General features: G+C 48.0%; 2 protein-coding genes across 9 annotated transcripts; one reads left to right on the top strand and one right to left on the bottom strand.

The window, feature by feature from the left end:
* The first annotated feature begins 26661 nt into the window (after positions 1-26661).
* Positions 26662-121511, top strand: Camk2b (calcium/calmodulin dependent protein kinase II beta). Of its 8 annotated transcripts, none has more exons than XM_026399493.2 (24): positions 26662-26843; positions 63406-63500; positions 80922-80981; positions 88760-88814; positions 92418-92483; positions 96026-96098; positions 99121-99223; positions 99298-99381; positions 99894-99988; positions 100122-100244; positions 100667-100750; positions 101631-101673; positions 102670-102744; positions 107177-107214; positions 107358-107429; positions 108994-109038; positions 110540-110588; positions 111829-111942; positions 112419-112547; positions 113757-113885; positions 118274-118349; positions 118434-118528; positions 118765-118998; positions 119336-121511. In XM_026399493.2, the coding sequence occupies exons 1-23, from the start codon at positions 26779-26781 to the stop codon at positions 118995-118997; spliced, it is 2001 nt and encodes a 666-aa protein (XP_026255278.1). In that variant the 5' UTR covers positions 26662-26778; the 3' UTR covers position 118998; positions 119336-121511. The 8 variants fall into 8 exon arrangements, with proteins under 8 accessions (XP_026255278.1, XP_026255281.1, XP_026255280.1 ...); XM_026399494.2 differs by lacking the exon at positions 26662-26843 and adding an exon at positions 38933-39000; XM_026399496.2 differs by lacking the exon at positions 102670-102744.
* A 4137-nt stretch (positions 121512-125648) lies between these two features.
* Ykt6 (YKT6 vesicular SNARE protein) lies at positions 125649-136781 on the bottom strand. Its single transcript, XM_026399489.2, has 7 exons — positions 136519-136781; positions 133258-133340; positions 131461-131561; positions 130508-130612; positions 130133-130198; positions 127052-127153; positions 125649-126025 (listed from the first exon to the last, which is right to left on the bottom strand). The coding sequence occupies exons 1-7, from the start codon at positions 136620-136622 to the stop codon at positions 125990-125992; spliced, it is 597 nt and encodes a 198-aa protein (XP_026255274.1). The 5' UTR covers positions 136623-136781; the 3' UTR covers positions 125649-125989.
* Positions 136782-142889: the final 6108 nt, after the last annotated feature.

Genomic DNA, 142889 nt, shown 5'->3' with positions numbered 1-142889 from the left:
GAGGATCGAACCCAGCACCCCACCCATGCCAGGCGAGAACACTACCTCTTGAGCCATATCCCCAGCCCTCATATTTCTTTTTCAGGAACTTTAAATATAATTTCAGTTTCATGAATGGCTATCAGATTATTCAGCTTGTCTATTTTACCTTACCCGAGTATGGATAGTTTGTAATTTTTAGAAATTGTTTCACTTCGTCTAAGTTTTTGAATTTATGAGTGTAAAGATGTTCATTATGCTTTTCAAAAATATTTTTAGTTGCAGATGGACACAATCCCTTTATTTTGTTTATTTATATGTGGTGCTGAGAATTGAACCCAGTGCCTCACACATGCTAGACAATGTGACCTATACAATTGACCCAGAGAACAAGAAATGCTTGTGTATAAATCTAATAAAACATAATAAAACTCTACCACTGAGCCACAACCCCAGCCCTTATTATGCTTTTAATGACTACAGGATCTGTTCTACTATTCCATTTCACTCCTGATATTGGTGATTTGGGTCTTCTCCCTTTTTGTTTCTGTCAGTCTTACTATAAGTTTATCAATTTGATTGATTTGGAAGAAGAATAAGTTTTTTATTTCCTTGGTTTTCTCTATCGTTGCCCTGTTTTCGATTTCATTGATTTCTGTTCTTATCATTTGTATTTCCTTGCTTCTGTTTGTTTTGAGACTATTTTGTTTTTCTTTTTTCCAATTTCTTGAGGTAGCAACTTACATTATTGACTTGAGTTCTTTTATCTTTCCTAATGCAAGCATATGCTATAAATTTTCCTCTCAGTATTGCTTTAGCTGTGTCCAAAATTTTTTATCTTAAAAAATTCAAATATATATATTCAACTATATATCAGATATGTATGTATTCATACACACACACACACACACACACACATATATATATATATATATACACACACACATTTATATAAATATATATATATTTTTTCAAAGATAGGAAGAACTGTTATTTGTCCAAGCTGGCCTCAAACTCCTAGACTCAAGCAAACTTCGTGTCTCAGCCTCCTGAGTAGTTGAGACTATAGGCATTCACCACTGTGACCAGCTAGTTCTATATATATTTTAATTTTCTGTGGGATTTCTCTTTGACTGATAGATCATTCAGAAGTGTGTTGTTAATTTTCCAAGTGTTAGGATACTTTTTTGTTATTTTTATCTTTTTGATTTCTATTTTAGTTCTATTATTATCAGAGGGGATACTCTGTGGGATTTCAATTCTTTTAAATTTGTTAAGGTGTGCTTCATGATCTAGGATATAGTCTTTCTGGGGGAGTGTGAACAGACTCTTGAAAAGACTGTGTATTCTGCTATTTTAGGTGGAGGGAGTGTTCTGTAGATATTAATTAGAGCCTATTGATTGATGGTGTTGTTCAGTTCTTCTATATCCTTGCTTATTCTCAATTTAGTAGTTTTGTGATTGCTGAGAGTGAGATTCTTGAAATCCCCACTATAAATGTTGCTGATTTGAATATTTGTGTTCCCTCCCAAATTCATGTTGAAACTGAAACCACAATGTGATAATAGTAAGAGAAGGTGCCTTTAGGAGGTGATTAAGTCATGAGGGCTTGAATAAGGGATTAGTGTCTTCATAAAAGGAAACTAGCTGGGTCCTTTTTGCCCTGCTTTCTTTTACCATGTGAAGGCACAGTGGTCATCTTTCTGCCATATGAAGACACAGCAAGAAAATTCTCATCAGACACCATGTGCCAGTCCTTTGTTATTGGACTTCCCAGCCTCCAGAACTGTAAGAAATAAATACCTGTTTTTTATAAGTTGCTCAGTCTCAGGTATTTTGTTATGCCAATACAAATAAACAAGACAATTATGTATTTGTCTATTTTTGCTTTTAGCTTCATTTATTTTTAAGCTGTTTTGTTGGTGCATAAACATTTAGAACTGCTGTACCTTCTTGGTGGATCAATTTTTTTTTTTAATGAGGTCACACTTATGGTATTGCCCAAGTTGATCTTGAATTCCTGGGATCAAGTAAGTAGCTGCTCCTGGCTCAGCCTCTTAAGTAGCTGGGACTATGGGTGCATGCCACCATGCCTGATATCTTTATTCCTAGTGATTTTCTTTATTCTGAAGTTACTTTATCTCATATGAATATAGCCACTCCTGCTTATATTAATAGTTTTTTTATATTATGCTTACATTTTTAATACCTTTTATTTATTTATTTATTTTTATGTGGTGCTGAAGATCAAACCCCTCACATGTGCTAGGCAAGCACTCTACTGCTGAGCCCCTGCCCCAGCCCCAATAAAGTTTTAAATATTATATTTTTATTAATATTTACACAACACATCTTTTTCTTTTACTTTCCATGTATCTATTTCAAAGTTAATTTCTTTTAGACAATGCATAGTAGCTCCAATTTTTAATTCATCCTGCCAATCTCTCTCTCTTACTTAGAATATTTAGAGCATACACATTTAAAGTAATTATTTATATGTTAGGTGATATTCTGCCTTTTCACTTTTTGTTTTGTTTGTTCCCTTTGTTTCTTTTTATTTAATATTTATTTTTTAGTTGTAGTTGGACACAATACCTTTATTTCACTTATTCATCTTTATGTGGTGCTGAGGATTGAAACCAGGGTCCTGCACGTGCGAGGCAAGCACTCTATGCTGAGCCACAACCTCAGCCTTCCTATAAATTTCTTGAACCACTATAATAATTTCATTTAGATTTTTTGTTGGTGTATTGCTTTGTATAGTTTTCTTAGTAGTTGCTCCAGGTATTACTATTTCTATATCTACATGGATAAACAACTTGTCACAGTATGTTGGTGTTGATATTTTATCACTTTGATTGAGTATAGAAATCTTACTTCTATTAATGTCTTTTATCCTTCCAAGTTTTAAAGTATTTGGAATATTTAAATATTTAAAATATTTCTTGGGGCTGGGGTTGTGGCTCGGTAGTAGAGTACTTGCCTCACACATGTGAAGCACTGGGTTCGATCCTCAGAACCACATAAAAATAAATAAACAAACAAAACAAAAAAGTTTTTAAAAAAAGAAAAAGAAAAAATAGAAAAGAAAAATAAAAATATTTCTTAAGTATTTCCTTACATTGAGAAATCATATCAATGTTAAAGTTTTTAAGCCATAATATATGATTAAGGAAATTGATGATGTGAATAATAATATATTTGGTTTACCTTCATTTTTATCCTTTCTGTTGTTTTTCTTTCTTTCTTTTGATGTTGATGGATTTTTATTTTATTTGCTTATTTATATGTGGTGCTAGGAACCCAGTGCCTCACGTGTATGAGACAAGCTCTCTACAGCTGAGCTACAGCTCTAGCCCCTTTTCTTTCTTTATTGAACTTCCAGCTTTCTGTTATCCTTTTCTTTGTTTGGAGAGCTTCCTTTAGCCATTTCTTAAGGTTGGATCTGCTAGCAGTAGATTCTCTTACCTTTTCTTTATCTGGGGATGTCTTTATTTCCTCCATATTCCTGAAGGATGATTTTGCTAAATATGGATTTTACAGTTTACAGTTCTTTTATTCCAGCACTTGAAAAATAGTATGTCACTCTCTTCTGACTGCCATAGTTTCAGGTGAGAAATCTGCTGTCACTTGATTTAGTGTCCCTCTGTTAGTAATATATTACTTTGCTCTGGCTGTTTTAAAGATTTCATTGTCTTTAATTTTCAGAAGTATAATTATGATATGTCTTAGTGTGAATCATTTTGGGTTTATGTTACTTGGGATTTGCTTTGCTTCTTAAATCTGTAGGTCTACATATTTTGTCAAAATGGGATATTTTCAAACATCATTTTCTTGAATACTTTCTCAGCCCCACATTCTTTCTTCCCCTTTTCAAGGACTCTGATGATAAGAATGTTGAATCTATTGGTTTTTTTTCCCATAAATCCCTGAGGCTCTGTTCTTTCTCTTTTTTTTCAAAATATTTTCTCCATTGATCTGTCCTCAAGTTTAATGATTCTATCCTCTGTTATAATCACTCTATTAATGACTTCATTCAGCAATGTTTTTAATTTGATTATTATATTTTTCAGTTACATAATTTTCATTTTTTAATAAAAATAAAATGTTTGCTAAGATTTTATGTTTTTATATTTGTCTCAAGACAATTTTCAGTTTTTTAAAAGAGTATATTCTTTTTAAAGTACATTTTAAAAATTTTTTAAAATTTATTTTTATGTGATGCTGAGGATCAAATCCAGGGCCTCACATGTGTGAGGCGAGTGCTGTACCACTGAGTCACAACCCCAGCTCCCAATTTTCAATTTTTTATTGAAGCATTTATATGATGACTGCTTTAAAATCCTTGCCAGATAATTCTAATATCTGATTCATCTTGGCATTGGCATGAGTTGATTTTATTTCCCTCAAATTGTGATTTTCCTGGTTCTTGGGATAGTAGACAAGTTTAGATGATATCCTGAACATATTTGTGATTATATTAGAATATTTGTGTTCCTGTTTTGTCTATTTTATCAGGTAGCCAATACTTTAAGGTTTAACCTGTAGGTCTGGCCTACTTTTGTGGGCTGTAGTTTCAATTGCAGTTTAGTTTTTGGAGTTCCTGCAATACTATGGCAAGGTGCTATCTGTCAGGGTGGGTTAGGATGGGCTCCTATGGCACTTGGTGGAGGCTGGGAACACAGGCTCCACCAGTTCTTCTCTGCAGATAGATCAGCCCATCATTTGGTGTCCAGGATGTAGATCAGAGAGCCTTAGGTCTGTTGGGCTTCTTCTTCCCCAGTCCTTGGTCAGAATGAGCAGCTTTTCCTGGAGTTTACATGTTTGCTTCTCTGTTCTTGCTGGCAGTTTGGGGTTACAGGACCCTCTTTGCCTAGTCTGGGAATATAGGAGATAAGTAGATAGCCCAAGGGACTTTCCACTGTAGAGTTCTCAAGTCCTAAGGTCCTGGCCAGTCTGCTTTCTTCTTTTCAGCTTCTAGGAAAGAAGCCCATCCCAGCCCGCCCTGACAGACAGCACCTCACTATAGTACGGTAGGGACTCTGAAAACATCCTATATGGATGTCTGTTAAATGATGTTCAGGGAGGGAAAATCTGGGGAAAGTAAGTTCGGAAAATCTCATTCTGGCACTGGAAGTTTAGTTAAGGGAGATTTTGCCATAATTATATTTCTCTATATAACCAGGAACCATCATGATCCCAAAGAGGCCCATTTTCATGGATGATAGTCTACAAAAAAGGCACCAGAGCTTCAGGCTGCTAAAAGATTCTGGTCATATCAGAATATGGAGAGTAGGTGACAGAGAAGAGACTAGGGGAGTATGTGTGGTACAGAGCATTGTGTGGCCATCAGGAATCCTCTGTGTGCCCAAGGAGAGCAAGGAGCCCCAGTTCCACAAAACCCCCTGTCTGGTGGGCCACAGAGTACCAGGAGCTATTGGAAAAGCATGGTTCTGGGTTGAGGGAGAGAAGGATGAGGAAAGGAAGAGGAGAAAGTGAGGAGAGGAGGAAAAGCCTACCTGGGCCTTTGAGCTCTGACTCTGAGGCCTCTTCATGGATCCAGAGCTGTTGCTCTCCTCCGGAGGTACTCACATTCACAACCACCCAGTGGATCAGAAGATCCTACAAGCAAGAAGGGAAGGCAGAATTGGGTTTGGGGTTAAGAGGGTCTTAAGTGGGGCAGGGTCTCAGATAGGATAGAAAGAACATCCTTGGGGGAACAGGAGGTGGCCACTCTTCTCAGCCATTCCCATCCCAGGGATAAAAATATCAGCTTGGAAAATCAGCTGCTAATCTTGTTGCTAGGTAGAGTTCAGCCCCTGAATTGCTATTCTGTGCTAAGTTTGGCTGAACAGCTTTTCCTGGGAATCAAAGACTCTCAGCCTTCTGGCTCTGGGTCCCTGGAGGAGGCACAGAGAGGCAGGCATTTTGCTGGTTTTTAATGGGGGCATAGCCTGGTTATTCTTCCCCTCCCCTGCCAACCAGTCAGACATGGAAAATGAAAAGATATGTGTCCCATCTAGACTGGGGAGGAGCAGAAGTCTGGCTCCCAGGTCTGCAAAGCTGCCTTTGGCTTCCTGGGGCCATGGAGACAGTTTTGCTTCCCAGAGGGTCTGAGCAGATGCAGCATGTGGGTAACTGGCCAAGGTGGGGTGGGCCAAGATGACATCATGATAAGTACCACTAAAAGCTGCACGTTCCTGGAAGAGGCCCTAGTTTAGAAGGATAAGGCATCAGGCAGCTCTGGAGACCATCAAGGGAACCTTCCAGGGGAAAGTGCCCTCCCTCCCACCATCACCCTGTCATGAAGGCCTTTGCACAGGAGTGGTTTTGGTCATGGCCAGGAAAGAGAAGGCATGGCCTTCTGAGCATCTATCTGAAAAAAGAGAGAAGAATGGGGTCTGTGTATCATGAGGAGCTGTGTAAGGAGCACGGGAGAGGATAGAAGGGACTGCATCAGGGTCGGTGCTCACAGGGACATCTTAATGACTGTATTAAAATACCAGGGCAGGTGGGTATCCTACAATGACTGCTGAACCAGGTGAAGAGCTGAAAGTATCTGAAATGAAAGACACAAGGCCTAGGGCTGAAGTCCTCCTGAGTGGCACTTCATGGGGGCTCTTTATAGTTCTTCCTGCCCTCACAAACCATGCTGATACTATGCTCACTCCCTCAGGTGGCCCTGATAGAGGGCAAAAACTCAGAGAGGGATATGGCCTCAGGATCTTAGGAGGGGCTTCCCAGGTGGAGGCCACACAGGTCCACAGAACAGAAGCATCAATCAGACCACCTCCAGCCCTCAGCTCCAACCCAGGGCCTCAGTCACACTCCTGGGTTCCCTGAAGCAGATCTGCCAGCCCCAGTTTTTACCATGACCTGCTGTTTTTGATATACTCTGCCCAGGACTGCCACCAAGGTTCCTTCACTGCTGCTCCTAACAGTGCTCACAGGAAGATTCTGACACTCCTGCCCAAGCCCCTCTATCCTTTAAGTGTAGGAACATGGTGGGTTCCCTGAGGTTCTTAGTGTCAGGAAGCCATGCTCAGCTCCGTAGAACTTCTGATGTGCCCCACACTTCCATCCCCTATCGCTCATGAGGAAGCCTAATGCAACCAACCAGTGAAAGGAGCTGTTCATGAGCTCAAATTTTCAAATCCCATTTGGAACCTGAAGGCGTACTAGTCAGCAAATGAGTTCCATGCCTAGCCCCATGTTGGCCTGGCCATGGGACTACAGAGTTAGGATATCATCTCCCAGCACTCCTTGATAGCTGCTCCGGTGCTAGGGGATGAGCTGAGTCCCTCCCTCAGGGAAGAGCTAGTTCTTATCTTGGCTTGTTGCCAGGGCTGCCAACGTTCCTTCCCTTCTCTGGAAGCTCCCACCCACTCCCAAATGCAGGGCTGTGCTGCCTCAGTGGCCTCCTGTACTGCCTCTGTGGCCAATTCTCTGTTATGATTGATTTTTCAGGATTGAAGAACCAGCAGCAGCATCTAAGCCTGTGGTTGAAGGGGCGGGAAAGTTTATGAAAGAAGATCCTTTAGTCCCTAAAAGATGACATTGTGGAAGAGAGAAGAGCCCAGGTTGCTTGTTTAATCTAGAACGTGACCCTGCACTGCAGAGGTCTGGCCCACAGCCATGGGAGGGCTCCAGGGCAGCATTTTTCTTCCCATAGAGGCAGGGCTACCAAGCCTGTCCTTCCTTATATGGGCCACCAGCTGTTCTTTGTGTTTGTTCTTTTAAATAACAGTTTTATTGAGGTATAATTCACAAAGAACAAAATTCACCCTTTTAAAGTATACAATTCAGTGCTTTTTAGTGTATTCACAGAGTTATGCAACCATCATCACTATCTAAGTTTAGAATATTTCATTACCTCAAAAGAATCATTGTACCCATTGGCAGTCACTTCCCACTCCCATCACCCATCCCAAGATTAGTCAATCACCAATTTATTCTCCAGTTCTATTCTCTATGAATCTGCTTATTTCATAGAATGGAATTAGACCCCTACCTCACACCACACAAAAAATTAATTTGAAATGGATCACATACCTAAATATAACAGCTAAAACCATAAAACTCTTCAAAGAAAGCAGAAGTGCAAGTTTTCATGACCTTGGATTTGACAGTGACTTCTTAGATATGATACCAAAACAAGAGCAACAAAATAAAAAATAAATTAAATGATCTTTATTAAAATTTTTAAAACTTTAGTACATAGAATACATTATCATCAAGAAATTGAAAATACAAATTAGAAAGTGGAAGAGAAATATTTTCAAGTCATTTATCCAATAAGAGTTTAGTATCTGGAATGTAGAGAGAAATGCCTGCAACTCAACAACAAAAAGACAAACAATCCAATTAGCAAAGAACTTGAATAGACATTTCTCTAAAATAGATAAACAAATGCCCAATAAGCACATGAAAAGAAATACCATTAATCAACAGGGAAATGTAAAAAAACATAATAATATACAGTTCACACATACTCATATGACTAGCCTTTTAAAAGGAAAAGAAGAAATTGGTGAAGATGTAGAGAAATCGGAACCTTTGTAACTTACTGGTAAAAATGTAAAATGGTTCAGCAGCTATGGAAAAGAGTTGGCATTTCCTCAAGAAGTTAAACATAGAATTTCAATATGAGCAGCAATTCCACTCCTAGGCATATACCTCCAAATAATTAAAAACATGATTCAGATACTTGTATGCCATTGTTCATTAAGCATTAGTCACTGCAGCCCCAAATAGGAAATAACCCAAAATGTTCACCAAATGATGAATGGATAAACAAAACATGATGTATTGATATAATGAAATATTATTCTGTCATAAAGATGAATGAAATTCTGACACATGCTACAACATAGATGAACCTTTAAAACAGTATGCTAAGATAAATAAGCCAAGCACAAAGGAAAAATAAGGTATTATACTACTTAACTTAGATTAGGCAAATTCATAAAGTCAGAAATAAAGTGGATTACAGGGGAGTTATTACTTATAGGGCTATAGAATTTCTGGATGGGGAAATGAAAAAAATTTGGAAATATATAATGGTGATGGTTTCAACACAGTGAATGTACTTAAGGTCAATGAATTATACACTTAAAAAAGATTAAAATGGCAAATTTTATGTTATATACATATTTAATCATGATTTTTAAGACTTTAAAAATCTTTTTTCTATGCATTTTAGCTCCAGGGGGTAGACAAACTGCCAGGACAAGTTGATTTATCTCTCTAAGTCTCTGTTTCCACACATATTATAAAATGAGAATAGATGTAGTACCTAACCCATGCAATTATTGTAAAAATCAAAATGGCATACTACATATAACCACTTAGCACACAATTTGGAAGGTGATAAGTGCTCAGTAAGTGGGAACCATCATAATTATTTCCATGTGTTCATTTTATTCTGTCTGGAAACTCAATTTGATACCATCTATAAAATTTCCCTTTTCCCAGTTTCTATTTCCAGCTATAATGGAGTGCTTGAAGCAGATCACCACCCTCATTGAGAATAGCTAGAAAATCCAGGTTTAAAAAACGAATTGGGGGCTGGGGTTGTGGCTTAGAGGTAGAGCACTTGCCTAGCATGCATGAGGCATTGGGTTGAATCCTTAGCACCACATTAAAAATTAATAATAAAGATATCGTGTCTGCCTACAACTAAAAAATAAATACTTTAAAAACATGAATTGGAAGGCCTTGGACCGCTCAGGCAGCCAGGACTTGAGGAGCCAAAGTTCCAAAGAGAAGAGAATTGGAGAGGTGAACTGGTATTCTGCACACTGTTTATCTCTCCAGGTGTTTACCAATTCTTTTTTTCTTTAATTTTTTTATTTAGTTTTTTTTCTTTATTTTATTTATCTATGTGGTGCTGAGGATAGATCCCAGGCCTCACATGTGTGAGACGAGTGCTCTACCGCTGAGCCTCAATCCCAGCCCCTAATTCTTGACTTAGAGATGTAGGCTAGAAATCTGAGAACAGGGATATTACCACCAAGAGTTAAAGAATACAGCAGAACTTTCAGTAATTTCAGGAATAAGGGGAGGGAAAAATATTAATTATATGCTGACAAGCTAGCCAGGACTCAAGAGGCCAGGAGCCCTAAACTTAGAGTTTTCCTTTGAAGAACTTATTATTATTATCTATTAAATACACACAGTGAGAGGCTAAGACACTAGTAAGAAAATAAGTGGAAAACTGAGTGGAGTTCAATGATTTCATGGTTATAAAGAGATAACATTGTGGGGGCTGGGGCGATGGCTCAGCGGTAGCGCACTTGCTTGGCATGTGTGAGGCACTGGGTTCGATTCTCAGGACCACATATAAATAAAGGTCTATCAAAAACTTAAAAAATTTAAAAAAGAGAAATAACAATGGGAGTTCAGGGTCTCAGCTGGGACAGGCAAGAGAAATACTCTAGGATGGGGCTGGGGATGTGGCTCAAGCGGTAGCGCGCTGCCCTGGCATGCGTGTGGCCCGGGTTCGATCCCCAGCACCACATACAAACAAAGATGTTGTGTCTGCCAATAACTAAAAAATAAATATTAAAATTCTCTCTCTCTCTCACTCTCTCTTTAAAAAAAAAAAGAGAGAAATACTCTAGGAGTGGCATGAACCAAAGATACTGCAGAATGAGATGTATGAGAACTACACTCCTGACTCATGTAACTTTTTTTTTTTTAATGCTGGGATAGAACCCAGGGGTGCTCTACCACTGAGCTATGTCCCCAGCCATTGTTTTGAGACAGGATCTCACTAAGTTGCCCAAGCTGACCTCCAACTTGCAAACCTCCTGCCTCAGCCTCCCAAATAGCTGGGATTAAAGGCATGCACCATGGTGCCCCATTTATGTAACTCTGATTAAGGTAGTCTGCTCACAATCCAGCTGCCTCTGGAAGATAAGGTCAACCCTCTCTGGAGGAGGAAGCATTCAGAGCCTCTATAATTTTTCAAAGATAATGTCTAACATCCAATTAAATGTTACTAGGCATATCAAGAGAAACTGGTATGAAAAATTTCCACATGACTCAGATATTGGAGTTATTAGACACAGACACAGACTTCAAAATAACTGTTTTTAGTATTGTATTTTTAATTTTTATTCATTTATTTGCAGTATTGGGTATCAAACACAGGGGTGCTCTACCACTGGGATAGCCCTTTTTATTATTTATTTTGAGACAGGATGTTGCTAAGTTACCAAGCTTCCCTCAAACTTGTGACCCTCCTGCCTCAGCCTTCTGAGTAGCTTGGATTGCAGGCATGTGTTACCACTCCTGGCTTTTTATTAGTGTTTTTTAAAAAGATGAATAATAAGGTAGATATTTCACAAAAGAAAAATATGCATACATATAAATTCTAGACTGAAAACACAATAACTGATATTTAGAATAGATGGGTTTAAGAGTGGATGGAACACAACAAGAGGGTTAATGGAAGTACACTGGTAGGAGTGGTAGAATTAGAAGATAAGACTGCAGAAAATGTCAAGGCTGATGCACAAAGATTTTTTAAAGATGGAAAATACAGAAAGTAGTGTAAGAGATATAAGGAACATATTGAAAATTCTAAAATAGATACAACTGGAGTCTCAGAAGGAGAAAAGAAAGATGATGGAACAGAAGTGACATTAGAGTATGGTAATTTTAGAAACAAAGGAATGCCACCAATCCACAAGTTGAAGATACTCAATGAATTCCAAGCAGTATAAATGCAAGGACAATCATAAAAGGAAACGGAAGAAAAGGAATAATTTCTAAGGAATAGCAATCAGATGATATCACATGATATCACATGGAACATGCTTAGTTTTCCCAGCAATGACATATGAAGTATTGACAACTAAGGAAGCTTATCTGAACCTTGATATACATGGATTTGGGGGGGAATTATTCACAAGGCATGCATTGTGTACATGACTTACCTTAGCTACTCGGTCTCCAGCTCCCAAGAGGTTAAACTGATATAGTATACAGCCAAGGTCTGTAGTCATTCACCATAGTTTACATTGTTTCATAAGCTATCTGGTAGATTAGTTTGATGGGTCTGCCATAAAAAAATTGCAAAGACTTTTCAACCAAACTATTAAAGTCAGAAGACAAAAAATAACATTATTTAAGTTCTGGGGGAAATTACTGCCAACTTAGAATCCTTTTTAAAAACTTTTTGTTTATTTAGTTGTAGTTGGACACAACACCTTTATTTTATTTTTATGTTGTGCTGAGGATTGAACCCAGGACCTCGAATGCACTAGGCGAGTGTTCTACCGCTGAGCCACAACTCCAGCCTCCAACTTAGAATTCTGCAGCAAAAATATTTTTTCAGAAGTGAAGATAAAATGAAGCTATTTCTAGGAAAAATTTTAAAAAATGAGTACAGAGAGTTCTTCTGGCATGTTGTCACCAAGAGTAACCACTAAAAACCAGTACAAGTATGTAAATAAATAAAATAGTAGCAAAGGTATGAATAACCAACAGGCTAATGGGAGGGGGAATGAAATAATAAAAATACTTAATCCAAGCAAGGACAACAAAGAAAAGCAAAAAGAATGAAAGCATATGCTGGGTATGAGTAGAAAAAATTCAGATGGGGGTATGAACTAAAATATATCAGGGATTACATTAAATGTAAGTAGACTAAATATTTCAGGCAAAAGATTAAGATAGGTTTTAATAAAAACAAAACAAACTATATGCTGCTACATAAGACATGTCTCAAATACAAAGACACAGGAATATTGAATATAAAGGAATAGAAAATATATCCCATGTGTTTCAGGTATTCCTAAGACCACTCTCAGGCTTGATGTTTCATTAGAAGGACTCACAGGACTCACACTAGCTGTTACTCTCATGATCACAATTTGTTAAAGGACAAGATTACAGATTAAAATTAGTAAAGGAATAAAGCATATGAAGTAAGTTCAGGAGAAACTAGACACAAGCCTCTAGGTGTGTATCCTCTATCACATGGAACATGCTTAGTTTTCCCAGCAATGACATATGAAGTATTGACAACTAAGGAAGCTTATCTGAACCTTGATATACATGGATTTTGGGGGGAATTATTCACAAGGCATGCATTGTGTACATGACTTACCTTAGCTACTCGGTCTCCAGCTCCCAAGAGGTTAAACTGATATAGTATACAGCCAAGGTCTGTAGTCATTCACCATAGTTTACATTGTTTCATAAGCTATCTGGTAGATTAGTTTGATGGGTCTGCCATAAAAAAATTGCAAAGACTAGGCATGTTGAACAGACTTATTTTCTCATAATCCTGAAGGCTGGAAATCCCAGATCAAAGTATAGGTGGGATTGGTTTCTCTGAGTTCTCTCTCCTTGGCTTGTAGACAGTGTCTTCTTCCTGTGTCATCACATGGCCATCCCTCTGTGCATGTCTGTGTCCAAATTTCCTCTTCTTATAAAGACATCAGCCAGATTGGGATCAGAACCTACCTTAGAGGCCTCATTTTACCTCTTTAAAGTCCTTATCTCTAAATATGGTCACATTGTAAGTCAGTAGACTTTAGGATTTCAAAATAAGAATTTTGAGAGAGGGCTGGGATGTGGCTCAATGGTGGAGTGTAAGGCACTGGATTCAATCCTCAGCACCATATAAAAATAAATAAATAAAATAAAGGGATTGTGTCCATCTACAACTAAAAAAAAGAATTTTGGGGGAACAAAATTCAGTCCATAGCTGATTTAACTAAACAGCATGGCCTAGAGCCTCAGGTATATAAAAATACTCTTTTCAGACAGGATATTCCATGGGCTCAGAGGTTGTCTCACATGAGCCCATTCAGGGGCATTTTTTTTTTCTTGGAATATTCAGTGTTTGGACCAACCAATCCTGATGAGTTTAATTTTACTGTACACCATGCCAGAACTATCCAAGAAAAGTTAATGTAGCTACACTATCATTAGATAAAATAGGCAATAAGAAAACAGGCTGGGCATAGTGCAGAGATAGAGTGCTTACCTAGCATGTGCAAGGCCTTGGGTTCAATCCCCAATACAGGGGTAAAAAAAGGAAAGAAAGAAAAAGAAAGGGATAACTAGAGATAAAGAGGGACATATTATAGTGATTAAAGGGTGGACTCACCAGAAATACAAAATTTAAAATTTCATCTGAACATAGTAACACAACCTCTTACAACATACACAATTTAAAATTTCATAAGCTTAATAACATAACTTCCTATTACATAAAGTAAAAATAGACAATGCTAAAAGGAGAAATGGAAAATTTGACAATCACAGTGAAAGACTTTAACCCACCTCCCATAAAAATATGAAAAAACTCACAGTCAAAAACTCAGTAGGAAGATCTGAATAACATAATTATTGACATATTTGACACATGTAGAATACCATACCCCAATAATGACAGAATACACATTATTTTCCAATGCATATGGAACGTTACAAGAATTGATCATATGTTTGAGTCATATATTTCAACCCATTTTTTTAAAGAGAGAGTGAGAGAGGAGAGAGAGAGAGAGAGAGAATTTTTAATATTTATTTTTTAGTTCTCGGCGGACACATCTTTGTTGGTATGTGGTGCTGAGGATAGAACCCGGGCCGCACGCATTCCAGGCAAGCGTGCTACCGCTTGAGCCACATCCCCAGCCCTCAACCCATTTTTGAAGATTAGAATTATTCAGATCGTGTCCTAGGAAGAGAGGGGAATTTTCTTATTCTGTTAAAGAGTAGCTATAAAAAACCTTCTTAATGATGAAATATTTAAAACTTTCCCCCTGAGATTGGAATGAGGCAAGGATACCCACAATCGCCACTACAACTCAACAAGGTACAGCCATCTCTCCTTATAAAAAGGGGTGATGTTCCAAGACCTCCAGTGGATATCTGAAGCTGCAGATAATACAGAACCCTATATACTACATTTTCTTCTATATACCCTGATGCATTACCATGCCATACTGGGGCTAATATATCTTTTTATAATTTACGCTCTGGTGCCTCCCTTGCTATTATTATTATCATTGTGGGGGGGGGGCGTCCTGTGGATTGAACTCAGGGGCACTTGACTACAGAGCCACATCCCTAGCCCTATTTTGCATTTTTTTTTTTTTTTTTAGAGACAGGGTCTCACTGAGTTGCTTAGCACCTCGCTTTTGCTGAGGCTGGCATTGAACTTGTGATCCTCCTGCCTTAGCCTCCCAAGCTGCTGAGATTGTAGGTGTACGCCACCGAGCTCAGCCTCCCCTGCTATTATTACACTTTAGGATCATTTTTTAGGTGAAATGAGGGTCACCTGAACACAGGCAGTGCAATACCATAACTGTTAATATGATAACAGAGTTACTCAATGTCTAACAGGTGGGTAGTATATACATTATGAATATGCCAGGCCTAGGGATCATCATGTCCCAGATGCAACAGGGTGAGCAGGAGAGAGTGAGATTTCATCATACTACTCTGAACAGCAGGAAACTATCCCTGGGAGAGAACAGAGCAACCCTAGGATGAATCTTGTAAGTTTCCCTTCTCTCAAGGACACTTGTCTTACATGGTTTGGTGTCCTCTGCCTGGAAACAGTCACCTGATATATTTCATCTATGTTTATGGTTATTTATGGTGGGGGCTAGTCTGATACCAACTATTCTATAATGTCTAGATGTGAAAAATCTCAAGTAATTCCTGTCAGGGACAATGATATTCACCTCCACTTCCTGACCCACCCCTAACCTCCACTGTGACCTGGCTCCTGACCTTCTTCTACCCAGGCATTTCTTTGCCTGGAGACTTCTTGGCCAGCTTCTACAAGTCTCTTGCCTCCTGGTTCTCTCACCCTTGTGCTCCCCTTGGTCACTTCACTCTCACCATCTCAAAGCTACACACCCCAAAAAGGATGGTAGACTTTTTATTCCTCTGGTGACATTCCTTGGCTGCGATTCAATCCTCCTTCAACTGATGGTGTCTGGCCTCCACGCCATGTTTTCACGTGATACTGCTGGGAGTATATGTTTAGGAGGCCCTTAAACTCTGCACTCCCTAAGCAGAATTTAATATATTTATTTAAAACCTGTTCTTCTGTTTTGTTTTCCCTGCGTTATAAGCCAGGAATGCTGACGTGGCCCATACTGCCTGGTTCCATCCACGACTCATGTCTCACTTGCAGTGATTCTAAAACACTCTTCCAATTAGAGACTTTCCAGCCCCCTGCCAGTAAATGGCAGTTATTATTAATACAGGTAGTAGCCCACAAAGGTGAGGTCACTTGTAAATGTGGTTTCCAGGATGTCGCAGGAACAATAGTTAGGTCTGGCCCCCAGCAATTCCTCTTGGGGTTTTGAGGTGGTTAAGATTGGGGAGCAAGAATGTGAGGAGGGTTCAGAAGATTCCTGAGAGTCTACAGGGGAACCTGGACCAATCTTGAAAGAAAAGATGACAGTGGCTCTTGCCCAGAAAGCCCTGGGCAAGAGCCACTGTCATAGACATCTGATGGGGTTCAAGATATGGGAACTGCCATTGTCCTCCAGGCCACAGAAGTTTCCAGAAGCATAAGGGTTACACTGACTTGGAGGCTGACCCCATTGCTGGAGATACATGAAGGTCTGCCTGAACTGACTCTGAACTGTCATATTCTGGCTGCTGTGAGGTCTTGGTCCCCTGGCCAGTGTGCTAAGGTCCCAGTTGAAGTTCTACATTCCAGTTGTGTGGTTAATAGCCAACAAGGTCAGAGACTGAGGGGCATTTAGAGAGGGGCACAGGAAGAAAGGACCAAGGCTACAGCCTAGCCTTGTGCAGACACCTGCTGGGTGCTGGGTATGGCCGTGTGCCAAGACACGTTATGGCCTTTATCCTCACCAACCTCAGGAGGCCCCTGTACCAGAGGCTCTGAGCTCTGGTGACTTCCAGGCTGGAGTGTGGGGATAGGGAGACAGGGACTAGGGGAAGGAGCAGGAGAGCTATATCCCTTGTTCCAAGCTTCTTCTGAGATATCAGGGAAGGCCAAATTCAGGGTGCAGCCCAGCAGAGGCCTCTGTCTTCAGGCTGGAGATTGGGCAGAGGTCACTCCACTCTGGGAGCCTCAGGACTTATCCTTCACCCCTCCTTTATCCATTGGCCCTGCCAGAGTTATAGGGACTCCCAGTTATAAAATGGGACACCTAGAACTAGAGGGAGGCCAAAGAAGGACAAGAGTCAGTGAGAAGAATTCCTATATGACACTCTCCAAAGGGAGGAGATGTGCATTTAAAACACATTCCCGGGCTGGGGCTTGTAGCTCAGTGGTAGAGTGCTTGCCTTGCATGCACAAGGCACTGGGTTCATTCCCCAGCACCATGTTTAAAAAAAAAAAAAAAAAAAAAGCCTAAAAATAAATAAATAAATATATTGTGTCCATTTACATCTAAAAAAAATATTAAAAGAAAAACACATTCCCTCCCAATCCCTACTCTAGAGGACCATCAATATCATGGTGGGGACATGGAGGAGCTAAGAGGGTGGGAGTTACTTCAATGGAGAAAGACCCCATCATCTTCAGGTGCTGTGCGTATCATTTCCATCCTTGAATAGTTAGGATAGCGTTGTCTTTGCAGGTGGTTTTCTTACTGCTCTATCCTGGCCAGGAAGGACTGGCATCTGGCACAGAGCAGGCATGCGGCAGGCCCAGGATTCTAGCAGCCTCCCCACAGCCTCCCTTACTGCTGTTTGTCTTCCAACAAGTCAACCATTCAGAGCTTCCTCCTTTGCATGGCACTGACCAGGATCACATGTCAGGTATACAGGAAGCGCTTAAGAAGTACTGCTCCAGCTGTAGTCACTCCTGTGATTTCCTACCAGCCATCACCTGACACCATCCATATGTCCATGCATGCAGCTTCCATAATTACGGTGGCTGTGTACAAACTGCATTATATTTGGCGTCCCCCGCGCAAGAAGCTCTTGTATCCACGGAGCCCTTACCCTCCCCACTTGTCACATGGCCAGCATTTCCCTCCTCTGGATCAGCTCCACTGTTTCTGCCAGGCCAGTCCCCTGTGGGGGGCGATTTGGATTGTTTCCAGTTTTGGGGGGGTTATAAATAGCACCACTGTGCATATCTTTATTACAAATTCTGTCTTTCCCCTGAAACCCTGAGTAACCAAGCCCCACAGGCATCTGGTACCCAGGCTTGCTCTTTACCAAACCTCTCACTTCTGCACTGTTGTTCCTGCAATGCGTGGGCCTAAAGACTGTCTTCTCAGTGGCTCAGACAGGGGCAGCCTCAGCCTTCCTCTTCTTGGACCCCACGAACCAGAACCTGATGCTTGATGTTTTCCAAGTTCCCAGGCAGAAAACAAAAAGAAGCAAAAACTAAAGAAAAATGTCTACCAGTATTCCCTAGTTTTCTATGCCCTGAAATTTGAAAAGGTCTCCTTGTGTGCCTACAGCTGAAGGAGGCCAAGGCCCTGGAAGCCAGAGAGGACCACCCTCATTTCCTTGTCAGGAGTTTTTGCCCCCTCTAATATATATATATAGTAGATGGACACAGTGTCTGTATTTATTTATTTTTATGTGGTGCTGAGGATTGAACCCAGTGCTTCACATGTGCAAGGTAAGCGCTCCACCACTGAGCTACAGCCCCAACCCTCCACCTTATTTTTTATTGCTCTTGTTGATGGTTTTTTTTTAATAGTGTAAATGCAGTCTTATTATGTGAAGCTCATCACAGTTTTTACATTTATTCTGTGGTTTTCTGCTTTTTTATTTTGGAGTCAATATGAATAATTTATGCTTCCCCAGAACAAATTCCATTTCAACTACATTTTCCTATTTCTTGGGAAAATGGGCACAGTACAATTATCCCTCAGTATCACTAGGGATTGGTTCCAGGACCCCCAAGGCTACCCAACCCAAATCCTTAGATGGTCAAGTTTCTTCTGTAAAATGGCATAGTGTTTGAATAAAACCTATAAGCATCTGCCCATATATTTTAAATCATCTCAAATTTCCTTACAACACCTAATACAATGTAAACACTATGTTAATAGTTGTTATACTGTATTGCATGGGAATAATGACAAGAAAAAGTATCTGTACATGTTGAGCACAGACACAATTTTCCCTCAATATTTTGATATTTGGATTTGAAGTCTGCAGATATAGAGGGCTAATTGTATTCTTTCATAATCTTTATCTCTTTGTTTCATTTTTTTCCTCTTTTGTTTCTACTTTTCAGGCTTATTTTTGCTATTGACAGACTTGTCAAAGATTTGTCTATTGTAACTGTTATAATTTAGGGGGCTAAGGGTGAACTCAGAGATGGAGCACTTGCCTAGCATGCACAAGGCTCCAGATTCCAACCCAGCACCATAAAAAAGTAAAATAAAAATGTTTTTCAAAGATCTAGAATTTGGTGTTACTAATTGGTCATCCTATTTTTTAAAAATTTCATTTGTTTCTGTTCAGTGCAATCAAATCCTTTGACAATCTCTTGGATTTATCTTGCTAAACTTTCCCAGCTCCTTGAGCTGAAAATTTTAGTTTATTTTCAATCTTGCCTATTTTCCAATAAGTTCACACGGACTCATGACATCTCCTCTGGGCACAGTTTTGACTGTGCCCACAGCTTACAAAATGGTCTTACTTATGTTTGTTTGTAGATCTCATTTCTGTAATGCCCATAGTTTGTCTTTAAAATTTCCTGCTGAGTGGATTTGACTTTCCTTTAGTTATTTCTTAATTTTTATATGTTTTCAGTGATTCCTGCTTTTGTAGAATTTTAAAAAATTTCCTTTGTCTCCTAATACTTGCTCCATTGCTTAGATTGTTTCATGTGGCTGAAAAAAAAGTGTATTCCCCATATGGGATAGTGATATCAACCTACATTTCATGTAATTTTTAAGTTGGAGAATAATTTACATACATAATTACTGGGAACGCACATGTAAATCACATTTAAAATGCACTGATTTTAAGTGTACAGTTTGCCAAGTTTTGGGCAATGACACACACACACACACACACTATATATATATATATATATATATATATATATATATATACCATATATGGTAGAAGTGATATACATATCCCAGAAAATTCCAAGTCAATTCTGGTGCCACTTAATCCTATGCAGAAGCAGTCACTGTTCTGATCTCTATAATATAGACTACATCTAGAATTCTGTAGGAGTAAAATTGTGCAGTATGTGTTCTCTGTATCTGGCTTCTTCCATTCAGCTTTAGTTCTGAGAGATTCTTCTCCATCACGAGTGTATTAGTAGGTATTCTTTTTTATTGATCTAGGAACCACTTTGTTTATGTTCCTGTTTAGAGACATTTATGCTGCTCCTGAGTTTCAGTTCTATGAATAGAGCTACTACAAATGTGTGTGTACAAACTTCCCTCCCTCACTCCCTCCCTCCTTCCTGCCTTCTTTTGGATATTTTTTATTTCTTTGGGGTAAATACCTAAGATAAGAATTGATGGGTCATAGGGAAGACATCTCTTTAGCTTTATAAAAACTGTCAAGCTGAGTGAGGTGGCACATGCCTGTAATCCTGGTATCTTGGAGGTTGAGGCAGGAGGATTCCCAAATTTGAGGCCAGCTTGAGCATCTTAGTGAGACCCTGTCTCAAAATTTAAAAAGCTGGGGATGTATCTCAGTGGTAAAGCACTCCTGAGTTCAAGTCCCAGTACCACGAAAACAAAAACAAAAACCCCTGCCAAACACGTCTCTTCTGTTTATGTACGTGATCTTTATAGTGTATTACATCTGTTAACAATAGCAGATACTTACAATTTTCAAGTATTATCTCCTATCATAAAGCAGAATCCAGAAACAATTGCCATATGCTCTGTGGACTTTGTTTCTCAGCAGCAATGGCCAACACAGTTCACTGCTTGTCCTCCGGGTGATTCTCTACTTCCTCAGTGACAGACACCCACATGCTAGTCTCCCCTGTGGCTAAGAATAGTCATGTGATGGACTGTCAGTGGGGCCAAGAGGCAAAATCTGGCCAGTGCTAATCATCATCCTTCCTTTCTCTATCCCCTGTAGGGAACATGGATGTGATGGCTGAATCTCCATGTCAGGACACTGGGAAAGGGCTAAGCTCAGATACTAGAGCAGAATGTGGGAGCACCAAGATGGGGCTGACCCCAGACACCAGAGCAGAACATGGAGACAGCCTGGTTCCTGAGGCCTCCTGACCACCCCACAGTGCATATAGGCCTCTTTGTCTTCAGTGAAGTACAGATTTAGCACCATGCCTCTTCTAACAATAGGGCCTTCGTGCCCATGACTGGAGGCTGCACAAAACATCATGGGAAGCATTCCAGTGCAGGTCTCCTGACATCTATCTCCTCCCCACCCCTGTAGGAGGCAGTTTCCATGACAACAAGCCTGTGGTGTTCACCCAGGGAAGGAGGAACTAGAGCTGTCCCTGACCTTGCATGGCCGTTTCAACCTACCTGTTCTCACTAGCCTAAGCACGCCTGGTGATGGAGATGCCTGGATTGGAGGCTAGGCTGAGGCAGTGCTAGTTCTTTGGAGGTCTAGGTCTGAGGTGTCTCCAGGAGGATGGAGGTCACACCAACCAGAACAGACAGGGTCCACCTCACCCAGGGATCAGAGAGAGCCAGGGTTCTCTGGGAATTCTAGCCACCCAGAGGTCTGGACAAGATGCAGGAGAGGTGGCGCCAAGCTCCAGTGGAAGAGTGGAGTTAGCAAGGTCTCCCTCACTTCCCTCTGCCTCCCAGAGGTATGGCATTTCTTTGACATGATGGTGCCCACTGAGAAGAAAGCGAGTCTGAACTTCCTGACCGATGTTCTCAGGAGGGCCTTTGGGCCAGTGGTGGATGCCAAGTGATGACTGGGAAGGTTCATTACTTTGCTTATTAATCATTAAGGTGGCCCAAATCCCTTAGAGGACTTAGATGCCAGAGAGAATCTGTAGATGAACCATGTATAAAATTTCGTGGGGACTTTGCTTGCTCTCTTTTCTCTACCCTCTTTTTTTCTTTTCTTATATATATATATATATATATATATATATATATATGACATAATACCTTTATTTTATTTATTTATTTTTATGTGGTGATGAGCATTGAACCTAGCACCTCACATATGCTAGGCAAGTGCTCTACCACTGAGCACAACCCCATCCCTTCTCCACTCTCTTTCTTAAACATACCACTTTGGTCCAGCTGCAGGGTCTTTGCATGGTTGCCTCTTCTGTCAAACCTTTCCTGTTTATTCTTTTGAGGCTACTTTCTCTCTCAGTCAGACCTCATTTTACAGGTCACCAGTTCAGAAAACCTTCCATGGACACCCACTCTGAAGGTGCCACTCTGTCACTCTTTTGCAGATCACTCGGCTTTAAATTTATATAGAATTGTTCCCCTTATTTGTGGGAGATTTGTTCCAAGGCCCTCCAGTGGATGTCTGAAACTTCTGATAGTTCTAAACCTTATACTATGTGTTTTTTTTTTTCTGTGCATACATACATACTGTGGATATGCGGGACAAAGAGATGACTCATGTGCCAGTGGGATGCAGTGGGATAGTGTGAGGTTTGGTCACACTACTTGGAACTGTGTGCAATTTAAAACTTAGGAATTGAACTGGAGTTGTAGCTTAGTGGTAGAGCACTTGCCGAGCACATGTGAGACACTGCGTTTGATCCTCAGTACGACATAAAAATAAATAAAATAAAGATATTGTGTCCATCTACCACTGAAAATATTTTTGAAAACTTAAGAATTGCTTATTTCTGCAACTTTCCGTTTAACTCTTTTGGATTGTGGTTTATCATGGGTCACTGAAACCATGGAAAGTCAAGCTGTGGGTGAGGTAGTGGTGGGGAGGACTATTATATAACAAACACCACTACTTGACGTGTTATTGTCAGGCTTGGGTGTTAGTCTGTATGTGATTTGGTGCCTGGACAGGGCTGGCATACACTTGGTGCACAGTAACTGCATAAAGAAGGTCAGGGATCACTCTTGAGTTAAGCACTATGGTTAAAGTCATCAACTGTGAAGACAGATCTGGATGCTAATACTGGACTAACTTTGTGATCCAAGCTCAGTCTACCTATACTAAAGTTTCCCCATTTATAAAAGGAAGGTGATGATAGCTCCCATACTGCAGTATTGTTGTGAAATTATATGAAGTGGTAGATGTCAGACTTTCTGAATGATTTCTGCCTGTGGTGAATGCATTGTAAATTATAGCTAAGACCTTCACCATCACCATCACTAACACTATCAACATCTTCAAGATCACCATCACTACCACTACTATCATTACCATCAACACCCTCACCATTATCATTATCACCAATACCATTCCCACCACTACCTTAATCATTACCACCTCCATCATCATTGCCATCACCACCACCAGCATCAACACCATCATCACTGTTACTATCACCACCACCATCACCATCACCACCACCACTATCCCCATCCCATCTCATATGCCTGCCATGGTGTCCTGAATGGGCTGCCACATCCAGGGTCAGATGATTGGGGATTTATGGACTTGGGTCTTTCTGCTCTGGTAATCTGCTTCTGCTGGGTCTGGGAGAGGTAAGAGCAGTGACATTCCACTCCCCCTCCACACACACACATGAAAGCAGCTCCTGAAGGTGAGGGGACAGGGAAGACTGCTTTCTTTGGGAGAATGAGCCCCATGTGCAGCACTTTTGGCTCTGCAGATGTGATGCTCGTTGCCATGGTGACTGTCCTAACAATAACCTCCTAGAACCCATATTCCCCACAACCACCCCAGCTGCCACCTGGGAGGGAGAGCCCTCCTTGCTTACGAAAGTGAGCTAGAAAGGACAAGGTGGGAGGCAGAGATGACATGGGAGTGGGGGTGGAAGAGGGTCCTTCCTGAAGAGAGGGGGTGGGGTGGGAGGAGAGGAGAGTTTGGGCCTGAATAGAGTCAAAGGGAATGAGAGGGCTTCTGGATTCCAGACCAAAAAGAGTCATAGCTGGAAGCATTTCTTCATTCCAATCTTTTGCCCTGTGAGGGAGAAACCCTCTGTCTCTGGAGGCAGGAGTGGGCTGTTCTGTATGGGGAGGGACAGCCTGGCTGCCTCTGGTAGCTGAACCCTTCCTCACTGTTTAGTGCCCACTTGCTCTGACTTTCCTGTCCTCATCAGGGCCACCTGATTTCTAATGTTCAGCCCAGAGAGAGCTCCTGGGCATCCCAGGTGCTAACAGAAACAGAGGTGGGGGAGATACAGTGGACCTCAAATTGTGCCTCTTAGTGATTTCAACTTTTTGTGTAACCCTGATCCTGCATAGCCTCCCTACTTTTTGAAAGGTGACCTCATATGAGACCACCCAGAATGCTACTATGTCTTCATTTGGGGCTTCAAGAAGCTGTATGTATAGATGTGTGTGTTTGCATGTGTTTGTGTATGGGTGTACCGTATATTCACACGTGTTTGTGTGCATTGTTTGTGTACATATTACATTTATATGTGTATGCATGCACATGTGTTTCTGTATGTATGTCAGTAAGTGTGTATATATGTGTATCTGTATATGTGTGTTTGTGTGAGAAAGTTAAAGCTAAGGGAGGCTTCTTGGGCCATGGGGTTTGAATCCCAGCCACTTCTTGTGGCCATGTAACTTACCTCACTTCTTTCTTTGTTATCCCATCTAGTAAAATGGGATAATGATAATACATGCCTCATAAGATCGCAAAATAAATAAGAAAACATGTAAAATGCATGTAAGAACAATCAATGTCTGCTGTCATTAAGTTCCAGTATCACTTTGTATCTGAACTCATCGGTAGGAGTGCATGTGATTTTGGGTAGCTTGGAGTCTGACTTACAGAGGGGTGCAATTTTGTTTTGTTTGTTTTGCTAATTGTGCTCTATGTGTAGCCCTGCCTCCTCCTTCTGGAACTCAGAAAGGGCACAATGCAGCTGCTCCCAGCAGGTGCAGGGACAGGCTCCTATGGGGTTAGATCCCAAGAACAAACCTTGGTCCCCCAACCTGTGACTGTTAGAATGGCCTAGGGTTCTCCATGTCTAAGCCCAATGCTGAGGCATAAACTGCTATCCCTTCTTGCCTGCTTTTCCTTCTTGCTGAGATCAAGGCCAGGCTTTCTTTGCCTCAACTGGTTTTACCTGGAAACCACACTTGCTTTGAACTTGTGCATCTCCCTCATCTTCTAGCTATCCATCTTCTGACCAGGGCAGGGATTTGCCATGTCGCATACTCCTTGCCAGGCAGCTCAGTGCCAAATGCATCCTAGCAGGGAAGGACCCTAGCTGCCCTCTGCAGAACCCTCATTAGCTCCTTTATCCAGGAGACATTGTGGTTTCCAGGGGTAGGCATGGTCTTGCCTAGGGTTGAGGTACCAGCTGGACAAGCCCAGAATCTGCCCTTGGGGAGCAGTAAGCAGGTTATCTCAGGACAGCAGTCTGGCCCTATCCAGAACTGATTGGAAGACTCTATCTCAGGACAGCAGTCTGGCCCTATCCAGAACTGATTGGAAGACTCTGACCTCAGAGCCTGCCTGGGACAGACTTGGTCCCATCCCATCAGAAAGTGTGGGTGCTTGCCCTGGGGGAAGGCTTTTGGAAGAAACAGGGTGGGTCCTGCCTCCACCCTCCCTTCTTCCCTGCCTGTGCTCAACTCCTCCTTGGCCTTCAGGGACACTTTCAAGAGATGGAGAGGGGAAGAGTGGACTCTCTCCTTCCAGGGCAGAGAAGGGGGCAAGCAGATGGACAAAGCCTGGTGACTTCAAGTTGTCAGGACCCCAGAGTCCCTGACAGAGCAGTCATTGTACCTCTGGCTCAAGGTCCCTCTGCCTGGATTCCAAATGTCCATTCCTGGGACTTCAGATACCCCAGCAGTCAATCATAGAAGGAAAAAAAGGGGCAGCTCTCACCCTCCCACTCTCTCACCCTGGTGTGTGCTCAGCCTGGGAAGCCCCTGGGCTGCTCTGCCAGGCCAAGCAGGAAACCACTGTGCATGTGAAACGATAGAGACTGGGCAGGGTGGGTCTGGCAGCGTCTTTTCATGGGACTGTAAGGAATGAGTCCTCTGGGTATGGCACACGAATAATCTTCCATGTGGACACCAGTTCCCCACTGCAGCCCAGGGGAGGGAGCCTTCAGGGCAGAGGAGGCTGGGTTCATTGTATGCGGTCCCTTGTGTGTGTGTGAGTAGCGGAGTCACTGGCATCCTGGTATCCCAGGGAAGAGCCAGCTCTTCGGTGGTTGCCTGTGCAGGGCGCGGTGGGCGCCCGGCGCAGGTGCAGTGTGCGGGCACCGTGCGGGTGCGGCCCAAGTGCGGGGGCGGGGCGCGGGCACGGCTGTTAGTGCGATGTGCGGGCGCAGTGCGGGTGCAGGCGCGGGCGCGGAGTGTGTGCGGGGTGCAGGCGGGATTCGGGTGCAGGGTGAGGCGCGCGTGCGGGTGCAGGCGCGGGAACGAGTGCAGGTACAGGGCACTGGTGCGGTGCGTGTGCGAGTGTAGGCAGGAGCTGGGTGAGTAGGGTGCGGGCGCGGCGCTTACAGAAGGCAGCGGGCCCGGCGGGCGCGGCGGCGGTGACAGCGGGCGCCCGCGCCTCCCCGCGCGTAGGTGTGCGGCGCGCTCCTGGCGGGGACCGAGCGAGCAGATCTCGCGTGCGCTCGCCGCGCGGCGCAGCCCAGCCCGGCCCCCGCCCGGCGCCGCGAGCTGAGGTGTCTCCCGCGCCCGCGCCCGTGTCGCCGCCGTGCCCGCGAGCGGGAGACGGAGTCGCCGCCCGAGCGCAGCCGAGCGCACGCCGAGCCCGTCCGCCGCCGCCATGGCCACCACGGTGACCTGCACCCGCTTCACCGACGAGTACCAGCTTTACGAGGATATTGGCAAGTAAGAGCCGAGGCGCGCGCGTCCTGGCCTGGGACCCCAGAGGAGTGGGGCCCCGGGGAACTGGGACCCTCCGCGCCGCGGGTTCCGAGCGCACTGCGGCCCCGCGCGCCCCCGGCTCCTCCGGGTTCCCGGCCCTACCGCACGGCCCCGCGCGGGCCTGACCCTCGAGCTTCGGTGCTGGGCCCGGCTGCTGGACCGCAGCGTGTACGGCCCTGCCCAGCTCGGTGGCTCGGCCGGGGCCCGGACTCGAGGTTCTGGACTCGGCGCGGCGGGGGCGGCAGCAGGTGTCCCCGGAGCGCCGGACAGACGTGACGCATTTGGCGGCGGGGAGGTCAGAGAGGAGGGGCACATGGGGGTGACAGTCGGGCCTGGAGCTCCGGGAGGGGTCAGTCGTGGCCCCAGGGGGTCATCCCCCGTGTGGGAACGCTGTCCCCACCCCCACCAGAGCGGCAGGCGGCGGGGGTGGCGGACCTGCTCCCGCCTGCTTCTGCGCGTGGCCCCATCTGTGCGGGGGGTGCCGGCGTGGGAGCAGCTTCTGCCAGGGGTCCCTTGAGGAATCTGGGTTCTGGAGGATTTTTCCCCCAGATTCTTCTGGAAACGAATTTGGAGAGCGGGGGAAGAGGTCAAAGAGCCTGGATCAGGTCATCAGGGTGGGAAATGAGGGGGTGAGGCGGGGAACCCGATTGGGCTTCTGACTTTGGGGTCATCGAGGCAGGTGGAGACTGGATTTTGGAGCATTATTTTTTGTGGTGGTGATTGGTTGAAAGGAGGGGGTTTGGAAGCTTATTTCAGGTAGGGCCTCACGGGGAACAGGTGCCCTGGCTCCTCTTACTGTGCTCCGCAGCGTGAACAATGTGGGGGCGGGAGCCCTAGTTTGGAGTGTCCAGACCTGGCTTTGCCCCTTGGGTCAGAGACCAAGAAGCCCTTCAGGGGCCTCGTCTCTAACGTGGGGTCTCCTCTCTGAGTCTGGGTAGCTGCACTTGGCATCCCTTGGGGCTGGTTTGAGAACTCCAGATCCCCATCTCCTCCCCCCTCCCCCACCCCTCCTGCGCGGTGGGGGCGCGCTGGCGAGATTTCCTATTACACATCCAGCAGCAAATCCTTTTTTTCCTTTACTAAAAAAGCGTCTGGTGAAACCTTGTGGTGGGCGAGGGACGCTGATCATTGATAATTGTGGAGTGCCCAGCTGGAGGAGTGTGGGGGTGTGCGCATTCCCCACTTCCCTGCACGTGTAGAGAGGAATCGGGTCAGGCCTGGGGGGTGAGGAACACAGTGAAGTGACAGAGAGGAAGTCTATGCTGGATAGCAAGGGGTGGGGGTTGGGTGGACCTGGAGAGCCACCCAGGGGACATCCTCATCCTCACTGTGTGCTCCTCCCTGTGGGCCCCAGGGACACAGGTCTTGAAGAAGCTTCCAGGAGCTGTCTGGGGGATGGAGGCCTGTGAGGAAGAGGGTGACAGGTTGGGAGCCCTTAGGTGGGGGTGAGCTGGCTTCCTATGTGGACAGAAGGCCCAGGGCTGTGGGTGGGGGGCTGGCTCTCCAGCTCTCAGACCCTCAGTTGAGTGGCTCTATTCGTGTCCATCCTGTCTCCTCCAGAGCTGTGTCCTGCACTGCGGGGCAGATGGCAGCAGTCAGTGTGCCTGCCTGGTTCTGTCAGGAAGAGGCAGCAGGGGGGTAGTCTCTTCTTCCTGGGGAAGCTTCTTGTCTTCTTTTGTGCTTGTGCTCAGGCCTCACCAGTCTGCTCCAAGAAGCCCCTTTCAGGACCTCCCAATTTGCCCTGGTTTCCCAGTCTGCAGCTCACCACTGCTCTTCCTTTCTTCGCTTTGGTGTGAGCTTCCCTGAGTTGAGCGATAGCGTAAGTGACCAGCCCTCCCCTGAGCCTCTGGGTCTAGCAGCTGTTGGTTATTGTCACCCATGCTGGGGGGTGGAGGTTGAGAGGGCTGATGGCAGGTGAGACAGAGGGCTCAGACAGGTGAGAGCTGGGGCCACCAGCTCCTTCTGTAGACAGGCAAGACAATGAGCCCTCATCATAAAGGAGCACATGGGGAGACCAGGCATGTGATCAGGCAAGGAATGAAGCCTCAGGTCAAGGGGTCCACTGGGACCTGGGACCAGAGGCTAGGAATCCTAGCCAGAATGAGTTGGTTCAGCCTAGCATTCATTTGTGGAGTTTGCTAGGTGCCAGGGCCAAATGCAGGAAGTATATTTGGAGGGCAAGACACCCCTAGGCCAAGCTGGGGGAACTCAGGCCCATCCTGCCATGGCCATGTCCGACAATTGTTGATAGCGCCTGCCTGGGGCACAGTGGTGTTGCTTCCCAGCCCCAGGTGGACACATCCAAGTTTATTTAAAGCCATAGTCCTGGCACCCAGTCAGGCTGACTCCCTGCTTGGCTGAAGGACAGGGTCACAGGCCCACAGCTGCGTGTGTGTGATGGGGCGTTGGCCTTTGCCTTCTCGGCTGTCTCTGCTCCTGATCTTTCCCTGGACACTTGGGCAGAAAGTCAACTGGCCAAGGAGAGATACTTTCTGGGGCCTGCTCCACTTGTCCCCAGTGACGGTGCTGCAGTATGTGCCCTTCCTTGCCCAACTCCGTGGGGCTCGTGGACATTTGCCCGGAGGCCCATATGCTGGGATACGGAGCCACCTCTAGCCTAGGTCCTGCAAGCCGACACAGAGCAAAGGAGGAAAACCCTCAGTCCACACGGACCAAATAACAGTACAGTTTACTTTTTTTTTATTAGATAGATTTTTAAAATCCAGAAATTCTAGGATAAACAAAATGAACACTCCTGTCTCTTCTACCCAGAATTGAAAACTATTCATCATTTTGGTTTAAGTCCTGTTTTAAAGTTATGAAAAGTAAAGCATTACAAATAAATGTTAAGTAACCCATTTTCCTCTGACTGCTGTTAGACATTTGTATCCTTTCTCCCGGGCTCTTGAGCCTGGGAGATAGAAGTATCCACACTAATATGTGGGATTCTTTCACGTGTTTTCTCAGCATAGTCTTATTGACATCTGTGCGCACCAATAAATTGTGGTCGCCGACTGCTGCGTGGTGATCCATCGTATGAACACCACGTCTCATCTGCTTTCCTCCTGATGGGAGTCTAGATTTGCTTCCTGCTTTGCACTCTTACCCACCACGAGACCAACACTGTGCATGTGTTCGCTAGTGCAGGGGTGAGAGTTTCTTTGGGGTTTATCCCTGTCAGTGGGGTTGTCAGTGAGGGTCTACCCTGCCATGTCAACTCCCACTAGTTGTGTTGTGGATACCCCTGCCCTTGGTGCTGCTCTCCCTGGCACAGGCAGGTGGTGAAGGTTTATGGGCAGGAAGTGTCTCACATTCTGGGTTCTAGCTTGTGAATCTTTCACTTTTGGGAAGTCATTGTTGCCTTAAAATATAGATGATCTCCTTAGAGGGAAACAGTTCCCATGAGGTTTTGTATGTAATTTCAGGAGTTCATGAACCCCTCCAGAGGACTGGGGCCATGGCCCATGTGGTCACAGCATCTAATGGGTGTGGAACTTTAAATGTTTGATATTATTTGAGCTGTCCAGGAACGCTTTCCCTCCACCTATGTACTACAACTACAGAAACCCTTGGGAAGATCAGCAACTTGCCCAAATTTAGGCAGCGGGTATGTCCTTGACTTCCAGCCCAGGGTATCTCCCATTCCTCCTAGCAATCCCCAAACCTCAGTTAGGCCTAGAATTGACCTTGATGTGTCCTTGACTCCTCCACTGGACCCCAGGAAGTAGAGAGCAGGCTGCATTCTGGGGCATGTGTAACCTGCCCACTCACTGGAGGTATTGCTGTTTGCTCCTGCTTTCTGCCAGCAGGCCTACTCTGAACCAGTGGATGGCCTGCTAGGTAGTTAATAGATAAACTTCAGAAATTCAGAGCAGATCAATTTTTGAGACTTCCTTGCTTTGAAGCGGTTGCCAGGGAAGACAGGAATGGAGTGGAGGAGGAATCTTGTATTTGCTTTCCTCCTCCCTTCCTCTGGTACATCAGTCCCTTCCTGTCTCCGGGTCTTTGCCAATGACAGGCTCCATTTTCTTGGGCTACTCAGCCAGGCTGTCCCAAACACTATCCCTCCCCCAGTTGCCTTTCCCTCCTCAGGACTCTCGTTACTTTGCCTTCTCTCTTGTACCTTGCTCTGTGGGATACTGGGGTGCAAGATGTGTTAGGACTTGGCCACTTACCCACCCACAGGCAGGGCTGGGTCCCTAGGTCCTGGCCTGAGGGTGGCTTCTCCAGGTGAGGAAGGGGTGAGTGACCTCAGGCCTACTGGTCTGTCTCCAAGAAGGCCAGAGAAGTTCTTGTCTTGATTCTTTAATGTAGGGTAGTTTAAAAAGAAGTTGCACATGCTGAGGTTGCTGGCAAGATGCGCATTAAGGTGACGCTAGTTTAGTTACTATTTAATGGTATTTTTATACCATAACCTACTTTGCTGAGAGCTAAGAATATATCTGCATGCTTGCTACCGGACTCTTTCTTTTCTGGTAACAGTTGCTAGCACTTCAGTGGTGCTTATTTTATTAACATGCTTGCTCTGTGAAATAGGTGCTGTGATATTCCCAGTTTACAGAAGAGGTGACTGAGGCACTGAGAAGCCCCATCCCCAGCAACAAATCATTCAGGGTCAGAGTTTGATTCTAGGTACTTTGACTCTGAACTCTATAATCTGCTTCTCTCAAAAGCACATGAACCTACTCTATAATGTACTTTAAAAATGCTGTTTTTCTGTTAACTGACTTGTGGCAAGCTTGTGGTCCACTCTGAACCCAGGCTTCTGGAGACTGCACCTGTCCTCAGCTAGCAGCTTGCCATGCTGTCTTTGTGCCTTTCCAAACCCAGGGCACTGCCCCCCATTCCCATTTGTGAAAATGTCATTTCTTTTCATTGTCTCTCCTTGACAACCAACAATCTGACCCCATTTGAAACCAGTAAGACTTAAAACTTTTATTTTATTAATTAAATTACTAGGGCAATATAGTCTTGTTGTGAAAAAAAAAAATCAAGTAGTAAGAAGTGTGCACCAGAATGTGACCTTTTACACTCATGTTCCCTCACCTGCTGGAAAAACCTGGGCTGTTTATTTTTATGTCACTATAAGGTTGTGTTATGTATACACATATCTACACAGATACATATATGTCATGTGTCTGTGATTTTAAAGCACATATGGAATCACTATGCATGTGACTGGTGACACTTTTCCATGCTTATCCACCATGTCAGTATGTATTTTCCTAGGGATTTGGGCTACTGGTCCCCTTAGCAGAGAGATGGATGTACATGCATTGGCCATACTTTTATTTTATTTATTCATTTATTTAAATTTTTTAATTGTAGATGGACACAATACCTTTATTTTATTTATCTGTTTTTATGTGGAGCTGAGGATCCAACCCAATGCCTTACATGTGCGAGGCAGATCCTCCACCCCAGAGCTACAACCCCAGCCCTGGCCATACTTTTAAAACTCAAATTTGGGACCAGTCTTCTGATGAGTGTGACAGAAGATGGGAGGGCCCTATACTTGAATTCAGGGCCTGAAAAGTTTCTAAGAAGGTGTGATTCTTGTGAATGAAGGGCTGGGTTCTCGGTATTACCGCAGGTACTGACCACTTAGAAGTGCAGAGGTTAAGGTCATTGATACTAAGAAAGTCCCAGTCTCACTTGAAGAAACTGAAGAGTGTATTCTGGGCTTTTTTTTTTTTTTTTTTGTATCTGGGCCTCCACAAGAATGGAGGGGAAGGATATGCAATGCTTGCTTTTCTAATAGGAATGATTCTCTTATTTTGGCTCTCTTGGCCTTTCAAGAGTCTATATTGAGTCATTCTGGAATTTAATAGTAATTTGATGGAAAAGACCAAGTAGATAGAAATGTGTAACGATTGCTCTGGGAAGACGTCTTGACCCCATACTCCCTGGTCCAAGTGAGAGACATGGCCTTTCCAAAGATTTTAAGTTTTTTTTGTTTCTGTCTCTCCTACCAAAAATGGAATCTGATTTGATTATTCGTGAAGCATCCTTTACAGCTGCAAGTCACTTTGTTAGTGTAGAAACATGAAAATGCATATGTGTCAATTTAGTTCGGGGTAGAAAACATTGCCATATGGATATATCACATACAAATACCTATCTTATTCATATGCAAATCTGAATTTATTTAAAATAAAAACATGGTTTTGTGTGAAAGATGGTGTTTTTAGCTGCTGAACTTTGGGTGGCTTCTGTCTCCTGGATGAGAATCACAAACTTGATTAGGGCTCAGCGGCTGGTGGACATGGTGCCTCATATTTTGACACGATGATCCTAAAATAACTAAAGTCACTGTTCTTTATTAAGCCAGATACAAGCTTTAGTAGAATCTAGAACAGATTGGCGGTAGTCAGGCAACAATTTTGGGATATTTTATAGAAGGGGGTATCATTCCCACTATTGGCAATCACCACTATCTTTGTCTCCCCACTTTGTGAGCAGCATGTGAACCTGGTTAGGGAAGGAGCCGTTCTCATGTTTTGGGGAGATGCCAGGGTTTCTGCTCTGCTGTAATGCACATCCAGTCAGTGCTGGTTTCCAAGCCTCCTTCTTTCACCCAATGTGCTTGAGTGCTCAGACCAGTGCCTGGCACACAGCAGGTGCTCAGCAGTGGCTCTGTGATAGCCTGGACCGTTCAGGCCTTGCAGTCCTGCCTGCTTCCCAGAGCAGTGTCATCCCACTTCACAGATGCAGGTCCTCCAGTGTCTGCTAGTGCCTTCCTAGTGACCTGCTGGTCTTGCCACCTGGTGAGACAGCCACAGAGCTGTCACTCTTAGACACCTGCCTGGAGCTGGCCTCCAGGTGGTTTGCAGCATCCTGCTCATTTCATAATGAAGTTCTCCATGGTACTTCTGTTCTTGCATGTTGAGGGACAGCCTGATTCTCTAAGTCCATGGGTTTGATCCAGGCTGGCTGTTGGGAGGTTTGTGGCTCTAGTAGAAGCATTATCTTCTGATGAAGAGGTGACCAGGGGGATGTGTCTCAGCTCAGGCTGAAGCTTGGAGACCTCTGGGGAAATGTTCACTGAAGCCCAGATAGTCAGACACTAGGGTTTTGAAAAGCTTCCAAGTTATTCCAGGGGTAAATGCATATGCCATGAAGCCTGAACCTGTCCTATGGCCCAAGCCGTACAACCCCCACATTCCTTGGTTCCTTAAGAGCCTCACTATTTGTGTTTGGAATTTGGCTTTGTTTTCTGTACACTCGCAATGATATTAACCCCCATCCCATCCAAGTTTTCTAGAGTAGTATTGTTCAGAAGAAGTGAAATGTAGCTATGAAGGGGATCCACATGTGTGATTTAAAAAATTCTAGTACATAAAAGAAATCAAAAGAAACAGTGAAAGTAATTTTACACACACACATTTAACTTTATATTCATATATAATTTCAACATGTAATCAATGTAAAATTATTAAGTATTTTGCATTCCTTTTTATGTTATATCTTAGAAACCTGTTGTGTATTTTATATTTAAGGTATGTTTTGGTTTGGACTAGACATTCCAGGTTCTTGTAGTTATGTGATGCCAAGTGGCTATTGGGCTGGACAACACGAGACCAGAGCTTACATTTTTTTTTCTGGTTTCTTTTGAGGATGGTAGTTATATTCTGGGTTGTATTTGCCAGTTTTGATTTCTCTTGCTGTCCTGAAGATTCTTTTATTCATTGTACAAATCTGGTTGCACATTCACCACCTGCCAGGCATCTTTCAGCTGCTTGGGAAACAGTAGTGAGCAAAACAGTCAAGGATGCCTGCCTTGGGGAGCTTATGTGCTGGTGGCAGGTGAGAGACAGGTAAAAACTAAACAGATTCTGACGGGACCCTGTGCAGTGGTATGCACCTGTAATCCTGGCTATTTAGGAGGCTGAGGAAGGAGGGTCACAAGTTTGAGGCCAGCTTGGCCAAAATAAGACAATTTAATCAAAGGTCTGGGTAGAGGAGTTGGAGTTGTAGCTTAGTGGTAGAGCACTTGCCTAGCATGTGTGAGGCACTGGGTTCAGTTCTTGGCACTGCATATAAATAAATGAATAAAATAAAGGTCCATCAATATCTAAAAATAAAAGGACTGGGTAGAGTACTTGCTTAGCTTATGCAAGGCCCTGGGTTCAATTCCCCAGTACTGAAAAAAAGAATTATATGATAGTGTAGCTGGTGATGAATATCTGTGGAAATGCAGGAATACCAGTTATAAGGAAGATTGCAGCTATAAAAAGGGTGGTCAGGGATTTTAATTAGAATAAGATATTCCAAGCTTGTATAAATATATCAAAATTGTTTGCACAGTTATGTATAGCTAAAGAGAACAAAAAAAATTGTTCTTTTTAAGAAAGTGTCATCAGGCCAAGAAAAAAGAGAGTAGACTCAAATTGCTCAGGTCAGGAATGAGAGAGGAGACATTACTACCAAATTGAAAGAAATAAAAAGGATTATAAGGAAATACTGTGAAAAATTATGTGCCGGGCTGGAGTTGTAGCTCTGTGGTAGAGCAATTGCCTTGCATGTGCGAGGCCCTGGGTTTGATCCTCAGCATCATATAAAATAAATACATAAATAAAAATAAAGATATTGTGTCCATTTACAACTAAACATAAAATTTTTAAAAATTATGTGCTGGTCTGGGTCTGGGGTTGTGGCTCAGAGGTAGAGTGCTCGCCTACCATGCCGGAGGCACTGGGTTCGATCTTCAGCACCACATAAAAATAAAGATATTGCATCCACCTATAACTAAAAATGAATATTAAAAAAAATTATGTGCTGGTCTGGGGTTGTGGCTCAGCGGTAAAGCGCTCATCTAGCTCATGTAAGACTCTGGGTTCAACCCTTAGCACCACATAAAAATAAATAAGTAAACAAAATAAAGGTATTGTGTGAAAAAAAATTTAGATAGCCTAGATGAAATGCACAAAGAGAAGGACGTAAACTACTGAAACTGACCCAAGAAGAAATAGAAAATTTGACAATTAGAGATTGAATTAGTAATTTCAATGTCCCATTCTAAAACACCCAGTCTCTGGGACCTTTATGATAAATTCTACCAAGCATTTAAAGAGGAATTAATACAGTTTTTCATAAACTTTCCCAAAATATAGAAGGGGAACAAATTCCTCCCAGTTCGTTTAATGAAGCCAGTAACTGTAAATGACAGACCATCTGATACCAGACCAGAAAGGACATTACGACTGGTATCTTTTATAAAATAATAATGAAACCAACTAGCAACGTATGAAAAGGATAGCACATTACAAACAAGTAGCATTTGTCCCAGGAATGAAAGGTTGGTTTAACATAAAAAGCAATCTGTGTAATATACCATATTGATAGACTAATCAAAAAAAGAATGATTATCCCAATAAATGCAGAAGAAGCATTTGACAAAATCCAATACTATTTCATGATAAAAAAACACTACAAATTAGGAAAGAGAACTTCCTAAACTTGTTTAAAGGCATTTATGAAAAACCCACAGCTAAAATTATATTTGATGGTGAAAGACTAGATGTGTTTTTCCTAAGATCAGAAACAAAACAAGGATGTCTTTTCTTTTCATTTCTCTCTATCATGGTACAGAAAGGTTCTAGCCATGGCTATTAGGTAATAAAGAAAAATAACCAGAAAAAGAACAGATAAAACTACCTCTCTTTGTGGATGACATGATCTTGTGTAAGAAAATCCTAAATAATTTACTAAAAAAAAATTAGAACTAAAAAAATGAATTGAGCAAAGTTGCAGGATAAAAGATCAATGTACAAATATCCAGTGTATTTCATTACACTAGTAATGCTTAATCTCGAAATTAAGACAAATAATTCCATGTAAAATATCATCCAAAGGAATACATTTAATAAAAGAAAAGACATATTTGTGTGTTGAAAACTACAAACCACTCTTGAGAGAAATTAAAGAAGACCTATATAAATGTAAAGGCATCCCATGTTCATGGATTGAAGGCAATATTATTAAGATGGTAGTTCAGTCCAAATTGACTTACAAATTCAATGTATTATCTCTTTAAAAATTGAATTTTTTGTTTGTCTTAAAATTTACATGTAAATGCAAGGGACTCAGAATAGTCAAAATAATCTGTAAAAGAAAAACAAACTTAAAATCACACATCCTGATTTTAAAACTATACGGCTACATCAGTTAACACAGTGTGGTATTTGCAGAAGGATAAACACATAGATCAGTGGAATAAGATTGAGAATCTGGAATAAATCTATTCATCTATGGCCAACTGATTTTGACAAAGGTGCCCAGATAATCCAATGGGGGAAAAAAATAAGAGTCCATTCAACAAATGTACAGTTGAGTATTCAGATGCAAAAGAATGAAGTTGAAACCTTAATTGATACTGTATACAAAGATTATCTCCAAAAAATTATTTCAAAATGGATCGCAGACTTAAATGTAAGAGCTAAAACACTGTTAAACTCTTAGAAGAAAATATAGGAGTAAATCTTTGTGATTTTGGTTTAGGCAATGGTTTTGTAGACATGACACCAAAAATATATAGTAAAAGAAATACAGATAAACTGAACTTTATTAACATTCAAGTTTGTACTTCAAATAATATTTTCAATAAAGTGTGAAAAGACAACATATAAGAAGCTGATTCTTATTTGCTAATCATATATTTGATGAGGAATTAGTATTCAGAATACTTTAAGAACTTTTAATACTTAACAGTAAAATAAACAACCCAATTAAAAAATGGGCAGAGGATATGAACAGACATTTCTTCAAAGAAGGTATTATAAATGCCCAACAACACATGAAAAGATGCTCAACATCATTAGTCATTCTGGATATATCCACATATGAACTTGTTCATATCATCATTATCCATAACAGCTCAAATGTGTATCATCTGAAGAATGAATAAAGAAATGGAATATTCTAAAAGTTCTAGAAGTTCTAACAATACTGCTACATGTTACAACATGGATGACCTTTAAAAACATGCTTAGTGGGGCTGGGATTGTAGCTCAGTGGTAGAGTGCTTGCCTAGCACGTGTGAGGTACTGGGTTTAATCCTCAACACCACATATAAATAAATAAAAAAAGGTGTTTTATCCATCTCCAATTAAATTTTTTTTAAAATATTTATTTTTTATTTGTATTTGGACACAATACCTTTGTTTTATTTATTTTTATATGGTGCTGAGGATTGAACCCAGGCCCTCACAGGTGCTAGGTGAGCACTCTACCACTGAGCCACAACCCCAGCCCCTCCAACTAAAAATATTTTTTAAAAACATGCTCAGTAAAAGAAGCAAGTCACAAAAGACCACATATTCTATAATTCATTTATATGAAATGTCTGGAATAGGGCTGGGGCTGTCGTTCAGTGGTTGAGCACTTGCCTCGCAGGTGTGAGACCCTGGTTCAATCCTCAGCACCACATAAAAATAAATAAATAAATAAAAATTAAAAAAAAATGTCCAGAATAGGTGAATCCTCAGAGCAGACAGTGGAACTGAGGGTGCAGTGGGGAGAGAGGATCAGAAGTGACTGCTAATGGATAGGAGTTTCTTTTGAGAGCGATGGAGTGTTGTAAATTTAGATGGTGGTAATGGATATACAATTCTGTGGATGTATTAAAAGCCATTGGATTATAAGCTCTAAGTGGATGGATTATTTGATATATAAATTATATCTCAATAAAGTTATTTAAATGTGTAAATCCCACTTAGAAAAACAAAAACTCTTCCATCTGGATCTCAACCTTCCAATTGCTGAGAAGTGAGCTTTAAAACTAATGTGATCGCCAACACCTCACTCAGGGCCTTCCTTAATCGGCAGGACCTGCCAGAACGGTTGTTCTGGCTGGGCCAGCTCCTTTGAGCCAATTCTGCTGTGGAGTCTTCACAAATGAACCACAGTGAGAAACAGTCTTGTCACCACCACCTCTGACCTGTGCCTGGTGACGGTGTCTCTAAACTTAGCCAGTCCCTGGGCCCCTGCCTGATGTGAGCTCAGGCCTGAGGCATGGGAACGTCAGGTTCCCATTTGGCAAGAAGCGTCCAGGACCTGTGGGCCCCTTTAGCTCTGACCTGGACCCAAGACGCATGCCACCTCCTATCTTTCCCAGAGGCAGGTAAGTGGTGAGGGCACACCCCGATGGCTTCACTTTCAGGAATGTCCTTCTGATGGTTCCACTTCTAGGGACCCAATAAGTGCCTTGGCTCTCAAAACTTGACATGGTGGCCTCACTCCATGTTCTGGGATCCATCTTCCTTCTTTTCTGAACAGCTTTCAAGACCATCCCTTCGACACTCAAGGCCAGATCTTTGCAGCAAGGCTGGAGCTGAGGCTTCCCTTTACTCCCGCGTGAGGTGGCATCCCTGATCCCTTCGTTGCCTTCTTTCCTTCCTCAGAGAAGGTTCAAGAGGCTCAGGCACCTCAAGTCTGGGTAGGGGTCCTCATGACAGCAGTACAGCTTTGCTGTGGTGGAACGTCTGGGGCACAGATGTGGCTGCTCTGAAAAGCAGCCCCAAGATCAGGGAGATGGATAGAGTATGTGAGAACTGGTTTATTGCTCAGGACAGTAGGCTGGGCAGCAGGACAGTTGGGATCCCCAGGGGCTGTGTGTTTGGCAGTCACTGAAAACTTGGTAGACACAAGGCCTCTGCAGGCTGGAAGGAAGTGAGGGTCTGAGGGTCCCTCTCTGTCCCCAGTGGCCCAGCCTGTGTCTGACCCCTGCAGAGATGAAGCTCCTTTCCCATCCTGGGCTCGCTGCCTCTCCACCTGACCTGGCTCATCCCCTCATCAGAACAGCTCCCAGACAATGCCAGGAGCATTATCCACAGACCCTACCACCTGAAAGTCCTAACAGAATCCATGGTTTGGGTGCTTTTCATGATTCCTCTGCAGGCTGAGAGGAATGTTATCCTTACACTAATTTTCTGATTGGTGTTCACAAACCTTGTTTTAACCAATGACCTGCATGACGGACAGCCAAGGACAACCTGTCTTGTGGGAGGAGTGTTGCTCTGAACCTCTCTGGCAGGATGGCCTTCAGGGCATCTGGGGCTGGGGAGGTCTGGGGACTGCCAGCTTCATGGGAACATGGTGGGGACAGAACAGCCCTGCCTGCCACCCATTGCTTTTAGTTCATGATTTACTGTCTGGAGTCATTATGGATTTTTTCCTTTAGATTTTTCTTACTTGTCACCAGAGGTTAAGGTTTCATTGGACACATGGGAGTTCTTTTTAAAACCAGATTTATTTAAATATTTATTTTTGGTACCGAGGATTGAACCCAGGGGTGCTCAACCACTGAGACACATTCCCTTCCCTTTTTATATTTTATTTAGAGATGAAGTCTTGCTAAGTCGCTTAGGGCCTTGCTCAGTTACTGAAGCTGACTGAATTTGTGATCCTCCTGCCTCAGCCTCCCAAGCTGCTGGGATTACAGGTGTGTGCCATTGTGCCCAGCTAAAAGATTTTAAAGAAAGCATTTCAAGTACAAGTCTTTCACTATTTCTTAAAGATTTCTCAGAGATTTGGCCACATGTCTTATCAGGACATTTTTAAAAATGTGGTAAAATACACATAACACAAAACTTACTGTCTTAATTATTATTAAGTGTATGATTCAGTCACATTAAGTATAGCCACATTTCTCTGCACTCATCACCACCATCCATTTCCAGAATTTTTTATTTTCTCTAATGGAAACTCTGTCCCCATTAAACACTAATTCTCTTTACACCTCCCCACAGCCCCTGGTAACCCCCATTCTACTTCCTGCCTCAGAATTTGACTCCTCTAAATACCTCATATAAGTGAAATCATACAGTATTTGTCCCTTTACAGATGTCTTATTTCACTCAGCAAGGTACCTGCAAGGTTCTTCCATGTGGAATGTGTCAGAATATCCCTCCTGTCTACCTTTAAAAAAAATTTTTTTTTTGCAAAGCTGGGGATGGAACCTAGGACCTTATGCATGCTAGGCAAGAGCTCTATCACTAAAATGCATACCAGCCCTCTCTCCTGAATAATATTCCATTGTATGTGTAGACCATGTTTTGCTTATCCATTCATCTATCAATGAATGCTTTCACCTCTTAACAATTGTGAATAATGCTGCTTTGAATATGATATACAAAAATGTTTTAAGGCCTATGATACATGATTTCCTCCTGCTGGGCATGGCTTATTGGCCACTGGGAGGTATAGCCTTGGGCCGCCATGTATCTCTGGGTTTTGGCCTCACCCATATAAATCGGATGTGTCACGTCACGTGACTTTCTAGGGTCCCTTCTGGTTCTGTGGAAATCCATTTCTTTTCTTTGAGACTTGCTGCAAAGCTTAGCCTTTGAACATGAAGGTGCCTCACAGACCAATCCCAAGGACAGTTCTTACCACATCCTTTTGCATTCCTTAAGAATAAAATAAGGGCTGGGTTTGTGGCTCAGCGGCAGAGTGCTTGCCCAGCACAAGCAAGGCCCTTGGTTGGATCCTCAGCACCACATAAAATAAATAAATAAAATAAAGATATTATGTTCAGCTAAAAAAGAAATATTTAAAAAAAAGAATAAAATAAGAGGGATTAAATTTGTTTGATCTGAAATGTAACACAAAACAAAAATCCTGAAAACTTTAATTGGTATGCACATTACAGGGAAAACCAAGGGGACATAAACATTATGAGTTCTGAAGCCCCTCTGATTCTGGGTCTGTGAGTTGGGAGCCTGCACGTCCCAGGTATAGCTGCTGTGCCCAGAGTCTGTGTCCATGGTACCAGACTGTACATATCCTGAGTCCTCCCACTTGTCCTCCATGAGCCAACATGGCCTTCCATTCCTGGTGACTTTCCTCCCAGACACAGCAATGGGAGGCCTCTGCCAGGCAGGGGGCTGTGGATTCTGAAGTGTTGACTTTGAAGGTGGCTTTTTGGCTGCCATTGGGCCAGCCTTCTGTAGCACCCACTACTGCGGCTGTTTCTGAATCCATTTGCTGTTTGGCCTGGTGTCTTTCAGATTGGTACAAGCTTGGATGCTTTCACATCTCATAGAAGTTCTGATAACACAGGCTGCTTGCTGTCATGAGGCAAACTCTTCCTGCCGCCATGCTTCAGGCCGCAGAGGAGAGACAGTCTATGTGCGAGGGAAGTGTTGGGCCAGTGTGCCTGTACCCTGGGGGAAGACGGCTCTTCTGCACACCTGGATGACTTATCTCCTTCCTAAAGCCCTCTCTATGCCCTGTGATGGAGCTAAGGATCAGATATCCATGGTAGGCTCTCAGTGGGCAGGTGAAGAGGGGTCACAGCACAGCCCTTTTTCCTACTAGCTCTGACCTCAGGCTCTAGCCAACCTGAGAGGACAGTGGCCTTGAAGCCACCATGACTCCTTTCTCCTGCCAGGCCAGGAACACAGCCCTTGACTGAGTATGCCAGCCTGGAATACCAGACCTTGGCTCCAGCTGGACAGCCTACTCAGAGGCAGACTGAGTCCCCTCCTTTTTGGGGCCTAGCCTGGTACCTGTCCACTCCCCTGGGACCTTACCTTTTCCCTGGCATTTCCCAGATGGAAGTGGCACTTTGGGGAATATGCAGTTGTGCTGGTGGCCCAACAAGAGAGGGAGGCAGTGCCAGGTAGGGCTCTGGGCTGAGGACATAAGCCACCCTAGGAAGGGCACCACCCACAGCTCAGTGCTCTCCTGCCTTTGCTGGACCCTTCTGGCTCTCCCTGGCCTGTCAGTGAGGGGCAGGCTGGTATGGATAGATGCTCCAGGAGAGTTGGCCACTCAGCCCTAACCTCTTTGGGTAAGCATTAAGGGACTGCCATGCTTCCACATTTGCAAGACCTGCCAATGGGCAAAGTCTCTTCTCTGATGCTCAAATGATCAATCATAGAGACAGTGGTCACCCGTGTTCCTTGACCAGTACTGGGCCTGGCTTTCAGGAAACAGGTGGAATCTGGGGCCCTCCACTGCTCTTTCCCTGCAGTTTCCCTTGCACCTTGGTCCTCCCAGAGCTAACTGTGGTAGGTAATGGACCTCTTCCTGCAGCTGAGGCGTCCCTGTGGACCCAGCCCGGAGAGGGCAGCAGAGGGGTCCAGGAGTTGGGTACTGAGGGGAGGTGCTTGAGGAAGTGGGGGTTGTGGAGAAGTGCTGGCAGTCCCAGGCAGGGCAGAGGGGCAGATAAGGAGGAGGAGAACAATGAGGGACACAGCACACAGGAGTGGGCAAGGCTCATCCCTCTTCTGGCCTGCCTAACCCTCCCTTTGGGCATGCTGGCTCCCCTTGCCTGGGCAGCATGTTCATCCTGGAACCTGGCTTGTCCCTGGCGTTTCTCAGATGGAAGTGGGGATGGCAGCTGCCCATGCTAGCTAATTGCCAGCATCTCTTGACAAGCATGGCTTTCTGTGAGTCTGGACTCTAGGGACACAGAGAAGAAACAGACTCTTTCCTCAAAGTGCCCACCTTTATGTTATGGGGGCAGAAGAATGTGCCGTACTCCATATCTCCCAGGTAATTTCCATGTGTCAGGGGGCCACAGCTGGCACACGTGATACTGGGACTGGAGATGTTGAAGGGTGGTTTCTCTCACATATAAAGATCTCCTTCAGGTCAATAAGAAGATAGCCAAAGCCCTAATTGAAATATAGATGAAAGATGTTAAGTAGGCAGCTCACAAAAAAAGAAATTGAAAGCTTTTGGCTTGTAAAAAGAAGACAAATCAAACAAGAGTTAGCCCCCTCAGAAGAGGAACTCAGGTGGCCTATCTGCTAATAAGGCCACCTTGGCCATTCTCAGGCTCAGCTTCTCCCCTGTGGCCAAGGATGACCAAGGTCCCAGGCTACAGGCACACATGGTCTCCTCACAGAGAATGGTTCAGTCATGGATCCACCTACAGGCCTCTCCATGTGGGCTGCTGAAGAATTTCAAAGATGTGGTTGAGCCTAGGGGCCTGTCCCTAGTGCCAAGGGACAGACAGAACAGTAGGGGAAGTCCCAGCACTGAGTTTCCTGCCACCCCTCCTTCTCCCTCTCCTCCTATTCTCTCATAAGCTCTCCTTCCTGCTCACACCATCCCCTGCTCACACCATTCCCTTTCTGCTCACATTGTCCCCTTCCTGTTCACACCATCCCCTTCCTGCTCACATACTCCTTTTTGAGTATATACCTTCCTCCCCCTGCTCACACCCTCTTCCTCCTCCTAATACCCTCTTTGTCCTGTTCACACCTTCCTCCCCTGCTTATACCCTCTTCCTGCGACCCTTGCTCACACCTCCTCCTCCTATTCACACCTCCTTTCCCTACTCATACCCTCCTCCCTTTGCTCACACCTGTTTCCCTGTGCTCACACTCTCCCCCTCCCACTATACCCTCCTTTTTTTTTCACACCTGACTGCTGTGGCTTTTCTGAAGAAAAATCTTTGTGGCCAAAGATCCCTGGATAATATGGTTTACCTGAGAGAAAGAGGCAGACACACAGATTGAAAGAGGGGGACAGGACAAGAGCAAGGAGTAGAAAGGGCTTCCCTATCCTGGTATAATAAAGGTATGTTTTTGTGTCTTTCATTAAAAAAAATCATTGGACTTTTCAGAGCAGTTTTATGTCTACAGAAAAATTGGCTGGAAAGTACAGAATTCCCATGTACTCCTCACCACCCCACCCTGACCCCCAGATTCCCCTATTAACATCATGGATTAGAGTGGTACATTTGTTATAATTATAACAGACCAAGATTGATGATGATGATGATAATGATGATGATGATGTTGATGATGATGATTGGCAGGAATGCTACTAGGAATCAAACCTAGGGCCTTGGGAATGCTAGACAACGATATGTTATTAACTAACATCTGTAGTATACATTAGGATTCACTTTTGTTGTCCTACAGTTTCAGGGCTTGGACAAATGTGTACTGACATGTCTCTACCTTTGTAGTATCATACAAAGTAGTGTCACTGCCCTGAAAATTCTGTGTGCTCTGCATACTCATAACCTCCCTCCTCTGCTATCCTCTGAAAACCACTGATCTTTTTGCTCTCTTTGTATTCTTTTCTAGAATATCTTATAGTTGGAATCATGCAGTATATATAGCCTTTTCAGATTGGCTTCTTTCACTTAGTGATACCCATTTAAGGTTCCTTAAATGGCTTGATAGCTCATTTCTTTTAGCTGGCTATTATTCTATTATCTGGATGAACCACTGTTTATTTATTTTTATTTTTAGAATTTAACCTTTATTTACTTGTTTTTATGTGGTGCTGGGAATTGAACCCAGCACCTTACTCATACTAGGCAAGCACTTTACCACTGAGCTATAACCCCAGCCCTGAACCATTGTTTGTTTATCCATATCTTCAGGACATCTTGTTTGCTTCTAATTTTTGACAATTAGGAATAAAGCTGCTGTAAACATTAGTGTGCAGGATTTTGTGTGTACATATCAACTTATTTTAGTAAATATCAAACAGTGCAATTGGTGGATCATATTGTAGGAGTGGGTCTAGTTTTTTAAGAAATCACCATATTATCTTTCAGAGTGACAGTGTCATTTTGCATTCTCACCATCAATAAATGACAGTCCCTGTTGCTCCATATCCTCACCAGTGTTGGATATTCTCAGGGTCATGGATTTTGGCCATTCTGAAAAGTGTATATTGGTGTTTCTTTCTCTTTTTTTTTTCATTTTTTAGTTGCAGATGGACACAATATCTTTATTTTATATATTTATTTTTATGTGGCTCTGAGGATCAAACCCAGGGCCTCACACGTGCTAGGTGACCATTCTACCGCTGAGCCACAACCCCAGCCCAATACTAGTGTTTCTTTGTTGTTTTAATTTGTATTCCCTAATGACATCAATTGAGTATCATTTTATATGTTTATTTGCCATCTGTGTATCTTCTTTGGTGACATGTCTGCTTAGATTATTTTCCCATTTTAAAATAGGGTTGTTTTGTATTGTTGAGTTTTAAAGGTTCTTTGTATATTTTGGAAATCAGTCCCTTATAAGATATGTGTTTTGCAAATACTTTCTTCTGGTTTATAGAGATTTGTCTTTTCATTTTTGTCAACTGTGTCTTTCTGAGAACAGAACTTTAATTAAGTCCTACTTATCAGTTTTGTCTTTGGGTGTTATACCTAAGAGTCATCATTTAACCCAGATTATCTAGATTTTCTTTATGTTACTTTTTAGGAGTTTTATGATTTTGCATTTTACATTTAGGCCTATAATCCATTTTGAATTAATTTTTTGTAAATGGCATAAGATCTGTGTCTAAATCCGTTTTCTTTCACCTGGATGTTCAGTTGTTTCAGTGCTATTGTTGATAAGACTGTCCTTTCTCTATCTGACCTCCAAAGACCTCAGATTTTATTCTTTTCTTTCAATATTGTGTTGACCATTCTCTGTCTTTATTCTCCCCATATAAACTTCAGAATAAGTTTGTCTATATTCACAAAATAACTTATTGGAATTGCCTTTAATTTATAGATAAAGTTGGGGAAGAACTGACATCCTGACCATAGTGAAGCTTCTATCCATGAACATGGAATATCTCGTCATTTATTTGGTTCTTTTATTTCTTTCATCAGAGTTTTATAGTTTTCCTTATATATCTTGTACATATTTTGTTGGATTTAAATGTAAATATTTTACCCTTGTGAAACTAATAAAATGGTATTGTGCTTTTAATTTCAAATTCCAATTGTTCTTGCTGGCATATGAGAAAACAGCTGACTTTTTAATATTAATCTATATGCTACAACCATATTGTAATCACTTAGTTCCAGAGGGATTTTTGTTGATTTTTCTTGAAATTTTTATACATAGATACATCATTTGCAAACAAAGACAGTTTTATTTTTTCCTTTTTCATCAGTATACTTTTTGTTTCCTTTTCCTTGTCTTATTACATAGGGTAAGACATCCAGTAAGAGGTTGAGTCACGGTGTTAAAACAGGACATCCTTAGCTCTTGATCTTGGTGGGAAGTTTCTCACTTTTAAGTATGATGTAAAATGCAGGTCTTCGTAGACTTTTTTAAAAATCAATTTGAGGAAGTTCTACTCTTCCTAGTTTGCTGAGAGGGGTTTTAATGTTTTTATTGTTGTTGTTCTTTTCTTGTGCTTTTTAAAAAAATTCCAAATGGTTGTTGATTTTGTTAAATGTACATCTATTTGTACAATCAAGTGATATTTCTTCTTCAGGTTGTTAGTGTAAAGGGTTATATTAATTGATTTTCTAACCAGGCTTGCATACCTGAGATACATACCACTTGTTTATGCCTTGTAATTTTTTACATAAATTGTTGGATTCAATATGGAAATATTTTGTTGAGGATTTTTGCTTCTGTGTTCATAAGAGATATTGATCTGCAGATTTCTTCTTCTTCCTCCTTCCTTTTTTGGTAATATTTGTCTGGTTTTGGAATTAGGATGAGTCTGGCCTTGTAGAAAAAATTAGGAAGTATTTCCTTTATGACTGTTTTGTGGAAAAGATTTTAGAGAATTGATAAAATTTCTTTCTTAAATGTTTGTTATTATTCACCAGTGAACCCTTCTGGGCCTGGTGCTTTGTGTTTTAAAAGGTTTTTAAATATTCATTAATTCATTGAGGCCTATTCAGAGCATCTATCTCCCCTTGTGTGAATTTTGATTGATTACATCTTTCAAGAAATGGTCCATTTCATCTAAGGTTATCAAATTAATGGCCATAAAATTTTTCATAGTATTCTTAATTATCCTCTTAATCTTTATGGGATGAGCAATGATGGCCCCACTTTTATTTCAGTTGTTAATAATTTGTGTCTTCTCTTTTTTCCTTGTTATCCTGCTAGCAGTTTTTAAAATTTTTATTGATTTTTTTCTTCAAAGAACCAGCTTTTGGCTCTGTAAATTTTCTGTATTGATTTCCTGTTTGCAATTTATTGATTTCTACTCTAGTTATTATTCTTTTCTTCTGCTTACGTTGTATTTAATTCTCTTTCTAGTTTCTTAAGGTGGAGGTTTAGATTATGTATCCTAGATTTTTCTTCTTTTCTACTATATGCATTTGATACTTTAAATTTCCTCTACTACTTTCACTGCATTCAATAGATTTTGATAAATATTTTTTCATTATTTTGTTCAAATTGTTTTTAAAATTTTACCTTTAGGCTTTTCCTTCGTCCATGTGGCATTTAAAGATTTGGTGTTTAATATCCTTGTATATGGAGTTTTTCCTGCTATCTTTCTATTAATTTCTAGTCTAATTCCATTGTATTCTGAGAGCATACATTATATGATTTCTTTTCTTTCAAGTTTAAGGTGTGTTTATGGACCAGGAGATGGTCTGTCTTGGTGAATGTTCCATGGGAACTTGAGAAGAGTGTGTGTTGGTTTTGCTATTGCCAGATGGGGTAATCTGTGCCTAGATGTCTTTTTTATCCTTCTGATTGATAGTGCTGTCCCAATCCACTATGTTCTTCCTGTTTTTTTACTTGTAGGGTCTATCCCTTTCTGCTAGAGGATGTTGAATTTTCTACTACAATAGTGGTCTCTTCTAATTCTAATTTCTGTTCTGACAGTTTTTACCTTATATATTTTGATGCTTTGTTGTTAGGTGTGTACATGCTTAGGATTATTAGGTCTTTTGGGAAAATTGACTTCTTTATTATTATACAATGTCCCTCTTTATCCCTCACAATTTCCCTTATTCTGAAATCTTTTCTGAAATTTAATATAACTACTCCAGCTTTATTTCAGTGAGTGTTAGTATGATATATCTTTCTCTGTCCCCCTAGTTTTTTAAAGTTATGTTAAACATACAGACATAAAATTTACAGTCTTAACCATTAAAAAGCCAATATTTTAACATTTTGACCACTGAAAAACTAATATAGTTAACATTTAAGTGTTTAAGCTGCACCAAACTGTGCGTTGTTTTTTGACTTTCACAAAAGCTCTAAGAAGTACTATTTTCACCTCCATTTACAGATGAGAATTTTTCTCAAGATCATATAATTAGTAAATGGCAGAGTCCAGAAAAAAAAATAATGCCATATGTAGGCTGGGGTATACTTCAGTGGTAGAGCACTTGCCTAGTTCTAGCCTCTGTATCACTTGGGGGTGGAGGAAGAATTGTCAGAAGATATTGGCTATAAAGCTATTTTTTAAAAATTTGCATAAATAATTCACTTTGAGTAGTACCTGTATCTTTACTTTTAATCTCTTTGTGTCTTTATGGTTAAAGTGGGTTTCTTATAGACAGCATATAGTTGGGTCTTATTTTTTTAATCCAGTCCAGTCTCTGTTTTTTAACTGATGTATTAAAACACATTGACATTTAAAGTTATTATTAATGTAGTTGGATTAATAGCATCATATTTTTACTGCAGTGGAATTAAACTAGAAATCAGTGAGGAAATAAATGAAATCAGTACAAATTATTTATATGGCTAATCAAAATTCTTATTTTTATATATATCATATACTTTAAAAATTTACCATTCTAATCATTTTAAGTGTACAGTTCACAGGCACTAAATACATTCACATTGTTGTTCTACTGTCAAAACCGTTCAAGACAAAAAATTTTTGTATCTTCTTCAACAAAAACCCTGTACCCACTATACACTCACTATGCATTCTCTTCTTCAGGCCCTGGTAACATTTCCTCTACCTTCTTTCCATGAATTTGTTTATTCTAGGAACCAAGAGGGATCATGAAATATTTATCCTTTATGACTGGTTTATTTCATTTAGCTTAATGTCTTTAAAGTTCATCCATGTTGTAACATGTATCAGGATTTCCTTCCTTTTTGAGGCTGAATAATATCTCATTGTATGTTTATACCACACTATGTTGATTCACTCTCTCCTCAATGGACATATGGGTTACTTCTACCTTTTAGCAATTGTGGATACTGCTGCTGTGAATATAGATAGATCTGTTAGTCCCTGCTTTCAGTTCTTTTGGCTCCACCTATGAGTGGAATTGCTGGATCATATGGTAATTCTATGTTTGACTTTTTGAGGAACTGCCAGACTGTTTTCACAGTGGCTGCACCATTTTACATTCTCACCAGCCATGCACAAGGGTTCCAAGTTCTCTACGTCCTCACCAACACTTGTTTTCAGTTTCTTTTTCTTTTTCTTTCAGTTAAAGTTTTTTTTTTTTTTTTTTTAGTAGTCATCCTAATGAATGTAAAGTGGTATCTCACTATGATTTTGATTTAATTTCCCTCATGGCTAGTAATGTTGAACATATTTTCATGTGCTTATTGGCCATTTGCATATCTTCTTTGGAGAAAAGTCTATTCAAATTCTTTGCTTATTTTTAGAATTGGCTTTTTAAGGTTTTGTTGTTGACTTTTAAGTGTTCTCCTATATTTATCCCTTATCAGATACATGAATTGCAAATATTGTCTCCTATCCTGTGGATTGCCTTTTTACTCTCTTGATTGTGTTCTTTGGCTGGGCACAGTGGTGCATGCCCTCAATCCCAGTGTCTTGAGAGGCTGAAGCAGGAGGCTGGCAAGTTTGAGGCCGGCCTCAGCAACTTAGCAAGACTCTTTCTTAAAGTAAAACATCAAAAGGATTAGGGACGTGGGTCAGTGGTAAAGTGCCCCTGTGTTCAATTCCCCATACCTATAAATGAATAAATAAAGTAAATTAAAAATAAATTACAAAGAAAACTTTAAAAAGATAGTGTCCTTTGATGCACAAAATTTGTATTTTTTGGTGGAATCCAGTTTATCTATTTTTGTTGTTGTTGTTGCTTGCATTTTTTGGTGTCATATCTGGAAATCATTGCCAAAGCTAATGTCATGAAGATTTCCACCTATGTTTTATTCTAGATGTTTTATAATTTTATGTCTTAAATTTAAGTCTTTGATCTATTTTGAGTTAATTTTTAATTATGGTGTAAGAGGCCCAATTTCATTCTTTTGTATGTCAATATTAACACCAGTTGTTGATAACACTCTATGGTTTTGTCCCTCTTGTTGAAAATCAGTGGGCCATGTATGGGAAGATTTATTTCTTGGCTTTGTAGTTTACCTTTGTTTTTTGTTTTTCAGTGCTGGGGATCAAACTCAGCATGGTAGGCAAGTGCTCTACTGTTATACCCCCAGTTTAAGGTTCTGTTTTATTCTATTGGTCTGTTTCTTTGTTCTTATGCTAGTACCATGCTGTTTTGATTACTGTAGTTTTGTAGTAGGTTTTTGAAATCCAGAAATGTGAACCTTTCAACTTTGTTTTTCTTTTATTTAAGATTATTTTGGCTTTTAGGTTTCCCTTAGGATTCCATATGAATTTGGAGTAGATTTTTCTATTGGTGGGGGGAAACTGTTGGGATTTTGACAAGAATGACATTTAATTTGTAGATTATTTTGAGTAGTACTCATGTCTTTTTACTCCTAATCTGATTTCTTATAGATAGCATGTAGTAATTTTTTTATATTTATTTTTTAGTTTTAGGTGGACACAATATCTTTGTTTTTTATTTTTATGTGGTGTTGAGGTTGAACCCAGCGCCCCGTGCATGCCAGGCAAGCACGCCATATCCCAGCCTGTAGTTTTTTTTGATCCAATTCCATCTGTCTTACTTGTGTATATAAATTTATTGACATTCAAAATGATTATTGATATAGCTGGATTAATAGCTACCATATTTGTCATGATTTTCTATTTGATTCCCCCCTTTTAAGTTTCCCATCATTTTTCTGCCTCCTGTGGCTTGATTGAGCATTTTATGTGATTCTATTTCCTCTCCACCATTCCCCCTCTCTTAACATACCAATAATAATTCTTTTCCTTCTCTTCAACCTTTTTGAGGTTGCCTTAGAGTTTGTAATATACGATCACAACTAATACATTTACAACTAATCCAAGTGCACTCTAAATACTATGCTATGGAACAGGTACTGAAGTAGTACAATAATCGTCTAGCAGAGCATTGCTAACTCCTTCCTCCCATCTTTTGCATGTTCTCACTTATCCAGAGGTTATGATCATGAAAAACATTGCTGCTATTATTATTATGAATATGCTGTTATCTGTTAAATCATTAATAATAAGGGAAAGGATTTTATACCACCTTTGCTTATTGCTTCTCTCCCTTCCCATTTATGTAGATCCAGGTTTCTGACATGTCACTTTAAAAAAAAAATATTTTGTTTTAGTTGTAGTTGGACACAATACCTTTATTTTATTTCCTTGAGGATCAAACCCAGTGCCCCGCACATGCATTCTACCGCTGAGCCGTAACCCCAGCCCTCCTGACATGTCATTTTTAAACTTTCTGAAGAATTTCTTTTAACATTTCTTTCAAGGCAAGTTTACTGTTGACCCAGTCACTCAATTTTTCTTTGAGAACATCTTTATTTCTTATTTACTTTTGGAGGATAATTTCTCTGGATACTAGATTCTAGGCTGATAGTTCTTTTATTTTTTCCTCAACACAAGACAAAAAGATTACATATATTTTATTTTGCTCTCATTTGCTTGGTTTCTGAGAAGGCTGATATAATTCTTACTGTTTCCCATGTATATGTAATTTTTTAAAAATTCTGGCTTCTTTCAAGATCTCTTTGTCTTTTACTCTGCAGTTTGAATATAATAGGACTAGGTATAGATTTCTAGGTATTTGTTCTGCTTGGTATGCTCAGGGCTTCTTAAATTCATGGGTTGATATGTGTCTTTAATTTTGGAAACTTTTCAGTCATTAATTCAGATATTTCTTCCCCTGCGCATGTGTGTGTGGTACTAGGAATGACCCCAGAGGCACTTTATCAGTGAGCTACATCCTCAGCCCCATTTATTTTTTTACTTTGAGAAAAGGGTTTCGGTAAGTTGAAGAGGCTTGCCTCCAGCTTGCAATCCTCCTGCCTCCGCCTTCTGAGTAGTAGAGCATTTGGCATATAAATCGTAGTTGTTTCAAATCCCCAGTCGGATAGTCCCACCGTCTCTGCTCTGTCTGAGTGTGTTTCTGGTGCTTGCCCTCATCTCTGGACTGTGTTCTTTTCCTTCATGTATGCCCTCTAGATTTTTATTGAAAGCTGGATGTGATGTGTGTTAGGTAGAAGCAATTAGATGCATAGGACTTTAGAGAAGTGGTAGAAGAGGAAGCATTCTAGAGTTCAGTGGTCAGGTCTTAATATTTTAGTGAGCCTATGCCCCTAGGTCATGACCTTCACACCTGCTTCTTAGTCTCTCGCTTCCACCTCTAAAGTGATACAGGATGTCCAGAAGGGGTTGAAGGTGGATATTTCCTTGACTCTCATTAACCAGTTTCCCCTGAAGGCAGGCTTTGTTCAGAAGAACAGAATGCTCTGGGATACTTAATAATAATTTTTTTTCTTTCCTACTGCCTGAAGTCCTGGGGGGTTTCCTCCAATCGTTACTGTGAAAACCTGGTAGGGCTTTTGTAGTTAAAATTCACGAAAGCACAAGTGCACCCCACGAAGGCTGGGCACCCAGGTTTTTTTTTTTTTTTTTTTTTTTTTTTTTTTTTAGAGAGGGGGAGAGAGAGAGAGAATTTTTTAATATTTATTTTTCAGTTTTCGGTGGACACAACATCTTTATATTTTTATGTGGTGCTGAGGATCGAACCCAGTGCCCCACGCATGCCAGGCAAGCGCTCTACGGCTTGAGCCACATCCCCAGCCCGGCACCCAGGATTTTAACGCTCAGGCTTGTCCACACTGAGCTTCCAGCAGTTCATCAGTCACAGTACAGGTTTCCTACCCCAGCACTGGTTCCCGGGGAGGTCTCTGCTTTGGTAAGTTGTGATTCTCCGTATCTGCCTCTCCGATTTAGGGGATGGCAGTTTACCTGTTTTCTCAATTCTTTAATGGATCCAAGAAGGGTTGTGAATTTTCAGTGTGTTCATCTTTTTGTCTATGAGGGCAGAAGTGACAACTTCCAGGCATTTAAAAAAAAAATCTATTCGTGACATTTTTCAGCATGCTTTGAGGTAGGCCCCTGTTATTTCATCTCATCAGGTCCGTGAGATATATATCATTAAATCCATTTTGAAATAGTCACCAAATTGCAACTCCAGAATTCACTTTGGGTCCTCCTGACTCAAAGCTGCCCTTCTCTCTACTCTAAGTTTCTCTGGGTCCAAGAATCATGGGCCTTGATCTTCTTTCCTTGATGTCCCACATCCCTGGTGGGACAGAAAGTACATCCTGGGTAGATCCACTGGGGCAGATCTATCATCCATGTCTGCAGAATCCCATCTGATAACTGTCATCTCCACCTGGGTCTGACCCTGCTCCTCCCAGGGACCTGTCTGACCCTGTGTTGGGAGAGGTGGGTACACAACTATGGTGTCCTAGGAAGGTTCTATAGGATCCTGGAGAGGCCGGTACCTCCCAAATATTTGCTATAAGAAGATATGCTGTACGGTGCTAGGCTGAGCCATGGCTGAGGTGCCAAGGAGGTGAGGGTGTCATCCTTGGGTACACTTTTAGGAGTGTGAAAACAGATATGTGTTTCTTACTGCTCCTACACAGGGGGCCATGGGACCTGTGGAATGAGCTAGGACCAGGGAAGTAATCGCAAAGCTTACAGCAGAGAAGTTGCCACCAGATGGGTTTGAGTTGTGAAGTGCCAGTTGCCAAAGTCAAGGGTAAATTCCCAGATCACCTTGCCCACCCCCACCCCCCACCCCCCGGGAGGAGAGAGGAGCAGAGGTCTAAGAGGTGGGACTTACACAGGTTGTGAGAGGCTGGAAGACAAGTCTATTGGTTTGTGGATCTTTCTAGACCAGGGATAGAGTTTGCATAGCCCACAGTGCCCTTCCAGTACCCAGGACAGACATTGCTAATCAATCATTGTATATTCATACAGCTGTACTCTAGGGTTCCATCTGTTCCTTAGCAGATGTTGCCAAGTGCTTTCTGCAGCCAGTCCTGGGCTTGTCATTGGGATAGAGGAGGGAGCAGTCAGTGACCAGTGGTCCATTTCATAGCCCTCTTGCTGTCCATGCATGCCTCTCCCAGCAGTCTTTCACAGTGGGAGCAGCCCAGGATGCCTATGTCCTGGTCCCTACCCTTTGCCCTATCCCTCCTATCCCCTCTGTGGGAAACAGACAGAAGCCTCCTATAGGGGCCCATGGGGTTAAGGGCTTTGGTGGGGAGGACCCAGGAAGAGAGGCAGAGACTGGGGGTCACATTCCTCAGAGAAGGACCTGAGCATATGGGGTGCTGGGTGAAAAGATCAGACCCAGCCCAGCCCTGCTGCCATCCATCTTCTTGTTCTATCGGCTTTGTTGCCTTAAGCTCTCTAGGATGACCAGACAGTCCTGTTGTGTCAGGGAGAGGTGGTGATCCAGGTGTTGTGAGGATTGGGACCTGTGAAGTTGAAATCTAGCACAGTGTTATGGAAACAGGTCAACATCATATTCTTCCCACATCCTGTACAGAACTGTCAGTGGAGGAGAGAAAACCCTGCAGACACCATTACGTGACTGAGTAAAAATGATGGCACCTTCACTCACGGTGAAAAGGTTCCTGTGTGTGGCCATTTACAAATGTGCCTCATCAGGCAAACAAGGAACAACCTCCGCTTCATTTAAAGCATTGTCGGAAGTGTAAAGAAAATAGTCGTCTCCAGATACACTTTCTTGCTTCATCCAGATGACATCCAGCCACTCAGGGTAGGGAGGTGAGGATGCAGAACAGGACGTGGGGCCTGGAGGGTCTGGGGTTTTGCAGCACTGAAGTGTGAGGCTTCTGTACCTGTGGGGGAAGGACTCCAGGCACTGAAGGAGGGGGGGTCCTCAGAGAAAGGAACCCCCAATGATAGGAAGCCAGAGGTGGTAGGGCCCCACAGGCTCAGCCCTGCCCTGTTGAGAAGGCAGAAAGAAGAAGGAACCCCACTGAGGCTGTCTTGGTCTGCGATGTGTACACAGTGACCCCAAGAAGAGCAGCTGTAGTTCCAAGATAGGTCTGTTGAGTTTGGGTGTGTCCTCAAGTGGACAGATGGGTAGCATTTCCCTAACATGCTCGTCCGCAGAAGCATTTGCTGTGGGCTTCTGTGGGTCACAGGAGGCTTCAGAAAGGGGTTGGTGTTCAGTCTGAAGAATGTTCCGTCCTCTGGAGCCTTTTGTGAATAAAGATTTCTGTGGTCAAATAGGTTAGGGAACGTTTGCTTCTCTCACTCCCTCTTTTGAGACTCAGTACCGATGACTGCACTAAGGGCCCTGAGAAGTCCTGATGTGAAAAAGGAAGGAAGGAAACTGCTGGGTTCCCTTTTTCTTTGTTCACGAAACCCCTTTTGTACCTAACATCTGTCAACATCCAATGGTGCAAATATTTGGGGAATATAATGCAGGGAATTGTTCCCTACTGCACTCAGTGGCAGATTCTGCAAGGCAGAATTGGGGGTCAGCATGTGTTACGGCTGAATTGTGTCCCCTCTAAACTTATATGTTGAAACTCTAACCCTTAGTACCTCAGAAGGTGATATTGTTTGCAGATGTGTATTAATCAGGTTAGGGTGAGGTTATACTGGCCATAAGTTTGGTTATAAAAAGGGAAAAAATTTACACAGAGACACACAGTGGACACCATGTGATCATGAAGGCAGAGGTGCACCTGCCTGCCAGGAAACAGAGGAGCCCTGGCCCAGAGAAGGAGAGAGCTTTGAGGAACCTTTGCAGGGCTCTGTGAGCCGCCAGGATTTCCAGGGAAGACCTCTCAAAGGCCAAGGTTGGAACCCTGGGCAGTGGAGAGACTGGCTTTCCATGGCTGGTGTTGTAAATTGTTATAAAACCACCCGGCAAGTGTACCTTGGAAATGAATCCTGTAGAAACAACTGAACCACTCATGGCAGGCCGTTTATGAGACAGCAAATTGGAAGCATGGCAAACGCCTGGCAGTCTCAGAAGTATCGACTGGAAGGAATGTTCTCCACGACCAAGATGAGGAAGGGATTTCGGTCAAAACATGGGAATCGTGTGTGATGTTGAATATAAAAAGCAAAAACAAAATTGGAATCAATGATAAAGCAGTGGTTGGATGCCGGCCGAGACCACAGGGAGTTTGAGTGCTCACACAGAATTCAGTCCTGTCCAGCCGCTCATCTCCAGCAGGGCTACCTCAAGACCATTTTTCAGAACCCAGGATATGTGGGCACTCGGCAGCCTGTGAGTGCAGCTTGCTCTTTGCCATCCTGGGGGTGGGTGATGGGCAGTGTCTGTCACCCTGTGGCATGTCACTCCTGTCCTGGGGGCCTCCAGCTCCTGCCTGGTGTAACACACATTTACATGAAATGCTTTTGTCATCTGGTCAACACCAGGTCAGGGGGACTGTGGAGGTTAAACACTGGAGGGCATCCGGAGGGCCGCCTCTGGGCGGAGCAGTGCACAGGTCTGATCATCTGTTAAAGATTTGCTAAAGGTGTGGAGAAATAATGAGGGGGAAAGCAGAAAAATAGAGACGAGCTGCTCCTAAATGTGTAAAAAGACACCTCCCCACGGTGTAAGAGCTGCACACCTGCACAAATAACATCAGTGCAGCTGCACCAACAGCGTTTCAGATTAGGGATTTGACAGCGACTTCAACATATTCTGAAACGATCCTGTGTACTCCATTGTAGACGCTGTAAGCAGAGAAATACATAAAAGAAAACAACACCACAGTAATCTCAACACTCTGCTTCATATAGAAGTGATTATTTCCACCAAGCTGATTAGATCAGTACTAAAATATAAAAGGGCTGGGCACAATGGGGCACGCCCGTCATCCTAGCTATGTGGGAGGCTGAGACAGGGGGATCCTGTTGGCCCAGGAGATCAAAGCCAACACAGACCCCATCTCAAATAAAATAGTGAATAAAATAAATATAAAAGGCCACCCCTCCTTTGCCTCCCAGAGCTCATTATAATTGAAGGTAGGGACATTTTTTCTAAGCCAAAACACAATTAAATAGCAACTTGATTAATTTTTTTTTAATGTGCAGGCCCTCTGTGTGGTCATGGACCTGCACCTGCTGGACTGGCCCTGGCTCCAGTCCCTATCGACACAGCAAATTTGGGGCTGACCAGGCTGGGAGATTGGACCTGGATGACCTGAGGCTACTTTCAGAACAGCTATTTAGTAATTTACAGCAGGAAATAAAACTGTTGTCCGCTCAGCCTATTAAAAAAAAATATCTGCCAGTCTGCCAGATAGGATCTGCCAGGGTTTGGGGAGAGCTGTGCTTCTTCCTGGAGGAACAGCCCTGACTCTCCTGAGTCCTTACACAGAAAATCCAAATGGGAAATGTCCATTTACAAAATAGGTCAACAGGGTTGGATATTAGCTTTTACGCAAGGTTCTTGGGCATCTTTTTGCTACAAAATAAGAATCCCTGGAATCTGCAGTAGCCTTTCTGTAGACAGACAGGGTCTCCGACTCATCCCTGGGCTGTTGCTGTGGTTGGCCTCTGGGAGCATGTGAAATGCCCGCACTGCGTTGTCAAGCAACCAAAGGCGTTTGTGGGAGAAGGTCGAAGTCCGGTTGTCAGGTTTAGTTACGCAAATAGTTAGCAGCCCTGGCAGGAAGCTGGTGACAACCCTGGACAGGCCAGCAGAGGCCCAGCATGGAGGCATGAAAGCCCAGAGTACACAGGGAGAAAACCGGGGGTGGCAGGGTGGGTTGTGGACGTGGGGCTGGGGGAAACCAAGAGGGGAGCAGGGGAGAGAAGCTGCTGTGACTCTGAAATTTCCACCAGGAAGATAGAATCCAAGTATTGAGGCAGCTGAGAGTACCTTTTGATTCAGCTTTCCTGAGCACTGCTGTGCAGGGGCTCTGAAGCCTGATGTGGGGATCGCAGAGCCTGGTCCCGGTCCATACCACCCTGGGAACAGAGTTGTGTTGTCAGTTCTTTCTGGGTGCCAGAAAGTGCCTTCTCCATGGATCGCCTTGTTTAATTTGGAGCATTATTATCTCCCTCACTGACAAAAATCCCCAGCCCGTGAGCAGGGTCTGCATGGCCGTCGGGGACAAAAGGTATCATTATGGTGTCTTAACTAGCACTCCAAGAGCCAACAGTCAGGGTAACCCTAGCTTCACTAGAAAGTCGGGCATGGGAGGGTCCATGAGAAGCTGTTTTTCAGACCCTGCTATGATCACAGGTGAGATTCAGAACGTTCCTATCTCTGCTATTTCAGCCCAGCAGTGGCCATGCTGCTCAAGGACATTTCCCTCCAGTTCACCTTGGAAAGATGTGGGTGTGACCAGGCAGTGGAGCAAGGGGGCAGGGAGCCTGAATGGCAGGACAAGGTTGCAGTGTGGCTAGCAAGGTCTGATGGAGGGCGGAGAGGACCACAAAGCCACATGTCAGGGAGCTCTCAGGGGGCCAGTGGGAGCCACAGAGAGCAGCAGGTGGCAGGTTCCTGGTAGTTTCTGGTTTGGGGGCAGCTCAGAGTCAGGGCTAACCAGAGGCCATATTCTACCTCTGAGGAGCAGTAGGGCTGGGAATAGTAGCTGGGATGAGCTGTCTGTCATAAGGTGGGAGGAGCCAGTGAGACTCCAGGAGAAGATAGGCACAGATGGGGTCCTGTGAATGTGTCCAAACCCTGACCCTTCCTCACCATGCACTCATGTAGTCTGTGCGGTATAGCCAGCTGGAAAGACCTGGTGCTCTCCTGGCAGGGCCCCTTTTCTTGGGTAAAGAGATTTTTACCTCCAGCAATGAAGCAGGTAGCTAGTGCCCACAGCCCCCAGGCAGCTCACGGAAACGGGCCGTGCAGTTCCAGGGCTCCATTCCTGCACAGAATTAATTCTTCTCTCTCAGGGCCCGTTTCCCTGGTACTGTTGATCCCACTGCAAATGAGAAAGTGTTTTGAGCCTTCAGCAAGGGAAAGACTCAAAGAGTATTTTCTTGTTTTAATTAGCTTTATTTGATTTTAAAAGCCCCATAACGCACTTGGTACCTGGGGGCCTCATGATCCGAATGAGTTATTCAAATCACTTCCTAGTAAGTTCAGTGGCAGGTGTCCCATGCCAGGCATCTCACAAGTGACCTTGATGTTCAGATGAAGTTCACAGCCAGTCTCTAGCAGGAGTGTTGACAGGGAGACCCTCCCGCCTACCTGCTTCTGGACCTTCTTCCTGCCTTGGCACCATTTCTGTCTCCTCTGCCACAAGCCACTGCCTGTCCTGCTCACCTGTAGTTCTGGATGAGCAGAGGGGGCTTCAGGCCTGTTTATGTGTGGGGGTTCCCCTAGACCCTTACTTCTGTTTACTCTGGGTCTGACCCTTTGCCCATGTGGCCTCTGTCCCAGAGATGCTTGTCTACCCACAGGGGAGGCCTTGGTGGTGGTGGGAGGGGGAGGTCTCTTGTTGGACAGCTGTAGGTGTTCCCTTCCTGTTGCACTACTCTAGGGGGGCCCACCTCCTGCTGGGGGTTCTAGAAGTCTCCCTCCTGTTGGCCACTCTAGGGGTCCCCTTTTCCATGCCCTCTCTCCACAGTCTAGCCCAATCTCTCCCTGTCCCTGGCTTTTTAGCAGCCACTGCACCACTGGGCTGGACAAAGCTGAGGCCCAGCAGCTCCACTCTGTACTCCAGCCTGCGTGTACTGCTTTCTGTTAGTTCTGATTCCTGTATCAACGGGCGACACCATGACTAAAACCAGGATCAGGGTAGGCAGGACAGAGGCCCTGCCATAGAAAGCCACAATGGGGGGTGGGTAGAAACGGACAGATAAATAATTATAATAATGTGGAGAAACTGACCCGAGACCCATGTGAAAGTTAATAATCACAGAAGACCAAGCTGTCAGAATTGGGCCATGAAGGATGTAGAGGAGTTGGACTGCGGTGGCAGGGACAGGCTTACAGTACAGACCCAGAGTCTTCCTGTTCCCTTTCCATGATTACAAGAAAGGATGGCGATGGCATTGGCCTCCCTGTTCTGGAGGTATCTAAGATGCCAATGCTCCCAGCTGTAGCCTGCGTGGCACATGCTGAATGTATTTGTGGCCACTTCCAGGGGGACTTCTTGTGATAGGGTAGTACCTGGCAGATGATAGAGCCACTGAGAAAGGAAGGGGGGGCATAGGGGGATCTGCACCTACTGGCCAAGTGCCTGTGGTGGGCTGGAGGGATGGAGGGGAAGGGAGATGGATGCTAGAGGAGAAGGAGATGGCCATTATGAGGAGAAGCCCTTTGCAGGGGTGGAAGAGGTGGGGCTGAGGAACTGGGCATAGGGAAGAGCAGCCATCCTGGGGGCTGAGCCTTCCTGTCCTCACCACCTTCTGTATCTGTATCTGGGGCTGAGTCACTGGAATGGGGACCTGTCCTTTCTTTGGGTATTCTCCACCTCACCCTGTGGACTTGTGGCCAAGAAAGAAGGGCTTCTTCATCCCTGGCCCTTCCTGTTGAGCATCTGCTGAACAGCAGGTGTTTTCCTGCTGCTTTCCCTCTCACATGGCTGTGCAGCTGGTACCCCCAACCTAGATGCCTCCTGGTCCCCAGTGTACCTTTCTCCCTCCCTGTGGCAACTGCAACTATCCCTGCTCACCTTTCCCAGTCCGTGACTATCCTAGACCCTGGCTGACAGTGCAGGGGCAGCTCCAGAGCCTTCTACAGAGCTGAAAAGCAGGTGTCTGACCTGGGGAGGGCCACCTGAGCAGTACCCTGAACCATCCATCCGCTGTAGGATCTTGGTCATTTCATGCATGACCACTCTTCTGCTGCAGAAGAGTTGTGACTTGCAGGGATTTCTGCTTATGTCTTTACCCAGGTCGGCACAGCAACTGGGGGCAGGCTCTGCTGAAGGGAAGATAAGTGTGGACCTCCTCCCTGCTCCAGGGACAGGCTTCCCCATTTGGACCCGGTGTCCAGCATCACCTATCTGTTTCTCAGAGATGAATGTCCAGCTATGCAAACTTCCCACTGAGGGTCAGCCCACATGTGTGGTTGCATCCCTGGCACAGGGAAGCCTGGACTTCCTGCTTCCTTCAGGACCTGGCCCAGAACTTTTAGGGGGTGTCCACAGAGCCAATACTGCAGGCACCATGCCCTCTTAGGCACTGAGTGGGGAACAGGTCAGGTGGCAACTCAGGGCCCCTAACAGAAGCTCTCAACTCTTGATGAGCAAGAAGGGAATGTGAGGGTGAGCATTGGGTGAGGTTGGAGTGGGCAACAGCCACACAGCGGCCCCAAGAGGCCTTTCTGCTCTCTTATACAGACGAGGAAACTGAGACTGAGAGCTACGTCACCCTGTGCAACCAGAAGTGATGGATAAGAATTGAAACCAAACTAGGCATGAAGCTCACGGCCTCTCCCTTCTCCACTCTCTCTCAGGACAGTGTCATGAGTCAAAGCAATAATCCTTTCTTTACATTTTTTATAAGAAGGAATATTTTGAGAATGTAACTGTTACACATAAGTGAAAAAATCAAATAGAACCAAGAGGCTGCAGAGCGAGCAGCCTTCCCCACCTCCCAGCCCCTCCCGAGGTAGCCCTTGTCCCCTTTTGCAGATTGACTTTAAAAGGCGAAGATGCGGCTGGGCTGCCTGGGTAGTCACTGATGGGAAGGACCTGAGTCATTTTGAATGTATTCAAGGAGGCATAGTGTGTTCATTTACATTGTTACAAATATTGTAGCAGAAAAAAGAAAAAAAAAAGTGCTTGCTGCTTAAGAGACTTCTTTCTGGTCATGGAACCTCAATTTAGACACTGGGATTACTCAGGATGCCCAGTCCAAAGAGGGAGTGAGGTTGTGCTTTGAGTGGGGAGGCTGGGCACTTTGGGGGTACAGAGACAGAGGTCAGGTGTCATAGTAGTGGGCTCAGTCTGGCTCTGGGCTTCCTCCCTTTCTGGGCTTCAGGTCTCTAGAAGTAGAAATTCTTCTGTGTCAGTTTTGTGGGAAATGCCAAAGGCCTCTCTTGATGGCCACCATCATTTTAACCCACATTCCCAAGCTCTGATTCTTCAGTGTGACACCTCCAAGCTGTTGGTGTGTCAATGTCCCTGTGGTGCCCCACTCTGGACCTCCACAGCCTCTGCTCTGACACAAGGACAGTGGAATATTCCAGGGGACTCTCTCCTCTCACTTTGCAGTTTAATGATTTGCTGCTTCTCCCTCTCTCTCCAACCTTATGTGAGTCTCTGGGTCTGCACCAAATACCAATATATCTGCCCTTGGTAGCTGGCCTCTGGCCCTTTCTTTGAAAAAGAACTAACTAGGCCTTGTGCACTTGGTATAGAACACCTGAGGGTGGGAGATGGAAGGCCTGGGGGACTATCAGTTCATCTGACCCATAAGGATATTGAGTGGGGAGTTGAGTGGGGGCCTGGACAGCCTCCTCCCAGTGTTGTGGTGGCCCCCCTTCCCTGCAGCCTTGTCAGGGTGTTTGTCTGGCAGGAGCTGTCCGGAGGCTAGGCCCTGTCCTGCAGTACCCAGTGGTGTGGGAAGGGTCCAGGCTTCCTCCCATCACTGGCCATCTGCCCAAAGCCTGGCTACTGGCTGGATACTGAGTGTTTATGGGCGATTAATTGGCTCTCTCTTTCTCCCTGTCTGTTTCTGTCTGTCTCTTGCCCGGTATTCTCCTCCCCAGGGGGGCTTTCTCTGTGGTCCGACGCTGCGTCAAGCTCTGCACCGGCCATGAGTATGCAGCCAAGATCATCAACACCAAGAAGCTGTCAGCCAGAGGTAGGGCCCAGGGGTGTCAGTGTGGCCATGGTTGGGCTGGGCAGGGGCTTGGGAGGGCTGTGGACAGGGCAGTGGATCCCTCCTAGGCTTGGCCAGTGTTTAGCTTGGCCTGGCCAGCAGTTTCACACATGGATGGAGCAGACTTCAGAGTTCGTGGAGTAGAGGTTGTGTGTGTGTGTTTGGGGGTGGGCGGGTGAAGGAGTGCAGGAGTATTAAGGCCTTGAAGGCATCTCTGTCTGAAGGATGTGTGGGTCCTCATCCCCAGGTTCAGGATGCACCTTCACTCGTTGGTTGGGTGTCCCTGGAGTCCCCACATGGCCTCCCCTTCCCAAGTCTATTTGATTTCTGTTCTCAGAGCTCGAAGGATAGATGCTCCTGGTGCTAGGCACTGTAGTGCTTTTTCCCAAGGACTGTGGCCAAGGAGCAGCCCATGACTCCAGGTGAAAGATAGGGCTGCAGTCAACGTCCACCCTCTGGCTCTGTGGCCAACTTGGCATACGACAGGCAGTTTCTTAACTGAGTCTTCTGAGCAGGAGAACAGTGCATCTACTTACCCTGGGGAGAGCTCTGAAGACTGCAGGCATGGGAAGAAAGGTCTTGCCTGGTGCTGGCCGGGGCAGCTCTGGTGCATCATGGGCCTCTCAAGACCTGCTGATGATGGAGCAGACAGATCTTTGTCCTCATGGGGGTGTTTTCAGGCAAGCTGACAGAAAACAAAACCAGAAGTCAGTCTACAGCAAGTTCCATGGTGATGGGGCACAGATCTGAATGGGGAGTGCGTGGACCCCAGGTAGGGCTCTGGATAGAGTCCCCAACATGGCAGGGCAGCAGGAATGCAGGTGTAATGGGTGGCTATCTCAGTGAGATGGCAGCACCATGTCACCCCTCCCCTCCTGGAACACTGCCAGCAACCCTGTTGAACATCTGGACACAAATTTTGGCTACCTGGGACCAGGGGGAGCTGCTTTTGGGGTGTGGGACTGGGTGAACCCTCTCTTGGGATTCTGCATGGGCTAGATGTGGACCACTGGCCATTGGTGAGCTCTGCTGGCCCCTCTTGGGCCTGCCTTGTGGTGGGGTGGGTGGGTGGGGCTGTGTTCCAGGGCCTAGGGCTGTGAGCTTCATTTTTCTCTGTCAAAACACAGAGCTGGGGCTGGGGATGTGGCTCAAGTAGTAGCGCACTCGCCTGGCATGCGGGAGGCACTGGGTTCGATCCTCAGCACCACATAAAAATAAAATAACGATATTGTATCCACCTAAAGCTAAAAAATAAATATTAAACGAAACAAAACACAGAGCTGGTTGGGAACCTGTGATGCTCAGGGTGATCCCACAACTAGTGTGGTGCCAGTTCCTGGGCTGTGGGTTTTCAGGCAGCCTCCCTGAGGCGAGGACACTCCCTTCTTGTCAAGGGCACCATGGAGAAGAGCTCTGTGATACAAAGCAGGCTGAGATGTGTGTGTACAAGTCTATGTGTGCCTATATGCATGTGTACACCTGTCTCTGTGTGTCTTTGTGTGCATTAGTGTGGCTATGTGGAGCTGTGTGTGCATGTGCGTGTGTGTACATAACTGTACGTATTTGTCAGCCTGTTGGAAACTGGGTGTTTTCTCCAGTGGAGCTTGCAGAATAGTTGGTCTTGCACTTAAGCTATGAGCAGCCCAGGCACAGTGGGGACTCTGAAGGGTCCTCCTAGTTCCTATGCAGGAAGATACTTCAGACACCCCAGGGGACTGCTGCAGGATGGATGGGAGTAGCCCAGGGGGCAGTAGGTGAGGTGAGGGAAGTGCTTTCTGAAGGTCAGCTTTGATGCGCTCTGGACATTGTCTAAGTGTGTTGTAGGTGGCAACAATGCTGGCTGGGGTGCTAGGTAGGCAGATGTTACCAAGAGCACGTGCCTGGGAATCACTGGCTGTCAAGAGGCCTGGCCAGGGTCCTGGAGCCTCTGAGTACACAGACCTTGGGATGGGCTGTTGTGTGTAGGATACAAGATGGGGAGCATCTCTCTGCTGTCCACTGCCCCTCTGTCTCAGGCTGGTGTGAATCAGTGTGGATTGACCCACAGCTTCGTGGGGATGCTGCTAGACTGAGCCCCAGGCACAGGGCTGACAAGCAAGAGTAGCAGCGAGCAGATCATGCATCAAGTGGTTGCCAAGTCATGAATGTGGGTAGTGGGGTGCTCTCTTCTGTGAGATGTAGATGGCAGGGTTGGCCTGCCCTGTGAGGGCTGGGCAGGATGGGGACCTGCACTAATATCCTAAGAAAAAGTTTAGATGAGCTGCTGGCCACTCTTAGATCTCTGTCCATCTAGGAGGGGTCCAGCAGTGGGATCCCTGAGCAGGTCTCAGCCAGAGCATACAGCTTGGAGTGGTGATGTGGGGTTTCCCTGTCCAGAGTGTCTTGGCTTTATCTTAGGCCCACATCTTGAGCTTCTGGGCAGCCCTGATTCCTGGGACCCTGCTCCCCATTTTAGGCCATGTGTGGAAGCCCTGGCTCCTATAGCCACCAAATGATCATGCAGAGGGATGAGCCCTTGTGTCCCTTTTACCTAGCTGTGTCTTGGGGGCCTTGTTTCCTTCATCAGCACGCATTGTAACCCCAGGCCCCTGAGTATGTGACTGTGACCCTGCCTCCATTTCAGAGTTAAGGAAGCTTCAAGTGTCCAGCTACCCAGTGCAGCCACTCTGTCCCACTCCCGGAATAAAGACACCAGGCCGAGCTCATGTCCTCCAGCCTCACAGTAATGTCAAAATTAACACTTACAGAGTGTTGCTGTATGCACAGTGCCAGAATTCAGGAAGCTTCCACATTCTCTGATGTTTGGTGGTCAGCATGATGGGGACACAGGTATAAAGTATGCTTGGGGTTTCTTTTGGAAGGAGGAACATGAAACTCAAGCACTTGGAGTTTCTTGGGTGCTTCACCTCCTCCCTTCTCCTGAGTGTTGTGGTCTTCATCCCTCCCTTTCTCAACTGTTTGCCACATTGTCATTTCATCTACCTGCGTCTGAGTCTGACATGGGTCACACTGCTGGCATGACCTGCCTTGTGCTCAGGGTGTGTCAGTGTGGTGGATTTGTTCCCACTGTCATGCGATGTTCTGTTGAACAAGGGCTGCTATTTTTCCAGCTCTATGTTGGCTCCTGACCACATTAGCAGGCCCACCAAAGTCCCACACACAGGCGATGCTCAATAAAACCTGTGACTGAATTGTTTGTCAAAAATGTTGGTAGCCAGCAGGACACGTTGGCACACACCTGTAATCCCAGTGGCTTGGGAGGCTGAGGCAGGAGGATTGCGAGTTCAAAGCCAGCCTCAGCAAAGGTGAGGCATTGAACAACTCAGTGAGACCCTGTTTCTAAATAAAATACAAAATAAGGCTGGGGATGTGGCTCAGTGGTCAAGTTCCCCTGAGTTCAATCCTGGGTACTCCACACCCAAAAATATTGATAGCCAGTCAATTTAATATTTTAAAGCCCTTTTTATTAGCCTGGAAACTAGAATCCATAAATGGCTGGGATTTCTTCCTGACTTTTCATCCATCTGTGAGGGACAGCAGCTACCCTCATTCTCTCTGGGTCCTCATAGGGGTCTCCAGAAGCCCTGTCCACTCAGATAAGTGGCCCCAAATGCACATCCCAAGGAGACACATGTGTGAGCCTGTCCCTGTGTGGTCCTGGCAGAGCCCCAGCACCGTGCTGCTGGCCTCTTCTGTGAGTCACCTTATTCCTGCCAGCTTCTCAGCCTAAGGACCATGTGATGCATCAGATACCAGCCTCCTGATCCTTCTGCACTTTCACTATCACCTGCAGGCTTGCTCAAGGCCACAGTGTGCCCAGACAGACCCTTACTTATATAACAGCTTTTTACCAAGGACATGGTGATGCCAAATACACCCCGAAATAGGCAGCTATAGCCCATTGTGCCTGGGGGGGGGCAAGGGGGGTTCCCAGGAGATTGGACAGTCATCTAGAAGTTACATTGGATGGGACTTGAAGGAGTAGGAGTTTCTTAGGCTCAAGCAGGAAACCATCTGGGTATAATTCCATGGCATTAGGCATTTCCTTTAAATTGAACCCACACCCCCTATATATACCCTTAAAGTGTACCACAAGTTGGAAGGATTGAGAAAAGTAGAAATCTGAAACCCTAGGCATGCATGTTTTGCTCTTTCTTACTCCCCTGACCTCACCTTGCAAGTGGCCAGCTTGCCTGTACTGCTTCCTGACCAATAATGCCCAAGACCCCTGCGAACCACGTAGGCTACTGGGATGAGCTGCCTGTGTGCAGTATGGGAATGCCAGGCCATCCTCCTGCCCATTGCTTCTCTCAAGCCCTGTGCCTGGCCACATTTTCATTTGATACAAGCTGGGCTGGATGAGGGGGCAGGGCTGGAATTCTGTGTAGCCACAGGCCATCCTTCCCTACTGTCTTCCTTCCCTACTGTCTTCTTCCTGCACAGTCACTCTCTTAGGGCCAGGGAAGTTCCCTCTCAACAGGGCAGGCTGACCCTTGCTGTTTTATCCCCTCCAGATCCTCCCACCTTTGTCCAGCCCTGCCATTTTCTTGGGCATTTTTTTTGTCCTATTTAACTTTGTATCATGGAAAATTTCTGAAATTCCCAAATACAGAGAAAATAACAGAATGATTTTCAGCTTTAGCGTTTAGCAGCTCTTAGCCAGTTTTGTTTGTACCCCAGAACCCAGACCATTTGGCATCTCATCCATGTTTCAGCATGTGTTCCTAGCAGAAAAAGGATTCTAAAAACATAGCCACAGTTGCATTATCCCTCCTAAAACCAGCAGTAATTCCTTATCAAATGTGTATCAAATTATGCATCCCTGTTTCTGTTTCTAATAGTTCTCTGGTTTTGCCAGAATTGCAGGCCGAACCTTACAGCTAGTTGTAGGCTCCTGGCACTAAGGCCTTCCTCCAAGAACATCCCTGAGTGGCTGCCTTATCACAGCTGTTGGTCCCAGTGCAGCCATATAGACAATGCTACCAGGGAGCCCAACAAACCCTGCTGAATCTGGTTTCCAGGGATACCCAATCCTTTGGGGTTGAAACCTGGGGATCCAGGAGATAACCTAGAGCCAGGCTTGCCTTGACTGCTGTGGGCTCTGCCTCACTTTTCCCTTCTGTTCCTCCAGACTGCCTCACAGGGATTGGTGGTGACAGTGCTGAAGGGTTCACTAACTCCTCAGGGGAGGACATCGCGGAGCTTCCTTCCTAGTCTCCTTCAGCAGACAGAATCCTGCCACCACTGCTGATTTGGTCTGAGGCTTTCTGTCCAGTGCCTTCTGTGGCCACCTACCCTTATAGGGACTCAAGGCTCCTCTGGTGTTCCCCAGACCCTTTGAGCTTCCCTGAGGGGGTGATGGGAGGGGGCAAGAGAAAGGGTCCTGGGGCTCAGTCTCAGCTTCATAGTGAGATGTCTCACCTCCAGGTAAATGTCTGGTGCCAACTCTGGCTGCCCCGCTATATGACCTTGGTAGGTTGTTTAGCCACCCTACCCTCAGTTTCCCCAACCAAAAAATGAGAATACTGTCTGCTCAGAGGGATGCACCAGTTGCCTGAGTGTGGTCATGCTCCACAGGGGCCCTCTTTTCACCTTGCCATCTCCCTTCATGGACAGGCAGCAAGATACCCTGCTTCTGAGGACCTCACAAGGTGTCCTCATGGTTGGGGTGGAGAAGGGAATGCTACCTCTATAGCCTGTACCATTCCAGTACCATTTGCAGACTCCAGGGCCCTTCCTCCATGATCTGTCCTGGATCCCCTTGCTAAGGAGCTTCCCAGGCCCTGGGATAGTGGCCCAGGACATTTCTCCACTGAGCAAGTACACATGCAGCTGGTTCATCTGGTGGCTTTCCCAGCTTCCAACTCAGAGCCTAGTTGGAAGTTGCTATGCTTCTGATATCCGCCTGGCCCTAGGCTCTCTGCCTGGCTGACTCTGCTTCAATTGGTGTTGAGGCTTTTATGAAATGGCTTTGCCCAGTTATTCTAGGAGAGAGGAGGGGGGACCCAGAGAACAGGGCTAGAGAGGAAGTTCTAGAAGCCTGCCCATCACCTTTATTTCATCCCTTAAATGAATCTAGTGCAAATGTGGGGGTCTCGATCTTCCTCGGCATTACTAAGACTGTGGGGAATGCTGTGTTCCCACACCTGCTGTGTTTAGGGCCATCCAGGACCCAGAAGACACAGCGGTCATCCTTTGAGGCCCTGCAGTAAGGAAGAGGAAGCTGGCCCGAACACAGAAAAGCCACAACCACCCAGTAATTGGCACCATTCAGGATCACACCCACAATGCCAAAGGTGGTAACAGTTGGATTTTTAAAAATTTAATACTTAATTAAATAGAGGATTGTGAGACATTCAAAATCTGTGAATGTACTGAATAATTAGAGATTATTAAACAATTGTTAACAAAAGCAGCTAGAGGAAAATTAATTGACTAGGGGTAAAGAGATCATTAGGCACATGAGTCTTAGAAACATTTTTTTGTTGTTGTCTCCCCCCACCCCCACCATTGTCACACTAAATGACTGCTCTTTTGGGGGTGGTTTTGTTGTGGCTTTGTGGATGCCTGTTTGGAAGTGAGAGGCATGCTTACTGGCACACTGCTCAGGAAGCAGGTGCAGAGGTGACCCCTGGTTAGTGGAAGCACACTGTGTGATCATGGGATGGGAACCCTGCCCTGGACGGGCCCCTTGGCTCCAGTCAGGATTTATATGTGCCCTCATCATGCAGCCACACTGCCGCTTAGAGATCCCACACCCATAATGTCAGTGTACAGCTTCCTACAGAAGCTGAACAACACTCCGGGTCCTACAACTGGGAGTTAGCAAAGCCTGAGTGTGAAGGTCTCCAGGTTTCTCCCAGCTGAGGCAGACAGAGGTTTTGTCCAAAGTGTGTGTGGTTGGGTGGGAGGGGGTGGGGGTGTGGGGGTGTTCACAGGTGGGGTGCACAGGGATGGCAGACCTTCCCGGTGAGGGGCTCACATCATTGGTGAGCCTGACATCACAAGTGGGCTGATCTCAGGTGGATTTGCCTCACAGGTCAGGAGATTGAGGCTCACAGAATGCCTCTTCTCACCCATGGTCCCATGTCCAGCTGCCTTTCAAGCCCTTGGCCTCCCCAAATCTTACATGACCCCTACTGCCTTAGGGGATACACCCTGCTCCGTGGTGATGGGGAAGAACTGTCCTAATGTCTCTCGGGCTCCAGGGCTGAGCCCACACCCCAGGGTGGGAAAGGCTTGGAGTGGAGATCTGCATCCCCACCAGAAACCTGCCTGGGACTGTAACCTCGGGGCTCTTGCTGCAGCCGGCAATGCGACTTCCTCTGGCCCCACGGCGACCCGCAGCCAAAAATGACCCCTACCCAGGGGGATAAGAGTGCGGTCTCAGAATCGGTGGAACTGGGTTAATAGAGACGCGGCGCCGCAGTGCAGGGCAGCTGAGCATGCGCGGGAGGCGGTGCCCTCCCCTCTCAGGGACCCTCCCCTGCACTCCTCCCCTCCTCTGTCTTTTAGGCCCAAGACCCGCCTTTCATCGCCTCTCCTCTCCCTGGCTCAAATCTCCTCCCTTTCCCACTGCCCGCCACCCACCCGCCACCCACCCGCCGCGCTTCAGCCTTAGGGGATTGAGGGAAGCTAACCGTTTTCCAGGGATTTGGAGGGTTTGTAGGGGTGGGTGACCCTCCCCCTGGAGACCCTCCCCCTGGAGACCGCCCCCTTCTCACCCCAAGGGTTAATCTTTAACTGTGCGGTCCTGTTGCCAAAACTTGGATTTATGCGGTGTGGCAGGTACAGGATACCCTGTGGGCAGGTGTAGAGGGAGTTGGAAGGGGAGGTGGGGGGCCTAGTGGGGGTGCCCATGAACATAGTGGGGTGAACCACCAGGAACAATTAAGGAAACCAAGCTGGGGTTGCCCGATTTAGCAGTTAAATTTAAGTTTCAGATACACAATGAAAAAAAATCAGTAAAAGTATGTTTCATATTGCATGGGACATACTTATTCTAAAGTTTTAATTAAAAATTTTGTCTGAAATTCAAATTTACCTGGGCATCTGTGTTTTATCTGGCACTGGGAACAAGGCTGGGAAGAGGACCGGTTTTCCTAGTCCTCTCAAATTTATTTGGCTAAGTCCACGGCTTATGAAAACAAGGCCCCAGAGGAGGATCAAAGTGGGGAGCAGATCGTGGCAGGGTGTCCTGGTTCTTGGTGGCCTCATCTGTGAAGTGAAGAGAAGGTGGGGAGCCTCAGGCCACCTGCCCACTGGTTCTGGAATGAGACTGCTGATGTGAACAGAGTCCTTCAGGCCTGGGAGCGGCTGGCCTGTATCCAGTATCAGGTTTCTGTGCCCCTTGATCCCTGGGATGCACCATGAACTGTCTGCAAGAGCAGTGCCCACCCCATTGGGTTGAGTGGGGAGCTAAAGGGAGGAATCCTGAGCCTGGGGTTGGGCGGAGCAGGGTGAGGAGCTGACTGGCCCTAGTTATCAGAGGGTCCATCCATGAACTTGAGGGCCCTCCTAGTATCATTTTGTCATCTGTTCTTGGGATCCCATATGTGCATCTCACCTTCTTGCTGGACTGGGAGCTGGTGGTTGAGCCGCTTTAACTCTAGAGCTCACAAGAAGCCCCTGAAGGCAGCTTAAGCAAGGAACCTGCTGGGGACTGAATTCTGGACCTTCCAGCATCAGTCTTCTCTTCTATAAAATTGGTGGGAGATTGACCTCAATGCCTTCACGGCTGGTTTAAAGCTGACATTCCCCAAATCTGGAGTGATCCTGCTCACATCCCATGCCCACACCAGGAGATGAGCACAGGATTACAGGGGCTGAATGGATGAGGCTGTGGGCCCAAGTTTGAGGCCTGGTTCTACGGTGTGGTAGCAGGTTACTTCTCCTTTGCTTTGACTTTAGATCCGCCCAGTGAGGGTGGGGGCTGCCCAAGGCTATGCTGTGCACCTAGTAGGTCCTTACCTACCTATTATGTAGGTAAGGGAATTGAAAGGCTAGGAGAGGGGTTTTGTGATGATTCAGTTCAAGGACTGAGCTGATGTGGTGAGTGGAAGGGTGGGGGAACATGCATGTCCCCAGACCACCTGGGTAAGAGCAGCACAGTACCAGGTCTGAGGCCTGGGGAAGGACTTGGGTGAGCAGTCCCAGTTTGGTTAGTGAATAATCTGGAGAGCTGAAAACCCAGACTGAGCCCACATGGGAAGTAGCCACAGAGAAATTGGAAGGCACAGAGGTGCCCCTCACCCTGAAGGTAGACCCTGTCCTGGATAACAAGCACACTTGGGTCATGATGCTTCCATGTTTGTGTGTGGACAAGGGGAGCCCTTGCCCCAGCTCTACAGTGGAGTGGCCAGTGCCACCAGCTAGTGTTCTCTATCATATGCTGTAGACACTAAAGTCTCAGGCCTCTGCCGTGAAGACAGAAGCAACCTTGAGAGAGGGAAGCTGAGACAATGGCAGATGCAGGGGGCCAGGGCCATCTCCCTGCCCCCATGGAAGTCGGGAGTTATAGGTGCTGGCTGCATGTTGGCCTCAGCTGGCAGGAGCTCCAGCTGCCTGTGCCCCTGGAACTCCCTGGCTACATGACCAGCAAGGGCTCAGATCTTTCTGGATGGTATAGAGAGAGTTATTTAGGGGGAAGTTAGAGACCAGTTCAGCCAGTAAAGGATGAGGGGATTGTGAAGAAGCTCTGGCAAGGGCAGGTGGTTAGTGTGCTGGACTGTGGCCATGTGGCCTTAGTTTCTGGGTCTCTTCTGTTGTTTTTTTTCCCCCCTTTATCCCTTTCACAGTGCAGAAGTGCTCCCTGGCCTCACAAATGCAGGCTTCTGGTTGGGTTGGGTCTCCAGGCATGCAGTCTGGTATGCGTGGGAATATCTGGGCAGTTGTCCTAGTCACTGGAAAGGACAAGAAGAATGTGGATAGTGTTGGGGGCAGAGGCAGAGGTTGGGCACAAGACCTTTGCAGTGAGGAGCTCTGGGCAGGACTGCTTCCTTGGAGAGAACCACTGTGGCCACGTGTTGAGAGCAAGGTTGTGACTGGGTGAGTCTTGAATGCTGGGGGCTGTCACCCTTGGAAATTTCTGATCTGTGCTTCACGGTCATGGGTCATGGTGCAGAGTCCTTAGTGCAGAATCACAGCTCCCCTGATATCCCTGAAGGAGACTGAGGTGACCCATGATTGTGAGCAGGTGGGCTGGGCTGGGACCTGGGTGTGAGGAGACTCCACCCCAAGTGTAGACTTCTGGCACGAGACTGGTAGAGGAGAGGGCTGCCAGCTAGCTCTCGTCCCCACACCCTGCTGCATAGAGGTGAAGATGGAAGTCCTGTCCCAGGGTTATGGGGTTGGTCCACATGACAGCTGACACTGGACAGATGAAATGGACAATAGGACATAGTCACATGCACTTAGAAGGGGAGACAAGGATGTTTCACTCTCAGGGTCCCTCCGGGTTGTCAGGGCTATTCTTGAGAGTGGAGTGAACTAGCAGGGCTGGGGGAGGCCAACTTTGTGGTAACCAGAGGGAGAGGTGGCCCTGGATATCCGCAGGAAGATGTGATTGACTAGTTTGAATAATTCCATGGGTTGTGGGGAACTGTAGCCACTGCTTATAGATCAGCAGAAACTATGCCTGGTCCTGTGAGGAGGAGAGTTGCCTGCTAATCCCCAGTAAGAGAGTCAGGAGGGGCCATCTGTTAGGCCATTGGAGGCCTTCCTTGTTTCTCTGGATGTCAAGACAGCGCATAATATTGGCCTTAAACTTTGGCCTCACAAATGCCACCACTTGGCAGTGAGTGAGCAGGAATTCCAAGACACGTCTCTGTTTCAAAGCTGAGCTTCACCCACATGTTAGAGATGGTTCTCATTCTGAAGAGGGCACTGGGTGTGAAGCATCAACTGCAAGGACAAATGACCTCACAGAGGGAAGGCACTGGGGACCCCCTGCCACGAAGCCCGAGAGTGGCCACACTTTAACCCACACGCCTGGGCTGAAGAATGCCAGTCACCCCATGTGACTGGCAGATAGTTCAGAGGCCTGTAGCTCCACTGTGGATGATATTCCTGTGCAGAGGGCAGGATGTGTGTGGTAGTTAGTGTCTCTTGAAGCCCTACTCCTCTCCTCTGTTCCAATGGGGTGGAAGGCAGCTGCAGGGCATGCACACAAGCGCCTCCAGCCCCATGGTGAAGCTGTTGGCTGAGCTGTCACATTAATTGCTGGCTGCCTAGTTGCTTTCTTAAAACACGCACAGAAAGCCACAGTGAGAGCCTCCTCTCTTCCCTCATTGGTCTGCCATCCTTCAGCCTCCAGCAGCTACACAGACCCAGCGAGATTCTGATGACCCCCAGTGCTGGAGGCCGAGCAGGAAAGGGGTATCTGCCTCCACTCACTGCCCATCTCCTCAACAGTGCCTCCATCTCTGCCTACAGACATGCCCTGACACCCTGACACCCTCAGCCCTGTGGGAAGGAAGGTGGGGAAAGGGCTGCTGGCTTCCCACCCAATGCACACTCTATGTGGGGCAGCAGTGAGTCATCGTCTCCCCAGCTTCTCCTCCACCTGGCCTCCTTGCACCTGGACCCCATCTGAGAGTTGGGGGATGTAATGGCCTTGCCTTATTGGGTACAGGAAGTCTCTCCCAGGTCTGCCTAAAGCCAGTGCTCAGCAAGCAAGCTGTTACTCTGAGGGGCCTTGTAGGACTCTGTTCACTCTCATGAGCCATTTTTCTTTCAAGAGGAATTTCCAGTATCTGCCCAAGACCTCCTTTCAGCCCCTGCACCAGCTGCACCCCAAGACTGGACAGGCAGGCTATAATGAATGGCCAGAGCTGAACAAAGTCCAGGCTAGCTTAACTTCCTATAAAACACTCCAGGGAGTCTGAGGAGAGGAGCTGCCTGGGCCCTCACTTGGCTGATATTCTTCATGAAGAATGAAGCTTCCCCCTACCTGGCCACCCCCTCTCAGTACTGGCCCTTAAATCTGAACTCACTTTTTTTCTGGCCAGTTCCCCAGCCCTGGAATCTGGGGGTGCTGGACAGGACTTTGCCAGCAGGGTGTGGAGGCCAGGCCTGGAGCAAAGGATGTCCCATGTATTTCATCCCAGCATCTTACCACCACAGAAGGCTAGCCATTGGGTTCCTGATGGAGATGCATGAGTTGAAGTATGCTGGTTACAAGACAGTGCTTAGGAAGCCCCCAGTTGTTCTAAGTGACGTGATGTTCTATACCTTCTAAGAGTCTGGAAAGCTGAGACATTTGGGAAGGTGGGCAGGACCCTGGTGACAGGGGTCAGTAGTTTTGCCATGTGCTAAAGATACAGGGAGCAGGATCCTGACCCCACCACCACAGTCTGAAGTGTTGAACAGATGCAGGTCCAGCTCCTGGGGGGGATTACAGGAAGAGACCTGGGCCCAGGAAGAGTCCCTCTCTGCTGTGGCCCTTGTCTCCTTTGGATGGGAACAGCAATGCTGCCCTCACCCTTTTAGACTGAGGCCCCCAGTGAGATTTAGATGAACTGCAAATTTTTGGCCATTCATCCCAGACCTCAGTGTTGAGCTGTGTCCCAGTTTACTGGCAGGGCCTGAGTCCTGGAACATGACCCTGGCTTTTGGGGTACCTCTAGTTACTGTCCCTACCACCAGAGGCTGACACACAAGTGGGCCTGCATCTCCTCAGCCTTGATGGTGTTGGCTTCGGGCTCACACTTGCAGGGGCTGGTTTAGACTAGGGGAGTAGAGCCTTTCAGCCTTGAAAGGCCCTCCCTACCCTCCCAAGTCCAGGCCAGGACAGCTGGAACAGGGCCTTATCGCTGCTCCCACCAGAAGGTCCATGTCCCTGGGCTCTTCCCAGCCAGGCTGCCTCTCATTGAGCATCTCTCCAGGGCCTGAGACCCCCTGGTACTGGCAGGGGCTCCCCAGTGAAGGGATCTCTGGGGGTTGCTAGCAGCATCCTGGGGTGAGGCAGGGCTGACAGGATGAGTGGGTATATCCTTGAGCATCTACCATGAGCTAGACATGGTGGGTACCCGGCACACACAATTTCATGCTGAGTCCAGCACAATACTTTGGGACCAGACATCATATTGTTCCCAACCTCTAGATGAGGCCCGGAGAGTGGGTATCACTTGTTCTAGGCTACAAAGCAGGCAGGACTTACAGCATCTGTGCAGCTCCAGGTGGGCTCGGGTCCCAGGCGACCCTGATTGGGACAGCTCCCACCCCCACCTCCCCACAGGCTCTGATCCCCACAATCCTAGAGGCTGAGATTGTGCACAGTGGGTGTGGGTGTGGGTAGGCCTCACTTCTCCCCATCCTGCCCTTCCTCCACTCCACCCAGTGTCCTCCCATGACAGCCTGCAGCTGGCAGGGCTGGGTGCCACCCACATCCCTCCTGTCCCCTGCATGCTGGCTCCTCTCACCACCCCACCCCTCTCTGCTGTGAGTCACCCCTGCCAGAGAGCAGATGGGGGCATGAGAGTGAAACTTAGTGCTGGGGGCCTGGCGTGGGCCAGGGAACCTCCACTTCTCCACCCCTAACACCTCTTCACTCTGGATAAGGGAAAAGGAAATTATGGAGAATGACCAACAGAGATTCACTAAAAATGTCACCTCAGCTTGTCCTCTGGCCCTGTGATCATGACCTCTGAGTGCCATCCCTCAGGACATAGGAGTCCCTGGAACCGCACACTGGCCTGTCTTTGGGATGTCAAATGGAGACTGCCCCTCCTGCCCCCAGGCCCTCATCCTGGGCTTTTCAGACCTGCAGACATTGAACCACTCTCAGTCCTCATCTGTGACTTGTCTTCGTGCTGCAGGTGCAGTTGGGGCAGCCAGGATTTCCTAGCCACTGCCAAGTGTACCTCTCCGCTGCCCCCATAGACTTCTCTTTGTGCCTAACTCATCTCAAGTGACCTCACTGGAAGTAGACCACCGGAAGGAAACCCCATGAGCTGACCCAGACTGAGGGACACCCCCTGAGGGAGCCCCAGGTGGCCTGAGGAGACACCACCTGAGGGAACCCCTCTCAGGGAACCCATTGCACAGGTTGCTGAGGGAGGGAGGCATGGCAGGTGAGGGGGACTCCATTTGAAGTCTCTCCCTGGCCACTTTGGCCTCTCAGGGCATACTGTAATTAAACAGGTTATTGCCTGTAACTTGCACAGAACAGATGGTGCCTGTTGTGTGGCAGGTGCTCCAGAAGGACAGTCACGTGCCTTGTGCCCGTGTCCTGGCCTTGAACAACTCGGGGCGGCCCCTATTCCTATCATCTTCAGGGTGACAGTAACAACCCAGAGGAGCCTCTGCTCCCCTCGTCAGCCCCTGGAAACTTCATGCCAAGTCCTCTAGGCCTGTAGGTCAGAAATGGCCATTCTTGGAGCTTTGTGGTCCCTGCTCCTGCAAGGTGGCTGGAGCCTTAGTTGATGTGATATCCAGGTGGGCACAGACATGAGTGGTTTGCTGTAGTCTGGCTTCTGCAGTAGGTGGGACCCACTGGGGTCTCACTCTGATTTTCAAAAGGCTGTGAGGTGAAGGAGAAGGGTAGCCTTTTCGCAACCCTCACCTGTTCTTTTAGAGTGTTGGGCTGTCGCCTCTTCTTCCGTCACATTGGCCTTGCTGCCCCTATGGCAGCATTTGCAGGAGTGAACATTTGCAGTGTGTGGAGGCTACAGCCTCTAGGCACACACCACCCACCAGCCCACAGAGGAGCATAGAATGCAAACCGAGGGCTTCGTCACAGAGCCCATGAGCATCAAGAGAAGGCCTTGACTTTGAGGCCCCGCTCTGCTTGGTGCATGGGGGTGTCTTCTGCAGGAGCTACTGATAACCCTGCCATGAGTCATCAGCGTGGGTGTGCAGGGCTTGGCTGGGGCCACTTCCCTTCCCTTGTCCTTCTGTAGCCCCTGAGCCTTGCCCCCGCACTGGGCCCCATGCATACTGCTGACCTCAGGGGCACCCAAGATGTAGGTCTGGCAGAGCGGATGCCTCAGCAAGCCAGGGCTCTACACTGAGATCATGGCAGAATCACCTAGAAAAGCTTCCAGGCCTCGGCATTCCCCGAGGGTGGAATCTCGGGACGTTGTGCTATCATTAGAATTCAGGCAGGCAGGCGGATAATTGCAGGCTCCAGTTTAGCCTGATCTTTGAGTAAAATTGTTTTTGGCATTTTTTTGTTTTGGGTTTTTTTTTTTGATAAGTGCTTTTATGGGGGTATAAATGAACACTGTATTACATCTGTGGGATGTTTCTCTAGTAGGAGGAATAAATAGCACATCTTTTGCCCAAGTTGCTCTGAGCCAGCCCCCTTGGGGAGCAGGTGTGTAATGCGTGTGCACAAGTGTGTGTGTCTGCATATGTGTGAGTGTAGGACTGCTGCCAAAGTGAATGAGCCAGTCCATCTGTCAGTCACCTTTTTACTTAAATATAGACCCACACACACATGACCTTGCCTGGTTTGGGATGCAGTCTCACCACGACTGAGCAATTGGAAGGTGTGGATTCAGGATTTCCCTTTCTAAGCTTCGCATCAGAGAATGGGGTCGACACTTAAACTACTTCCAGGGTTGGCCATCACCAGATGGGCCTTTCAGTCCTGGAGACATTAGGTTCTTCTCTGTCTTTATCTGTGACTTGTCCTCATGACAGGTGTGGTTGGGGCAGCCAGAAGGTCCTCCCAGCTGTTGGCTGCACCTCTCCACCACCCCATAGACTTCTCTTTGTGAATAACTCAGCTGTGTTTCTGGGTGCCTTAGCTTCCATTTCAGCAGGGACTTGGGTGTTATGTTGGAAGCCAAGAACGGTGTTTGCTGTGGTAGATGTACAGGAGAGGGAGTGGGGATGTGGGGGCCTCTGGCAGCACGCTGGGATGGGGTTTGACTCCACCTACCTGGAGGCTTGGCTAGTCCCTCTGTTTGGGATACCAGGTGCCTGGGCTGAAAGCAGATGGGACCCAGGTGTGCAGGGCAGGGTGGCTCAAGGATCTGTCCTGGGGGAATGAAGGAAAGCCCTCTGGACACGTCCCAGAGACATGCCTGTTTGCAGGCACCGCTGCCCTGGGGAAAGGCACATACATATTTGCATGTCTGGCCTCCATCCCTACACTACGCCATGCTCGCTCCAGTGCAACTGACCAGAGATGCCTCGGCCAGGCCAGGTGGGTGATTTTCCCCTGTGCACCCTCTAGGGACCATAGGCCTGCAGACTGGTTTGAATGCCTTTTGAGCATCCTTTTTTAATTGGTACCTTCCCTCCTGTCCTGCTGATGGGGCTGGGAGGAGCTCCCAGCTTGGTAAAGGAGGACCTGTGATCCTGATTGGCATTTTAATTGTGTGCTCACCTACCCTGCTCAGCAGGGGTAGAGGTTCTAGACAGGTTCACCTCCTCCCCGTCTCATCAGGGAGTCAGCCTCTGTCCTGAGTGCTGAAAATCCACCTACCTTTCTTCACAGCTCCCCCCACACGTCTGTGGCTCAGTGATATGCCTGGTTTTGACCTTGATGTACGTTGAAGCACATCTTGGACACTCCTTGGTTGCTGCTTTTGTCCTGAGCACCATGTTGGGGGTTGGGGTGTGCTTGTGCACCATGGGTACAGCTGGGGGACTCTGTTTCCTTGCTGCACCATATTCTGTTGTCACCGCAGAGCCACAGTGGAGCACTCCCTTCTTCTGTCACATGTGGGTTTATGGTTTTTGCTATTACAATTTCCTTCAGCTTTTTAAATCCTCCTGGCACTTCTGTTGGAAGTTTCTGGCTAACAAATTGCTCCAATCTTTGAGGGTCCTGTGGAGGGACTGCTTGAGGGGGGGGGGGATCCAGGTGCCCAATGACTGCTCATCTCTGGCCCACCCTCCCAGAGCCAGTCTAGACCCTGCACCTTGTGTGGGTGGGAGCCGTCGGTGGGCTCTGGGCTCTGAGGAGGACACGTTTCCCCCCTCCCAACCTGTCAAATGGGTTGTTCAGCACATCCCACCACTGTCTTGGAAGAACAAATTTGGTATCAGCAGAAAGTTCCAAAGAGTATGGAATTAGGACAAATAAGTGAAGGATTAAATCAGTGCACCATTAACACATGGCATTTCCTGTTCTTCGAATAATGCCTGGAAACTCTCAGCCCTCAGCTTAGTCTACCTACTGCCTCCCATGGGTGTCTCTGCCCCAGGCACCTGCAACTTGCCTTGCCCAGACCTGCAGCTGGTGGCCCGGCAGGTGCTCACACCCTGCTTCTCCCTTCAGCAGGTGAAGACAGCTGGACAGGCACCCCAGAGGCCAGGCCGTGGGTGGGCATGTCTCCATCCTCTCTTGTTTGGCAGCTGCTTCACACCCTCATGAGTCTATTCTGAAATGGAACCATGAGTCCCCAGCTAGTGGGGCACAAGGTGACACCTTGTCCTCTGTGTCCCCAGATCACCAGAAGCTGGAGAGAGAGGCTCGGATCTGCCGCCTGCTGAAGCATTCCAACATTGGTGAGCAGCCCCCAAGGAGGGCGGGGGGGGGGCTGATATTTTTGACAAAACTCCTCAGGGTCTTTGGAACCCGGGTCTGATGGGCTGTCCAGGCCGCACTGGCTGGGCACATGGGGAGGGCTCCTGGGGGCCTGGGCTGAGCTGGTCCTGTCTTCAGCATCGGGACTGTTGACCTTTCCAGGAAAAAGGTAGGCAAGGGAGCCACCCAGTAGCCCTCCTGCCTGCATCTGGGTTAGATGGAGGCCAAGACTTTAACAGGGTCCTGGCCCCCAGCTGTGTCTTGGCCCTCAAAAAGCGCAGCAGCACTGTCTGCCAGTCTCCTTCCTGAAGCCCCAGACAAGTCCTATGTTTGGGTGATAAATAACAATTCTAGGAGCTGTTGAGCAGACCCCAGAAACCCAGCTGAGCAGTCCCTAGGAAGTTGGCTCATATCTCCCTGGGTCACTTGGTCTTGTCTGCCCATCACCTTCCCTGGCTCTGGCATCTGAAGAGCTTGGGAACTCAGCCCTTGCCCACACTGGGGAGTAGCTGGAAACACCTTGGAGGTAACAGCTGCTCTCTGCCAGTGGAGGGCTCAGGCTGGCCGCAGAGGCACCTAGAGTTTATTAAGTGGATTCCTGGGCCCCTCCCTCCAAAGCTTTATTCTCTTTTGCTAAGATAGGTCCCAGGAATCTGTGTTTAAAAGAAATACCCAGGGACTGTGAGAAGCAGCCAGTTTGGGAGCCTGGGACATCCACATTCCCTTCCAACCCGCTGAAGTAGAGAGGGAAGAGGAGGATCTGCCTTGGCCATGTTGGGTCCCGGTGGGCCACAGGGGCTCCAGGAGAGCTGGTGCTGGGAATCTCTGCTGCTGTCCTCTAGTATACAGGGCACCCTCAGTTTCCCCTTGTCCCAAACCAAGAGCTGAATGGGAAAGGCACATCTCCCATTTGTGGAGCTTCAGTAGATCACCAGCCTTGGTCCACAGTTTCTGAATCTCAGTCTCTCCATCTCAATCACAGAGTCTTGTTCTTACTGACAATGCAGATTCCTGGGCCTGCCCCAGAGAGTCCAACTCAAGAGGTCTGGGCAGGCTCAGGAGTCGGGATCTTAGTGCAGCATTTAAGCGGACTTCAGGCCCACTGGGCACCAGCAGCTCACTACTGGGCCCCCTTCCTGAGGATCCTGGAAGACATCACCTCCCACTCAACTCTGCCAGTACCCTTTCCCTTACTCCCCTGGTCCTGGCTCTCCATTTCTCCCCACTACTATGTCTGCTGAGCACCAACCAAGGGCAGGTCACCCTTCTGAGCGTATTTGAAGGAGTCCCTTTACTTAGAGGAGAGGACCAAGTGTTCTTTGGGTTGGCGTTTTTGAACACTTCTTCAGTAAGACATCTCTCTGCCCTGGCTGGATGCTGGTGTGGTTCCGGGTTGGATCTGAGCAGTGGATGGTCCCTGCTCCCAGTCTGTGCCAGGGGAGGAGTGACTATGGAGGTCCTTGCAGCGGCTTGAGTAGCTGGTTAGGGACTCAAGATCAGCACATTCCAGAACACAGAGGAGGCAGACCCAAGGCTGCAGGGGTCACACAGTCTTCTCTGTCGATCCAGAAACTCTCCGAGGAGTGGGAGGGAACACAAAGGGGAGACAAGAGGAACTTGTCCCTGGTGGGGTATCTTTAGCCTTCCCTCAGGGGCACCAGCCCCACCTCTGAGCAGAAAGCTGCTCACCGGCTCTTCTGGGCCACAAGAGCAGGTGCTGGGTGCAGTTCTGAGAGGGGCAGTTCTGCTCAGTGGCTAAGTCAGGCAGCAGCTGTGTGCCAGGCTGGGAGGGGCCTCAGTTTCCTCATTTGAACATGGAGATGTTCCTGCCTCTCTCCCAGGAATCTAGTAGGAGGAACTGGGATGATTCATAAGGGAAACTGGCATAAACTGTAAAGTCCCCTCTTTTCTGAGGCAGCCTGCTTGGAGTGAAAGGCAGAGGCCAGCCATAGCTCTGGGAGTAGACCCTTCATTTGTAGAAAGGCGTGTAAATCTCCCACCCCTTCATAGGGTGGTTTCACGAGTTTGTTGGCTCACCATGCGTCAGAACAAATGACCCCACAATCTGTGCCCCTCACACGGGTTAACAGCTTCTGTGCATCCAAGAGCAGTTCAGCAGACGGCAGGCCTGCCATACAACTTGTGGGATCCAGTACAAAATGTAGATGTGGGCCCTCTGCTCAGAAATTATTAAGAATTTCACCCAGGTGTGGTGACACATGCCTTTAACCTTAGCAACTCAAAGGGCTGAGGCAGGAGGATCACAGGTTCGAAACTAGCCTCAGCAACTTAGTGAGCCCCTAAGCAACTTAGTGAGACACTGTCTCAACATTTATAAGGGGGGCTGGGGATGTGTCTCAGTGGTTAAGCGCCCCTGGGTTCAATCCTCAATACAAAAAAAAGATTTTTTTTTCTCAAAACAGCAACAGTGAAGATATTTTTTTTTTTTCCCAAAGCAGCAACCTCTTGGGTGCCCAGGATAGCTGCACAGCTGCAGGCCCTGCCTGGGCTTCTATGGACTGCAGACATGCCAGGGCTGTACTTATAAGGGCTTGATCAGAGCCTCAGGCTATGCTCCCAAGGTGGCTCCTCACATGCCTATTGGCTGGGGCCTGAGCCCCTCCCTCAGGCATCTCCAGAGTTATAACATGGCAGCAGGCTCCCCAGAGCCAGCGATGACAGAAGGACAACGTGTTAGTCTGTTCTCCCTTGCTCTGACAAAAGTTGAGCTAGTCAACTTATGAGGAAGAAAGATTTCCTTTGGCTCATGATTTACAAGATTTCAGTCTGCTTAGCCTTGCTGTTTTGGGCCTGTGGCAAGGCAGAAGATCATGGCAGAGGGAGTCTATTCACCTTTCAACAGGCAGGAAGGAGAGAGAGTGGGCGGGAGAGAGAGATAAGAAAGGGGTCCCAATATCCCCCCAAGGGCACACCCCCAATGACCTGACTTCCTCCCATGAGGTCCCACCTCTTAAAGGTCCCACCACCTCCCAGTAGCACCACAAGCTGATGACCACGTCTTCGATACTTGGGCCTTTGGAGGACATTTCCAAACATATCAGGAAGAGAGAAAGAGGGACAGACAGGGACAGCAAAGGACAGAGATGGACTGACAGAGATGGAGTGAACGTGTGAGACAGGGACAGAGAAGGAAGGATACGAAAAGAAAAAGAAGTATAATGCCTTTTTTGAAATTATGATAAAATATACATAACATAATGTTGATCATCTTAACCCTTTGTGAGCATGCGGTTCTGTGGCATACACATTCACAATTCTGTGTAGCCTTCCTCACTGTCCATAGCCAAAAGTTTTTCATCTTCTGTCAAGAGAAACTGTCCCCATTAAACAACATCCTGTCCCCCAGCCCCTGGCCCTCGCCATTCTACCTTCTGTCTCTATGAGTCTGACTCCTCTTGAGACCTCAGAAGAGTAGAGCCATAGTGTCTTGTTGTGACCAGCGTATTTCACTTGTGATGTCCTCAAGGTTCATCCCTGTTGTACATTTGTCAGAATTTCTTCCTTTTTAAGGCTGAATAATATTCCATTGCATGGAGGTACCACATTTTGTTTATCTATTCATCTGTCGATGGAAACTTGGGCTGCTTCCACCTCTTGGCCGTTGTGAATAGTGCTGCTGTGAACAGGGGTGCACAGGTATGTGAGTCCCTGCTTTCAGTCCTTTGGGTATGTACCTAGGAGCGGGATTGCTGGGTCATATGGGAACTCCATTTAACCTTTTGAGGAACCATGTGCCTTGTTATGACCTAGCCTCCAAGCTGTCACCTCTGCCAGTTCATTTGAAGCCCACACACAAGGGTGAGGAGTCGAGTTCCCTCTTAGAGGAGATGCATCAAAGGCTTTGGAGATGTGTTTTATAGCCACTGATGATGAGCACCTGATGTCATGAGCCTGGTGTCCACTGAACTGAGTTATCCCAGTGCGAGGGAGGTTCAAAGCCTGGCCCTATACTGACTGCACAGATGGACTCCAAGCTACCAGTTCAAGGGGGTCCTGAGTCAGGGGTTGGCCAGGAGCTTGCTTGCAGGGGGTTCAGTTTCCCTCAGAGACAAAGGGAGGATGGGCAGATGGAACTGGGCCGGATGTGACCTGGCCTTGCTCTGTAGCAACTCATATAGGGACAGGGGTTAGGGCCAACTAGGCCTCTCAGAGCCAGGAGACTTTGCCTTTTGGGGCTTGGGCTCCCTCCTGCCCAAAATGTCACCCTGGGCAGTTTTCACAAGTTTCCTGTGTCAACAGAGAAACCCAGGAGGAAAGAATCAGGCAGGACCCATAGGGATGGTACCAGGAGGAGGGTCTGGCCAGGTGTTGGGGGGCTGCTGTTTGGGTCATCTGGAATAAACCAAAGCACTCAGATGGTCCAGAGCTCCTTAAACCTTGTGTCCTCAAATACAGATGCCTGCCCTCCGAGTCAGAGCCGCAACCACCATGAGAGTTTGGTGAAGGGGGTCTTCAGCCCTGTGGTTCTGGCTACTAGGCTGAGTATGGAGTTTATTCCCAGATCAGGTTAAGGTGACAGTGACAAGTCTAGCTGATGTCTGTGGAGCGCCTATTCCTGAGCATAGGTGATCTGTACCTGCCTGGATGTAGCCTCAGGTCAACACCCTCCCCAGGGTTCCAGAATTCACTATTAAGCACATATTTACAAATGTCTGCTTGGTGTCAGGTGAGGTCCCAGGAGTGGAGGCCCAGCCAGGGGCATCTGCTTCTGATGTGGAAGGTGTCCTGGGGGTAGGGAGCTCATCAAAAGAGCAGGTCCCAAACCTCCACTGCTGCCCCCAGGACCCCAGGGTGACAGAGCCTAGCAGAGTCACAGTCCTCAGTATCTCCTGCTAATGTGCCCAGCATCTCCATCAGGAGTTGAAAGCCCCCAGCCCTGACTGAGGGACCCTTAGCTGCCCCCCAGACTCCTCTCCCCACCCTGACCAGCTCTCATTTGACCCTGGCCAGGAAGTTTGTAATTTTGACTGATTTCAGGGCTAGAATCAGCCTCCCTCAGTGGGTCCCCACTGAGGAGCTGGGCAGGGGGATACCCAGAGGGTGGGAGCTTGAGGAGGAGGGCAAGGGTGAAAGGTCACTAGAGCTGCCACCTAGCAGCTGTTCTTATGTGCCACCAGTTAGCATCATTTGACTCTGCAGGCAAGGGTTAGTGTCTCTGTCAACTGCAAGCACCATGGGTATCTAGGAAAGGATCCAAGAAACTTCTTGGGAGAAGCAGAAGGAGCCCCCTGAACCTCCTTGCTCTTGGTCTCCCGGCCCAAGAAAGTCCAAGCCCCAGCCAGGCTCTTAGGAACTGGACCCTTGAGCCCCTGCCCTGCAGGAATACATCCCTGAGAGAAGGAAGAACCCCAACAATCAGGAGCCCAAGGCAAACAGGAGAGGGGGCAAGGCCACATTCCTGAGCCCCTTCTCCCTTGGGAGGTTGAGAGCAGCAGGTTATCTCTGGAGGATATTTGCTGACCTGACCCATGGTTTCCAGACTGGACTCTTAAAGATACTGCCAGGGACCTTACTTATTGCCACCTCTGCATGCCACCACCGTGTTATTTGCTTACTGTTTTTATTTAAATAGATTTTGTGACGATTCACTTTTTTGCTTGGCCCTGTCTGTGAATTCACGGGTCTGATGTGCTAGTTAGATTTTCTTCTAAACCATTAAAATAAGCACCTAACTATTTTTAAAACGTTAAAAAATGTTTTTTATTTAATGTTCACATGCACACTACCTTGATTTCCTACAAGTATCCCTAGTGGCTCCATCTGATTGAGGGACCCACTTCCTGGCAGAAAGTAGGACCCACCTAAGCCTGATGTCCCACCTAAGCCTGATGGGCCCCTGACCTCAACCCATATTGCACCAGGAGTCTGGTGCCAGCCCCCACCAGCAAGCTGTGCCTGCTGAACCCAGGGGACAGTGGCCCTGGGCCTCCCTTCCTCCCCTGGAGCACTGTACCAGAAGACCCCTTCCAGCTGCTGCCCTTTCAGCTTAGACCTTTTTGCTCTGGGCTCAGAAAAGAAGCCCAGGTCCCCAAGCAGCCCCAGATCCTGGTACTGAGCCTCACAAACTGCTAACAACAGTGACAATGACAATTGTCCTTAGGTACTCACCATGTTGTGGGAGCTTCCTGCAGGTCACCTAATTCATCTTTGCAATGATCCACAGTTGCTAATTTCGTCCATTTCATAGAGGAGCAGACAGGCTTACGTGGCTGAGTGACCTGTACAAGTTCATACAGCCAGTACAGTGGCAGGAGAGGGTGGTCCTGCATTTCCTGGGACCTGGAGCCCAGCCTGCTCTCACAGGCTCGGGGGCTTTGTGCCTGAGGTGTAGGTGCTGAGAAAGGCCATTGGTGTGGGGTCATTGGAGCCCAGAAGTCTGGGCAAGGCCTGGGCCCCAGAGGCCAGATTAGAGTTTCTGGGCATGAGGATGCTATTAGGCTGGCACCTGGAAGGACCAGAGCCAGGAAGGAGGGCCCTGACAACTAATTAGAAACTAGGACAGTGCAGGAGGGCACCAGGAAGGGGCTGGAGCTGTGTGGGCTGTTTATGCCTAAGGCCCGGGTGCCTATGGGACTTGGGAGAAGGCGACCAATTTTCACCCTCCAGCTCCTGTGTCTGGATGATGGGAGACAGCCATACCTCAGAGATCTTTCTGTCTGGACCCAAAAAAGAGAGGGGCCAAGACTGGCACAGTGTAGGGCCTAGAGTCAGACCAACCCCTCAGCTCACAGCCCCACTTTGCCTTTTTTTTGGGCTGCGTAACTTTCAGCTGATTACTCAACCTCTCTGTGCTTCAGCTTCCTCATCTGTAGCCTCTAGGAGTGGCTGGAAGGTTAATTGAGTTAATCCATAGAGTGCTCATAGCAGTCCTGGCACACGGTGAGAGCTCAATGCCTGTCGTCGCTGTTCTAGCAAAGGGCAGAATCTGCACGTGGGAGAGCAGGGCCCAAAGTGAGTCATTCTGAGCAAATACTCACTGCTTGGAGCAGGGCCTTTCTCCGGGTGAGGAAAAGCAGGCCTTGGTGGAGCACACTTTGGTGCTGAGATCGCACCGCTGTTCCCTGGCTCCTTTGTCCACTTGTCACGCATCCTGTGTGTCCTCGTCAGTTCTGCCCTGCACCAGGCAGGGAATAGAGTGAGGGGCAGGAAGCAAACAGACCTTCGCAGGCAGCGTGGAGACAGGCTTGAGGAGGGGAGAATGGCAATGCCCCACCTTGCTGGAACCTGAGCTCAGGGTTCGAGCCTTTGGGTGATGACACACTGGGACAGGTTTTCCTCTGGACCAGGTCCCTGCCTGTTGAGGACAGAGGGCAGCTCTGGGAAGGCCCAGGGTGAACCATGGGTGTGTTTCATCCTGAATCCTCCCCCATGTGACACCTTTCAGGGACTCCTGTCCAGGAGCTCAGCTGGGCAAATCCCTACTGCTGCCCTCCTCGATCTCCCTCTGGCAGAAGGAAACGGGATCAGGCAGGCAGCTGGGAGTGGAGAAAGGTCAGGGTGCTGCCCAGAGGCCCCTGATGCTCACCCAGGGGCTGGTGGCCTGCAGGGCCCGAAGTACCCCCTCCCTGCCTCCTGGTCACCCACCTGGCCCTCCCCACAGGTCATCCTGTGGGCAGCCCTAGGGTCCTTGGCTGTGGGTCCCTCCCTGAGGGCTTGCACAGCGGCATATGGCTGGACAGTGTGAAGGTGGGTGTGTCCTAGCTACCACCAGTTCCTCATGGCTTCTCTGTCCCTGCAGTGCGTCTCCATGACAGCATCTCCGAGGAGGGTTTCCACTACCTGGTCTTCGATCTGTAAGTGCCAGCGCTGAGAACCCTCTCCCACTCCTGGTGCAGGGCTAGGGAGGGGTCTAAAACCTCCCCAGCCCAGGGAACAGTCCTGTCTTTACTTCTGGCCACCACCTGAGCGCACCTGTGCTGTGGGTCACCTTTCTCCCAGCCACATCTTCCCGGCCTCCTTGGTCTTGCTCTGGTTTTATTGAGTACCTTGGGGTTGGGACTGACCTGTGACCCCTCTTCCCCACAGGCCACAGGGGTAGGGGAGGGAAGGGAGGACTGCAGAGTGCAGCCAGAGGTTCAGTCACTTCCCTTCCCTGTGTGCCCTTGTCAAGCTGGACTGTGGTGGCACCATTGCCTGGCATGAGCATGTGTATTTTGAGTGTGGGTAAAAGCATGTACATGTGTGCACTTGTGCTTATGTGTGAATGTGTGTGCACGTGTGGGTATCTGAGCGTGTCTGAGTGTATGTGTGTGGTATATAGGCGTGTGTGTGTGCCTTGTATGAACATGTGTGGCTATGGTTTGTGGGGGCACATGCCTATATGCCTGTGCGTGTGTGTTTGCACGAGTGTGTGTGCGCACAAACTTGCACATGCAGTAACTGAGTGAGGAAGGCGTCTGGGGCCAGTGCCGCCTCTCACTTCCTGCCAGATTTAGAAGCGATGATCTCATCTCCCTCACTCTTGACAGCTCCCTCTAAGCAGCACTATATTTAGCTGTCCGTGAATCAGGGCTGTTGTGGGACCCTGCGCTGGGTGGGGGCCCACGGGTCTTGGCCTACCTCTGTGGCCTCCAGGAAGGCACACAGCCAGGGAAGCCTGGCTGTGGTGCCATTGCCATGGTTACCCCATGCCCTCCCGCAGCAGCTCTTGAGCAGCAGGCCCAGTGGTGACAGGAGGCACTTTTGTATGGACCGCCCTCTCAGTTCTTCCTTCCTCAAGTGACAGATGCCCAAGCTGTGGGGTGTGCAGACCTCAGAGGACTCCATTCACATGGAGTCCTTTGGTCAAGAGAGGCAAGGCTGTCCCTTCAGGGGGTTCTTGGATGCCCCATGTGTCCCATAAGGCCTCAAATTGTCAGCCAGGTGACTAAGGCTGGCCCAAGCACAGCCACTGCTGTCTGGCTGAGGTTGTGCCCTCCTTAGGGGGCAGTCTCACCATTGCCCTTGTGTCCACCAGAGCCACCTCCACCAGATTCTTTTCCCAGGACACGGAGAAGCCCCTGGACTGAGGGTGGCCCTGTCCAGGGCTCCTGGTGGCAACAGATGGCTGCATGTATTCCAGGAACTAAGAAGGAAAGAGAACAGTGTGTGTGTGTGTGTGTGTGTGTGTGTGTGTGTGTGTGTGTGTATGACTTGTCTCTCGGGGCTGGCTTTGCTCAGAGCTGATTCAGCACTCACCAGGAGGTGTAGGGAAAGCCTCTGAGGGTGGTGAGTCCTGGGGTCCTGCACATCCTCCTCCCAAACCTTTGTGTCTGATGGGGCAGCAGATTCTGGAATGGGCTGGCCTCCCTTTCAGAGGCCCAGAGGTCCCTTAGCAGTTGAGGGGCTCTGTGGATTTGGGGACATTGACAGGTGTTCACACTCCCCATGGTTAGAAATGTCACAGGACTCAGGGAGTAGGCCTGGGAATGGAAGGACTTGCACATACCTGCACACCTGGAGGAAGGAGGCTCCCATGTGGGCCATGACTTTCCTTGGTTGAATGCCCCCATGGCCTGTGGAGAGGTGATTCAGATGCAGAACCTCCCAGACGTATCCCCTTCTTGGGCCAGCACTGTGCCCATATGCCCCCATCAACAAACATGGTGGGAACAAAATCCCTGCCCTGAAGCTCTGGACCAGACGATGGCCTAGCCAGGAAGTCCCAGGTGCCCATTAGTCTGAACTGCAGTTGGCTAAACACACAGGGCACCCCAGAAGGTCTGGTCTGGCCCCAGGTGAGGTACCTCTCAGGAGGCTACTGTAAGCTGTGACCCTGGACCTAGACCTGGTAGCCTTTTGCTTTTGTTCTTTGCCTGGACTCAGGGCCTTTGGGCCTGATGTGTAAGCTGATGAACCACGACCTACACAGTCAATCGCACGACCTGGTCTACACTTGGGATATGATCCTCCTGCTCCACACACATGGGTGCATGTGCATTTCACCCTCATGTTGGAATTTCCACTTAATTTAGGGCTGGGCTCCCTGATAGAGGAATTGGGTGGCTTGTGGAGCCCAATCTGAGTCTCCTAGGCCCAGAGCTGCTGCTCCAGTATTGTCACCGCCTTGGGTAGCACTGCTCAGAGCTAAGGCTCCTCCAGAGACAAAGTGGAACCTTAAAAGCTCCTCACTTTAGGTGTTGCTGGGGGCTCCTGCAGGTTCCTCAGGGCATGAGTAGCCTGGAGCAGGGACATGCTAACACGCAGCACATCCTCATTTAAATTTTTCTCCAATGCAAGACACAGTACCTACCCATGCCAGGGTCACTTTTCAACAATCCCTACTCCCTGGATCACCCCTGCCATGAACTGGGCCAGTGCTGAGTACTGGACACAAAAATGAGGAAGACCCAAACCTCACCAGAAAAAAATGGGTAACACTAAACAGAGGTGACTAAGGTTGGCCCAAGCACAGCCACTGCTGCCAGGCTGAGGTTGTGCCCTCCTTAGGAGGCAGACTCACTTGGGGGCAGCTAGAGCAGGAAGGAGCCTGGGAAGAGGACAACAGGCTTTCCCCACTCCTCAGGGAGGGCCTCACCTCAGGGAGCCATTGTATGGTGTCTTCTGGCAAACTTAGAACCTTCAGTTTGGGGAGAGACAAGGGCAGACTCAGGGCCTCTGTCCTGCCTGCTGGCGTGCGTCCACACCTCTCCACCTTACCAGACCCCAAGGACTCCCAGAAGCCCAAACCCTTTCTACATTCTCAGAAGCCCTCCAGTCAGTGGCTCCTGCCCCAAAGCCCGTATTGACTACATTCTGATGGCCAGTCACTGAGTAGGGACATAGGGCATGAGGTTGTGCCAGCTGAGACCACCCCCAGCACCTGTCACGATCAACTCTCTTCCCTAAAGATGGGTCTTACAACTAAGACAGTGGCCCATCAGGGAAGCCAGATCCAGGCACTGGATCTTCTGGCCCTTTCACTCCTGGAGATAGGAGGGCACATATCTGGCCCTGGGGTACTTGAGGATAACAATCCAGATGCCTGACTCAAACCTCTATGCTGCCCACTCTGGGGAAATCACTTAGATCTCTGGAACTCAGTTTTCTTGTCCATGAATGGAATATAATAGTGCCAATGGCTTGGGATGGTTGTGAAGACAGAAAGGTTAAGTGTCATCATGTATGAGTGAGTAATTGGGAAGCTGTCAGATCTAGGTGACGATGGTGCTAGTATGGTGATGGTGGTGGTGGATGTTGGAGGTGATAGAGATTGTGACGGTGGTGGTGGTGATGGTGGTGGTATTGATGGAGATGGTGGTGATGGTGATGATGGAGGTGGTGGTGATATTTGTGAAGCTGATGATGGAGGTGGTGGTGAGGTAGAGGTGGCAGTGGTGATGGTGGTGATGGTAGTAGAGAAGGTGATGAAAGCAACAGTATTTCCAGAATCTGACCTCCATGTGCTTTTCCCACAGGGTCACTGGTGGGGAGCTCTTTGAAGACATTGTGGCAAGAGAGTACTACAGTGAGGCTGATGCCAGGTGGGTTCCAAGCCTCACTCCATCTTCCCCCTTGCCCATCCCTCACTCAGCCCCACTCCTGCCTCTCCTGTAACCCCTGTTTATTCCATGCATCATGGTCCCTTCCATATTCCCAGCAGAAGGCAGCTGAGTGGAAGTGTCACTTGGCCCACTGGCCCTACTGGGAGCTCTCTGACCAAGGAAGGAGGGGCCCATCTTGTGTCTTTGACCAGCTCAGGGGTGCTGCCTGTGGGAATGTCTTGGACCTGCTGCACTGTGAGGGGTGCTTTTCTTAGGGTGGCTGGTTGCCGCAGTCCGGCTGCAGCAAAATAACCGGGGGGTGACGAGCAACTTGTGTACATTGATACAGCAGGAGTGGGAGCCCTTTATTGTAGGATCGGAGTGGTATATATACATTCCACACAGCTTATCTTAATTAACATAAACTAGATACAGCAGTCAACCAATAAGGAATCTCCACACTTAATGGCTCGCTGGCGTTACTTCACAAACCACTCCCTCTGCAAAATGCCAGGCGCCATCTTGACTTGTTTACAGACTCTAACATCTGGTGGAGGAGGAGCAGCAGCTAGAGGGTGGTCATAAGCAGTAATCTCTTGCCTAACCTTCCTCACAGAGATAAGCAGTTTCCAAATGCTCTTCCCCAGAAGGCAGGTCAGGAATCCCCTTCCATAGTGTCCTCACAATGCCATCTCTGGCCCCAACCAGCTTGTGCATAAAGCCAAGGAAAGTCAACAGGCTGTCCTGGTACAGCTGCTGGGACAGCTACCACTATCTGTCCTCTTGGGTCCCTGCACTCTTGCCTGCCACACCCAAGACAGTGGGAGGAGGCCAGAGCACACTCAAAACTTCTGTACCCAGTGTGCCATTCAAGGGCTTACCCCTTGGTGTGGGGGTGGGATAGAGGAGCATGGATTCTATACATGAATTCTATACACTGGGCTTCCTTGTGGACCCTAGACAGCCCTTCCCTTGGGGTCAGCCCTCACTAGAGCAATGAAGCTAGACAATGATCCCAGAGATGGCCAATTGTGGCATGGCTGCTGGGGACCAGATTGAGGGATGCATAATGTCAGCTGGAGAGACGATGACTCCTGTCCCAGGAAGGGTCAGCCATTTGTGAGCTGCTTTGGTCCAGGTCAAGTGATACACTGATCCTTGAGAGTATATCTCAACTCAGGGAGAGCTGAGGGTGGTCACTTCCTGCCTTCCAGGTTCTGTCCACCCTGCTTTGCCACAGAGATATGCATTTTACAAGAAAAAAGGCTACAGGTTCTCTCCAGGTGGTGGAGTTATGGATGGTTAAATTTTTTTTCTTGTCTATTTTAAAACTCTTCTTAATTGAAAATGTATTGCATTTCTAATGAAGAAAAAAAGGAATATTTTTTAAAGTAGCTTTTTGTGGCTTGTCTCTATACCAGCAGGCAGCCTTCCCCTTTGCAACAAGTCCCTTTGGGAAGGTGTGAGCATTCCGGCTTGTCTTGGCCACTCAGGCCTCCCCATAGAGCCAGGCAAGCAAAGGCCGTAGGCCAGATCAGGGAGAGGACAAGTTGGGACAGGCAGGCCTGTGACCCTTCCTATTGCCCGCAGATCCTGAGAGGCTGAGCTCACTAGCTTCTTTCTAGGGCTTCTTCAGGAAGGACTTTATATTTTACAAAACAGCCTGGAAGTGGCCTGTCCCTCAGAGTGGAGAGAGATGAGGTTTTTCTTTATATTCTACTTAGAAGCAGAAAGTGGAAGGAAATCCCCTCTGGCTGCTCTGTCATGCCGAGTGGAAAATGTCTCAGAACTTGACTGCATGCTGGTAAAAGGACCCAAGTGTCCCCACTGACCCTCCAAATGCCTGCTGGGGCAAGAGGGGCCCTGGGTGGTCCACATGTTCTGAGGGACCCATAGATACCAGGCAAGGTAGTGGGCATCATCTGGCCATATGGAGCCTTCCATTTACATAACGGACTCTGAGGCCCTACTGCGCAGTACCTGGACTGATCATGCCATGGCCATTGCCCCAGGTTCTGGTGTCCTCATGCCCACCCCCTGGCACCCTCTCACTAATGGTGCCACCCATAGCCTAGCTCGCCTCTCACATCGTCTTCACCTGCCCTCACCCTGTGCCCCACCCTCTCTGACGCTCCTTCCCCTGTATCATCGTCTTCCAGCCCCGGCCCGCTCCACCCCTACAGACCTTCTGCTCCCTGTAGACTGTGGTTGTCCCTGTGGGACCTGTCATCCTCTAGCCTGGAGAGCTGTTGAGGGCTTCACAGTGCCAACCCCCTTCCAAATGACCTACCCACCAGAGTGGAGGCCAGGGGGTAGAGGGCTCACTGTGTGCTGCCCTCACCACACCAGGTGGCCTGTCCTTCCAGAGCACTAGCCACTCTGCTGGTTGCACTGGGGCCCTCAGCCTCTGCTCACTGGACCTCTACACTTAGTCTCTCTCACAGACACACAGCGCCCCCTGGTGACTCTGGAGGACCTGACCTGAGGCAGAAAGTCTGCCGCCTGAATCGTAGCCTTCTTGCTGCAGGCCAGGAGAACTGTTCAGGACAAGTGGCCTCAGATAGGTTTTAGGAGGGGAGAGGCTGGAACTTTCTGGGTGCTTGAACTGTTCTGGTCCCAGGAACCTTCTTCACACTGCAGAATTGGGGAAAGAAGAGCCCTGTGACCCTCGCCAGGCCCCACCCTGCCTGCTCTGATGGTAGAGCTCCTCACCTCTCCCCAGGGGACCCCTAGTCAAGGGTACTGGGTGTTTGGAGGCCCCAGACCTGACCCAGAAGAGGTGGGACTCTTCCACCATACACCCCTCGTTTCTTCTCACAGACTGCCTCTTTGAGGTTGGAGGCTCCAGTGGAGTATGCTCAGTGACCAGACTGAGGAGGGTTGGGCAGCCTGAGTCTATGGGGCGGGGTGCAAGGACCCTGGCAGTTATTTTGGAGACTGAGTTATCGGGGAGGGAGAGGGCACAAGGGAGCTCTCTGGAGACTTTCCTCCTGGGCTTGCCCTGCTGGTTTGACCAACTCCTGTGCCTATAGGGCAGCCTCTCAGCAACCTCAGCCTCCTCATTTTTCTTTCCTGAGCCTGTGTTCTGCACTGAGGAGGAGGAGGAGAAGGCACTGCTGGGAATCAGCCTCCTGGTTGGCTCTTGGTGTTTCTGCCTCAGGCTCCTGTTTGCCTAGGTTCAGGCTTAGGGTCAGCTTGGTCAACACGAACTTTGGGAAAGTATATTGGGAACGGGAATGTTTGCCCTGAAAGTCACTTCTGTGCACCTGGCCCTGCCTCCTAGGCAGACCTTGGCCCAAAGAGGAAGGCAGGGCGAGGGCCAGGGTATCTGACTCTGGTAGTGGGGAAGGAACCCCAGAGGCCCCTTCTGGCTAGCATCTCCTCTCCACTTGGTTTCCTACATCTGCCTCACTCCCCGCAGGCTGGGAGCTGCACTCCAGTACCACCCAGCACTGCCATTCTCCCTGTGCCTCCTCTCCCTGCTTCCCTCCCCAGCCTATCCCCAGGGCCACTTGCACTGACCCACCTGCTCTTTGCCACAGTCACTGCATCCAGCAGATCCTGGAGGCCGTTCTTCATTGTCACCAAATGGGGGTTGTCCACAGAGACCTCAAGGTGAGTTCCTATCTCACTCTGTGTCAGGTGTGTATGATCCACACCTGCATGCTGTGTAAAAGGTATGAGGGGCTGGGCAGTGTGGAGTGAAGGGGATGCGGGGTGTGGGCAGGCATGTCTGCATACCATGTATTTGTGTGAAGGAGTGTGTGTATGTGTGCTTGTTCATGGAGGTGTGTGCACATGCCTGTGTGTAGAAGTATGTGATATGTATGTACATATAGGTGTGTGCATGTTTGTGGGCACACAGGTGAGAGTGTGCTTGTGTGTGCATGCATTGAGGGCTGTGCATGTTTATTTGTGTGTGTGTACATGTGTCCACTTGGATGTGTGAATTGTATGTGTACATGGAGACATGTGTACACACCTGTCACACGTTTATGTGTGTGCATATAGTGTGTGCATGCATATAAATGTACGAGTGTATGTGTGTGCATGTGTGAGTGTATTCACGTGATTATGTGTGTGTGCACAAGTGGTCACGTATATGCATGTGTGTGAATGTACACCGTATGTGCTGTGTGCATGTGTGTACACGTGTGAGATGTGCCTGCACACATCTGGCTCGATGCCTTCAGGGATGGAAGGGGCAGCCTTTAGGAATACGCCTACCAACAAATGTATACACTTTCTGGTTTTCCACCAAGATGCAGCTTTGGCAGGTGGGGACACAGGGGACAGAAGGCTGATGCTGCTGGGGGCAGGGTGATGAAAGCCAGTCTCACCTGGCCCTGCCAGTTCCTCTCAGCTCTCACTCCAACTCTCTGCTTCCCAGAGCTGAGCTGTGGGCTTCAGGCTCTGTTCAAAAGAAGATTTCTCACCCCCAGGACACGGGGTGGCTGTGGCATCCCAGAAGCCACCGGCACTTCTCCCTCCTCCCTCTTTTTCCTTCCCTCCTTTTCCAAATCTTGGTTCAACCCGTTGTTACTTTCTGAAGGTAGTATGGACCCCTGAGCCTGGCCCCGGTGTGTTTAAGACCAGCCGTCCCATGGCTGTTGGTGCTGAGTAGGGGTCACATCTTCCCTAGGCTGAATAGGCTGAATGAGAGGTCATACCTTCCTTAGACTGTGGCTATGGGAGGCTGGTCTTCACAGTTGCTCTGAGGAGGGTGTCACAGGAAGACCAGACCTGGGATTCCCTCCTTGTCCCTTCACATGTCTTGGCTTCTCCATGGTCTTAACTGAACTGTCCTCACTCAGGGTCCCTAGGAGGATGGGGCCCAGATTCTCCCCTAGGAAGGCCATGTGTTAGTGCCAGCACCCAGAGGAGGTAACATTTTGTTCCCAGGCCCTGTGATTTATCTGGTTAACTTTGAGGTCAAGGCATAGAAGTGCAGGTGGGTGCTCCCTCACCTCTTAATTTGGGAAACAAATAGAATTCTTGCTGTGGCCTCCACCTCTTGTTGTGGTGGCAGAACAACCCTTCTTTCTTGGGGAGAAATCCTACTGTCTTGACTGAGATGGCCCCCAAATGGCACCATGGTGGGTTTGCTCCCATCCCATGAGAGTTGGTGATGACAGAGAGCAGAAGGCTGTCGGTGCCATCTTGAGCTGTGAAGGAACCAGAGTGGAGTCCAGAGGTGGAGGAGTGGCTATGCAGCCCAGCTGGGCCATCCCTGGCCCCTCTTCTTTCAGATTCTCCATGTGGAAGTATGGTTTGGGGCCCCTGCCCTGCTTAGGTTGGCAAAATCAAGATGGGCAGTGGTGTCTGGTAGGCAACCAGTGGGTAGGGCCCTGTGTGCTCCCTCCTGTTACCAGAGAGAGATGGAGTTCCACCTGGGGTCAGAGTCCCCCCAAGAGGGCATGAGGCCTCATCCCTAGCTGCTATGCAGCCCATAGTTGAAACCTCAGGAAGCTCTGGTCTGGAGCACAAATATTTTCACACAGGACTGGTACATTTCATTGATTGCAAAGGCCACTTTTTCACATATGAAAATCTCTGAGGTTGACAGCCAGTGTTAAAAGTAGGCTGCGAGGCAGTGCGTTGTCTTTGGGGTGGATAATTAACAGCAGTGTAACCTATGCAGGCTGCGCAGTTTCAGGATGGAGGGAGACTGCAGGGCTGCCAGGGGACCTGAGGACCCAGCAGGCCTCAGTGGTCAAGGATCAGAATGGAATGGACAGGCTTTGAGCACCACCAATAGCCAGAACCCTGCTGGAATTGGAAGCTGGACAGGAAGGTCAGGGAATGTTGAAGCCCAGGGACCCCTCAGGCCTTTGGTACCAGGTGTCCACAGAATGAGAGCAGCCTCCTTGGCTGCTTCTTCAAGACAAGGAACAGATGTCTGTTCAGTGTGAGCAAGGGTGCTGCTCCCTGAGGGGGATCCAAAGAGCCTTTTCCCACCTGTGGGAGTGGACGGGAAGGTGTTAGGGCAGGGGCCTCCTTTCGGCCCTGCTGACCAGAGCCAAGTGGGAATTGGTGGTCAGGCTATGCCTAGCAGGTGGATGTCCTCTGCTGTCCTGGGCACTTTGGCTCTTGAGTGTTTCTTCATGCCATTTGAGGGCCACTGTCCAAGTAGGAAGTACCTCCTGAGCCTTACAGGACACCTCCCCCTGCGCCCTGCCGCCAGCTGCCAACTTATACACTGGGTCAAAAATGGGGAAGGGAGGGAGGTCCAGTTGAAACCTCTCTGCCACTAGGAGTCCTGGGCCATGGGAGCCTCCAAAGCTCCTGTGTGACCTGCCCCAGAGCAGAAGGGACCATCACAGTTGCTTGTGAGGATGGGCTGGGGATTTTGGTCTGAGAGGCCCTCTCAGACTCCTGCTCTGGGGTGCAGGGGAGCTACACTCTGCCTGAGGGCTAACTTTCTCCTCTGACAGGCTGGGGCTGCTGTCTTTGTCCTCAGGTAGTCAGATTAGAGGGTACAGGACCGGAACTCAGCCATGCCCTGGGAATTCCATGTGTGGGAGGGTCAGACCTGCACCCCTCTCCTGCAAGCTGCTGTCATCTCTCTTTTGTCCCATACCCCTCCTGTGACTCCTTCCGGTATAAACATGGTGACTTCGCGGCCACCTCTCTATAGCCTGAGAACCTGCTCCTGGCCAGCAAGTGCAAGGGGGCTGCAGTGAAGTTGGCGGACTTCGGCCTGGCCATCGAGGTGCAGGGGGACCAGCAGGCATGGTTTGGTGAGTGCACAGGGGGAGGGCAGGAGGTGTTGGAGGCCCCTCACAGCTCCTCATGGCCCCTTCCACTTCAATAGGTTTTGCTGGCACACCGGGCTACCTGTCCCCTGAGGTCCTTCGGAAGGAGGCATATGGCAAGCCTGTGGACATCTGGGCATGTGGTGAGACCCGTGTGTGGGGTGGGGTGGGTCAGAGGGTTGTTGGGGTGTTCCAGGGCATTTCTAGGTCGCCATGTCTATTCTGGAACCTGCAGATGGCTGACTTGCTTGCCCTGGACCAGGTTCCTGTGTCATACCTGCCTTTGGGCTGCCTTGGCAGGGGTCTGATCCACAGACTAGAATTACTAACATGACCCAGGGCCCGTCACCTGTGTCCACCTGCACTCAGCAAATGTCTGGGCCCAGAGCCAAGTGGACAGCCTGAGTGAAGGGCCCAGGGACACTCAGACCACCTGGTGGGGCTGCTCCTAGGGCAGGTGTTTCCTCTTGCAGGTGGTGTTGAAGTAGAGGGGGCTAGCCTGGGCTCCATGGTGAAGTATGGTGGGCATAGGGCTGGGAATAGGATTTATATATGCCATTCTTCCCATGTGCCTGGTGCCTGTTGGGGTGGGGTAAAAGAATGCTGAGGACCCCAGTGCCCTCCCAGGGCTGTGCTGCTCATGTCCCCACCATAGGAGTGATCCTGTATATCCTGCTGGTGGGCTACCCACCTTTCTGGGATGAGGACCAGCATAAGCTGTACCAGCAGATCAAGGCTGGGGCCTATGACGTGAGTGTGCACCAGGGGGTGGGGGTGGAGCCTCCTGTGGCCACACCCTCTATCTTGCCCTCCTCAACTCTGTCCCTGCATGGGGGGAGGGGGTTTCAGCCTTGGCCTGTGCATTATTTCTTTGCTTCTGCAGTTCCCATCCCCCGAGTGGGACACTGTCACTCCTGAAGCCAAAAACCTCATCAACCAGATGTTGACAATTAACCCTGCCAAGCGCATCACAGCCCATGAAGCTCTGAAGCATCCATGGGTCTGCGTAAGTCGTCCTTGGTGCCCGCTTGTGGAATGGACCTCCTGGGGGAGGTCTCAAGGGCCCCAGTGGGGCACTGGGGTTCTGTCCCTGTGCTGACAGTTCCCTGATGTTCCTCATGGCCTCTGGCTTGGGACATGCTGATGGTTTTCAAGGACTGGGCTTGGATGGCATTGAGCTTCCTCTTGACTTCAGTACTGTCTATGAGAGGCAAGGCTTGAAGTCACAGGTGGGAGGATACAGCAGGTGGGGACAGTTGTTCTCTTGATGCAGTGGTGGCTGGTACCTCTCAGCACCTAGGAGCCCTGGGATGCCATAAGCCCTGCTGCCCTGGGCCTTTCCTCTGACACTCTGGGGTCTGCCCCACCGGGACAAGGCCGATGCCTCTGGTGCTTCTTGCCACTCTGTGATCACCCCTCTCCCTGCAGCAACGTTCCACAGTGGCCTCCATGATGCACAGACAGGAGACCGTGGAGTGTTTGAAGAAGTTCAATGCCAGGAGGAAGCTCAAGGTGAGGCACTACCATTTAGCCCACAGAACCATCACACGTCCCTGTGTTCCCACGGGCCCTTGCTGGGGGTGATATCGGCAGATCCAGCCAAAGGACGAAGCAGGGTCACAGCTGCCCCCAAGACTGTGCTTGTTGGCAAGTCCCAGACCAAATGAATCTGGGCCCTGGGAACAGCCCAAAGCCCCCTGAGGCCATGAGTATGGGCTTGGCCCCAGACACAGAGCTGGCCCCTTCTAGTCGACCCTGCTGCCTTGAGCAGTCCTGGAGGGGTGTCCTGAGGACCTTCTGCAGGTTCCACACCTGGGAAGAACGTGCCTTGGTCCTGAGAAGGTTTGGTAAGGAGATCAGATCTGAATGCTGGTCTTGGTGGACAGGGCCATGGGAGTGAAGGTGGGCCATGGGAGTGGAAGGTGGTCCCTGGAAGGTGACCAGAAGATCCTGATGATGATTTGTCTGGTCAGGCCAGCCATCTCCCCAGGTCCTCAGTGCTGAGGGCAAGGCCAGGCCTGGACCTGGGGAATGTTGTTTAACTATAATTCTCCTAAAAGCCTAAGTCGGTTACTGTCACCCCGGGCCTGTGAGGAAAGAAGGGGTGGAGGAAGACCCAGAGGGCTGCCCTGGTGACAGTGATTCTGGCAACCCCTGAGTCTTAGGAGGGTCTTGTGGCGCCTAGAAGCCTAGTCGGTCGACAGGATTGGGTTCCCAGGTATGTTTTGATTTGGATACAGATAATCTCTTTCAGAGGTACTGGTAGGTTCTTGAAACTCTTCCCTCTCTGGAAGGCTGAGCCTGCAGGCAGGTGGGCAGGGCTCTTCTGACCAGAAGCCAGCAGGTGACACTAACAGAGTGGTCCTGGCTCTGTCTGTGTGTCTCTCCCCAGGGGGCCATCCTCACCACCATGCTGGCCACAAGGAATTTCTCAGGTGAGACATTCTTCTCCAGGGAGGACATGATGCTGCCCTTGACCTGCAGGTTGTAGCAGGAAGCCCCTCCTTGTTCACCAGCACCTCCACCCATCTCCAACAAGCTGGTTGGTGCCCAGCCTCTGCCCTCAGTTTGGGGACCCCTATTGCCCAGCAGGCCTCCTGGGCTCATTCTTTGGGCAGCTGCCCAGAGTCTGCCATCCCCTGCCCTGTCTCCTTCGTATTGGGTCTGTGTCCCTCACCTGACACCCTAGTGTCTGTGCTGCCCACTACCCAGCCCGCCACGTGTGTCTGTCCAGGCGTCTGTAGGGCAGCTCTGTGGCCTCTTTGTTTTCAGTGCTCTGAGCACCATGTTGTGTGCGGGATGTGGCAGAAGTGGGGGTGGGTAAGCGTGAAGTCAGCGTGTAGAGGGACCTGCCTTCTGGAAGAACTGGCGCCGCCTGCCCTGGTTGTTCAGGGTGGGTGGTGGGGAAATGAAATCTCAAGGGTCTATTAGAGACCCCCAAGGCCCAGGGTGCCGCAGGCTACCCCAGGGAGTGGTGTTGGCCTCAGCGCCCGGACAGCTGTGCCTTTGGCTTCTCCGTCGTCTGACACTGCGTGTGCGAGCGCCTGTGGTTGTCTCTCGTTGTCCGTTCACATCTGGCACCCTCCCCCTTCCTGTTACTTTGCTGTGATGCTGTACTGCCGGGAATGGGCACACATGGTCACACCAACACTAATGGGACTGTCCTGTCTGCTGTGTGCCCGGCACACGCTGCCGGGCATGAGAAGCCCCACTGGGGTGTTCTAAGGAGAAAGGAGGCAAATGCTTTTCAGTGTCAATCGGCCCAATCTTGTTTTCACTCTCCTGAGAAAGGGATTCTGGAGCCATCTGCTGCCTAAACTTTAACTCTAATCTTCTTCTGCTTCCTTTGTCTCTTTTCTTCCCTCACCTCGCCCCCCACCCCGTCTGTGTTCACCCCCCTCCCCCCCTCGTCTCTAACCTGGTGCTAACAGTGGGCAGACAGACCACCGCTCCGGCCACAATGTCCACCGCGGCCTCCGGCACCACCATGGGGCTGGTGGAACAAGGTAGATGTGTCTTGCCCAGCGTCCACCCGCTCCTGCCCGTCCTTCCTGTTGGCATGCAGCCCCCCCGCTGCACGCAGCCGCTGACCAGGTTCCCAGAGCCGCCCCAGAGGCTGGCAGGGCCCCCGGGAGCCCCTGCTCCCGCTGTGGTCACATCCCAGGAGGGTCCACCCAAGGGCAATCCTCACTTGTCTCCTCACCTATAAGAGGAGGGACTGGCTAGGTGACCCCTGGCCATGCTAAACCCAGGTACATTTGGCCAAGACCCCTAGTCCTGGTGCCTGGGGTCTGGAGACCCCATTCAGAATGACCGTGACCTCATGGGGAGCCACTGAGCTTGCTGCTGGAGGTCTGAGTCCTGGAAGGGGAGCCCTGGGAGCAGGGCTGTGGAGGCAGGGATGCTGACTCGAGGGAGCGGTGGGCCCGTGGTCAGTCCTTCTCTCAAAGCAGGCGGAGCTGGTGGTCTGTACTGCGGAGTTCCCACATGCAGGGATGAATGGGATGGCTTCAGTGCCCTGAAGAGACTCTGAAGGCCTCCTATTGGGTTCTTTTTAGAGATACTTCTCATCTAGTCCCATATCTGTGAGGGAGGAGGCAGCTCTGCTGACCTTCTTCTCAGGGAGGTACAGGTGGATCCTCCTGCCAGGAGCTGGGACATGGACCCCCTGAGGATTAGGTGACCCTGGTACCTCCTCAGAGGCTCCATAGCTGCCATCCAAGCTGAGAGCTAACACATGTTAAGGGAGGCTGCTAAGCACACAGGGTCACCCTGGGTTCTCCCCAAACCAAGCTGTAGCTTTCTCCCATAAGAACCTCCAGCAACAGCTGGGAGTAAAGGGATTACCTTCCCAAGGCCCGACTCTTCCTGCACGCCCACTTGGCTCTACCTGGTGACCCTCCAGGGCCACAGTGAGGCTATCATTGCCAGAGGGCTCTCCTTATAGAGGAGGCTCAGGCTGTCCTAAAAGGAGTCTGTTCTCCCCATGAGGGCCGAGTGAACAGTCCCAAGTCTCCATTTTATGGCCTTCTAGAAGAACGTATGGGAGGGAGGAATGGGGTTAGGAAAAGATGAAGCTAGTGGCTCCTGGAGAGGCCTGCTGCCCAGGGTACAGCGGCAAGAGACAGGCCCCTTTGAGTGACACTCTTCCCAGGACTCCTGCTGCAATGCCCGCCTGCCTGCAAGTGAGCAAGGGCGACGGTGCATGAGGCCGCCTGCATGTGCGGTTCCGCCCTGGGCTCCAAGGGCCACTCTGTCCTGGAGGGTGGTCAGTGCATGTTGATGGAGCCCAGCATGGCTGTCCAGGGGTCCCAGCTAGGGGATGAGGCAAAGGTGGGGCTGCGGGTCCCACCTGCCTGATTAGGTTGGTTCAGCTGTATTCCAGTGATATGCATCAGGAGTCTTTCTTCTCTGTGTTTCTGTCAGACGTCCCAGTGTGGCAGAGCACCTCAGCCAGCAGGGAAACCTTTGCTGTAGAGTGTTGTCCTCCAAAATCCCTCCAACATTGAGCAGATGTGAGAGCAAAGAAGACCATAACTATCAGGCTAGCTGTGGGTTGGCTGCAGTTTCTTGGCCTGACCACCCCTGGGAATAGGCAGTATCCTCCCAGGGGTGGAGGGTCACTGGCCTGTGGAGTCCCCAGGTGAGATTTGTGGGATCCCATGACTGCTCCATCCACCTTTGGCTCCTGCTGCACCTAAAGGACATAGTTAGTCCAGGGCAGGTGTGGATATTGAAGAAAGAAGTGGACCAGGAAACCAATGGCCAGGAACTGCCTACTTAGGAAGGGCCAGGCTGCGCTTCATGCTGCACTCAAGACATGCACAAGGGCTGATGTAAAACAGGGGTTCACAGGGAGGATGTTGAAATGACATAGGTATAAGCTCAGGGCTCAAAGCTTTCTGGGGCTGGGCCAAAGCCATGGCTCATCCAAGTCCTCAGACTTGGCACATCCACCCCAGCCTCAACTCTGTCCTTTTCCTTCCTGTGGATAACTGTTAACATCTCCAGTAGTGCAGCTTGGAAAAGTGGGTTTTGATAGACTTGTGGACCCATATGGAGCCCTCTTATGACCAAGGACAGTCCTGGGGTCTCTACAGGCCTGCAGATGCTTCCTTTCCTGTGAGAATCATTTGGAGACAAGCCAAGGGGGAAGGTAGGAGGATCCCATGTCTGGCCGACTCTCAGATCAGTATTGTCTTGCACTATTTCAACTCAGAATCCAGCAGGGAATGTGCTGGCTTGGCCAAGGCTGTGTGGCCTGATAGGAGGTAGAGTCAGGCCTACCTTGTGCAAAACACCCATTGAAACTGCTGCATTTAAAAAGTCACATCCCTAGAGGGATGGAGGTCCCTTCTCTTGCTGCTCAGCTTGCCATGACAAGTGTCTTTAAGACTCTTGTCTTCCTCTGTATGCCCCAAGGAGGAGCCTGTTCTCCTGCTGTGTCAGCAGCAGGTCACCAGCAGGAAGAGGTCTCCATGCCACAGCCTTAGCAGTGCCAGGCGCAGCTCCATGCCAGGGGCAGATGGGCATTCCATGCTGCCTGTACTGGGTAGATATCTTTGGGGATGAGCTGTGTGTTAGAGATAGGGAAGGAGAGAGGCAGGGTCCACAGACAGGAGTGGGGCTGCCCTGGACCAGGACTAGCCTATCCCTGTGTACTAAGTTTTAAGGAGATATACTCTAGCCCCAGTGAGGGGAGGATTTTCACCGTCTGTGCTCTAGGAAAGAAGTTGGAATTTCTGGTCCTGGGAACCCTTGGCAGGGCTGCCCTAGGGTATCAGGGTAGTCCCTGGAGCTCCATGGGGGGTGGGGGGAGGGTACTCAATCTTGCGGGGATGAACGGCAGAGGACAGGATGCAGGAGTCCACTGCCTGCTTAGCTCCAGAGGAGACCTGCTCTCAAGATCCTGACGTAACCCTGGACTTGGCAGAAGTTTTGTGAGAGTTAACAGATCCACAAGGAGGGAGACCGTGAACTAAAACTGTGCCGCCACAGCAGGCTGGGCCTGCCTTTCAGGGTCTTGAGGTTGTATGCAGCTCCTGGGTGGTTGTGACCCTGTGACACCACATGCAGAGCCTGGGAGGGACCAGGCCACCCAAAGAAGCAAGGGTCAGAACTGCCCTGTGAGATTGTGGGTAGATGCCAAGGTTCCCAGGCTTCTGACTTAAGAGGGCTGGGTGGCCCAGGAATTTGTATTTCTGCTCATGCAGGGTGCTACTGTTGCTGCTGCTTCTTGGGGGACACCCTGTTTGAGAATGCTGCAGCCCTAGGTCTCTGTGTGCAGACCCAGGCCTGCCCTGGGCAGTAAGAGTCCCCCTCTGGATAGCAGCAGAGCCCAGCATCAGGCATGGTCAGCAAGCATCCTGGAACCGGGTGTGTAAGGAGCTGTGCCTCCTCCTTCCTCACTGGACCTGGGGCCAAGGGACCCCACCCCTCCCGTGCCCTTCGTGCTGTGCCCAGCCCTGGCTGCTTCTCTAACCTGCTGTACCGGCCACACGGCCACTTGGCTGTCCTTGGGGAATGCTGGGCCAGGACGGGCTGGCTTTGCTGCCCCGTGTGAGTGCCTGCCTGAACCAATACAAATCTTGTTTTCTCTTTCTTCCTCTCTTCCTTTCTCACTCCTTCCCTTCCTCACCTTTCCTTTTCTGTAAGGTAAGCTGACTTCCTCCTTTTTTTTTTCTTTTTTTTTTTAAGTTCTAAAATTAAAATTCTAACTTTTGCTGTGGAGGGTGTGAATGCTGGGGGTGGAGGACGGGGCAGAGCCAGGTCTACCCTGACCTCTGAGGGGAGTTTTGGGGTCACAGGTCATCTGCTGGGCCTGGGCATCCGCTGGGGCTTGTGGGCAAAAAGGCTGCTGTTGGCCCCAGTGAGTGCCACTAAGAAATGGCCCCCACAAGCAGGGTTGTTGGGACAGTTCAGGAAGACAGCAAGGCCAAGGCATTTGGACACTGGTGGAGAGGTCGGAGTCCCATTGTTAGAAAGAAGGGTGGGGTCTGAGCAGGGCATGTACCTGGGCTGGGATGAACCCCTGATGGGAACATGGTGAACTGTGGGAGTCAAGACCTTCCCTCCTTGCTCAGCTGCCCACGACCCCCAACCTGCTGCCAGCCCCCAAGGGAGGAGTCCACATTCTCCCTCTCTTGAAAGCCAAGGGGCACAGGGCTAGAAGGCACCTCCGTGCCCTGTTGGAGCCCCAAGGTTGCAGAAGATTCTGGGGAAGGGGCAATCCTGGGGTGAGGGGTCCCTGGGCAGTGTGGCCCAGCCCCCTCTGGAGGTTCTGATGCTGCTCAGGGCCTGGCTATGTGCCGAAGCCACAACTGTTTCCAGTCCTGGGCCTCACTCCTGGGGAAAGGGCAGAGATAGGTGGGAGGGTTGGGTCCACAGGGAGACCCGGGCCCATCACTAACAATGCCTTCTTCCTTCCCAATGCAGCAGCCAAGAGTTTACTCAACAAGAAGGCAGATGGAGTCAAGGTGAGAAGCCAGTTTGGCCTTAGGGGCCCAGATCCTAGAGCTCTGCCCCTGCCACTGAGGCTGTGGCTTTAGAGACCCTGAGAAGCATGGGAGAAGTGGGTACCCTTTTTCTCCCTAACAGCTCCTCTCCTCTCTCTCCACAGCCCCAGACAAACAGCACCAAAAACAGTTCGGCCATCACCAGCCCCAAAGGGACCCTCCCTCCTGCTGCCCTGGTACTGAACTCCTCAACCCCTGGCCCCTCCCACACCCACTGTCTGAGAGGCCCTGTGAGGTGGGGTCCCACACAGCCTGGCTGGTCTCTGACAGCACACACCTACCCCGACCAATCCCACACTTGCTGGGGGCAGTGATGGGGGATTTGGTCTCAAGTGAGAGTCCACTGGTCAGGGGCCCCAGGTTCAGGCCAGTACAGAGCTGTTCAGGGAACCCCTTTCTGGAGTCCGGAGATATAGGTAGAGAGGAGAGGTCTGTCCTCCCACCTATGCTGCCTTATGAGTCATCCCCCCAAGAATCTGCAGCAAGAGATTGTTCAGGAAGCTGGTGAGGCAGAAGACAAGGGCACTGCCATGGCTCCCCATCCCCCCAGGGACCTCATCCTCAGCTTCTCTGCCACCCTCAACAGGTTGACCCAGCTTAGGGGTGTAGCCTGGAGTGACACACCCCGAGTCTCATGGGGTTGGGGGCCATGGTGGTGTAGTGAGATGTCCAGCAGCATCCAGGGTGTGCTTGCCCCTCCCATCTGTTCCTATCAAAACTAAGGTACCCTGCTGGTCTATGGATGCCTGAAAGGGAGGCTGGGGGCTCCCTGCTGGGGAGGGGTGGGGATGCTGACTCCCCTACTATGTATCACTCTGCTTCTTGAGGTGGTATTGACCATCTCTGGCCTCTTTGCCCTGGGGGGCTCCTGTCCAGGTAAATCTCACAGCTGGCATTCTCAGAGATGTGGAGTTGTGGCCAGAGGGCACCAGCCTCCTGCTGAGGCACCATATGCTTACACTCACTATCCAGGGGCAGTTTGGAGTCTGCTGGGCCATAGGCTCCTAAGTTTGCTAGAAGTATGCTTGGAATCCCCCATGGGCCTCAGGCCAGGCTTCTGGGAGACAGCCCAAGACTGTCCACAGGAAGGCTGCCTTTGCCAAATGGTTCCCTTGAGCTCATGGGGAGTCCTCAGGAGAGGAAAGCTGTCCTGTATAGGCAGTGGGGAACCTGCTCAGAGCAGCTGGGCTGTGGCAAGAGGGTGCCAGGCACCACCTAGGTCCTCCCAGTGGGCCAAGGTGGCTCACACACCCGCCTCACAGCCAGCCCCATTTGGGCCCTGTCCATCCCATGTACCACTCCCACCCCGATGGCATCTTTAAGCCTGTGCCTCCCCCATGCTGGGGCAGAGGGTCCAGGCAGCAAAGGGTGGGGAGAACTCCTGGAGGCAGAGCCCACATGTACCTGCAGCTTCTCTTGGCCCCCATGAGCTCCATCATCCCTCGGGAGGGCAGGCGCCGTCTCCAGCCTGGGAAGATCTGTTGGTTCCATCATGTTGGTCGGACCCCAGCCTGCTCCACTGCCCTGAGGGCCATCGCTGACCACCTGCTGCCTCCATCCCTATTGGGCCATCTCGCTGACCACTTGTCGCCTCCATCCCTGTCCCCTCTGCTCTGCACTCTCTCTGGGTGGACTCTGGCCGCTGCCCACTCCTCCTCTGTCTCCCTGGCTCCCCTGTCCTCTGCTTCCTTCTTTCTCACTCTCCCTCTCTTTCCTTCCTCTGTCTGCCGCCTTCTATAGGAGCCTCAAACCACCGTTATCCATAACCCAGTGGACGGGATTAAGGTACTGCGGCTGCCTCACTCCTCCTCACCCTTTCCTCGGGCAGGAGGCGCCGGGCCCAGGAGGAGGGTCTGGACAGTGACCTGGGAAAGCATTTGTGCCCAGAGTGGAGGGCAGGTGTGCAGTGGCCTGAACTCCCAAGGCAGGGCAGAGCCCACAGGCCCACCTGCCTGGGGACCACAGCAGGAAACGAAGCGCCAGGCGCTTCCCTGGGAAGAAATCTTACAGCTGTGCCCTGTCACCACATGCCAGCTCTCAGCCAGGCTCTGAGGGGACCTCCCACTACAGGCACTGGGGCAGGTCCACGGCTCAGGAACTTTGTCCTTGCCCCTCTGGCTGCCCCCCACCCCTCAATCCCTAGCATAGCCCCAGTGCTTCCTGCTGAGCGGACCCCACCCCTCCTCTCTGCTCTGCCATCCGCTCCATCACATTGGCGTCATCACCTAGGGCCGGGGAAGGGGCTGGCTCTCTGTGGTGGTGGGAGGGATGGGCAGGTGGCTGAACCCTTTCCAGTACAGCACCCATGCCAGCAAGCAGTTAAGACTTATGCCAGGACCTGAGCTCCCTAATGAACCCCCAGAATGCCCCCCATGAGGCCCCCATTCCCTTCTGAAGGTTCCAGAAGACACCATCCCATGGCAGGGACCAGAGGCTGTGGGCATCCACAGTGCTAGACACCAAAGACCTGTCTTCCTTCCGCTTGGATGATGGGTGCCCCTTGGGCCCTGTGTGTTTGGAGAGGGATCATATTTCTCTGTGAGGGACCCCTAGACAACATTTTCTGGGTTGAGGTGAGCCACGATCCTACACTTGAACACCTCCAGTTCTGGCCTAGGGCCCAGAGCAAAGTCCAGTCAGTGTCCAGACCAGGGGGTAGTCCCTCAGGGACCTATGAGATAGATATTCCTTCTGAGGAACAGAGCAAGGTCCCTGGAGACATGAGGCATCTGGATACTGTTTTTCTCTGAAGGGCAACAGACACTTGAGGTGGGAAGGGCTGGGCCTGGCAGGATTTGGAGGGGCAGATGGCTCAAGTGGGCATCTCACTTTTTTCTGGGGAGGGGCTAGGTGGCAGGTATATTCTGTCTGGGGCCCCAAGAGACTTGAATCTGAAAGTTGCTCCATCTAAATGTCAAATGCCCAGGCACATCACCAGGAGTCAGAAAAATCACCTTGTGTTTTAAGTCTTGAAATTTCAAAGTGCTGGTTCCTCTCATTAGACAGTCAGTTAAGCATCCCAGAGTCTCGTTGGGAAAAGGGAAGTCAAGGCCCTTGCTGTTGGGGATGTGGATGGATGCTGCCTATGGTGGGGCAGGATGAGGCCTTGAAAGGGCTGCTGCACAGATCAGGGAGCTTTCTCCTCCAGTTACTGCTCCATAAGATTTGGGGGGCCCCAAGGCCTGCCACCACAGGCCTGACCCAGAGCCCTTGGCTAGTCCCACTGCTGGCTGTATCCTTTCTGTCCTCAATCACATCCTGACCTGCGCCTCCCCTGTTTCCTCAGGAATCTTCTGACAGCACCAACACAACCATAGAGGATGAAGATGCTAAAGGTACCTACCAGAGACCTAGCCCATCCATGCTGGGTTACTCTTTGGGGTGGATAAGCCTTCAGGGGGTCCAGTGTCCTGCAACACAGCAGCTTAGGACCTGGTGTCAGAGGCTGCCCAGTGTGGGCAAGAAGCAGCTTTGAGACCACCACCAAGCTTCTCAAGTACCCTGTCCAAGTGAGGAAGCCATGGCCATGAATTGGGGCTTGTTCTGTTCTGGGAGCCAGGAGCTCAGTTCCCATGGGGGACCAAGCATGAGGGTAGAATTTGCTCAAGATGTTGTTCTTCTCTTAAAGTTCCTTAAGCTTGTGATTCCGTCCATCTTGCACTGGTGAGTGGCTGGGTGACTGAACCATACTTCGTTTCCCGGGAGCACCCCCCTCCCTGTGGTGGGCTTCAGTGCTATACCCTGATCCCAAAGCTCTTCCTGCAGACCACAGCCTTGTGTGTTCCTCCCAAAGACCACAAGGCACCTGGCACCATCGAGTGGTCCCCCAGCCTATCTTTTGCCTTGTCCAACTCCCCAGAAGTAGCCTGGTAGCCATCCAGGCAACCTATTACCTAGTCTATCAGCTGCCCTTTAGGATGGCCCCAGGGGTCAGATGGGGGTTCTGATCCTACCCATCCCATCCAGCTGTGATGTTATTCCTGAATGTCCCTCAAGCTTCAGAGTGAGGCAAGCATAGGGCTTTGGGCCCTTGACACAGGACAGTGGACATCTATGTTGTTCCCCCACAGATTGAAACAGGCCCTAAAGTCAGCAGTATGAAGACCACTCATACTTTCCTGTTCAAGATTGTGCCCTCAGCATGGGGCAATAACAAAGGTGGCTGAGCCTCAGTTCTGCAGGGAGATAGAAGAGGACAAGGGGGATAGGATAAGGCTCAGAGACAAGGCAGGAAACCAATATGGGGCAGGTCCTGGGGCTGCAGAACAGGGCCACTGGGCCTCTCTCACCTCAGCCAGGACAGGCCCAGTGGCCACAATGCCTTGTGGTGATTGTCATTCCCACTTCCTGATTCTACAGGTCCTGGTCAGGGGCCACCAAATGAGGCTTCCTGACCCCAGTGGGTGGCCCCAAAGGATGACCCTCCTCACCCATCTCTGTTCACCCTCCAGCTCCCAGCAGTGGTCTGGGGTTCAGCGATAACCTCCCTCCTCCCCTTTCTAGCCCATTATGGGGCCTCTGCTGCCCCCTTTCCTAAGTGCCTGTCGCCTACCCACCTGCCTCTGTTCACCCCAGGCCCCAGGGTCACTGATGTCCTAAGCTCGGTGAGGAGAGGCTCGGGAGCCCCAGAAGCTGAGGGGCCCCTGCCCTGCCCATCTTCAACTCCTATTAGCCCCCTGCCAGCCCCATGTAAGTAGCCCGGGCCCTGCTGCTGCCGGGATCACTTTGAAGGGCGTGGCAATCCTCTCTGAAGGGCTACTCAAGAACCAAGTGGGGGGGGACTGAGTTTGGACCAATGGCTCCAGCCTGATTCAGCCCTTGGCCTCTATATCAGGCTCCCAGAGCTACCTTTGCCCAGTGAATGCCACCTCCATATAAGCCAGGGCCAGAGGCCTCTGTCTATGGGGAAACTGTCCCAGCCTACCTTCCAGCTCACAGCCTGCCTCTGGGCAGTCTGGGAGGCTTTGAAGGGTCAGGTCTTGATACCATGATCTCCAAGAATAGCCCAGTTATCTCTCTGTCCCATTCAGGGGACTTCTTGCTGCTGAGATAGCCCTCATGTGGGAAGTCTGAGCCCAGGGCCCTACTTTCCTCCCTCCTCTCGGCTCTGCCATCTTCTCATGTGTCTGTCTGCCTCGTGTTCATGTCTTGTCTGTTCCACCCAGCCCCCAGGATCTCTGACATCCTGAACTCGGTGAGAAGGGGCTCAGGAACCCCAGAAGCCGAGGGGCCCCTATCAGCAGGGCCTTCACCCTGCCTGTCTCCGGGTCTCCTAGGCCCCCTGCCCACCCCGTGTAAGTAGTGGCCTCCAGGCCTGCTGCCTTTCCTGCTGAGGGCTCACTGCGAATGGCCAAGCGTTCACAGCTTCCTGCACCTGCTGTGCACGGCCCAGCTCGCCCTAGGCCAGGATGCCCAGTGGGTATCCAGCCTGGCTGGGCTTCCTGGGGGCACATGCGCTAACTCAGCAAGGCAGCTACTTGGCTTCTGCCTCCAGGGACCCAGCTGTCTTTGTGGCTCATCTCCTACTCCCTACTCCCCACCTGCTCGCCGCCCACCTCGCTGTCAGCTCTAGGCCTCTCCCTCAGAAGGGCTGTCCTACACTTGGGCAGTTGGCCTGGCCCCTCCTTGCCCCCTCAGGCAATCTTTGCTGAGAATTTTCCAGCCTTGCTGACTTCACATCTGGTTCACCCTGCCCTGCCACAATGCCCAGGAGCCTACTCCCAGGGATGCCTCTGGTTTCCAATGTACCCTCAAGCCCAGAGCACAATTTCCTCAGCAAGGGGTGGAGGGTTGAGGAATGTGCTGAAATTGGAACCCCAGTCAGGGTCCCCACAGTTTATAGGCAAAGAGATATATCATAAAGGCTTGGCCTTTACTGACTTGTGCTGTCCACATGGGCCAAGATCGTGCTTCCTCTTAGATTTTCCTTCCCTGGGTACAGTGGTACACATCTGTAATCCCAGTGGCTCAGGAGACTGAGGGAGGAGAATCACAAGTTCAAAGCCAGCCTCAGCAACTCAGCGAGGCATTAGGCAACTTAGTGAGACCCTGTCTCTAAATAAAATACAAAAAATGGCTGGGAATGTGGCCCCCTGGTTAAGCATCCTTGGGTTCAATCCCTGGTACCAAAAAGAAAGAAAGATTTCCCTTCCCTTCCTCATCCATTTTTTCCCCATCTATCAAGCCCTTCCCAAGGGCCAGTTACATGAAAAAATATCCTGTGGCTTCCTTTGGGCCAGGTTGCCTCTCCTTGGAGGGCACCCTCTGCCCATAGCAGCTTCCAGTTCAGCCCACCTGGACAGACAAAGGCATCCTGGTTCATTCTGGAGCCAGCTCCCCACATTCCTTCTGTCCTCCCACATCCCCACACATCCCCCTATGTCTACCTTCCATCCTCCTATATCTCCCTCTGTCTTCCCACTCTGGCTTGGCTCTCAGCCCATAGTTTTCTCTCTTGCATGTCCCCTCACCCCACTGTGTTCACGTCTGTCTGTTCCACCCAGCCCCCAGGATCTCTGACATCCTCAACTCGGTGAGGAGGGGCTCAGGTACCCCAGAAGCTGAGGGCTCCCTGCCAGTGGGCCCCCCACCTTGCCCATCTCCGACTCTCCCTGGCCCCCTGCCCACCCCGTGTAAGTAGCACTTTGAGTGGCCCTGGAAGCTGTTTGGATGGGCTCAAAGGGGGTGAGCCCCTGCTGTGGTGTGTCACCAACCTGGCTCTGGGAAGGCCTAGCTTTTGGAGACATGGGGGACACAGGGTCCCTCTACTGGGTCATGGAAATTTGCATCAAGGCACATAAAGAAGTCATTTGGTCTCATAAAATTAAAATTATGGTCATGAAGTATGTGTGTATGCATGTGCACGTGCGTGCAGGTGTGCATGTGTGTGCACAAGTGCCCGCACGCACACATGTGCATATGAATACCTGCATATAGGAAAAGCATCCCAAGTGACGTGTTTGTTGCTATCCTGTGCACTACCCTGTGGGCCATAGCTTTCTTCTGATGGGAAAGTAAAGTGGGCAGCTGCCCCTGCAGTGCTGATCTCTTCAATGCAAGAGGCAGAGGGTCCATTCTTTGGCCAGGGCCCTTCACATTGTACAGGTTGCACTCTGATGAGGATGGACTTGCGTGGATAGTATGGCAGGAAAAGAAACATAGTCCTGGGTACTGAAAAGTTCTGGCATTCCAGCTGCCCAGCTGGACATCAGGGAGCAGACTTGAGGGCTAGCCAGGGGCAAGAGAGGGCGGGAGAGACAGGCGCAGACTGGGCGGCCTCCCCAGTCTGTCTGCTGACTGCCGGCCAGTATCACTTACAGGGATGGATGATATCCCAGGGCTGCAGCCGCCACCACCCCCCGCCTCTAGGGAGACACAGAGTTGGGGGTGGTGCTGAGATGCTCTCAGAGAAGAGGCTGCCGGGCCAGGGGCTCGGCATGGCAGGGCAGTGGCTGGGTGAGTACTTGTAATAGGTGGGGCCTGGGGCCACCCACCTCCCTAACACTCTGCAGGCCAGCCTTGGGGGACTGCTGCAGGTGTCTGGGGCAGAGTAGAGGAAACAGAGAGACCTACAGAAGCAGTGGCCCAAGAGGGTGGGGATATGCAGCCTGCAGTCTCAAAGGGGCTCCAGGTCAGCTGGGGTGATTGGAGATGAGGTGCTGAGGCAAGAGGCCAGGTTCTTGCTGGTGAGGGGGGTGGGGTGGACAGCAGCTAAAGCTCATGAGGGAGGCAAATAGGAAAAGCACTGGGGTGAGCACAAAGTGGGGCTTCTGGGAGTGTCAGCACCCTTTTGCATTTATTTCTGCAGCATCTCATCTGGTTTTAAGGAGTCCTGCTGCCCTTATGGAGGGCAAGCCGGACAGTTAGCTGGGTGGCTATTCTAGGTAAGGGCCTGTGGGGAAACTGAATGGCTGGGTCACCTTAGGGACCATTGCATAGACTTGTTCCTTTAGGGTCTGTTCTGAACTTGGCTAGAGAAGGAAGGGCTACAAGAAAGGGTCTGTGAACAGGACTGGATGGTTTGGCTACCCTGGAAGGAGCTGGGCAGGGCTAGGCAAAGTGCAGGGAAAGAAGTCTGTGGAACTTAGGGAAGGAGGAGGGCACCAAGTGCCAGCTCCATGCCATTCTGCAGGCAGATTTTGAATCTCCCCCCTTTCTTGAGAAGGTGCCCACAGCTATCTTAGTTTGTGAATAGCCAGGTGCCACTGGCCCACCTCAGGTCAGACCCTCCTACCCGGGTGCTCCCTGCACCCCAGGCCTAGCCCCCTAATCAGGGATTATGCATGAGGCAGGCTGATCCACGCTGATCCAGGCTGATCCCGGGGCAGCTGTCCTGCCTCCCACCACTGCTGATTCTGAAGGACAGGGCTTTGAGCCAGCTGGGGTCAGATTCTACACCAGCCCCACTTGGACACTAGGAGGTTCCCTAGGCTGGTAGCTTCCTGCAAGAGAGCTGCAGGTAGCGTGAGGCCCTGGCTCACACTGGGCTGGGGAAAACCCTCCCAGGCCATACCTTGCCCACCACTTGAGCTTCTTCCCTGGAGTTGTTGGGGACAGGGTATCTTGTCTTCAGCTGCAGGCATCATGCCTCAGGCGTCCCTTCATGCTGGGGGCGCCCTGCTCCCTCCCTCATGGGTGGTTTCCTTCTCCAGAGACCTGGATATCAAGAACTCAAAAATGCCCACAAGCTATTTGGAAAGACAGAGTGGGCTGGGTTGCATGGGGATCTAAGCAGCAGCCATTCCTCAGGGTAAGAGGTGTCTGGCCCCAATTCACAGGTTTCAGCTTCCTTACCTGTAGAATGGGCAGGAGGCTCTCCCAGCAGATCCTGTTTCCAACTCTGAGACCCTGTTTACTGCCTCTTGACTGGTGCTATGACCATGGACCTCCTCTTCTGCTTACTTAACATTTTCTCTTTACATTGACTCCCATTTTTAATTATAGTTTGTTTAAAACTATATTCCTCAAATGAAAGATTGGTTCCACTTACCACAGTATAAGGTGACTATAGAATCAAAGCCCACTGGAAACAAAACAATGTCCTCCATTCCAGTCAGATTCTGCCCTGTGCTGAGGGCATAGCAGGAGGAGGAGGGCAGCTCACTCTGTTAGAAGCTCTGTTAAAAAGGGGATTATCAAGTGTCAGGAGGTGCTGGACAGTGGAAGGCAGGGGCGACAGCCCAGGGAGCCTGGCTCTGGGACTGGGGAAGAATTTGGTTGCAGGTTCAGGAGAGCTCAGACCTGAAGCTCTGAGCCACCTCCAGAAAGAATAGGTTAAGTGGGGCATTATGGGCACTTAGAATTTTGCAACCCTGGTGGGGTCCAGATGTTAAGGACCAGAATAGCTGTTGCACATTTGGAACAGAGCCCTGGTACTCTCCCAGAGCTGGGCATATAGATGTGGGACTGGGAACAGGAACTGGAGGGGAAAGGGTTTCTGGAACTCACAACCCACTCCTCCTGGAGACCATCTTTCTAGAATTGATTGTGTGAGTAGCGGGATTAGGCACCTGCTGTGAGACTACCCTGAACACAAACAGTGATATGATCTAGACACAAGGCCAGGCAAGAAATGGAAACAGAATGATGGCACAGGTACAGCTGGGTTAGGAGAGAGGGCCTTTCCACGATAGGGGCAGATCACAAACATGCATGCATGTGCACACATATGGACATGTACCCACAGACACAGCATATGGGCACTGATATGCACTATGTCACATACACACATGCAGGTGTGTAACTGTATGTAGCATTGTGTACATGCACACTGCATGACTGCTACGTGCATGCACTCATACACAGGTATACATGTTTGCCTGCATGCACAAGCATGTGTGTGCACACATGCACATTCTCACACATGAATGCACCCAACTCCTCAGAGGTGCCATTGAGCAACTTCTGCCCTCACTGGCCAGGTGCTGCAGGGACCAAGCAAGGATAGCTCATATTTCACATGCAGACACAGATGCCTTCTGCCAGCACATGTGGTCACACGTGGGCTGCCATGTAGCAGGCAGTGTCTCTGCAGTGGTGGATTTAGCCTCCTCCCTGCCTTCCAGGTACAAGTTCCCCTGTGTCCCAGAGGTGCTGCAAAAATGGTGACAGGCAGCCCTGCCATGGGATATATTATTGTCTCCTGCTTTCATCTTTAAAAATTTTACAATAAACTGTAATTAAAGCAGCAAAGGGGCTTCCAGTTTATTGCCCTAGAGGTTAGGGAGCCTGTCTAGAAGCCTAGAGCCAGAACCCAGGAAAAGTGTCAGCCAGGAGTAGCAGCAGACTTGAGGCCAGTTGGGGTAGAAGGGTCTGCCAGGACTCCAGCCCAGGACTAGGACAATAAATAGGCAGAGCCACAGGCTATGGCTTCCAGGGAAAAGCAGGATATGGGGTAGCCAGAGACTGCATATTTTTTCCTGTGGATCCCTGGACCATCTTGTACCTTAGCCTTTGTTCAGGAGCCCCTCACCCTCCAGGGACCTTGGAGTCACTCTCTGAGTCTGCTGATGGCTATACCTGCCTGGTGCTGACCCCTAGTAACCCACCACTCTTACCAGCTGCCAAAGAGTTGCTGGGGGAAGGAAGTACTAAGTTAACAAGGCAAAGGTGGAAGATGGAGCAGGCAGATAAGTCAGGGTAGAAGTTACAGGAAAGCCCAGGTAGGACCCATGGAGATAGGAGGACCATTGTGGGGCGAGTTGTGAAAAGGGCTTTTTCCCCCCTTTCTGCATTTTTCAGACATTTTGTTATATGGATGAAGTATTTCTGTCATTTAAAAACATTTAAAGAAAAATGAGATAGAGCTATTGCACTTGGAAATGAGGAAACCATTGATGACTGTGGAGGGAGTGGTGTGATCAGGATAGTTTCGGCACAGGTGCCAGGGCCTGGGAGTCCTTTCTAGAAACCAGAAGCAGAAACTAGGGTGGGAGCCGCCACATGGATACAGCCTGCAGCTCGAGCTCCACCCAGGCCCCCCACCTCAGTGCCCAGTGGTCATCCCAGTGTTTTCCTGCAGCCCGGAAGCAGGAGATTATCAAAACCACAGAGCAGCTCATTGAGGCCGTCAACAATGGTGACTTTGAAGCCTATGCGTGAGTCTCTGGGGGGCTGGGGTGGGGGGGGTTGTTGAGGAGGATGGAAAACTGGGCCCCTCCTCACTTGGGTTTGCCCCCCAGGAAAATCTGTGACCCAGGCCTGACCTCATTTGAGCCTGAAGCTCTAGGCAACCTGGTCGAAGGGATGGACTTCCACAGATTCTACTTTGAGAACCGTGAGTGAGGAAACTGGGGTGGGCATGAGGGGGTAGCACCTTCAAGTGCTTCAGTCAGGGGCAGGGCTGTGGCCAACTATGGAATCATCCCCATGAAGGGGAGCCAAGGTGGTGGGGGCATAGAGCCAGGTGTGCAAGTCAGATGCTGAGGTGGAGGGGGATTAAGGTGCATGCAGAGTGGGGGAATTGCTGGAGGGACCAGTTATCTTCAGTGCCAAGTCCCCACCTGTCTGCAGTGCTGGCCAAGAACAGCAAGCCGATTCACACGACCATCCTGAACCCACATGTGCACGTCATTGGTGAGGACGCAGCCTGCATCGCCTACATCCGCCTCACGCAGTACATCGACGGGCAGGGCCGGCCCCGTACCAGCCAGTCCGAAGAGACACGTGTGTGGCACCGCCGTGATGGCAAGTGGCAGAATGTGCACTTCCATTGCTCGGGAGCACCTGTAGCCCCACTGCAGTGAGGTGAGTGGCCCTTGGGGACAATGGCCAGCAGTGTCACAGGGCACACCCTGAAGGCTGGAAACTGATGAGGCTGGAGAAGCCGTGCAGGGAGAACTTGGTGGGTCATAGTGGAGGGGCTCCCTAGCGCCATTCATCAGCACCTAAGATGGGGATCACCTGTGGTAGGCACAGGGGCCAACGCCCAGGTAGTAATTGAGCCTGGAGCCCTCTCCCGGCCAGGCCCATTTGTGAACATTAACTTGCCCACTCCCTGTGGGGGCCCTCTTTGTAGACAGCAAAGCCTGGGGGCCTGGTACAGGGGTGGGGTGCTGAGGAAGGTGACCCACCCTTGTTTCAGAGCTGCGCCTGTTTCACCGGACAGAGTTGGTGTTTGGAGCCCGGCCGCCCTTGGGCGCACGGCCTGCCTGTCGCATGTTTGTGTCTGCCTCGCCCCCTCCCCTGGTGCCTGTGTCTGCAGAAAACAAGACCAGACGTGATTTGTTTTTAAAAATAAGATGACGACAACGACAACCACTCAAAAAAATTTGACATCGGATGAAATGGGAAAAGGAAAAAAAAAAAAAAAAAACTAAAGAAAGGAAAAGCTGTAAAAATCTGGCATTTGTGGGGTCGCTCCCCACCCAAGCTCCACGTGTGTCCGTTTCGCTCCTGGCCTTGGGGAGCCCTTGGGGCATGAACATACCCACGAGGCCCCCACGCGTGCTGAACGGTGTTAGTCTGTAGGTATTGCACTCACCCCACACCTCAGGCATCTGCATCCTCCTGCCAACGCATGGGCCCTGTGTGTGCTGCCTGGCTGTTGTGGTGTCAGGTGTCTTGGGGAGGGTTGTGGGGCCACTGGGCTGCCTCCTTTCCCGCTAGTCGTGCCTGAGAGTTGCTGCTGTTCCTGCTTTCCCTTCCCTTCCCTCATCCCTGTGAAGGGCTGGGTGTGGGCTTCCTCAAGTCACTATCCAGCATGGATAGCCCCTCGCCACTTGAGTGTGCAAGAGACCACCGCCCCCAAGGCTACCAGAGAAGCCTCAAGGGCCCTGGGCTCCAGCTCTGGTCCTTTGGGGAGTGAGGTGTGGAAGGGTAAAATTTGCCTCCAGGCCTTGTGCCTGGCTAGAGGACACTTTGGCTGCAGCTCTGATCTGTCCAGCTGTGGAGAGGGGAATCAGCCAAAGGCTGGCCTCCCTGTTGTTTGGAGCACCTGTCCCTTCCCTGCTGGCCAGCAGCAGAACAACAATGGCCCTCCCTCAGCCTGGGCAGCTCCTCCCTGTGCAGCTGGGAGCAGACCTTACCAAGGACTGTGGGTCTGGAATCTCTGATGGACAATGGATGCTGGGAGCAGGCCAGGCTGCATCTGCAGAGATGGGGAACTGGGGGGCTCAGGGCTGGGTTGAGTGACACAGCAAGTTTGAAAGAGGGGTAAGAAGGTGCTGGGCTTCTGCCTGGGCAGGGATCTGAGTAGTTGTTTGCTGACGTAGGAGTACTTTCATTACCTGGGCCTGGAGCAGAAGTCTCTGTGGGAGCCATCCAGGAGCACGTGGAAGGCCAAGGGTAGTGGTGGGCCAGGGATGCAGCCTAAAGAGGTTAGGCTGGGGGCAAGATGTATGGGTGTGGGGCTAGACACTGATGGGTGGAGGGAGGGTCCCTAGGGACAATGTGCTGCCTCCAGGGGCCGGTGGTGCTCCCAGGTGTAGTTGCCTGGGCTCACTGTGAGGTGGTCCCGGCCCCTTGTGATGGTGGGTGCCACGGCAAGGCTAAAGACAGAGTCCCAGGACAGTTGGGCCAGGGAAGGTGGGTCTGAAGCCAGATTGGTAGGAGTGGGTAGGAGCCTTGAGTGCAGAGGTACAAGGGCCTCCACCCCAATGCTGCCCACCTTCAGTTCACGTCATTTTTCAACAAGGATTTTCTTTATCTTCCCCCACAAATCAAGTCAAGGGAGGGGCACAGAGTGGGGGACAGGACACAGGATCCTAAACTCCAAGGGGACTGCCCACCCATGGACACTCAGTGGACACCACCTTTCGTCCATACTGTGCCCAGGACAGCTGTCCTCATCCATGGACACAGGGTAAACATCTGCCAGGTTCCGCGCGAGTGGCTCAGGCCACAGGACAGCGGCAGGGCTTGCCATGGACAGCGTGCAGCCCCGCGGCCGGCCACCCTGGCGTCCTGGGGCCTCCTCCCCACCTCTCCCACTCACCTTGTTATCTCCACGGAGCTGCCTGTCTGGGATAATTTGGGGATTTTTTTTTTCTGGGGGATAATTCTTTTGCATGACCCTCTCTAAAGGGCAGGACACACCTGCTCTGCTAGCTAGGTGTTTGCGGGTGGTGGCGTTGGCCGCTGGCCAGTGCTGCAGGGAGTCACTGTCTGCAGTGCTGGCGGCCCCTTCCTCTTCTCTCTTTTTGCTGAGTTTCATTGTCTTTTCTTTCTGAGCCTTGTAGGTGTACAAAAATTATTCTTATTTTGTTCTGTCTCGGGAAACTGCAAATAAAAGAAAAACAGGACAAACTGCTTCAACTCCAGCTGGGTGCTTTATGTTGGGACCCTGCCAACCCCTTGCCCCACAGTATAGACCCACATCCACTCCCTGGCCCTGACCTGGCTCAGGCCCCTCCCCTGATGTTGCAGAGGGATGAGGCCCTATGTCCCTCTAGGGTGGCTAGTGGGTCATAGCAACAGCTGTCTTCACCCCTTGTCTGGGTCTCTCAAGTCCTCTGGGCTCCAGGCTGTCCACCCCAGACACTGGAACCAAAAGGCCTCCATCCCCAATGCCCTGACCTCTCTAGTTACCCCAGTGGCCTACACAGATGAGGCCAGGAAGGACAGCCTCTAGGCAGGAAGGAGCCCTAAGACCAGGATCCCTGAGTGTCCCATTGGGTCTCTCCTTATGCCTCCATGCCATTTGACATGGGCTATTCTGGGTGTGAGGACATGTGCCTGCCACAGCCATGCTCTATTCCCATAGATTATGCAGACAGCTGACACTCAGACCAGCATGGACATCAGGCAACTACTGTAGTCAGGAGGCTTCATACAGAGATTACAACCTGGAGTCCAGGTCAGAGATCTAGAGTGGTGGGAGCAGAGGGATGCCAGGAGACAACCCAGAAGCAGCCTTGGGCCTCCAGGGTCAGCAGGTGCTGAGGGGTCTGTCAGCTGACCTGGGTGCAAAGAGGAAAGGCTCCCAAGCCTTAGCCCTACATCTCCAGTCTAAGCACAGAGCAAATCCCTTTCTGTGAAAACTCTGCCAGGCCTTTCATGTTCTCAGGCTGTCCCCCAGCTGTCCTTCAGTTTCCCGCTATAGCCTATGTCTCAGGTGTAAAGTCTGCCAGAGCCTGCCTCAGAAACACCAACCCTGACCTGTGCCTCCAGAGCTCTGTGGATCTTTCTTCTGCCTTGGTGCCCTCTTGTTTCCCGGACACACCCTGGATAGTCCTTGTGGTCCTCCACACACATCTTCGTTTCCACTCCCCTCTATTTCTGCATCCCATGGCCTGTCCCTGCTGCCCTGTTCTTTATAACTTGTGCTTTCTAGGACAGAAGCATTGGCTTCAAAACAATCCCAGACACCAAACACCTATCCTTGGGTTCAGGTAATTTTGTGCGTCTGTGTGTGTGCTGCTGGGGTTGAACCCAGGACCTTTTGTGCATGTTAGAAAAGAGCTCTACCACTAAGCTACATCCCCAGCCCTTTTTAAACATTTTAATTTTCAGACAGGGGTCTAAGTTGACCAGGCTGGCCTTTGGAACACAGGGTCCTCCAGCCTCAGTCTCCTGAATAACTAGGATCACAGGTGTGCACCTCTGTTTCTGGCTCCAAGGAATATCTGATAAGACCACTGGTCCTATACCATCAATCTTGTCCAGTAGGAATGGGGATCCTAAGGGATCCCCAGAACTGGCCAAAGCTTCCAGTTATCTCCTTCACTAAGCATTTTGTTACAGACCCCCTTGCTCAGTGAAGATGCCCTTGATGTCAGCTTATTGGACCCTGTGTGCTACACCTGGTCAGAAGCTCCCAGGTATGAGCAGCAGGAGGCAGATCCCAAGAGCCAGTGCAAAAAAGATCTAGGCCAGTACCCACAGGTGCAGCCGTGATGGCACAGTATCTAGGGCTTTGCTTGTTTATCACTGTAATCAGAGGAACCTTTCCAGGCCAGGCCTTCCTCAGGAAGGCTGCAGCACATTACAGATCCTGAGCCTCCAACATGCATTATTCCTGAAGCCTTTTTACAAGATGCCAGCAGGGCAGCTCTGATGGAATTTTAGGGATAGCACCCAGGGTTAACCACCCTGGGCTAACCACTAAGCACTACAGGCAGGGACGCCAATGAGGCATTTCACTTTTTTTTTTTTTTTTTTTAAACTGGGGATTGAACCCAAGGGAGCTTTACCACTGGGCTGCATCCCCAGCGCCCCCTCCCCTTCAGGCTCAGGTTACCCCAAGCTATGACAGGTCCTCCGATAAGGCACACTGGGTCCAGGGCTGCTTCTAGGACAGGCAGAGGCCTCAGAACGACAATGATCAGCAGCTGAAATGACTCTCAATCTTCACATCCAAACCTGCAGGTCAGTTTTGCTCCTCAGGGAGCAGGATTCCCCATGTCCTGCTGTAGTTTCCATTTGTGCTGGGTAGTAAACTGAGTGTTCTCAGATCCTCTCGAAGGGACGCAAGGCCTGGGCCAGTTAGTTTCCTCCCCATGGCTCTGAGGCTAAAAAGTAGCTTTCCCCAGCTAGGCTCCCTGGGTCAGAGTTAAGACCAGAGGCAATAGGGCTTCTACTCTAGGGCTCCCTCACCTGGTTAATAGCAAAAAAGGAAAGAAAAAAAAAAGCGGGGTGGGGGGGGATGGTCGCTGCTAGAAAAGTGTGGAGAAAGGTTAAGGCACTGGGCCTGGACCTGCCTCTTCTGGACAAGATCTTAGGTCCCCCAGGTACATAGCCATTGGCTTCTCTCCCTGGAGGCTGAGCTGGGCTTTGGAAAAAGGGGTACCCTCTGAAGCTGAAAAACAGAGCACCAGGACCACTTTGTAGTTTCAAAAGACAATTTTATCTAGACAGGAACCTCTCAAACAGAACACAGAGAAGTTAGGCAGTAGTTATTAAAATACACTCTTGCCAAATGATTTAACATTAGAACATAACAGAGAGCAGGGAAATGTGGGGTGAGCCATCCGAGTCACCCACTCCTGCCTTCCTGCTGAAGGGCAGCCAAATGTGGGCCAGTCTCCCTTCCTCTTCCCCCAATCTCACACCTCTTCCACCTACCTACACTACTTCCTAATATCCTCCAGAGCAGGAAGGGGAAAGAGGAACCATCCTATTTCTTCTTTTGGGATCCAGGCACACTTCACTCCACTTCAGGTACCAGGACACAGGCTAGATCTGTGTCTTTCAGGGGGTCCTGGACTGACGATGTCTACGACAGTAGGAAAAAACACAGGCAGGCCATTCCACGGGGAAGACCAAAGCCCTTTGGCCAGTAGTGCCCAGAGAAAAAGGGCTATGGCTGGTAAACCAAACTGGAATAGGGATCTCAAAACACACAGCAGATCCCACTCTGCCACCCACCCCACACCCACATGCAGGCTCTCAGAGCAGCAGGGCAAACTCATAATAAGGCTCCTGAGGATGAGATGACACTGGTTCAATACTTGTAGATGATATCACTCCAGCAAAGGTTTCTGTTAGGACAGGAATCCCTGGTGTACTCTGAGCAGGCATCTTGAGCTTGAGCTTGAGCACAGTGGGGCATGAAGAAGCGGTTTGGTACTTAGCACATCCTAGGCCCACCCCCTGGACTGTTCCAGCCTGGTTCCGGAGATGGGCCTCAAGGCCAAGGTGGCTCCTGCAGGCACCAGTTCAGACCAATCCCGTAGCTGCCTCTGACCAGGAGAAGGCCTCATAGTCAGGTCAGTATAATTCCCACCATAGGAAGTTCAGGTGAGTGCTGGGAGGCATCAGGCTGCTGGCACCTCCTCCTGGTTTCCACAGGAAAGACTTATTTAGACGTGCAGGCCCCAGGCAATTGCCAAGACAGTCTTGTAGTGAAGAGGCAAACAAAAACCAGTTTTGAAAGTCTACAGCACCCACCACTTTGATACTAATGTTCAAAGTCAAATTCCAAATCAAGGCGGGTATGACTCCATGCTGAGCAGCTGAGGGCACCGGTGTGTGAATCTTCCCCTGAAGACGGGCACTACCAGATGACCATGCTAACACCAGGACAAGAGCCCCCTTTCCTGAGCCTAACTCCAGCCTGCTGGATGGCAGAGCCACAATCTTCACATCTTATCTATCTCAGCCCCTTCCAAACACCTCCCACAAGTCAACTTTATAGTACCGGGTAGAAGGTGTTTAGATGGGTCCTGCCCTTGGTGGAAGCCAACCCTTACAGAAAGACAAGCTAAACAACAGGTTGAGAATTTGTGAGACTTAGTAACCATTGCCCCCTCACAGGCCTTAGGCCTAAACTGCTGGCCTACCACCTGGTTCTGGCCACTGTGGTAAGCAGGCTCACCCCTATCCCCATGGTGCCCCAGGAGAGGCTTTCCCGAGTGTTCAAATTCTGCCCACCCCAGCCCTATCATCAGGGACCCCTCCCCCACCCCACTTATTGAAGAGTTAATATCATTAATGCACAAATGAAATCCAGAGGATACTGAGGATCAAAAAAGAGCTGGCTCTGAATTTCTTCCCATAGAGCCTTCTGGGGTTAGCTGAAAATGAGCCCTTCAGCATCTATGGGAGCCACTCAGAGTTTATGGTTTCGTTTTCCCAAAAATACACCTTGAGGCTAAATTCTTTCTAAAAATCACAACCAGACATACGAACTTGAATTTCCCCCACCCTTCCACCATCCCTTGTTTCTTCTGGGAAACTCCAAAATAAAAATGACCAGTCTGGACAGCTCCAGGTCCTCTTCTCGGTCGTCACTTCTTCCTCAGGACTGCAGTTCTGATATGAGTGATGGACGATCCAGTGCCGGCCTCCATGGGCTGCATCACATGATCGCACAGCATGAATTTTGTTTCCGGGCCTTGAAAGAAAGAAAGGGAACTGAAGGGTACTGAGGAAGGCAGGGCTTCCAATCTTGGCAGGTGTCAGGAATGGCAGATGAGACTCTGCAGCAGTCTAACAGGGAAACTAATATGAAATGGGACGGAAGAAAAGATATACCAGGACTGTCCTCAAGGTCTCAAGGGAAGCTGCCACCAGTAGTCCACAACCACACAGTTTCCAGTCTGAGATCCTTACCTCTTTTTTTTCCCCCCACACCCTATTAATGCTATCAAAGAGTGGATAAAATTCCTATTACACAAGGTACAAGCAAAAAACCAACAATGCAAATTGTATCTGCTCAATTTCCTCCACTCTTATCTTCCAATAACACTATCTGACCATGTTGGTAGTATTTCTTCCCAGAAGATGATCTTCCAGAGAACAGACGTGGTCCTACTCATGTTTGTGGAGATGGCTGTTATACTTTCTCTCTTGCTTTCTGGTCATAGATTGCCCTCCTAACCCCACTTGACCTCTCCAGTGTGCACACAAAAGTATGTGTACAAAGGCTAGGGAGACTCATCTCTACTACTATTCAATAATGGGTCAAAAGTGCCACATCCACTTAGGGAGACATGAGTACTGTTCCAAAAGAAAAGAGGCAGTCATTAAGAGCCATCCTGCCAATAAAACAGCTATTCCAAAGGGAAAAAGGACCTCCTCAGAAAGGGGAGCTACTGGCATTTTAAGGACTTTTGCCCAACTGCTTAGCCACAGAGGAAGGAGGACAAACTCCTGATCATAAGAACTGGAATCAATGTGGGTTCAGAAACGAGCAATGTGCAGCCTCAGAAGCAGAGAAGAGAAACTGCCTGAGTGAACTTGCTGCTGTTATGGGGGCTATGAAGTTTGTCTTAGGCTCCCATGCCCCAAGGACTGAAACCCATATCCACCCTGATTAAATGAATGAAGAAGGGTCTGACCATAGTACAGAATATCAGAAGAAACAAGCTACAACGGCCCAGTGGGAGAAGCCCAGGAGAGTCAGGCAGCAGCTACTCACAGTTTTATAGAAGGCTTTGGACTGTGTTCCCAGTACTTCTGATTTGGACACCAAGTCATCAAGCTTCTCGCCTCGCTCTAACAAAGACTCCATGGTGTTATGCTGGACAAAAGAGAAAAGAGAACTCTTTGCTCTGTTCAGTAAGCAACTGTTGACAAGAGACTTCGCGGAAGTTCTGAGGCTGGGGAAGCACCACCTCTCCAGCACAGATATATCTCTAAGTGTTAGGACTGCGTTTCAGAACAGTTACTATCCCAGTGGATAAAATAGGACATGGTGGCATTCCCACAGAATCTAGTTCTCCCAGAGACAAAATACCTCCCAAAATTGCTCCCAGCACATACTCAGATAAGCACTGATTTAGGAGAGTTCATGCATATGCTTATTTATATTTATACATTACTATGTGTGCATCTACATACATGGGTTACATGGGAGATGGGTGGGGCATTCTATGGGAAGAGAAAACCATAGCTAGACAATGCACACTTGCACTGGGTTGGATAGTGGCCCCCCCTAAAATTTACATCTACCCAGAACCTCTGAATGTGACCTTATTTGGAAAGAATCTTTGCAAATGATATTAGTGAAGATAAGGGCATGATGGATTAGGGTAGGTTCTTAATTTAATGACTGGTATCCTAATTAAGAGAAAAGAGAGTGGCACACACAGCAAAGGCCGTATGACAACAGAGGCAAAGACTGGAGCAATGTACCTACAATCTAAGGAACATCAAGGATTGCCAGCAACCACAAGACACTGGAATAAGGCCTAGAACAGACCCTTCAGAGCTTCCAGAATAAAACAGCAGCCTACACTTTGATTCCAAGACTCCAGAACTGTGAGAAAATACTTCTGTTGTATTTATTAACAGCATCTGCAAGAAACTAACAAGTTGGTAAAGCTGTGCTGTCTCAACCCAGAAGCTACATAGAGCTATCATGTACAAAAGATGAAGCAAGTCCAAATTGAGATATACTTCAAGTACAAACACACACAGTTGTAGAGACTTAGGCTCAGCATGCATCACACCCTCTTAGTGACTTTTTATTCTCACTACACGCTTAAAAGATAATATCTGGATATATTGGGTTTAATAAAAATATTAATACATTTCAACTACTTTTGAAACTACTAACAACTAAAACATGACTCCTATAAAATTCTGAATTACACATGACTCATATATACACAGTATATGTCCACTAGACAGCACTGTGATAGAATTCACCCTGCTTTTCTAAATGTCATCATTCTGCACTTAGGAAATAAGAACACCTTTTATCAAGGGGTAGAGGGATAGATCCCTCACAACAGTTAGCAAAGAAGCAGAGCTCAGCTTCTTCTCCAGATGGCCATTGATAAGGCAACTGTATGCACATGTGAAATGGTACAGGATGAAGAATCAGCAAGTGTTCTTTATCCCTATGCAAAGCTAAGCAACTCAGATTTTTAAAATAAAGTTAGCTGAATTAAAATATGGACACCAAGCTGTAATCCCAGCAACCTGGGAAGCTGAGGCAGGAGGATCTCAAGTTCAAGAATAGCTTCAGCAACATAGTGAGACCCTGTCTCAAAATGGAGTTCAGAGACAGTGTCCTTGGGTTCAACCCCTATTAAGGGGAAACTATTAAGAGGAAAAAATAAAGATACAGACACCAATAATCCAGATTTTACAACTGCAGCTAGAACAGGACTGGGTAAGGTTATCTACTGCTCCCCAGTGGAAAAAGGGGAGAGTAGATATCCCAGGTTCTGTATTTCTCAGACTCAGGCTCAAGCAGCACAAGGACGACTCAGGGCTTGTAGAGAAACATCATCTCAGTGATCAGAAAGACCAACAGGCTATATAAAAGATAGATGTTTGAAGACTTTCACAGAGGGACACTCTAATGCAGGTGATAGAATGGCAGTCACTGCTTCCTTGACAGTACTGCATCACTATCTAAACAAGGGCTGGCTTTGTGCATGCTCAGCTGGCAGCATGCCCCTGTGCCCTCAGGTCCCAGAGTAGTTCTCTGCCTTCCTGCTTACCAGAATGATTTTGGTCACATCTAACTTTCAGTTCAAAGCCAAGTTATTCATAGGTCTCTATGCCAGAGACCTATGTGGAAGCCCTAGGCTGGTTTTAAAAAATAGAAGACTCCAACCCCACAACCAGAAGTCTGAGCCCAGGATACAGTGTCTGCCGAAGCCATGTGGGTGTGGACAGGAGCACTTCACATCAGCTGTGGATTTTTTTCTGGGCTTCATATCCACACATTTATTCATCAACTGATAAGCACCAGGGTAAGCTACACATTGCACAGTGAACAAAGATGGAAAGATGCCCCAGGTGCTCACCTGGTGGTCAGGGAGACACTTTAACAAGCTGTGGCAACAGAGTGTCCTTCAGAAAGACCCCCAGCATGGTGCACTGTGTACAAACTGGGCAGTCAATGGTGTAATAGAGGATAAGGCATAAGTGTGTACACTTTATCCTGGAGTAGATTTGACAGCTGTTGAAGGATTTTAAGTAGAAGAGTGACAGATCAATGGCTACTGATTAGTAGATGATAGGAGGTGAGGGAACCAGTTAAAAGCAATTAAAAAAAAAAAAAAAGAACAAACCATTCCAAATCAGATTTCAGATAAACATGCAAGTTCCAGCTCATTCTACAATAGGCCTGTATTGCAGAATTTGGCTGCCTCTGGTCAGTGGAGTGTGCTTCACTCTGCCCCCTTCGATACTGATACTGCCAGGGGAAGCACCTGTCAGAAGTGGAGAACCAACTTAACAATGGCACTGGAGGTGGGAATAAAGTACTATAGAGGGCAACTCTGTAACTGCAGACAAGGAGTGGCCATGGAAGGAGGATCAAGGGATGCACTGGTTCTCAGTCTGATCCGTGTCAAACAATGGGTACTGTGAGGCAAGAGGCACAGGAGGGACACTCTGATGCAGGTGATAGAATGGCAGTCACTGCTTCCTTGACAGTACTGCATCACTACCTAAACAAGGGCTGGCTTTGTGCATGCTCAGCTGGCAGCATACCCCTGTGCCCTCAGGTCCCAGAGTTGTTCTCTGCCTTCCTGCTTACCAGAATGATTTTGGTCTCATCAAGTTCGGCCTGTACTTTACTCATGGGATCAGCTTCTCGGGGGTTCTAGGAAAGAGCCAAAATAAGAACAGTCAGTACTGGAGTGATTACCTAGAAAAAAACTCAAACCAAGGAAAATGGACTAATCTTCATAGTAAAAAAAGACACAACCTGTCTAAACACACAGCAAAGAAATGAAGTCTGTCTACAGCTTGGGTTCCCAAGTCTGAAGGCAGATGTTCTGTGTTTCTCAAACAGAACGTTTGAAAGAACACTGGCAAAAGAAGTCACCAGAACTGTCATGATGACTGGCCTTTTTAGGATCAAGTGGATTCTAGGCCACACAGTCTCTATAGTCTGTTTCTTTAAACCTACCTGGTATCTACTAAGGTGACCATCCAGGGCTGTGTAGTCGATTGTAGCAGGGGATCCTACTGGCCAGTTTATACTTTCAACCTGCTTGGAGAATTCATCTAGTACCTAAAAGACAAAGGAGCCTCAACAAGTCTCCCATTGTGCTTACCAGCACCCTCAGTGACAGGGCTTCCTCCTGAGCACCTTTCCCTGAATGAGGTTCACAGGCTCCCTAGAGCTCAGGGAAGGAAGAAGAGGACATCCAAAGGCAAGGGGACAATCTAGGTTAAAGTTTCTCTTTCCAAATGTTTCTTACTATTAAAACATATTGTAAGTAGTCTAGAATCAAAAGTAAAATATGCCCAGCTTGGGACGAACCTCATCTGGGAAATGATAAAGATGTTCACATTTAAAAATGACAAGATTTCCAGGGAAAAGGACACTGGCCCTCTAATTTTCCAAAGTAATTTTTCAAAAAATGGAACTATGTCCTTTGGATTTAAGCAACTATTGGATTTTATGTACTTGGAAGTATTTTAGTTCTGTGGGGACAGAATGAGTCCCCTTTCATCAAGTTTATATTTAGCAATCCACCAAGAAATTATAGAATGCTCAGGTGCTAAGAGCTTACATCAGGGGAGAGAGCTGCAGTGACTGCAGGAGCAACATAGAAAGAGTGAAAGATCCTCAGTAGAGGCATAGGGGGCAGGACTAGAGCTGTGAAAACCCAAGGCATAATTGGCTTTGGTCAGAGGAAAAGTACTATCACCCAGTGGCCTGGACATGGGTCAAATGAGGTTCAGAGTCAGTAGCAGTGAGGGAACATGAGCAGGAATGTCAAATTGTTTCTTGGTTTGGGCAGGGGAGATGGCTAAAAACATGTGGACTTTGAACCAATCATCCTGTGTGCTTTAAGCACAGTACATGATGTTCCACCCTCATCCTAGTCCAATCCAGACAAACCACATACTTACCTTTTCCAACAAGGTAAAGGCCACCCGGGATGGGTATTCACTGTCAGCAATGACCACACCTGCAAGATTGTCATTCCGAACATAGACATGGCACAGATACTCTAAGGAGACAAGAGATCAGACATATCAATAATGACATGAAGGTTTTGGACTACTTTTAATCCCCCAAATCAAAACATCACAATGCTCCCTCCTGCATTCTGGGTCAAATGAAGCCAATCTGAAGCAACTATGAAGCTCAACTCTGCTGGGTAAGGTTTGTGGAGGCTCTGTAGCACAGCTACACGGATCTAACCCAGAGTGCAGCCCAATACCTGCTTAGGACCAGTCGATGCCTTATCTATGAAGCCAAGGTTAAAATGAGCCACCAGTCAATATGTCCCCAGGAGCATTCCAAGTTATTTCCTTGAGCTCAGGACAGGCCTGGCTATGTCTTGGCAATTCATAACCTCTCTGAGGCTCTGTGCTGCTCCCAAATTGAAGGAAGACCAGACAAGACAAGAATCTTCTATTTTCTTAAAACAAAACAAAACCTTTCAGAGTGCCCAAAAGATAGGAAATTACCTTCCAGGCCACAGTTTGCCAAATTATGGCAATACTGCTCAACATGCTCCAGCCTATAGTGGGGGACTAGTGAGAGCTATCTGGAAAAAAAATTTAGCCACTGCTGACTGAGGTTTCTAGCAGTATTACACTAAAATTGTCATATGACCAAAAGGTATGATTTGAAAAAGGGATTCCACAAAATAGTCACAATCCATACTACTATTAATTTCCATCACTTTGAAGGGATTCAGAAATGACAGAACCACCTCCCCAAACAAGGAGAAAAAAAAAAAAGGATTACAGTTTACAAATAAGACCCTTCTTGTCCTTAAGGATTTGATTCAAAAGATTTCAATGCTGAACAACAGGAAAACAAATAAAAAGAGAAAGAATGTGAGCTCTTGAAATCAGAAAATGGATAGGGAATTATGATATATGCTTCCAGATTTCATATACAATCCAAAATATATTTAAACATGGGGTCAAAGTGTACATATTCCACAGAAACTAAGAAGCTAATCGGTGTCTGAGGAATCATCTTTAAGTAATAAAGCTGGGAAGGACAGACAGTATGAAGGAAAACTGAGAGAGAACACTAAATGTCTGTAATTCAATTTCACTTCTGTGATGCTCTTTGTGCAGGGATTTCAAGTGGAATATGTGTGTGTATGTGTGTGTGTGTGTGTGTGTGTGTGTGTGTGTGTTGAATACTGCCTATGATGTAAATGATATTTATATCATCAATTCAGTAACTCTACAATCAAGTGGCTTGAAGTCAGTGTGCATGTGATATGGTCTTTGTTTCTGCCTAATGAAATTACCATAACTCTTTTCTAATCTTAATATAACTTAAAACAAGTGCCTAAAAACTTTCATAAAAAGAAAAACAAAACCTATGGAGCACAGAATGAAGCATTACCTCAGTAGTGCTAACTAAAAATCCTTTTTTTGGTGGGAATTTGCAACTCTGGAGGAGAAAGGAAATATGAACGCTGTTTATTATTCCAGGAGAGTCAGATCCTAATCTTAAGTGAATCCAAGCTTTGGATTCTGGAATTTTATCTAGGAAGCTTAGACTTCAACAGTGAACATAGAATTCTGTGTAAATAGGAAAAGGAAGAGGAGAGAAGAGAGAATAAGCTAGCACAGAAGTGAGGTCCTAGTAGTTCTCTCCATGTGCTGAAAAAACTGTGTGCTGCCAAAATGTGGCAGCCAGGCTCCACACACTCAGAAGTTGAAGAGTCCTCTTACCTTGTTCTTTGACAGAAGCTCTGCTGCCTTTCGCTGAGCGCTCCACAATTAGTTGACTTGTGAAGGTCATGAATTCCTGAACACTAAGAAACACACACATATTTATTACCTTCTTCCTGTCACCTGTCCTTAGTACAATGGAGAGTGACCTCTGAGCTTATAAGTTAAGGAGACACTGCTTCTTGGTTTCATTCCTTTCCCTCTGTAGTAACAACATACACAGATACATAGGCACCTGTACACACACACACACACACACACACACACACAGAGAAAACCCACTACAAAGAACCCAAATACAGGGCTGGAGTTATGGCTCAGTGGTAGAGTGTTTGCCTAGCACATGTGAAGCCCTGGGTTCAATCCTCAGCACCACATAAAAAATAAATGACAGATATGACTTAAATGGTGGTAATAAATTTTATATCTGTCTGTCCACCAGTTCACCAAAACAATTCACTTTCAGATTTTGGAGGCATTTTCTTTGGGTTACCTTAAATTTAACAGTTGGGTCAGAGCATGGTTTGGGACAAAGTGAAAAAGCAGGAGGTAGCTTCTACTGGCAAAACCCCACCAACTTCCAAGAAACAGAATAAACAAACGCTGAATGAGAAAACATACACTAGTGACAAAAATCTGTCAAGAAGATATACAACCAGTCACTGCTGTAGCCATACAACAGACCCTGGCAATACCACACACCTCTGCAGTAAGTGCTGGCTCAAGTCTGCTGGGGCTCATCCACAGGACAAACCCCGCTCTTAAAGAAATAGAAGGAAACAGCTGGGGCTGAGGCTGTAGCTCAGTGGTAAAGTGCTTGCCTAGTATGTGTGAGGTGCTGGGTTCAATCCTCAGCACTACGTAAACATCTATAACTAAATAAACATTAAAAAAAAATTAGAAGAAGGAAACAGCCAAGATGAGGAAGTGGGAAACAGCTTATGCAAAGGCTGAGAGAAAAGAGAAGGTTCACAACAGTCCTAACAGAGCGATCTGGCCAAAATGGAACAGTCATAGGAGATGTTAAGGAGCCTCTGACTGGGGAAGCAATGTAAAGGACAGTCATGGCAACAGAACAGATTCCTTAAATGAAAGTCCAAATAAGGCTCCCACAGAGGCACACATAATCTGAAGACCCATCTCCAGGATCCCAGTTCAAATGTCAAGCAAGTTACTGTGCTGTGACTCATTTGTAAAATCAAAATTTGTGTGATGGTTAAATGCATTAACCAGGTAAAGAACTTGACACAATGTGTGGCACATAGTATTACTACATATTATCATCATGAGGGAATGATATGATCAAAATAATCATAGGAAAGAGGAAAACAATCTTTAAAAATGTTCAAAGAAAGAAGACTTTGCAGTAAAACTATAATTAGACAAAGGAAGACTTGCATTAATTGCAAGAGCCTGTATACAGGGTCAAAAGAGCTGGGAATCTATTCAAAGGTTTTGAGCTTGGAGTTTGGTAATCATGGGGCATGAATGATGGATGGGTGGCCTCACCAAAAAAAAAGACTCAGCTGGAATACATATGGCTTTAAGAGACACAATGAGAGATGTCCCTTTAGTGATAGTTATCTGAGAATAGTGTGGGGATCCCAAGAAGTTAGGTATAAGTCCTATAGTCAAATCTATGAGACTCTTCAGTATAAATGGAAAAAACAGAAAAGACCAGAGCCAAGATGGCACCAAAAGTTCCATCAAAAAAAAAAAAATGCAATTACACAAAGCAGAAAATAGAAGCCAATGGTAAAATGAAGTGAAACATTAAGAACTTCAAGAAGGAGCCAAAGATGAGGCACCAATTCCACCTTTGGGTATATGCTGAAGAAAACCATAAGCAGTGTCTTAAGAAAATATTTATACACCATATTCATAGCAGCATTATTTATAATAGTTAAAATGTGGAAGCAACCCAAGTGTCCATTAAAGATGAATGGGAAAGCAAAATGTAATAAATACATACAGTGAAATATTACTCAGTCTCAAAAAAGATGGAAGAACTTTAGAGACATTACAGTAAGTGAAATAAACCAGACTCAAATAGACAAATACCTTATTATTCCACATATATGAGTCCCTAGAATAGTCAAAAATCATAGAGACAGAAAATAGAATGACTGTTGCCAAGGGATAGGGGAGGAGGGAATGGAAAACTAGTATTAAATGGGCAGTTGCAGAAGATAAAAAGATGGATGATGCTGATGGTTGCACAACATGAATGCATTTAGTACCATTGAGTTGTGTACCTAAAAAGGTTAAGATGATAAATTTTTTGATATCTGTATTTTACCACAATGAAAAAAATAATTTTAAAAAACCCCAAAAGGAACAGATAGTTTCAACAAAATAACAACTGTTTTAGATCCAGCCAGCAAGCCACTGGCCACTCTCATCAAGAACAAATTGTTGCACTAAAGCAATGAAAACAATTTGCATGGCAGATTCCACCAGACTCTGAGACAAGGTTCTCCTGTAGGGTCCTTCTTTTTTTTTTTGCCTGAGTCACTCTACCGGCTCCCACAAATGGCCTGGGCATGTTATGGCACTTCTAATGTATACCTTCCTGCAATTAAAGTGCTCCAAATACATTTAAAAGCCTGTAGCCCTACACAGCCCATACTTTTCTTCCAAATCTTTGGTGTAGAACCCTTGTGTACTATTAGCGCCCAATCACTAAAAAGCACACAATCTGGGTTTGACTCCAGTTCATTTCGGTGTAACATCTTGGGGCTTCAGTAGCTGACTTTAACCATAAAAAGAATACACCAGTATCTCTCATACTGAATTGTTGGGAAGTCCCACAAGAAATTACAAAGGTGGATCTCTAAACATAATACACAGACTCCCTGATCATAATCACTGATTGGGTTCGAGACACTGATTTAAAATATACACTTCTGGGACACAAGCTATTAATTCAGAACATCTGGGCGTCAACTTTGGGAATCTGCCTATTTCAAAGTCCCATTCTAATTTTTATGCGGCAGAAACTTGAAAAACCCTGAGTACAGGACAATAGTGCAGAATGATGTAAGAAGGGCTGGGTAATGGAATGACATAAGACTTTTACGAGGGAGTGCTAAACGATTCCTCAGAGATACAGTCCGAACCAAAGAAGAAGCCATGACCAGGTTCCACTGCGGGAGGCCGAGGCGGACCCTGGCTCTCACGGCGTTGTCCCTAAACCTGGCCCTCCTCGAGGACTCACCCGACCCCTGGCCTCTGCCCGGCCACCACCGCCTGCCCGCTCACCTGGACCTCTGGAAGAAACTGAAAGAAGACACGTCGTAAGCGGCTTTGAGCAGTACTGCTTTGGGTTCGCTTTTGTAGAGGACACTAAGGCTGTACAGCTTCATGGCGCCAGGCCCTCGGGCCGCCTACCGGCTCCGCCGTGGGACCCACTTGTAGAGAGCACAGCAGCCACCGCCCGCTGGCGCCGCCGCCGCCGCACGGCGTACCAGAGGACGGCTGCTGACGGAGCCTCGCCGGCTTCCTCCTCCGAGTTCGGGATTAACTTCCGCTTCCGGTCTGGGCGGGCTCCTGAGGCCCGACCGAGAGAAGAGTGTGTTTATGTCATACCCCGGATGCAGAAGAGAGTGCCGGAAGTATGACGCCGCGAAGGGCGGAACGCATACGTGTGAGCCCAACTCCACCCGCCTGCCAGGAGGAGGCGACGTGTGGGCTGTGCTGAGTTGTCGGGTTTGGTGAGGTCCAGAGATCCCTCCTGTGCCAGTCACAATAGTGCTGGGCCGTCCAGGTCGTTTCTATTACCTTTTCTAGCCCTTGAGAGCAGCCATACCTCTCTCTTGGGCAGTGAGAACCCGAGCAATTCTTGTTTTCTGTAAATCCTGCACCATCGTCAACTCCTCCGCAGTTTCGTAAATCAAATCTTCAGAATAGAGGGAGGGAGGGGAAGGGATGGGGCATGGGGGTAGGAAAGATGGTGGAATGAGATGGACATCATTACCTAGGTACATGTATAAAGATACTAATGGTGTGACTCTACTTTGGGTACAACCAGAGAAATGAAAAGTTGTGCTCCATTTCTGTACTATGAATCGAAATGCTTTCTTCCGTCACGTATAACATATAAGAATAATAATAACAATTTAATAAAAAGAATAGAGGGAGGGTCCTTTCCTTTTAGAATCCCCTTCAGCATGTGAAGTTGCCTCCCGGTTTCGGATCAGTTCTGCGCCTGCTGCGTGTGGGAGTAGATCTTCCAACTGGAAAGATCCTCCAGCACAAGACCTGGGAACTTGGCAGCCTGTGTCTCAGCACTGACAGAACTCAAGTGTAGCAGGTCCTCTGTATTTCAAAAGGGGACAGAAATGGGGTTAGCTTCTCACTGCAAGCAGCAGTTTTGTGCACAGTGACATGGAAAACCTAATTTTGCTTGAGCTGTTGAAATAATGTAAGTCCATGGAAGTTCCCTGAAGGTGTCACCTCTTGCCCACTTTATGTGTACTAAATGGTATTATGTAATTGAAAAAGACTTTGTTGCCCAGTGCGATGGTGTACACCTGTAGTCCTAGCTATCCGGGAAGCTGTTGAGCCCAGGAGTTAAGATAGAGACTGGGCAACTTAATTAGACTTGTGCTAAACAGACAAAAAAAAAAAAAAAAAAAAATCAAAAACCTTGGTCTTTGAAAGTTGGCAGTATGGTCACACAATCATCATACTAGAATCAACCAGAACTAAAATTATGGGAAAGAGATGATGTATTGGAAAAAATACATCAGTTTCTCAAACTCCAGCCCTATTGCCATTTTGGGTTGGGTAATTGGAAAGGGCTGTTCAGTGCATTGCAGGCAATATCTCAGGCCTGTGTCCACTAGGTGTCAGTAGCGGACCCCCACCCCTGCACCACCCATTGTGACAACTAAAAATGTGTCCAGACATTGCCAGATGTGCCCTAGAGCCGTGGTTTAGGAAAACAGTGCTCTAAATATTTCTTGTGGCTAAGGATGTTCCCATTGCCTGCTCACTCACTCACAGTCCCTTTACCAACCCTCTTCTCTGGGCATTCCCAAGTTCAGAGGTAAAAAGGTTTTTTTCACATCCCCAGCATTTGGTGCTATACATCAGAAACAGTCATTAGCAGTGGCCATGCCCAGTCCCCCAGATGTGGACACACTGATCTGATAATCTTGGTGACTGATGCCATCTACCTGTACTGACACAGTTGCCTTACTCGGGGCATGAGAGGGCCGTTTGTGAGGAAAAATCCCTAGAGCCCCTTGTTCTCTGCCACCCAAAGTTGTACAAAAGGACCAAGAGGACAATGCTTGGATGGAATATATTTAAATGTGATAATAATTGTTCTGAGGTTTCTCTTATACCAGGTACTTTACATGTGCTACCTCATTTAGTCCTTATGAAAATAGAGGTTACTACCATCTTCCACAGAAAAAGACTGAGCTTAAGAAAGTTGTTAGTAAGAGGTAGAGTTGGGATTCAAATGTGAATACAAAATGCTTAATGAACTCTCAGCCCAATTTCACTCCTGGCAGTTCTCCCTCCTTATCTCTGGCTTTGCCCAGCTTTCATTACCTACAGGAAGACTCGTTCAGTCTTGTACAAACTTCCCAAGCCCCTTACTGCAAAGCAAGACCTGCTTCTACTCCATTGTCCCATCTGTTATTCAACTTGGATTCAGCCTCATCATTGCCTACTACTAAAAGTAAGCAAGCCATTATCCTTGGAGTCTCAGTCTCTTATCCTCTACCCTCTCTCCCCAGTCTGGTAAGCTAGGAAAATACCCTTTCCAAGGACATGTTGCTTGGAATAAAAGATTAGAATCCAAGGCCTAGTCATTGTAGGCAAATTTAACAAGTACAACAATTATGATTATGTGTATTATTATTAGTGACAAAAAGGAGGAGAAACAGTAGGTTAAAGGTATTCTACAGACTGTGTAATGCAGAGATTTGAAGGGAGGCTGAGATCTGAGTAGGATCTATAGATTATATAGTTGTACTATATCTATTTTTACTTTCCTGATTTCAATTACTATGATGTCATTATGTAAGAAAATTTTTTTTATTTTTAGAAAATGCAAGGTATTTGGGGAGTAAAGGAACACCATGTATACAACTTACTTTTTTTAAAGAGGGAGACTCACTCTTTTTTTTTTTTTTTAGTTGTAGATGGACACAATAACATTATTTATTTATTTGTAAGTGGTGTTGAGGATCAAACCCAGTGCCTCACATGTGCAAGGCAAATGTTCTACCACTGAGCTACAGCCCAGCCCTACAACTTTCTCTTAAATCATTAGCGTGTTTGTCTGTGTGTGTGTCTCTGTGTGTGCGAGCACACATACACATACATACTAAATATATGAAAAATAAAGTAAATACAGCAAAGCAAATTTAACGAACCCAGATGAAAGGTATCCAGGAATTCTTGTACTGTTCTTGCAATATTTTTGTAAATCAAAAATTATAGGGATAGAAAAGATTGTAAGGGACTGGGGTTGTGGCTCAGAGTAGAGTGTTTGCCTGGCATGTGTGAGACACAGTTTGATCCTCATAACCACATAAAAAAACTAAATAAACAAAATAAATGTATTGTGTCCATCTACAACTAAAAATATTTTTTAAAAAGAACAAAAAAAGATTGTAGGGACAGGGCACCGAGGTAATGAATGCAGCATGCTCAGGCTCAGGGCATGGCACAGGTCTTAAGTCCAGGCTTCCCCTTGGATTGTTAGGCCCTAGAAGAAAAGTTCCTCTGCATACAGAACTTGAGCAACAGCTTCCATGACCAAAGGTCCAGGCCCTATGAGTTTGGTCCACTGGAGAAAGCAGATACCCATCTACATTTGTAGCTTTCCCCAGTTCACAGGAGGTGCCTGCCTCCAGTACAGAGCAGAACCCCAGAGTGGGGCACATGAAAGTAAATCAAGGGGTATATCCCCAGGAAACCTAGTTCAGATGGGGAGATCCACCATACTGTGGGTCCTACTCCACACCCCTTTGTCAGTTAACCAAGACCCTGACCGCTATTTCACTCAAAACATAATGTGAAATAGATGAATGGATAAAAAAATGTGGCATTTATACAAAATGGAGTATTACACAGCACTAAAAAATGACAAAATCATGGCATTTGCAGGGAAATGGATGGTATTAGAGCAGATTATGCTAAGTGAAGCTAGCCAATCCCTAAAAAGCAAATGCCAAATGTCTTCTTTGATATAATGAGAGCAACTAAGAACAGAGCAGAGAGGAAGAGCAGGAGAAAAAAATTAACATTAAACAGAGACATGAGGTGGGAGGGAAAGGGAGAGAAAAGGGAAATTGCATGGAAATGGAAGGAGACACTCACTGTTATACAAAATTACATATAAGAGGTTGTGAGGGGAATGGGGAAAAAAACAAGGAGAGAAATGAATTACAGTAGATGGGGTAGAGAGAGAAGATGGGAGGGGAGGAGAGGGGTGATAGTAGAGAATAGGAAAGGTAGCAGAATACAACAGTTACTAATAGGGCATTATGTAAAAATGTGGATGTGTAACTGATGTGATTCTGCAATCTGTATACGGGGTAAAAATGGGAGTTCATAACCCACTTGAATCTAATGTATGAAATATGATATGTCAAGAGCTTTGTAATGTTTTGAACAACCAATAACAAAATTTAAAAAAAAACATAATGTGAACCTTCAAAACTTACATGGGAAAGGGATATTGAAAAGGGTCACCCTCATGGTCAGGTTTTCATGACCTGATTAGTCCAACCACCAGGACTTAGGTGCATATATTTCATAGATTTTTCTTTCTTTGACCTTTTTATCTTCTCTTCCCCCTCCCTCTCCCTTTCCTTTCCCACACATGCTAGGCAAGCTCTCTAGCACTATACTACTGAGCTATATCTCTAGCCCAAATGCACCGATTTGATACCATCAATCCAAGTTCTCAGCAGACCCAACTCCCAGGAACACTGCTCATTACCTTCACCCTTCACTGAGGTATCCCAGCTCAGTGACACTGAGTTCTTCAGAGCACAGGGAAGAAAGACATAGTCTGCCACCAACGGTTGGAGTTCTGCCACTGGCTACATTAGAGGACAGGAGGGTCAGGGACAGGAGTAGACTTGGGCAGGAAAGCGATCATAGCCAAGACAGGCTGATGAGCCAGGTAGGAACTTTTGGAATTAATGAGACAGATGTCCTCATTTCGAGACTCCTTTCCCGGCAAAGGCGTCCCAGAAGCTGTGTTTGTTCTGGAGACACTCCTCCCCAACTGGGAAGCTAGCCATATTGGACAAAGGCCAGGAATTTGGAATTGGGATATATGGTCATTTAGGCCAGTATCTTGTGCTGATTATGATACCTGATGGTTATGTGGCTTCTCTATACAGAAAGTGGAAAAAAAAAGTCTACAGAGAAAAAAAGTGGTGGGCAGAAGGGTGTGCAGGGGTGTGCCCTGCTCCACAACTGGCATGCACCTCTATGTTAGTTTTTTCATCCCTGTGACCAAAGTACCTGACAAGAACTACTCAGAGGAGGAAAAGCTTATCTGGGGCTCACAGTTTCAGAGCTTCTGTCCATGGTCAACTGGCTCCATTTATCTGGGCCTGAGGTGAGGGAGAATATCATGTCAGAATCACACAGTGATGGAAAGCTGTCAGCTTATGGCAGCCAGGAAGCAGAAAGAGAATGAGCAACAAAGTGCCAGAGAAAAAATATAAACCCCAAAGGCACATTCTCAGTGACCAACTTCCTCCAGCCACACCCTACTGCCTATAGTTACCACCCAGTTAGTCCATTCAAATTATTAATCCTTCAAGTTGATTAATCCACTGATGAGATTACAGCTCTCATAATCTAATAATTTTACCTCTGAACATTTTCTGCATTAACACAAGAGCTTTGGGGGACACCTCTTATTCAAATCATAAAACCTCCCACAACCTCAAAGCATCTGGATTTCCCCTGAAAACAGGAGAATGATGAGAAAGGGCAAGAAAATTAAATTTACTTTTTGAAAAGCTAAGAGCACCAAACACAACTTAACAAATGAAGGCAGCAACCATAGAGGAAAAGTCCTCAAAAATAATCTATAGTGCAGGCCATGATACTGCCAGTCCAGACCTGAGCAAAGAACATCCCTGCTGAGGCAGTCACTGGTTAACATATGGACACCTGATCCAGGCCTCTGCCAATCATCACTGACCATCCGATAGGCTCCTACCTCACACCAAATACAAAAACCTACTCCAGAGCCTGTTAGAGAAGAGGACTTTGGAAAAAGGTAAGAACAAGAGGTATAATCTCAGAATGGCTGGGTGTGCACTCAACACAAACAAACCCAGAAAGACTGAAGTGTTGAACATACCTTTTAAACTTTTGGGGAAAATATTAGAAGCAAATGTGGAAGAACATTTTTATAATTTTGAGATGAAATACTTTTTAAAACAAGATTTGAAGCCTCCAAATAAGAAAATGAAGATTGAAATTCATAAAAACTGAATACTTTTGTATGATGAAAGACATTGTTAATCAAGTTTTAAGTTAAGCAATAGACTGGGAAGATAGAACATATTTGATAAATAAAATTTATAGGTATTGTAGGTGGGTTCCTAAAAAAATCACAAATCAATTAATTAGTAGAAAAT

The sequence above is a fragment of the Urocitellus parryii genome, chromosome 3 (genome assembly GCF_045843805.1).
Source record: "Urocitellus parryii isolate mUroPar1 chromosome 3, mUroPar1.hap1, whole genome shotgun sequence".
NCBI classification, from domain to species: domain Eukaryota; kingdom Metazoa; phylum Chordata; class Mammalia; order Rodentia; family Sciuridae; genus Urocitellus; species Urocitellus parryii.
This window is presented reverse-complemented; position numbering and strand designations above follow the sequence as displayed.

Coding starts and splice junctions, on each gene's coding strand:
- Camk2b (XM_026399493.2), top strand. CDS start 26,779: ATGGCCACCACGGTGACCTGCACCCGCTTCACCGACGAGTACCAGCTT. Junction 102,745..107,176: donor CATGGGGCTGGTGGAACAAG/GTAGATGTGTCT, acceptor CCAATGCAGCAG/CCAAGAGTTTACTCAACAAG. Junction 113,886..118,273: donor TGGCCCCCTGCCCACCCCGT/GTAAGTAGCACT, acceptor GTTTTCCTGCAG/CCCGGAAGCAGGAGATTATC.
- Ykt6 (XM_026399489.2), bottom strand. CDS start 136,622: ATGAAGCTGTACAGCCTTAGTGTCCTCTACAAAAGCGAACCCAAAGCA. Junction 131,562..133,257: donor AGCTTCTGTCAAAGAACAAG/GTAAGAGGACTC, acceptor TTGTCTCCTTAG/AGTATCTGTGCCATGTCTAT. Junction 130,613..131,460: donor CCTTTACCTTGTTGGAAAAG/GTAAGTATGTGG, acceptor TTTGTCTTTTAG/GTACTAGATGAATTCTCCAA.